The sequence below is a fragment of the Ursus arctos genome, unplaced genomic scaffold (assembly GCF_023065955.2).
Source record: "Ursus arctos isolate Adak ecotype North America unplaced genomic scaffold, UrsArc2.0 scaffold_13, whole genome shotgun sequence".
NCBI lineage: Eukaryota > Metazoa > Chordata > Mammalia > Carnivora > Ursidae > Ursus > Ursus arctos.
Window position 1 is genome coordinate 16,392,543 of NW_026622797.1, and position 144,179 is coordinate 16,536,721.

At 39.0% G+C, this 144,179-nt stretch overlaps 1 protein-coding gene and 1 pseudogene across 6 annotated transcripts; one reads left to right on the forward strand and one right to left on the reverse strand.

The window, feature by feature from the left end:
• Positions 1-20,537: 20,537 nt before the first annotated feature.
• On the reverse strand, positions 20,538-107,699 carry TAB2 (TGF-beta activated kinase 1 (MAP3K7) binding protein 2). 6 transcript variants are annotated; one of them, XR_007191547.2, is made up of 8 exons: positions 82,324-104,901; positions 66,026-66,216; positions 54,950-56,450; positions 34,655-34,815; positions 34,361-34,454; positions 32,964-33,044; positions 21,787-22,587; positions 20,538-21,699 (listed from the first exon to the last, which is right to left on the reverse strand). XR_007191547.2 is itself a non-coding variant. In XM_048225932.2 (8 exons), the coding sequence occupies exons 3-8, from the start codon at positions 66,125-66,127 to the stop codon at positions 22,445-22,447; spliced, it is 2,082 nt and encodes a 693-aa protein (XP_048081889.1). In that variant the 5' UTR covers positions 66,128-66,216; positions 82,324-82,472; positions 107,315-107,699; the 3' UTR covers positions 20,538-22,444. The 6 variants fall into 6 exon arrangements, 5 of the variants coding, with proteins under 5 accessions (XP_048081889.1, XP_048081888.1, XP_048081887.1 ...); XM_048225932.2 differs by adding an exon at positions 107,315-107,699 and having other exon boundaries at positions 20,538-22,587; positions 82,324-82,472; XM_048225931.2 differs by having other exon boundaries at positions 20,538-22,587; positions 82,324-82,472; positions 85,631-104,901.
• Positions 70,027-70,532, forward strand: LOC123001365 (60S ribosomal protein L30-like; annotated as a pseudogene).
• Positions 107,700-144,179: the final 36,480 nt, after the last annotated feature.

Genomic DNA, 144,179 nt, shown 5'->3' on the forward strand with positions numbered 1-144,179 from the left:
CCATAACACGGGGATCACGCCCTGAGCCGAAGGCAGATGCTCAACTGCTGTGCCACCCAGGCGCCCCCAATTACAACTCTTAACCAGTGGTGCGTGCCCTTCTTCTTTGGCCACACTATTAACATATTTCTTTTGTCCTTTTCTTTAGTTCTGTTCTTTTCCTTGCCAATCTGATGTTAACCATATCATTGTTTAGATTTGCATTTTCCTAATTTCTATCTTTTGGTGTTTGTTGGGGTTTTGAGTTTCCTCTTATGTGAATTGCCTATTCCTATCCTTCACTCATCTTCGAATATATTACCTTTTTCCTATTGATTTGTAGCAGTCTCTTATATATACTGGGTAATAATTTTTTTTCAGTTATATGCTTTGGAAATATCTTCTCCCAGTCTGTGGCTTCTTTAAACTCTAGGGACTTCTGTTCAACAGAAGTGGTCTATTTTTATGTAGCCCAATAATCAACAATTTCTTCGTGGATTGTGCTTTTCATGTCTCATAAGAAGTATTTCCCTATCCCGAGGTTACAAAGATATTCTTCTGTATTTTCTTCTAAAACTTTTAAAGTCTTAAATTTCGCATTAGGTGTTTAATCTACCCATAAAGGGTTTTCACGTGTGGTGAGAAATTGTTTTCTCCACGTGGACAGGTATTCCTCTATCAGATCCCACCCCGTGTCAAGCTCTTGTTTCTGGTCTCCCTATTCTGTCCATCTGTGTCCGTGCTGACATCTCCATTATCACAGCTTTAGAGTGAGTCTTGGTATTTGAATGTGACCATGCCCTGTGAGGGCAGGAATTGCTGACTGTTTTGTTAATGACTATGTTTCCAGCTCTTCAAGCTAGAGTATACAGTGGGTGCTCAGTATTTGCCCAATGACTACATGAACGGATGAATGATGGGGCAGGTGTCTCCTCTCTTTTTTTGGTGTTTACAGAATGTCTTGCTATACTTGGTCCTTAGTTGTTCTGGATAATGTCAGGGTCAGTTGGCCAAGTTCCCTGAAACACCTCACTGGAAATTTTATTCTAATTTATTTGAGTTTATAGACTAACCCGTGGAGGATTGACATCTTGGTAACACTGAATCTTCCCATCTAGGAACGTGGCATGTCTCTAGATTTATTTAGGTTGTCTTTATTTTCTGTAGTAGTGATTTGTCATTTTCTCTACAAAGGTATGCGTGCATATGTTATTCAAATTATTCCTGGGTACCTTGTAGCTTTATTGTTATTACGAATTGGTTCTTTTTTCTTTATTATTGGTGTTATTTATGTTTGTAGGAACAAATCTTGAATTCCCTGAATGTTTTGTCTACATCTGTTACATTTTCCCCTTTAATCTGTTCATGTGCACTTCTAATTTTTTAATGTTGAACCATCTTTGCATGTGGGAAAAGCCAGTTACGTTTCTCCATTAGTGCTGACAATAGAAGTTTCTGTGATGACGGAAATGTTCTGCTCTGTCCAAAAGAGTAGTCATTACACATATGTGGCTACTGAGCATTTGAAATGTGGCTGCTGTGACTGAGGAATCCAACTTGAAATTTTACTTAGTTTAATGATAAATCTGAATAACCACACGTGGGTCAGTCCGACTGTGCGTGTGCTGCTGGCCTGGGATGGAGCTTTGGCCGTATGTCCCCTGTTTTCACTGGAATGGGCTCGTCATGGAACGTGATGAACGATGCAAGACTATCGTTTTCCCTAGGGAAATATAAAAAAAGCAACTAAAGCTGAACCCAAATCATGATGCAGGGAAAAAGTCACATGATGGCCAGGACAGCCGCCACCCCAGACTCTCCCGCTCAGTGCTCCTTCTCAGAAGCAGGGCATCGTGCCCTATCTCACCAGACCCGCACATGCACGCCTCCACGGAACACCCTTAACGTTGATTTTTCTTTGGAAAACAACGTGCATGTGCATTGCATTATTAAAGAAATACATACCCATTATAGAAAACATAGGAAATACAGGAAAATGACAAGGAACAAAATCAACTGCTTAACGTTTTGGTGTATTTCCTTCTGATATGCTTTCAATATAGAATTTTTGTTGTGGTTGGTTTGCAGATGTGTAGTTGAGATCATTCTCCAGAGATCATTTAAAATTCTGGGTTTCTTCTCCTTGTAAAATTTTAACATGAGCGTTTCCTCAGCTTATTACAAACTTTGTAAACATCGTCCGTTAGAACCATATAATATCTTTCACAGTGGAGAGACTACAATTTACTTCATTTCCTGAACATTATTTATTTCTTTTTTGCTATTAGACATATGAATATCTTTGGCTTAAAGCGCTTTCACCATTTCAGAATTTACCCACAGTGGAATTACAAGACGCAAGCAAAGTAATTGACATTTTAAGGACTCTGATGCCTATTGCCAAATTGTTTTCCAAAAGGACATGCAAATTCCCACCCTCCCCAGGAATGCACGAGGGCCTGACTTAATGACCGTCCCCCCCCCCCCCGCAAGAATTCATTAGAAGCGAAACCCCCAACCACCACCAGCAGCACCACACCAGCAACCTGACGGGAGAGCAGCTTAAACTCCTCATCTTCGTTTAACACGTTCGTTTCCTCTTTGGTGAACCGTCTGTTCACACAATTCACTCACTTGGTCAGCAAGGTCTTCGTGCTTTTTGATAGAGAGGGCATTAAATCTGTAGATAGCTTTACGTAGTATAGACATTTTCACAATATTTGTTCTCCCAATCCACGAGCGTGGAATGTTTTCCCCTTTCTTGTGTCATCTTGGATGTCTTTCATCAGTGTTTTATAGTTTCAGAGTACAAGTCTTTGACATTTTTGGTTAAGTTTATTCCTAGGTATTTTTTTATATTTGTAATTGTAATTTGCAATTGTAATTGGGGTTGTTTTCTTAATTTCTCTTTCTGCTGCTTCATTATTAGTGTGTAGAAATGCAACAGATTTCTGTGTATGGATTGTGTATCCTGCGACTTCACTGTACTCATTTGTCAGCTCTAGCGGTTTTTTGGTGGAGTCTCTACATATAGTATCATGTCATTTGCAAATAGTGAAAGCTTTACTTCTTCCTTACCAATTTATATGCCTTTTTATTTCTTTTTGTTGTCTGAATGCTATGGCTAGGACTTCCAGTACCGTGTTAAAAAAAAGCAGAGAGAGTGGGCATCCTTATCTTGCTTCTTGGTATTGACCTTAGGGGAAAGCTCTCAGTTTTTCCTCATTGGGTATGAATTAGCTGGGGTTTTTCATATAAGGCCTTTATGATGTTGAGGTATGTTCCCTCTAAACCAACTTTGTTGAGGGTTTTTATTATGAATGGATGTTGTACTTGTTAAATGCTTTTTCTGCATCTATCGAAATGATCATATGGTTCTTATCCTTTCTCTTGTTAATGTCACTGTGGTTCTGATTTGCACTTTCCTGTTTACAGTGAGACTTAGCTCTTCTCTCTTGAGCCTTGGCTGTGTGTTTACCTTGTCTGAGAATTGCCTGTTTGTGACCTTTGCCCAGCAAGAGCCTCTTACCCCTCTAATTCATTCTTTACACTTGGCGCCAGAGCAAGCTTCTAGAAAAGGTGGTTCTGAGCAGACATGCGCTCTGTTTAGCACCCCTTGGGCCTCTCTAAGCCCCAAACTCATGACGTGGCCTCAGACCTGCACATCCAGTCAGTACATCCCACTGTGACCTTCATGCCGGCCACACTCCCTTCCTTTCTCTGGACCCCAGGCTGCCAGGACTTCTGTCAGTTCTTCAGATATGCCAGGTTTTTCCTGCCACAGGCCCTTTGCATCACTTTTCTCTGCTCGTGCTCCACCTCCCCTCCAAACTCCTGAGATTCTCCAAGCCCACACCGGCATGGAGCTTTAGGGACCCTTCACCGGTCACTGCCCTCCTGGCAGCCTCCCCCTCCCGGGTCCTCACACCCCACCCTGCGAATCTGAATCCCAGGAGTCTGCTTGTCTTGTTTAGGGCAGGCAAGGCCCTGGCCCACTGGTGCTAGATCTCTCCCCTCCTCGTTGCCCTCACTAAACAGGTGCCAATCCGCCCCATCTCCTCAAGCCCTTGCTGGATACAAGTGGGTCAGAGTTGGGGAGAAAAGATATCGTTTCTTTCTTTCTTTCTTTTTTTTTAAAATTTTATTTATTTATTCAACAGAGATAGAGACAGCCAGCGAGAGAGGGAACACAAGCAGGGGGAGTGGGAAAGGAAGAAGCAGGCTCATAACGGAAGAGCCTGATGTGGGGCTTGATCCCACAACGCTGGGACCACGCCCTGAGCCGAAGGCAGACGCCCAACCGCTGTGCCACCCAGGCGCCCCAAGATATCGTTTTTAAATGCATCACTGCTGTAGGCTGTCAGGAGATGTAAAAATACACCTAATGATGAATATTCGCCCCAAAGCTGTCTGAGGTGCCGGACTACTTACCATCCTCTTTCGGGCTAATGAGGACAACTTTCTCAGAATGTCGTTGGATCTCTTCTAGGCTGGGCTTCACAGCAGCAAGACCACATCACGGTGCTGCGTGCCTGACACTAGCCCAGGACAGCCTGAGAAGGCGCAGCTTTGCCGACCTGCTCGACTCCCCCCGCCGGCCTTCCTGAGATATTAGAACATTGTGTGAGTTTAAGGTACGCAGTGTGCCTTTCTCCTCTATAGTGTGAAATGATAGCCGTAGTAGGGCTCGGGGTCACCCCTCCTCCTCACATAGTTACCCTATTTTGTTGTGTGTGGTGAAAACACGGAAGATTTACTGTTTGAGCAACTGCCAAGCGTGCCACACAGTCTCGTAAACTGGAGTCACCATGCTGTGCATCGATCCCAGAGCTTATTTCGTCTCATAGCTGGAAGTTCATGCCCTTTGGCCAGCATCTCCCCAGGTCCCCCACTCCCCTCCCTGGCTCAGTTTCCCCACTTGGCTTTTTTCGATTCCACATGTAAGTGAGACCATCGGGTGTTTGCCTCTGTCTGACTTATCTCGCTTAGACGGGCTCCGTGTTGAATCACCTTGCTCGCCACGGAGCCCCTCCTGCGGGAGCTGTCGAAACCTGGTCCTTGAGAGCCAACAGTGGAGGTGGGAGGGGGCTTTGGCTGTGACAGCCAGAGAAATGCACCCTCAGATCTCTCACTGAGGGAAGCACAGATGACTGACAGCCCCAGCTGCTCCCCTCTGGGTCCACCGCTGTGTCTGTGCCAAGGCCCCTTTTCCGACGAGCTGCTCCCAGCCAGGACGACAGGAGCACTCATTCAGCCCCTTTCCTGAGAGACAGATCTCCTCTGCTCCACAACTTTCCTTGCAAGACTCTGAGCAAATAGTGAGCCCGGCTCAGCCCCCCTCCTGCCCCTCTCTCCTTCAGGGGGCGAGGTCTGCATTGCCCTCCGGAGGTTCTCCTGTGCTCCCCTGCTTTTTCCTTCATTGTCCTTCCCAGCTCGGCTCCCTCCCCTATTTCTCACACATCTCACCCATCTCAGCGCCTCCTTCTCAGAGGACCTGAAGCAACCCAAGTGTTGCCAGGAGAGGCCCAGGGAGACGGGAGGCGGTTAAGGACTAGATGGCTCCCTCCCCGGAGGGCGAAGAGGTCACCATGCTGAGTGGCATGAGGGAAGACAGTCCCTGGTACATGGTGGCAGCCCAGTGGCTAAAGATCCCACCAGTGGTGACGTGAGAGAAGGTCCCGGTGGTCAACCCGTCCTGCAGATGCGGAGACGGAGACCGAGGTCGGCAGGGGCGCAGCGTCAGCGGGCAACGGCTGCATCACGTCGAGGCCTTGCAGAGAGACCGTGAGGACTAGGGGCTCTTGACGAGCAGACAGAGGCTGGGTGTGAGAGCCAGAGCACCTCTCTACAAAGAGGCCTTTGTCTCCCGCAGACGAAGAACTGACACGGCCGAACCGTGAACGCAGGACCTGACAGTCACAGAAGTTCAGAGATGTTTGAGTACTTGGTCCGGGCAGGTCTGTCCTGCAGCCAAGATCATTGCTCTGGCTGGAGAACCTGGCCCACAGGCATGGGGTGCTGGCTTTGCAGAGGTGGCCAGCTCTCCCCGAGTGGGAGAAGAGCTTTCCCCGTGCTGAAGACCCTGCAGAGGCCTCTGTCCTAAGAGCCGCCCTCCACCCTTCTCCCCCTGCAGCCTGAGAACTACGGTTCGATCCCAGCGGAATCCGGTGGTCTACAGGCCACACTTCACCAGGGAGGAAGATGATTGTATCCCAGAGGAGCTGCAAGAATCAGGAGATAGGGAGGCTCCCTGGCATTGGATTTTGAGGGGTTTGATGAAGGGAGCAAGAATTTAAGATTGGACCAGCAGAATTTATTGATTGGGGGGCCTTACTGGACACAGGATTTAATACCCTAGCAAGGCCTCCGGAGGAGGGGGCAAAGTCCTGCGGAGTGGCTGTTAGGAGCCTGGAAGTGTGGGGGCCAACACAGAGTGAAGGGAAAATGCCTGAGTTGCCCCACATGGTAAAGGAAGGAAGAAAGAGACAGAGGGGAGTGGTCATGCTGGAAAGTTCCCACCTCCCATCCTATGTGAGACCGGAAGATGCGCCAGAGAAGATGTTCCAGGGAGGGCTCTGGGGAAGGCCATCAGGAATGCACTGGTGACAGGGACCCAGCATGACGAGGAAGGTCGGTGGTGGCTTTCCTCTGTAGACCAGGGTTGGTGGTGAAAGGGATGACCACAGAGCTGGGCTCATTCATATTCATTTTCCACCCCCATAAAGTAAGAAGGCCAACGACAGCACTTACCCACCACAGGCTGGGAGGTTGCAATGACTACAGTGACCAGCAAGAAGGAAGGGGTGGCCATGGGGACTTGGCCAGCGAGGAATCATGGAGATGCCTGGTAGAGCGCAGTGACCCTAGAGCCTACAGGGTTGCTGTTCAACACCTATAAGAGAAAAAGTCTAGAATGGAAGAGCAGAAAGCTTAGAGAAGTTGTCTCAATAAAGCCATGGCCCCTTCTTCAGTTCCTGGAACAGTCTATTTTCAGATTGTCAACCATTAGCTGAAGAAGTGGCCATGTCCCTAGGAAGAAGAAGGTCCCTCTACAACCAGGACAAATACATACAGTCATATTCCCCAGTCCTTCCCCACAGGGACCTGTAGCCATTTACTCAGGTGACTGTCTACTGGGAAAGGACAATATCTAGACATTTTGGGAACTATGGACACAGGGTCTGGGTTGACTTTAATACGCATAATCTGAAGTGTCACTGTGACCCTCTGTTAAAGATGTGACTCGCTGAGGTCAGATAATCAGTGAATCCCTGGCTAAAGTCTGGTCCACGGACCTATCCAGGGACCATTTCCCCAGGCCCTGAGTATATAATTGGAATTGATACAGTTGGTGGTTGAAGTCACCACCATATCGGTCCTTGGCCTGTGGGACTTTCCCCTCTCATCCTCGCCACCTCCAGTCCCTGCCAGGAAAGCAAATAAAACACGATATTGCATCCTGGGGGAAATGGTGGAGATTAGTAAAGCCATTAAAGACGTAGAGTGCGGAGAGGTGGTCCCCACCACAGCTGCATTTACTGAGCAGTCTGGTTCCTGCAGAAACTGGCTGGATCCTGGAGCCTCACTGGAGACGACTGGAGGCTTAACCGAGTACTAGTCCTGATTTCCCCTTGTGCCACATACGATACCTTGCCATATAATACAGGTTAATAAGGTCTCAAGGACACGGTATGCGCTCATAGAGCTGACAAATGCTTTCTTTCCTATTCCAATTAGGAAAGAGGATGCGATACAATTTGTAGCCATGTTGGGTGAAAAATATTTATTTACAGTGTTGCCTCAAGGCTGTGTGAGCTCTCCTGCCTTCTGTCATGATTCAATCTCAAGGCATCTGAGCTGCTTGGAATGTCCCCAGAGCAGCACGCTGATCCGTTACATTGATGACATCATGCTGATCAGAGGGGACAAGCAGGAGGTGACCAGTACGCAGGAGCCTCGGGAAGACACGCTCACCAGAGGTGGTCAATAAGCCCTGTGACGTTACAGGGACTTGCCACTTCAGTGAAGGTTTTTGTACTGGCCAGGGGCACTCTCGGAGGTCTCCTTCAAAACAGAGGACAACCTACTGTATCCTACATCATCCGTCACAAAGCAAACACAGTGCCTGAGGGGCTTCTTTGGGTTTTGAAGGCAACATGTGCCACACAAAGACTCCCCCCGGTCCGTACACCAGGTGACATGAAAGGCTGTCAGCTTGACTCGGGTTAGGAGCGGGAAAGGGCTTTGTAGCAGGCCTAGGAGGCAGTGTAAGCAACCCCACTGCCTGGACCATAGATCTACGAGACCCTGTGGTGTCGAAGGTGTCAGTGGTGGAACGGGATGCAAGGTAGAGCTGACGGCAAGCCCAGGGGGAGACTCACAACACAGACCGCCCAGAGTTTGGAGCAAGGCTATGCTAGCCACAGCAGAGAATCATACCTCTTATGAGAAATAGCTTCTGGTATGTTACTGGGCCTTGGTTTTGGGGTGGCAACTGACCATGCATCTAGAACTGTCATTATAAGCTGGGTCTGTCAGATCCATCAAATCATAAAATCGAATGGGCCCACCCTCAGTCCACTTTTAGGTGGAAGCAATCCATCCAGGATCAAGGCCAAGCAGGACCAGAGGGCATGTGTCAGCTAATGAGCAGGGAGCCAGGCCGCATGACACCACCAGGAGCCCTTCCCCAGCTAACATTTAGGGCCTTAAATGGGGAGGAGGGTCCTATGTGATCAGCAAAGGAGGAAGAAAAAGCCCAAGCTTGTTTATGAATGGGGTTGGTTTGGTATGTGGGCATGAGCTGAAAAGGCAGGGTGGCCGCCTTACGGTCGCACTCAGGGTGACCTTGGAAGACAGTAGAGATGGAAAATCCTCCAGTGTGTGTGACAGTGGGCAGGGCAGCTGGCCATCCACTTTGACTGGAAGGAGACTCATGCTGATCCCCGGGCAGTAGCCAATGGCCTGGCTGTCTGATCAGGTGCTTGGAAAAAAAAGGACTGGACGATGGGAGAGAAGGTCTGGGATAGAGGCATGTGATGGCTCTATGGGAGGGGGCATGACATAAGATTTTTGCATTGCGCATTATGTCCACTGGAAAGCAACACTATGGAAGAGGCATTGAACGACCAAGGAGACAAAATGACTTAGCCAGCTGACATTGGTCAGATTTTGTTATGGACCCCTTGCAACTGGCATGAGGGGCACACGAATGGGGTGGCTATGGGGGCAATGATGGAGGGTATGCACATGGCCAGCAGAGAAACTGTCACTTACCAAGGCTAATCCAGTTACTGACTGCCTCTTTCTAACCTGTCAGTGCTGGAGGCCAATGTGGAGCCCCTGATGTGGTCTGGTCCTTTTCCTTAAGGACAAACCAACCGCTTGGTAGCAAGTCAACTACGTCTGGCACATTCTGTCATGGAGGGGCCAGCGGTCGTTCTTCATAGCTCTTGGTGTGGGTTTGCCCTTCCTTCCTGCCCACAGAGCTTCAGCCAGCATCACTGCTGGGGGCTTCCTCAATGCCTTACCCATGAGCTCAGATTCCCACACGGCAAACATAAGACAAGGGGATCCTCTTCCCAGAGCGAGGGGTGCAGGAGCGGTGCCGGAGCAGGAGCTCCGCAGGTCGGCCCGTGCTGCCCCATGCGGAAGCAGGTGGCTTGGGAGAGGCCTGCGACCGGCCCCCCGCCAGCCCCGCGGACACACTGGCGAAGCAAGGAGCATTCGGAAGGGACAGGGGCCACCCTTGGGAAGCAGCTCGGGCATTAAGTCAGAAACCTCGACCGCCAGTGTCCCCAGCAAGAGCACCTGGGGCTAGGAAACAAGGGGGCGGGGGACACAAGTGGCTCCACTCGCCACCACCACCCGTGACCCACCGGGAGACGGTGTGCTCCTCTTCCCCCAACATTGGGCCCTTCGGGGTTGCAGGTCCTAGCAGGTCCCACTGAACCGCAAGTACTGTCCTGGCAGGGCACTCTGACCCTGGCCTCCGGCCACCAGCAGGTGAGGGGACACCATCCCGATCAGCGGGGGGAAGAGGGGACCAGGGAGCTCGTGGGTGTGGAGCCCGGATGATCCCCGCGGCCGCCTCCAGGCCCCCTCCCGCCGTCCGCGGGCAGGGCCGCTAGGGAGAGGAGCTGCGGGCCGCGCCTCCGGGGCCACCCTGACGACCTGCTGGACGGCGGGGGAGGGAGGGGACAGCAGGGCCGGGCGCCGACCTCGTGCTCGGGAAGGGCGGGCGGGCGCGCGCGCGAGCGAGGGGACGCGGGGGCGCGCGCGAGCGAGGGGACGGGGAGCGCGGCGCGCAGGGCCGGACGGTGACCGCGGCAGGCGCCCCGGCCCCTCTGCGCCCCGCGCCCCCCGCCGCCGCCCCCGGCTCCTCAGAACCAGCCCACCCGGGCGCGGGGCTCCTCGGACGCTCCTCCAGCGGCGGCGGCGGCCTCCCCGCTGCCCCGCCTGGAACGCGGGCAGGGCCCCTCCCGGCGCCCCCGGCCCCGGCCCTCCCGCAGCGCCCCCACCCCTACCCCCGGCCTCCCCGCGCCTGGGAGGCTGCGGGCTAATGGACGCTCCGGGCTGGGAAATCTCTCCTCTCAAGGGGCTGTCGGTGTATAAAGAAGTTGATGAATGTTGGAACAACAAGCAGACTTTGAACCGAAATCATGCAAATTCAGCACATTGTTCTCGTCTTTTCTTCTGTGCGCCGATCCCTGAAAGAGTCGGTGATGGGGGGGGGGGGCTCGGAGCTTGTCATCTGGGAGCCACAGGCATAAAAGTCACCCCGCTGGGCTGTCCAGAGGGCCGTGCGCCGCGGCTGCTCCTGGGCGGGACCGGGCCTCGGCTGGGTCTTTGCCGCAGTGCAGTTCGCGAGGACGGTGGGGAGGGGGCGGCCTCAAGTTTAAGGCCCCAGAACCGCGAACGGAGGTGGTCGGTGGATGCCCCCCCCCGGAAGCCCCCTTAGGATAGTGTTGAGTGGGGCCGCTGTGGGGGGGATGCTGAGGGCTCCCCTGGGGCCCAGGACCCCCGACCGGCCGAACCCGTGGCTTCCTCCGCGTGGCATTCGTGGCCTGTGATCAACATCAGGGGCTTCGGAGCCCACCAGACCGTGTCTGTGCCGTCTTCTGGCAAATTAATCAAAACTTGAATCGTCTGCTCTACTAGATTCTTTTGAACGATGGAACGATCAGCCCTGTAAGAGAATCGTTCTGAAGGGACAACTGAAAACAGCTTAAACTTCTCTCTGTAAAGTTTTTTCCGGATGAGCAATGTTTTCAACTTAAAAATGTTCCCTTGTAATTATGCCTCTGTGTGTATTCGTGCTTTTCTTTTGCTTGACTTCCCTTCTGTTTATTCAGCAGTTAGGAACGGTGCCACATAGGGCTCAGCTGATGAAAGACGCCCTCATGATGTGCTTAGAAAGCAGGAACGCGGAGTCCAAGGAGAGAAACCGCACGTGTGGTTTCCCCAGTGCGGCAGTAGGTGGGGACGAATCCACTTTTTGAGATAAACCCTCCATACTCCCTTCCTTATTAAAGAGAACATTGATTGAAAGACAGCAAGAAAGAAAAAAAACCAAACCTGATGTCAAAGTTAGGAATCCATCCAACTTAAAGAAAAGAAAATCAGATGCGGCTCAGCATACCCCACACGCAAGAGACGAAGAGTGCAGTATTAGAGCCAAACGAACCAGCCTTCAGGGAGCTGTACCGTCAGCGCCGCGGGCTTGCCTCTTTCCTTTTCCCTCCCGCCTCACCAGTATCTCCACTAAAACCAGTTCGGAAGCGATTAAAAGCTGATGTTCTGGGCATTTAGTAACATCCCTTGTCTGATGAGGTCTCTCCTATATCAGCAGAAGCCAGAGAGCATTCAAGTGTGTAGTTTTCAATAAAGGTGATGTTTGCTCACTTACAGAAATTCTTCTGAATCTGAGCATATGCTATTTAAGAGGGACTCTGAAAACAAACTATAACAAGACCACTCTCAAAGCAGTTAGGTACCAAATAGAGAAGGGACATCATGAGGCAGATGGCAGGACAGTCCAGAGCCTTGGGAGGTCCCAAGGGTAACACTGGGTCTTGTTCACTGTTGCATTACCAAAACCCAGTACGTTTGGCACATAAGACTGCATTTTTTGAATGAATAAAAAAGAAATTAAATGTCTAAATCAAGGTTTAACTCGAGAAAGTAGGAACATCTCGTTTGGGATGTGTCAGCATAAAATGCTGCATAGTGAGTGTGAGCAGAGACATTACTTTTACATCTAAGAGAATTACTAGAATTAAACATATATTTTAATGAAGACACACTTAGGACTGGGAAAAGTAAAGGTGGGTCGCTCCCTGGGGATTCTGTTTGTACTGCAGAATTCAAGCTAGCCCAAGTCCAGAGGCCGCGTCTCCAGCGTGTCCATTCCTGATGCAGGTGAGTCTTTACGGCCCATCAGGTGGCGGCTGTAAGAACTAGCGTGGTGCTGATCGTGGAGTGCACACTGCACGGGTCCCTCGGCCTCTTCACCGTGTACAAGTGTGCACCGATGTCACACTGAGCTCCCTAGAAGAACAAGATGACAACACAATGCTCCTAAACACAGATCGACCTCATGCAGGGATCTCAAGTCAATAGTGGTACCGTGTGAGGAGAAAACCCACCAGATAGACTCGTCACCAGATACACAGCGGTGACAGAGACAAACTGGTTTATAGACTAACTAACAGGATGTTGTAAATCAAATACAAGTTAGCAACAGTGTGGATAACGGAAATTCCCCGGTAGCATGATGTCTGGGAGCCTTTAGCTTTAGATATGATAAGGTTTCACCTCATGACTGATAATTACTAAAGGAGCATCTAGTTGGTAATTGGTTCTGTGTTTCTGCTTTTCCACTTCCTTGCCTTTCTCATGGGTGTTTGATCATCAGAATGGGGAAAGGTATGGAAATATTTATCAGACGCTTCCCCTCCTAAAGCTTCTTTTAAAACAAATTTATTATTTTAATTTATATACAATAAAATACACTCAAATTGCATAATTTTTATGTAACAAATGCATCCTTTTATTTTTTTTTAATTTAAATTTTGGTAGTTACAATATAGTGCAATATTAGTTTCCGGAATGGAATTCAGTGATTCATCACTTACATACAACACCCAGTGCTCATCATAACAAGTGCCCTCCTTACTCCCCATCTCCCATCTAGCCCATCCCCCTGCCACCTCCCTCCAGCAACCCTCAGTTTGTTCTCTATCATTGACACTTATGGCTTGTTTCCCTCTCTCCTTTTTTTCTTTTCCCCCTTCCCATATGTTCATCTGTTTCCTTCCTCCCTCCCTCCTTCCTTCCTTCCTCCCTCCCTCGGTCTTCCCTCCCTCCTTCCTCCCTCCCTCTTTCTTTCTTTCTTTCTTTCTTTCTTTCTTTCTTTCTTTCTTTCTCTCTCTCTCTCTCTCTCTTTCTCTTTCTTTCTTTCTTTCTTCCTTCCTTCCTTCCTTCCTTCCTTCCTTCCTTCCTTCCTTCCTTCCTTCTTTCTTTTCTTTTCTTTTCTTTTCTTTTCTTTTCTTTCTTTCTTCTTTCTTTTTAAACATTTATCCATTTCAGAGAGACGGAGTGCGAGTGGGGGGGAGGTAGACTCCCCGCCGAGTGCGGAGCCCCATGCGTCTAGATCCGAGAAACCCAAGATTATGAGCCAAAATCAAGAGTCAGATGCTTAACTGACTGAGACACCCAGGAACCCCATCTGTTTTCTTTCTTAAATTCCACTTATGAGTGAGATCATATGGTATTTGTCTTTCTCTGACTTATTTCACTTAGCATAATACATTCTAGTTCCATCCATGTCGTTGCAAATGGCAAGATTTCATTCTTTCTGATGCCTGAGTAATATTCCATTGTATATATTATACCACATCTTCTTTATCCATTCATCGGTTGATGGACATTTGGGCTCTCTCCATAGTTGGGCTATTGTTGATAATGCTGCTATAAACATTGGGGTGCATGTGCCCCTTCGAATCAGTATTTTTGTATTTTTTGGATAAACACCTAGTAGTGCAATTGCTGGGTCATAGGGTAGCTCTATTTTTAACTTTTTGAGGAGCCTCCATACTGTTCTCCAGAGTGGCAAAATGCATCCACTTCTAAAAATAAATTTATTTATTTATTTATTGGGAGAACAAGAGTGACTGAGAGCAGGGGATGGGGGGGCAGAGGGAGAGGGAGGGAAATCCTAAGCAGGCTCCACGCCCAGCACAGAGCCCGACCCAGGGTTTGATCTCACGACCCTGAGATCATGATCTGAGCCGAAATCAAGAGTGGGACGCTTAACCGACTGAGCCACCCAAGTGCCCCCAAATGCATCCATTTTTCAATGTTTTGACAAATGCGGACACCCATGGAGGCTTGCCATCATCAAGATGTAGAACTTATGCATCACCCCAAGAAAGTACCCATGTGCCCCTTTTCAGGGACTCCTATCCCACTGTTTCTGCTGGCACTACAGTTTTGCCCATCCTATGTTATAACCATGAAGTCATGCAGAGGTACCCCTGTGTCTGGCTTCTCTCACTCAGCATAAGGCGTTGAGATTCACTGATGTCATTGCACAGTATTTGTTGCTTTTTACTGTTGAGTATCCCCAACAGAAAGGCCATGATCTGTTTACCCTTTCACCTATTCCTGGATAGGTGGGTTGTCTCTGCTTTTTGGCTACTTTGAATATAGCCGCTATCAACATTCACGGACTTACATTTCCAATTCTCTTAGGCCGGTTACCCAAATTATTTCCATGGCTCTTTTTACTTATCTAATCAAGGACACTCTTCATCTTGCGTCAAATGATGACGGTTCGAACGAGCTTTCCCTCCTGTACTCCCCTTTCACCTGCGGATCTCCGTGGAGCCCCTGTGGGATCTGGGCTCTGCCAGGGCTCACTCCGTTTTCTGCACTGTGGGGCATGTTCTCTCCTCTGTCAATTCTCACCCACCCTTTGAGACCCCTCTCAAATGCCTCGCTTTCGTAGATTGTCCAGACTCAACCGTCAGAAGTCATCTCTCACTCCACGGAGCTCCTGCCCTCCGGGTTCAGCCCTTGCCTTCTGTTCTTTAAGTCCTATAAAGTCCTACGGAGTCATCACAGTGAAAAATGCCCAGATATGTAGAGAAGGATTAACTGTGGATGGATTGTTAGCACTGAAAGAGAAATTAAAGTTTCATCTAAAACATCAGAAAAAAATGCTTCTATAAAAACAGTGTAAAGGCAACAGTCAGGAGGTAAAAGCACTGATGGGTGGAAAGCAGACAAGAGTGCAGAGCAGAGGGAGTGACTGGAAAGTACCATCCCGAGGCCAGCAAGGGTCCACGGAATCACTGCGAGCCCGCAGGCATCATGCTGTGCAGGCCACCCCTGGAGGAACCAGCCGATGTGCCCCTAACACATACACGAAAGCACACGACACGCAAGTGCCAGGACACAAGCAGACGAGGCTGAGGCCCGTCCCCTACGTGAGTCAGGACGCCGAAGGCCCCATGTCCCACCGTAATTCATAAAACATGGTTAGAGGCTGCTCGCCGCTCCGTGAACATGTATGAGGACCACGAGGAACGACTATTCTATCTAGAGAAGACGAAGCCAGCATGTCACCAAGTTGCATTTTTGAGGACAGGGAATTTCTCAGTATCCTGCCTGTAGGAAACGGAGCGCGTAGAATCCGTGAGACTCATGACGGTAACAAAATCCTTTTACTTGTGGATGGATGAGTCTGTCAAAATGCTATGAAAATGGAAGCCTTGTGCCCCTCCGAGGGGGTCTCAAGATCTCTGTACTGCGGCAAATGTAGATTCCACAGCACAGGTGCTCAGAGGGAGAACATGACAGTTGGTCTCAAGTTTTCAGCGAGTCCTGTTCATTCTTTATTTCAGTTGCCTTAGAATGTGGGGGCCATTTGTTTCATGTAATGTGAACCCATTGCCTTTAACTGTAGGTCATTAATGGTTATGAACGGTAGGAGTGATTGTGCTCGAGAGAGAAATACAAGGGGCAAGTTTCAGAAACTTTGCTGTATTTTTTTGCCATTTGATGTTAAATATAACTACCCTTTGGATACTTGGCAATGGTCTCGAAGAACACCTATTAGCATTCACTGCAATGACGTGGCACGCCTTGCTTCTCATTCAGTCACTTAGTAGAGCTTGGTTCCTTGGGGTAGTGGCCTTCTAAGATGTGTAGACTGTTCTATGATAAGTATCTGGTTCTTCAGCATATGGGCTTGTGAAATAATTCTATGAAAAGCCAAAAAGGTAGTCATCATTAGGCTCCAAGCCAATCTGTATAAAATGTACGCTTGTTTCATGGTGTGCGTCATATAGGCAGTCTCAGTCCTACACACCCAATTCACAAATACACTCTCTGCTATTATTCCTTTAGTCGGAAGGCTCCTTCTCACCTTTCTTGGGAATGGGGAGAGGAGAGGGTTATTACACCATTTGCATTTAATTTTCTTTTTTCCTTCTTCTCTTGACCAGTTTTCTCAGGAAAAAATAATCTCCCATGGCTCTCTGCTTCAATTGTGAGATTGAAAAAACAATTGAGAGGTGCCTGGCTGGCTCAGTCAGTGAAGCGTCTGCCTTCGGCTCAGGTCAGGACCTCAGGGTCCTGGGATGGAGCCCCCTGTTGGGCTCCTTGCTTAGTAGGAGGGAGTCTGCTTCTCCCTCTGGTCCTTTCCCTCACTCATGCTCTCTCTAATAAAGTCTTAATTTTTTTTTTGATCTTCATATCTAAGAACAAGAAGCCACTCAAAGATCCGTATCCAAGAAAGGCAAAATTTAAGCTTTGAAGTAAAATTGGATATAGCAGAATCAGGAGCCTCAATTTCAAATGCCAATTCTGTATTTCCCAGAATATCCACAAAGGTCTCTACTTCTCCATACTCTTACAGAACCACACAGAGATAACTGAAACATCCCATTAATTAGTTACATTTACATACCCCAATAGTCTTGTGCCATATCCCAGGATTTCAAATGCAAAGCATTCCTGTGAATTACTGGGCTGGCCTGAGAATCTTCAACTTTTAATATTGGTCCAATGGGAAAATATATACCAAATTCAAAACGATGGCTCTACCCGTCGACTAACTTGGAATTAAATGTTAGAAATGGCCCTCAAGAATCATCATCACCATCGACAATGACTGACTTCTTACTACGCATGAGGTTATTTATTGTGGAGACACAAAGGGCTATGTCTTAATACCTACCCTGTCAGTATATGAACGGACAGGCTCAAAGCAGCAATAAATGCCACGTGGGCACAAAATCTAGCAAGTGCCACAAGTTCGAGAAGGCCTCATAGCCTCGACCTATGACCTGATCCTTGAAGGTTTAAACTTAAGTAGACAGAAGAAATGGGATGGACACAAGTACATTGGTGGGGCTGTGCGGGGTTAACAGAAGTGAACAGGCCAATGTAGTTGGAAGAGTATCCTGTTGGAAAGCAACAAACCACCCTGAAGAGGTAGGCGATAGCATCTTACAATTAAGCCCGGTCAGCAACGGGAACCAATAAAGATCAGGATCAGCAGGAGAGCTCGGGCATGGTGCTCTCTCTACTCCTAGCTGCACCGTGCCAGGTGAGAGTAAGAAACGGGGTGGGGAGGGTTGGGAGAACCGATTAGAGCAGTGTGAAAAGGGCGCTGAGCTACCACGAAATGACGGGTCGGCTCACAGGTGGGAGTGAAAGTCTGTTTTTCCCTTTAAAAATCTCTGGAAAGCATTTCCACAGTGAAAATACTATAGTATTTGTTCACTGCGTTATGAGGATCAATAAACATTTTTCGAATGTAGTTGGGGTCACAGGAAGGATGTATTCCTGCCCTGCGGGGGCGGGGGGAGGTTAAAAGAAGGGGAGTGGTAAAGAGAGAGGCTAGAATAAAGTGTACCTTGGGCCAATTTTAGGCTTAGAAGAAATATGCAAATGTGGGGCGCCTGGGTGGCACAGCGGTTAAGCGTCTGCCTTTGGCTCAGGGCGTGATCCCGGCGTTATGGGATCGAGCCCATCAGGCTCCTCCGCTGGGAGCCTGCTTCTTCCTCTCCCACTCCCCCTGCTGTGTTCCCTCTCTCGCTGGCTGTCTCTATCTCTGTCAAATAAATAAATAAAATCTTAAAAAAAAAAAAAGAAATATGCAAATGCGCAAACATTGAAGTAAGTCCTTTGAAGAAATTAATTTTCCTGGAGAAATAATTTGTCATATACTTCATCATAAGATGTACATTCTTTAGATAGCTGGACATACAACAGAAATATAAACACACCTGATCTGCAGGTCAGCCTTTGGTAATTTTATGATCTTTGCAAGGCAACTAAACTTTTGACATTAAAAGGCAAGAATTTAATCGCAGTGACTGAAATACCAAATTCTGGTCCACTGAGATGTCCCTAGACCAATTCAGAGAAGTAACAGCAGACTTACCGTTTCATTCACTGACACTGTTGAGAAAAATGCATCAAACTCCATTCATTCAAAAGCGTGACCCAGTTTAAGGACAATGGAATTCCTGGTGAGAAGGGGTTGGCTCAGCTAGTTTCACATTCAGTACCCCAGTGAGGCGGGTTGAACATAATTAATATAATTATCTTCATTTAACAAGGCCAAGAAATAAAAGCAAAGAACTAGCCTAGGGTTACAGGGTAAATCTAGGGAGATGCCCGAATTGGACTTCAACTGTCCTGATTCTTAAGATTTGAGTGGTCTATCTAGGGAACAAGGTGCCAGAGTTAAAAATGCAAACCCACTGAGTATAGAATTGGTGAATCACTATATTATACATCTGAAACTAATCGAACACTGTATGTTAACTCCACTGGAATTTAAAAAACTAATTAAATAATGCAAGTGCTTTCATGAACTTTCTAAATGACTAGGCAAGCTGGTGAACAGTTACAATGCAACATGGCAGTTCTATTTTTGAACCCATAATATAGGAAAAAATTTTTAGTTGCAAAGACAATGCATTACCAAGCATTTTTGTATGATTACACTTCCTTAAAAAAAAAACAACAACAACAAAACCACCACCACCAAAACGTACTGGTGGGGTGGGAATCCCACTTTAACAAATATAAAGCTACAAAATTCTGTTTTCTTTGAAAGTCTTTTCTCTCAAGTTGCCTATTTTCAGATGGAAGTAATAAAAATTAAAATGCAGCCCTAAACTGTTTCATCTTCAAATAATATGGATATAATAATTGCAGCTTCTAAAAACTGGAGCCAAAAATATGTTCATTTGTCACAGAGAAGTAGAAGTATTTTGTGATATTATGAGGGAAACTATGCTAATCCCCAGCATGAAGATATTAAGTCTGGAATGGCCCTTGATGCCACTACAGATCTAACAGTATTTTCTAAGGCAATACACGTCGGTTACTCACGGACTGGACATTATTACACCTTACGCCATTCACTTCTTAAACCCATCAGTGCTCACTGGACTGTCCCATCAACATTCAACTGGGATAGAGGTAATTGGTGAAATGTCAGTGAAGTCTGCTATTTATAATGCTTTGATTGCAATGTGTTTGAAGTTGACCGCTAATACAGTTTTGATTTTCTGCACAATTTCAATTCTCCAATATAACGTCAATTAATATTAGGCTGCAGATTGATCTAGACCAGTCATTTAAAAAAGTAAATGGAAATTTTAAAAGAAAAATTTTCATATTTCCCACAAAAATCTGCAATAAACACGCATCTTTGCATGACGTATTAATTATAACAGCACATACTGGCCACTGTTCTGGTAATACCAAAGTTTTCCTGAGAAGTCCAGGTTACATGAACTGCTAATTGCCCGCCTCGCCTTTAAAGAGAATGTCAGCACCCAAAGATAGTGATGAGAAACAGAAGTCCACCGTTCCATCTGAGGTTCTTCGTACCTGTAATTCTATTTTAGTGCAGTAATTCCTGAAGGCGATCTCCAGACCACCGGCCTCATATTCCTTGGCAAACAGTATTTCTGTCCCACTAAGTTTAGAAGACCAGTGGAGGCAGAGCAGGGCTTTCTACAGTTATGACCAAGAGATCGGCGAATGCTACTTTGCCTTTTTCCAGCTCAGAAAAGCCGAGTGATGTTTTTTGAAAACTCTTAATATAAAGGTTCTCTCCAAGAGAAGAACCACTGGGATCCCCAGCACCTAAACATTATGGAATTACATAGATGTTAACTGAATGACTCCTCAGGCCAAACTGACCCAAGATACCCTGTCTTCAATGAGGTAAACTTTAACCCCCTCTCCCCCGAAAAAACTAAAGGAAAAGCAGTAACAATGAAAAAGCAATATTCCTTTTTTTTTTTTTTTTGGGCTCAGTTGAAACGTGGTTGCTCTCTTCCATTAGTTAAAAATCTTGGGGGAACTGAGAAAAATAATCCAAGAAATGCAGCTGAATGCCATGATGTCACGAGAAGACTCTAGAGAATGAGTTTTCTCTGATTTCAATTAGCTATCAAATGTTCTGCTGGCGTATAAATTGTCTTCCATGCCACAAACTTTAAAAACAAGTCACAAAATCCACATTAGAATATAAGTTTTTTAATTTTTATAAATAACTTATCTGTTACACAAAGATAGTTTACCCAGCTAAATCACAAAACCATCAACTCAAGATATCCAAATTACGTTTTATTAATAAAACAAGTAAAAACTGATTTATCAATCTTCACATAGAACTGCAGATGAAGCTGAAAAACAAGGCCTAGTTTTAAAACAAAATGCATCAAATGTAAGGGCTTTGGGTCTACGGTCTAATTAGCTATGATTGTCGTATTTCTTCCCCTATACGAGATGCAGAGCCTGGAGTCAAGGCTTTGACATCCATATAGACCACCTGTAACAATCCTGCTTGTTTCAGAAATATCCATTTGCAGACATTTACAATGGGTGACAGTGAACATTATCTCCTACCTTTTGCTACATTTCAGCACTTCCCTTAGCCCCATTCTAAGCACTGATATATAATTTCATAATTCTGTTTTTTAAATGCATACTGTTATTTCTTTTTCTTGATTTCATTTAGTTATATACATTCCCGATCATCTGAATATTTATTTTCCTTATAAAAATATATCATCAAAATAAAGAGATGCTTGAGGTTGCTTCAGTGTTCAAGTTTGCTTGTTTTTCTTTTTTCCAGCTTTCCTTCAGTTGTCCTAAATATGACTAGCCTAGTTTTATAAATAGACATGATACTGCCACCAAGTCAGGTTTAGAAACGGACTGCCCCAACAGTAAAGCATTTCAACTTCTCCCCAAACCAGGGCTGTCGGTACTGCTGCTGTTGCTGGTTTTGGACACTGTACTTTGCCCATAGTAATCTCTTGTGGAAGTTCTGTGGGACACCAGGCAGATGAAGCAAGCTGAACCGTGTTGCTCTGTCAGTGGGTTTAAAAATACCTTTCGTTTTAAGCTTCCCTGGGGAAGGTCAGTGTGCCGTGCGACCCCCCGCTGATGCCGGCGGGCACGCGGTGACTCAGAGAGACGTGAGCCTTGTCGTACTTCCTGCGAGTCAGCGGGCAGCATCTGCGTGGCTTCACAGAACTCGGCGCTCGGGAGGGCCAAGTACAGAGGAAGGAGAGGAAAGTTATTTTGTGCACAGTTTCATTTCATTAATGCTTTTTTATTTTAAGGCATTGCTTCTCTCAGGTAAGGCTTAAAAAGGGACATGATCGTGCTTAATCACTAAAAGGAAAAAAGAAAATTAGTTAACAAAAGACTATTACACTATACATATAGAAATATAAGAAAATAATAAAGAAAAGAAATCACTTAAAGCAGACTCGAGCGATCTGTACAGTAGGAAAGGCTGTGGGGTACTTCACGGCATGTCTGTACAGACAGCGCCTGCCGCTTTCCTTTCCATCTTTAGACCCCAGATGCTGGCTTCACAGAGTGGAGATGTTTTCAGGGAAGACAAAGACGAGGCCAAGAGTACCACAGATTCATGAAGTTCTTCCCCTATTCATTGGCACCACGCGGCAGCAAACAGTTTTTAAATAGTTAAACCTTGCTCCTTTTCTTCATGTTTGTAGTGTTTCACCGAAAGCTTTAAAAAAAAAAGCCATCGCTCTATTCCTTCCTCCTGTCAAAATTCAGTAGTGACATGAGGGGGGAAAAGGTACTGGGCACACCTAGGCACTACTAGAGTGAGAATTATCCACAATGGGCTACTGGTAACACTGTACATGGTTAGGCAGCGGGCAACCGAGTCTCTCAGCAGCCTCCCTTTCATGTGATGAATTTCAACTGCCCATGACATTAGACTGAGGTATTATTAGCTCTGGGGGCTGACATTTAACATTAGCACAACACCATCTCATCACACCTTCAATCTGACAATATCCTATGTAGCAGTGAAACTTCTCCCCGATGACAGACTAGTTTCTTGAACTTCCGATGTGGTTTTGGAGCTACAGGGCCTTTTGGCTCAGAAATGCCTGGGCATCTCACACTGTTCACAGCGGATTAAGGCTGGATGGTTCAAAAAAGTACAGGCAGTACAATTCCACTGAGCCCCCTCATCATCTTCTGTGTCTTGAGTCTTTGGTGTTTTGATGGTGGACCTTTGATCTGTAAAGAAGCAAAAGAATTGTCTTAGAAGCAAAACACCGCAAAGTCGTAAATTACTGGCAACTTTAAGCACCATCTGGACTGCACAGCACAGAGCAGCTGCTTAACCAAATGAAGCACCGAGCTGATTCTGACATGCTCGGTTCTCACCCGCCTCTAGCAAGCTGGCGCTTCTCTGCTGGGGAACACCAACGCCGGCAGGATGGGGTCACCTCACTATCTCCTTCAGGGGAAAAAGAGCATCATTTTCTCCAACTGACAGCAGGAGAAAAGGGAAATCAATTTATATGGGAACCAACAGCAAAGATTCCCATCATCGCACCTTGGACTGTGAAAAGGTGTCCTGCTACCATACTGACAGTGACTCTATGTCTCATTAAAGTCAGATTTTCGCTCCCTACTGAAGAAGTACTTCTATTTCTGTTTTCTACCAGGAATGGACTTTTTGTTAAATGTTCTCTATTTGCTAAAAATGTAAGCTGTGAACAACACAAATAAAAACAGAAAGACGAGCTAATTTCTAAAATCTTAACTATATATTAACAGTAATTTGGAGAAGCAAATCAGTGTAAAAATTCTACCATACTTTATTCCTCGGTTTATTTTAAAATCATATTTATTACAGAACAGTAGAAACAATACTAGATTGAGGGCTGTGAGAATGGAGTTCTGCTCCTGGCTCTGCTCCTCACTCATGACTTCTCTATTCTGTGATCGTAGATAAACCACACACCCTTCAGGTCTAACCTTTCTAATAAAGTGAAGCCACTGTAGCTTTATGAGGCCAATGTTCTAGAGTGTTTGAAGGGATTAACATTTAAGGAGTTTTTACTTAAACTCCTTAAATTTAAGGAGTAATTACATTCCTCTAAGGTTGTGTCTAAGATGAAACTGCATTTGTGAAACTCTTTTTTTTGAGGGGGGGGAATCCCATTAGAAATGTAGGATAATATTCCTACAAATTAGTTTGGGGAGGTTTAAAGTAAAAGGAGCACACATTGTTGGAGCTCTCCCATCAAGGTTTACAATGTAAAGATTCAAACTATGTTAAAACACTGTATTTAACAAATTTCTAATTTGCAAATTCCACCTATTCCACTGAGTTGGTATCTAAATGATATCTTCTCTGATAATTTAAAAGATAGACTTACTGTATTTAGTAGGCAAAATAGAGGAAGTCAACCTTTTATAACATACCTAAAATAGTTAAGTGATGTTTGGTATTCTGTCCCCCTTTACTTATTTTTTAAAATATGTATATTTTAAAGATTTTATTTGAGAGAGAGAGAGAACACATGTGCACAGGCGAGGGGCGGGGTAGAGGTAGAGAGAGTTGCAGACTCCCTGCTGAGCAGGAAAGACTTGGGGCTCGATCCCAGGACCCAGAGATCAATGACCCGAGCTGAAGGCAGACACTTAACCGACTGAGCCACCCAGCTGTCCTTTAGCGGCATCTTATTTACTGATTAGTCTTAAGGAACACTTTATTGCAAAACTGTCAACTTCAGGCATTGGTCACAATTTTTAGGCATCATGACTCTTTTTGCAACATTCAAGAGCAACTTGACACTGTTATTTATAGAATAATTTTCTTTAAATCGAGTAATTTAAAAATATCTAATTAAGGCTTATCTAAGTAAAAATATTTGAAAAATTGAGGGTCTGATAATACTAGTTAATATTTCTTAAACCACATTAAAATAAATAAAGTTTTGTTTTAACTTTTTACCATAAAAATTTTTACACTTCATACTTGGGAAACATTTTATCGAATGATTGTTTTAATCTGGGGCTCCATCCTACTTAACAGAATTTTGGTCTTACTTCGGTGTTAGAAAACATTCCCACCTGGCACATTTAAAAAACTGTCCTAAAAACAATGGTTTTTAGGAAGGTGGATTATTTGTATTAACACTTTAATCTATTATTAAATACCAGCACCTTCTTCATTATTTAAGTAATATCTAAGGTATTTAATAGGAGACCTATACATTTTTTTTTAAATGAAAAATCTCCAATGTTTTCTTGTATCTGCACAATCTCATTTGGTACTTAAACTTGCAGAGGGAGGGGGAGAAGCAGGCTCTCTGCTGTGCAGGGAGCCCGATGCAGGGCTTGATCCCATGATCTCTGGGATCATGACCTAAGCCAAAGGCAGAGGCTCAACTGACTGAGCCACCCAGGTGCCCCTAGAAATCTTTTTATTAGAGGTATTTGGAAACCAGAATTTAAAGAGGAAGTTAGACTGCAAAGGATGACTTGTGATTTCCACACTAATTTTAGCTGTTTAAAAAGCAAAACACTGCAGTGTAAAGCAGAACTGCAAAATCAGTTCCAACTAAATAAACCTTTATAAATGAAACTAATAATTTTCTATTTTAGCCTGAAGGTAAAAATGTTTGATTCTATATTTCTCCAAAATAGCAGACAAGCTTCTGTCTTTTGTAAAAAAGCTTTTAATAGATTTTTTCTTTTTTCTCTTTTTTGGGTAATAATTGCCGTATTTCATCATATTTGGCATGTTATAAACTTTTAAAATTGCAGTATAGTTGACATACAATGTTATAGTAGTTTCAGGTGAAGAGCATAGTGATTCAACAACTTTATACATTACACAATGCTCATCATGATGTTACCATCTGTCACCATACAAAGCTACTACCATATTATTGACCATATTCCCTATTCTGTACTTTTCACCCCTGAGACTTATCTATTTTATACCTGGAAGTTTGTACCACTTAATCCCCTTCACCTATTTTGCTCATCTCTCCCCACCCCAGTGATCATTAGTTTGTTCTCTGTATTTATTAGTCTGCCTCTGTTTTGTTGTTGTTGGTTTTTTTCGATTCCACAAATAAGTGAAATGATATGGTATATTATATTTGTCTTATTTCACTAGCTTGAAAAGACACATGCATGCCTATGCTTACTGCAGCATTATTTACAATAACCAAATATGGAAGCAACCTAAGTGTCCACTGATAGATGAATGAATAAAGAAGGTGTGTGTGTGTGTGTGTACACAAGGGAATATTATTCAGCCACAAAGAAGGAAATCTTGCCATTCACAACAGCATGGATGAACCTAAACAGTATTATGCCAAGTGAATTACTGGACTGTGTGGGATTTCTAATTTTTGAGGAATTTCCATACTGTTTTCCATAGAAGCTATTATAAATTTAAATTCCCACCAACAGTACACAAGGGTTCCCCTTTTCTCCACATCCTCATCAATACTTGTTATTTCTTGTCCTTCAAGTTTTAAATTTTTAGTTGTCTTTGATACTAGTCACTCCTGACTGGTGTGAGGGGTTATCTCATTGTAGTTTTGACTGGCATTTCCCTCATGATGAGTGATACTGAGCATCTTTTCATGTGTCTGTTGGCTATCCGCATGTCTTTGTTGGAAAAATGTCTATTCAGGTCCTTTGCCCATTTTAAAATTGGATTATTTGGGGTTTTTTTGGGTGGTGAGTTGTATGAATGCTTTATATATTTTAAATATTAATCTCTTATCAGGTATATTGTTTGTGAGTATCTTCTCCCACTCAGTAGTTGCCTGTTCATTTTGTTGATGATTTCCTTGCTGTGCAAAAGCTTTTTCGTTTGATAATGGCTTTTGTTTCGCTTGCCTGAGGAGACATGTCTGGAAAACTGTAGCTAAGGCCAATGTCAAAGAGATTACTGCCTATGTTTTAAGAATTTTATGGTTTCAGGCCTTACATTTAGGTTAATGTAATTAATGGTTAATCCATTTTGAGCTTAGTTTTGTGTATGAGTGGTCCAGTTTCATTCTCCATTGTAAATTCTTGCCTCCTTTGTTGTAGATTAATTGATGATGTACGTGTGGGTTTATTTCTGGGTACTCTATTCTGTTTCATTGGTCTGTGTGTCTATTTTTGTGCCAGTACATTTTTTTTTAAAGATTTTATTTATTTATTTATTTGACAGAGAGAGAGAGAGAGACAGCCAGTGAGAGAGGGAACACAAGCAGGGGGAGTGGGAGAGGAAGAAGCAGGCTCCGAGCGGAGATGCCTGATGTGGGGCTCGATCCCAGAACGCTGGGATCACGCCCTGAGCCGAAGGCAGACGCTTAGCGACTGCGCCACCCAGGCGCCCCCAGTACCATATATTGAAACTGGGATTGTGAGACTTCCAGCTTTGTTCTTTCTCAAGATAGCTTTGGCTATTTGGGGTCTTTGGGTTCCAAACAAATTTTCGGCTTATTTATTCTAGTTCTGTGAAAAATACCATTGGTATTTTGGTAGGGACTGCATCGAATCTCAATGTAGATTGCTCTGGTAGTAAAGACATTTAGCAGTATCAATTCTTCCAATTCATGAGCATGGTATATCTTTCCATTTGTTTGTGTTGTCTTCAATTTCCTTCATCAATGTCTTAGTTTTTAGAGTACAGGTATTTGTATTTTAGTTTTCTTTGATGCAACTAAGAGTGGGGTTGTTCTCTTAATTTCTCTTCTGCTACATTGTTGTTAGTGTATAGAAATGTAACAAATTTCTGCATATTAATTTTGTGTCCTACAACTTTACTGAATTCATTTATTAATTCTAATAGTTTTTTTGGTGAAGTCTTCAGTGTTATCTATATATAGTATATCATCTGCAAATAGTGACAGTTTTATTTCTTCCTTATCAATTTGGATACTTTTCTTTTTCTTATATGATTGCTGCAGCTAGGAACTTCTAGTTGAATAAATGTTGAATAAAAATGGCAAAAGTGGGCATCCTTGTCTTGTTCCTGATCTTAGAGGAACAACTTCTAGTTTTTCACAAATGATTATAATGTTAGCTATGGGTCTGCCATATAAGGCCTTTATTTTGTTGAGGTATGTTCCCTCCAAACCCACTTTGTTGAGTTTTTATCATGAAGAGATGTTGAGTTTTGTCAGATGCTTTTTCTACATCACTTTATTAATGTGGTGTATCATGCTGATTGATCTGTACATATTAAACCATCCTTGCATCCCTGGAATAAATCCTACCTGACTGTGGCGAATGATCCTTTTAGTGTATTGTTGAATTGCATTTGCTAATATTTTGTTGAGTGTTTTTTGCATCTATGTTCATCTGGGATACTGGCCTGTAATTTTCTTTTTTTGTAGTGTCTTTGTCTGGTTTTGTTTATCAGGGTAATGCTGGCCTTGTAGAATAAATTTGGAAGTTTTCCTTCCTCTTTTACTTTTTGGAATAGTTTGAGAAGGACAGATACTAACTCTTCCTTAAATGCTTGGCAGAATTCACCTATGAAGCCGTCTGATCCTGGACTTTTGTTTGTTGAGAATTTTTTGATTCCAGACTCAGTTTTGTTACTAGTAATCAGTCTGTTCACATTTTCTGTTTCTTCCTGATTCAGTCCCAGAATAGTGTTTATTTATAGGAATTTATCCATTTCTTCTAGGTTGTTGAAATCTTGGCATAAAACTTTTCATAGTAATCCTTTATAATCCTTTGTATTTCTGTAGTGTTGGTTGTTACTTCTCCTCTTTCATTTTTTATTTTATTTATTTGAGCCCTCTCTTTTCCCTGATGTGTCTGGTTAAAGGTTTATCAATTTTGCTTATGTTTTTAAAGAACTAGATCTTGGTTTCATTGATCTTTTCTATTTTTCTTAGACTCTATTTTGTTTATTTCCACTCTGATCTTTAATATTTCCTTCCTTTTACTAACTTTGGGCTTTGTTTGTTCTTTTTCTAGTTCCTCTAAGTATAGAGTTAGATTATCTGAGATTTTTTTTTTGTTTCTTGAGGTAGGTCTCTATCACCATAAACTTCTCTCTTAGAGCTGCTTTTGCTGCATTCCAGAGAATTTGAACCTGTGCTTTCATTTTCATTTGTCTCCAAGTATTTTTTTATTTCCTGTGATTTCTTCATTGATGCATTGGTTGTTTAAAATGTTGTTCAGCCTCCACATATTTGTGGTTTTTTCCCAATTGTTCCCTTGTAATTGACTTCTAGTTTTATAGCATTGTGGTTGGAAAGATGCTTGACATGACTTCAGTCTTAAGTTCATTGAGACTTGTTTTGTGGCCTAACATATGTGATCTATCCTGGAGACTGTTCGATGTGTACTTCATGATATGTATTCTGCTGTTTTTGGATGAAATGTTCTCTATCTATCTCTTAAGTCCATGTGTTCTAATGGGTTGTTCATAAGCCACTGTTTCCTTATTTTCTGTCTGGAAGATCTCTCCACTGATATAAGTGCACTGTTAAAGTTCCCTACTATTATTGTATTACTGTCAATTTCTCTCTTTATATCTGTTAATATTTGCTTCATATGTTTAGGTGCTCCTCTGTTGGGTGTATAGATATGTACAATTGTAATATCCTTTTGTTGATCTCTTTACATTGCACAATCCCTTTTTTTGTCTCTTGTTGCAGTCTTTGTTTTAAAGTCTGCTTTGTCTGATGTAAGTACGGCTACCCCAGTTTGTTTGTTTGCTTCTATATGCAAGGAGCATCTTTTTTCCATCCCTTTCCTTTCAGTCAGTATCTTTAGGTCTGAAGTGAGTCTCTTGTAGGGAGCATACAGATGGGCCTTGTTATTTTACCATCCAGTCACCCTATATCTTTTGACTGGAGGATTCAGACCATTTACATTCAAAGTAATTACTGATAGACATACTTATTACCATTTTGTGGTTTTCTGGTTGTTTCTGTAGTTCCTCTACGTTCCTTTCTTCTTTTGTATTATGTTATGTTTGGATTCCTTTCTCTTTATTTTTTGTGTATCTATTACAGGTTTTTGATCGGTGGTTACCATGAAGTTCATATGTAACAACCTAAGTATATAGCAGTCCATATGAAGTTGATGATCCCTATAGCTCAAACACATTCTAAAAGCACTGTTTTTACTTTCTCCTCTATGTTTTATGTATATGTCATATTTTATGTCTTTTTATTTTGTGAGTCCCTTAACTAATTTTTTTTTAGATATAGTTGATTTTACTACTTTTGTCTTTCAACCTTCAAACTAAGTTTTATAAGCAATTGATCAACTATCTTTACCATATGTTTGCTCTCACCCGGGAAATTTTTTCATTTCATTATTTTCTTATTTCTAGTTATGGCCTTTTCTTGTCCCTTTAACTTTTCTTATGAGGCTGGATTAGTGGTGATGAACTCTAACTTTTGTTTGTCTGGGAAACTCTAGCTCTCCAATTCTAAATGATAATTCTGCCGAGCAGTATCCTGGTTATAAGTTTTTTCCTTTCAGCACTTTGAATATATCATGCCACTCCCTTCTGGCTGCAGTTTCTGTTGCAAAATTAGCTGATAGTCTCATGGGGTTTTTCCTTATATATAAATAGTTCCTGTTCTCTTACTGCTTTTAAGATTCTCTATCTTTAATCTTTGACATTTTCATTATGTGTCTTGGTGTAGATCTCTTTGGGCTCATCTTATTTGGGACTGTCTGTGCTTCCTGAACCTGGATGTATGTTTCCTTCCCCAGGTTAGTAAAGTTTTCAACTATAATCTCTTAAAGTAAGTTTTCTGTCCTTTTCTCCCTTTCTCCTCCTTCTGGGACCTCTATAATGTGAATGTTATTATTCCTGATGTTCCAGAGAGGTCCCTTAACCTAGCCTCATTTTTTTTTTTTTAAAGATTTTATTTATTTATTTGACAGAGATAGAGACAGCCAGTGAGAGAGGGAACACAAGCAGGGGGAGTGGGAGAGGAAGAAGCAGGCTCATAGCAGAGGAGCCTGATGTGGGGCTCGATCCCAGAACGCCGGGATCACGCCCTGAGCCGAAGACAGATGCTTAACCGCTGTGCCACCCAGGCGCCCCAAACCTAGCCTCATTTTTTAACATGCTTTTTTCTTTTTGCTGTTCAGCTTGGGTGCTTTCCATCACCCTGGCTCTAGATGGTTGATCCATTCTTCTGCATCCTCTAATCTGCTGCTGAGTCCCTCTAGTGTATTTTTCATTTCATTAATTGTATTCTTCAGCTCTATTTTTATATTTTATATCTCTTTGTTGAAGGTCTCACTGAACTCATCCACTCTCCTCTCAAGTATGATGAGCATCTTTATGACCATTACTTTGAATTCTTTATCAAGCAGATTGTTTATTTCTGTTTCATTTAGTTCCTTTTCTGAATTTTCGTTTGTTTGTTTGGAGCACATTCCAGTCTCATTTTGACTTCCTGCGTTTGTTTCTATGACTTAGGGAACAGAGCTACCTCTCCCAATCATGAAGGAAAGGCTCCGTGTAGGAATGTCCCTATACAGACTGCATGTGCCTGGCAGCTTTGGCTGGCTGGCAGTAGCTGTAGCAAGTGTGAGCTGAGTCCTGGGGTACTCCATGCAGGGATGCCCTGGTAGGATGGCTGGAGCTGTGGTGGGTACAGGCTGAGGGGCACTGGTGTGCACTGCACCGTGGGCCACCTTGGTGGCATGGCTGGAGCTCAGGTGGGCACAGGTGGAGGGGGCTATTTTGGAAGGATGGCTGGAGCTGATGGGGGAAGAGGTGCAAGTATTGCTGAGAGGGAAGGCTGGCTAGAGTGGCTAGACTCTGCTCCCATTTATGCTATCAAGGAGGTGGAAGAGGGTAAACATAGTGCTTGCTTGCACTTCTGACCCCAGAGAGAGTCCCAGCAGTTCTCCCACCACTTGGCAGATGCTCTAGGGTTGGTATATGGGTTTTCTTCACTTTATTCTAGGTGCCCTTTATTTTTATTTATTTGAGGGAGAGCGAGCACATGAAGGGGAGGGGGGAGAGGGAGAGCAAGAAGACGACTCCTCATTGAGCAGGGAGCCTGAGCAGGGCTCGATCCCAGGACCGCGGGACCATGACTAAACTGAAGGCATATGCTTAACCGACTGAGCCACCCAGGCATCCCTCTAAATCACAGCTTTTTTTGGGGGCCAGGGTGGGCAAATCTGTGCATGGGTCCCTCAGTGCCCTCTCTCCCCTCTGCAGTTCACAGTGTAGGGGGTGGGGTTCCCATGGTTACAGTGTCTCCATCTTTCCTTCCAATCTCTATGTGGTCCTTCTATCCTTTGCTGTGCAGAAGCTGTTCAATCAGCTCAGTTCTTCAGGAGGAACTGCTCTATATGTAGGTGTAGATATGGTACGTCCACAAGAAGAGGTGGGTTTAGGGTCTTCCTATGACAACATCTTGGACCCCTCCCCTTAACATATTATACATTTAAGGAAAGGCTTCCATCTGTGCTTTCTACTATTCTACCTTTCCTTACTTTTTATCTCCATGAAAAATTTCAAACATATATAGAAACAGGATAGTAAAATAAACCCTCATGTTCTTATCCTGCTTCAAATTGTCAAGACCAGTCTTATTAATCTATTTCCCATCTATCCTCCATCTACATACTCCCTCTTGCACTCAATGCATAAGTACTGGTTGATGTTGAAGCAAAACAGGAATCTTTTTATAAAAAAAATTCTAGTTTTTGAGAGAGTGAAAAGATTATATTAAAGCAACTCGTTCAGAGTCTGGGAATACCCACTTTGCTTATTTTAAGGAGCTAGGCTATGCCACTGTTTTATTCCTTTATTCAGTTAACATCTAAACGGCATCTTGTATTTTAACCACTGCTTACTGTGACAAATGCCCTAATCTCACTTTTGCTCTTCTATAATAATAGTTCATTGCATTCCAGCTAACTATGTTTAGAAACATTTAAATTAAAAAACAAAACAAAACAAAACACGAAGATACAGCTAGTTCTAATCAAATTATATTTAAACAAAAATGAGGGAGTGGAGAGAACAGGATACCTAGTGAGACTATGAAAAGTCTTTCTTACAAACCAAAGAGCTAATAACGTACCTATTCTTTCTTGTTCTCATTTCTCTCTATATTTTAAGTCCTAGAGTAAAAAAATCCACACACATATTTTGACATACCCTTGTTTCGTGTGCATACAAATCTGATTATCAATGATGTAAAATGACAGTAGGTAATAGTTTTCAAAAATCATTCGTCTGAAATTCAGAGTATTGTGATTATACAGAATTATGCATAAATTAAACAGAATACTCATGAAAAATAAACTTCCCTAAGCTGTCTTTCTCATCAGTTATCAAAAATTTTAAAGAGAACAAATTTTTGCACCTGATTATCTTTTCCCCCAGACTTGCTATTTTAGGAGTATATATGAATCCTAAGGACATGCATATATTACTTTTAAGGAATGAAGTACATTACACTTTTGCATCCTCCCCCGTCCCCAGCATGTAAGTGAAAAGAAGCAACTATCTTCCTAATGAATTCATCCACGAATGCCACAGTCTGAAGCACTTCTAAAGTGGAAGGTTGCTAAAAACAAATTTTCTAAAATCTTGCTTTTCAGAATGTAATGGTTTTCACATTAATGAATACACTAACCTTTGGGTTTTGGTGGCACAGGACCTACAAATCCAATATTGTCATAAAAGTTATGAATAGCGCTGGGATTAAAATGTGGTCCTGAAATATATAAAAAGTAAATATATCAATGTTTATAGCTCAAAAATATTTAATTTTATTTTTTAAAAAGCAAATATTTTCTTTCTAAAAAAGATCACAGTATAAATAGAAGAAATGCTTTTCATTTATTTTGCACCTCTAATCTCAAATTACATGTAAGGATGTCAAAACAGCTGAGGTAGGTATAATACAGTACTCACAACAGAAGCCTAAGTGGTAAATGGGGGGACAGGTCAAATTAAACTATAGTAAGACAGTAACAGAATTAGAACTACACCACTGTTCTATGTGACAAGTTAAAATAACATAAAATTGAACAATTTAAAATATAATTTCAAATGATCGAACAAACAGCTTGGCCCCAAGTAAGTATTAAAAACCTTGCACTAATTTAATGTAACGGTTCAGAGGACAAAAAGAACAAGCTCAAGAACTATAGCTGCTAGACCAGCACTAACTTCCTTTTTCCCTCTTTATAGTTAAACTATGGCATCTTCAGTGAATGTTTCAAGATACACGACTTATTAAGGTTTTTAAAAGAAAATACATTATCATCTTTCAGTTTGATGGATTTTCAGCACACCCTTAAGAGAGTAATTAAGGATTTCTTTTTTGTTGGCTTCCTTCTCTTATCCTGTCTTTTCCATTTCATTTATTTCTATTATTTCCCTAACTTCAGAATTAGGTTTAAGTTATACAATTTCCTTTTAGTTGTCTATGGAACTGAATTAAATTGTCAAGATTTTTTGCTATAATAACAAAGTATTGCTTATCACTAATAGCTCAAGTTTTCATAATAAGCTTTCACTGTTCTAAAAAATGTATAAGCCATGTTTTTATTCTCTTCTCTGTTTTATCAATTAAGATAGTGCCATTAGGGTGGGGATGCCTTTTTAATTAGGTTCTTAAAGCATGATTCTTGAAAAGTAAAAGGAAAAAAGGAAAACAGGAAAAATACATGAGTACCTATATTTTAACCTTAATATTGTAAAAAATATGATATTATACATTCTACTAATATATAACAGTAATACTTTTGACAATACAGCCAGACATACTAATCACTGTCTTCCCTTAACATGAGACAAAAGCAGCTTTGAATAATACAAATTTTATCAAATTATTCATATACCAAATACATAATTTCTTCTGGAAGGGGGGGCAGAGAGAAAAACCCAATAGTTTTTTAGTACTATCTGGCTCCAAAGTCAAATCTGAGACAATAAGATTATAACTGATAACTTTGTTTTCAGTGACAGGAAAAGAGTTGATAAATTAATACAATGAGTGTCAGTTGAATATGCACTGAACTTTACCTCGGGCTTGAAAAAGATCAATTTCTTTGGTTAAGCAGTCAATGTCAATCTGGAGTTGTCTATTACAACTTCTCAACTGCTGCATTTCTTCGAGCTGAAAAATAATTCCGTGTGAGAAGGATCTATGGTGGATTCTCTCGTCATTAGTTAACAAAGAGTGGAGTTTGGCAGGGGAGGGTAAGGGCAAAGAAACAAGAGCATTTCTAGAAAACTAGATCAACCTTTTACACTTATAACAGATTGCCTATTCTCAAGTTCAAGCACAGAGGTCATAAGAGTTATATAAAGACTTACTGAAGGTATTTGGGATATGGAATTTGATCTTTTCAGGCGCCTTCTAGTTAGATTATTTTCCATTTCATTGACCTCAGATTTTAGTTTATCCAGCTTTTTCTTTTGAATCTCAAGTTCTCTTTGAAGTCGTTCCATTCTGGCCTTCTGGTGTACCAACAGAGCTGCAACACATATTCGTAAACATGAGGACCCACCCACTTTAGTCAATTAACCTTTAAGTAGCCTTGGGAAAACAAAGCAAGTGAATATTTCTGTGACAAACAAGAGTATGCCAAGATACCTTAAAACAAATTATTCTGAGTTTAAATGTTTAAAATTTCAAAATTTTTAACTTGAAAATTATTTTAATTATTTAAGAAGAAAAATGTTGCTACTTTTTAAAAATATTTTTTAGAAAGTGTTTGGATAAACCCACTTTATGGCTAAGGACAGTATTTTTAGTAGCCTATTACCTCTCTAAAGGCTCCAGTCTAGTCAACTAATCTACTAACTACTATTTAATTCACATCTGACCCTCTGAAAGGATAACACCTTCTAAGAAGCCTCCTGTGTTTGGACTTTGCATAAGGTATTCTAATATGAACACTTTATAGACATTTTAAAAGGGAATATGGGTTAAGCTAAATCCATTTTCTTGTATGCAACAAATAAAACAGAATGATTTTAATCCATACGAATGTTAACATTAAATTGTTAATTTTTTTTTTAAAGAGAGAGAGTGCAACCATGTGAGCAGGGGTGGGGAGGGGAGGGGGGCAGAGGGAGAGGGAGAATCTTAAATAGGCTCCACGTTCAGTGCAGAGCCCGATATGGGGCTCAATCTCAAGACCTCAAGATCATGACCCTAGTCAAAACCAACAGTTAGACACTTAACAAACTGAGCTACCCAGGTGCTCTAAAATGTGAAACATTAATATTAAATTGTTCAAATCACAAAGTAAAAATGATACCACTTAAAGAAATCACTTATATTTGTGGAGATATTTTCCCAAGATTTTTTTTGTTTGCATTTGTGTTTTTGTTTTTTTAGAGAAGGAGATAGAGAGAGAGCACATAGGGCAGGGAGGGGCAAAGGGAGAGGGAGAGAGAGAATCTTAAGCAGGCTCCATGCTCAGCACAGTGCATGACATGGGGCTCGATCTCACAACCCTGAGGATCATGATCCGAGCCAAAATCGAGAGTTGGATGCTTAACCCAGGTGCCCTTATTTTCCTAAGATTTTTAAAGAAAGAAACTATGCAGTTAATCCTGTAGCATGAATGATAAACTGCTTGGGAAACCTTATTAAGCCATAACAATCAGCATATGTTCTTGTGATTAATCCTTGGACAATGCAGGCCTCTTTTTTAGGATACTGGACTGGGAGTGAAGATACCTGTATCTACTTCTATAAAACGTCAGCTCAGGATGATTCTACCATGAGAAAACAGGCAGATTTAGAAAAGTACAATTAACCTTTAAAAATGAAAACTAGCTATTAAAATGAAAAACTCAAGTAGATTAAACAGTTAATGCTGAACAGTTATCTTCAACTAATCTGAAATTTCTATGAATCTAAAAAATAAGAAAAAGGCTCTGGCATATTAAGGTATATTTGGGCCATTCACTCTAGCAGTATATTCTAGAACCAGAACTAGGGTATGGAGTGGGGGAGGCCGTTAAGCTCAAGTACTTCAAATAGTTGATAATTTTTCCCAACAAAATCTGACACTGTTATAATCTGTAGATGCTTCCCTCTGTAATTCTTTCTTATTTATTGGAAGAAATAAAAACGAGGGCATAATGTTTCAAGTTTTAAAAACTATGGCTGATTCTTTTTGATAAACACTAAAACCCTGTTAAACTTTCTCCCATTTTAATATATATTCTGTCACTGCAGGGAGGTGTTTTTGGAGATAAACATGTTCCTGGTTGAAAACTTGCTGTGTCTTTGTTACTTTCCTATCAAGTTTTTTTTTTTTTTTTTAAGATTTTATTTATTTACTTTGACAGAGAGAGCACCAGCAAGAGAGGGAACACAAGCAGGGGGAGTGGGAGAGGAAGAAGCAGGCTCCCAGCAGAGCAGGGAGCCCGATGCGGGACTTGATCCCAGGACCCTGGGATCAGGCCCTGAGCCGAAGGCAGACGCTTAACGACTGAACTATCCAGGCGCCCCCCCTATCAAACCTGTTTTGTCAGGCTTCTATCAATTTGACTTATTTATCTGAACTGCAGTTTTATCCCTCTATTTCCAAAATATACGAATTCTACATTAGGGTTTGTTCATTCTCCTAAAAGAAGATGAGGATGTGGGCTGTTATTTTTTGAGTGGGACAAAAAGAGAAGAAAAGCTGGCAGCAGGACTGCAGTAAGAATGAAGGACAAGGCAGAGGAAGATGTGGAATAATATACTTTCCTCCATTTCTAAACTCCAACCATCTTGCCAACAATGTGTCTCAAGTGGCATTACTTAGAAATTTGTTCAAATTTGTGATTATTTTATTTAAAAGTATCATTTCTTAATACTCAAGATGTTCTCCCTAATGACTAAATCCTTCAATATTCTCTAAAAACCAAACAATGGTTTATATTTATGCTGAAATGATAAAACATGATATACATTTGTGGTACTATTTATTGTGAAGCAAGGATGAGAACAGATTTCCTGAGAAACTGAAACCCAACTTATATCACATATGAGTGATCAAAATTTATACTGTAAGAGCAGAGAGAGAACCTCAGGGTGAGAAATTATTATGACAATTATCCCCAGGCTAGTGATTTCCTTGGAGGCCCTGGCAGAAGCAAATGCAACCCACTTCCACTACCAGGGAGCTATTACTATGGGATCCATATGGAAAAACCCTCAATGAAGAGAAGCTCTCAACAGAAAACCATGACCAAACAAGAAAGTGATCTACCATGAGAATCAATGGTCCAGAAAGAGCCCCCAAACTTAAACTAAAAGGCAGCTTACAGAATAGGAAAATATATTTGCAAATGATGTATCTGATAAAGGGTTAGTGTCCAAAATCTACAATTAACTTATAAAACTCAACACCCAAAAAACAAATAATCCATCCAGTAAAGAAATGGGTTGAAGACATGAACAGACATTTTTCCAAAGAAGACATCCAGATGGCTAACGGACACATGAAAAGATGCTCAACATCACTCATCATCAGGGAAATACAAATCAAAACCACAAGGAGATACCACCCCACACCTGTCAAAATGGCTAAAATTAACACAGGAAACAACAGAAGTTGGGGAAGATGCAAAGAAAGGGGAACCCTCTTACACTGTTGGTGAGAATGCAAACTGGTGCAGTCACTCTGGAAAACAGTATGGAATTTCGTCAAAAAGGTTAAAAATAGAACTACCCTACAATCCAGCAAATTGCACTACTAGGTATTTACCCAAAGGATACAAATACAAATTCAAAGGGGGTACATGCAGCCTGATGTTTAAAGCAGCGTTATCAACAATAGCCAAACCACGGAAAAGCCCAAGTGTCCACCGACTAACGAATGGATGAAGAAGCCGTAGGTACAGCATTTAGTGTATGCATATATATGTATGTACACACACAGTGGGATACTATTCAGCCATCAAAAAGAATGAAATCTTGCCTTCTGCAATGATGTGGATGGAGCTAGAGTGGATATGCTAAGCAAAATAAGTCAGTCAGAGAAAGACAAATACCACATTTCACTTATATGCGGGAATTTAGGAAACCAAACAGATGAACATATGAGAGAGAGAGAAGAGGGTAGCAAAAAAAAGAGAGAGAAAGAGGGTAGCAAACCATAACAGACTCTTAACTACACAGAACAAACAGGGTTGATGGAGGGAAGAAGGTGGGGGATGGGCTAAGTGGGCGATGGGCATTAAGAAGGGCACTTGTGATGAGCACTGGGTGTTGTATGTAAGTGATGAATCACTAAATTCTATTCCTGAAACCAATATTACACTATGTGTTAAACTAATAGAATTTAAATAAAAATTTGGAAAGAAAAAAAAAAAAGGAAAAGTACCATAACAACTTCTAGAAATGAAATACAGTCAGTGAAATGAAAAAGTCAAATAGATTAAACAGCAGATTAGATATAGTCAAAGACAGTTAGTGACCTGGAAGATAAATCTAAGATCATTACCCAGAACACACAGAGATAAAGCCACAGCAAACATGAAAGGGGTTAAGATATCTCACATAAATCTAAAAAGGAGTTCCAGAAGGAGACAACAGAAAGAATGGAGGAGAGGCAAAATTCGAAGAGATGCTTGCTGAAAATTTTCCAAAACTTAAAGAAAAGAAATAACAGAATCCAGAAGATAATGGCATAATTTGATCATCTAACTAGATTATCAGAACATGGATGAATAGCTACATTTTTAGATAAAGTTTGGGGGAATTTACCAACCACAGATTGCTGCTGAAAGAACTACTAATGATGTTTTTTGATAAGATGGAAATTAATACAAAAGGAAAGAACAGATGAATAAATCCAAATAAAGTTCTAACTCTAAAACAAAGGAGAAAGACCATGGCAGTGGGTGGGGTGGCATAAATTGCTTAGAAAAAAGAAAAACTAAAACATTAGAAAGTAACAAGAAACTGGAAATATGAAGACCAGAGAAGCATTCTAAGGTCTTAAAGTATTTAGGAAGAATACTCTCCAATGTTGCTAAACCAACTATACATGTTAGGGGCGCCTGGCCGGCTTAGTCAGTAGAGCACGTGACTCTTGCTGTTGGGTGTGGAGTCTACTTAAACACACACACACACACACACACACACACACACGTTAAATATTCTGGGATCACTATTAGAGAAAGCTAAATAGAATGCAGTTTCTAAGTTAAAAGAAAGACCAAACAAAAGGAGATATAATAAAGATCTGATTAAACTTAGATGGCAGGAAAGGAAGAAAAAAGGAAAGAAATAGAAAATAAATTATGACAAGAATAATTCCAAATATATCAGTAATCACAACTGCAATTTAATTAAATGTATTTGTTTAGATATAAGAGATCTGCATGTTAGATTTTTAAAATTTAGCTACATGCTGTTCATAAGAAACACATTTAAAACAATTCACTCACACATTCTTTTAATATATTGACAGTCTACTTATGAAATCAACGAACAGGCAAAAATCCCTGCCCTTGTGGGGCTTACATTATAGAGGTAGGAGAGATGCTGTGTGTGTGTGTGTGTGTGTGTGTGTGTGTGTGTGTGCGCAAGAACAAGGCTCTAAACAAGTGGTCAACAAACTATGGACCACTGGACAAAAACAGCCCACTGCCTGTTCTGTGAAAAAAGTGTTACTGGAGTACAGCCAAGCTCACTTGTTTACTTATTGTCTGTGGCTGTTTTTGTGTTACAACAGCAGAATTGGATAGCTGTGACAGAAACTGCATGGCTTGCAAACTCATACGTAGTTTATTTACTATTTGGCCCTTTATCAGGTCATGTGGAGACTTGATCATATTAGGAAGTTTGAGTAAAAGGGGGCCCCATCACAGAAAGGTCAGGAGTAAAAGGACTAAAGTAAAATAAATATTCTATGCTTTGGGCACCACTCTAAGAGGCACAAAGTAAGAGCAGCCAATTGCTGGGGATATTCAAAGTGTGTGGTACACTAAAGGCAACATCAAAACTTGAACCCAGCTCCGTTCCTAACTAAACTGACCCAGCCCTTTAAAAACCCACAGAAAAGAGAGGTGTTCCCATTTCTGGGTGTAAATACTACTTATCCCAGTCTCTTCTGTTTTGTTTTTTTTTTACACACAATATTTGGCATTCAACAAGAAACTATGAGACATACAGAAAGGCAAGAGAAAAATTCAACTTATCACCAAGAGATAAGGCAATCAACAGAACCATACTAAAAGATGACCCAGATGCTAGAACTACCTGACAGGGAATTTAAAACTAACTGTGATTAATATGTTAAAGGATCTAGTTAAAAAGTGGACAACAGGCAGGAACAAAGAGATAATTTGAGAAATGGAAATCATAAAAAAAAGTCAAATGCTAGAAATTAAATATGGCATCAGGGATAACGAATTCCTTCAACAGACTTACTAGCACACTGGATACAGAAGAATCAGTGAACTTGAAAGACAGATATTACCCAAACACGAAGAAAAAAGTGAAAAAAAGAACAAAGCATCCAAGAGATGCAGGAAATATCAGTCTAATACACATGTAATCAGTGAAAAACAAGTCAGAAGAAATATTTGAAGAGATAATGGGCAAATACCCTCCAAAATTAAGGAAAGACAACAAATCACAGATCAAAAAGGCCGGAGATCTCCAAGTAGTATTAAAACAAACCAGACACATCATAGTCAAACTACTGAAAACCAAAGACAGAGAAAATCTTGAAGGCTGCTAGATAAGTTTGTTTTTTTGTTTTTTTAAAAAGATCTGTTTATTTATTTTAGAAAGAGAGAGAGTGCGTGCCCAACAGTGGGGCGGGGAGGGACAGAGGGAGAGAGAATCCTTAAGCAGACTCCTTGCTGAGTGCAGAGCCTGACAGGGAGCTTGATCCCAGGACCCTGAGCTCATGATCTGTGCCGAAATCAAAAGCCAGCCACCCAAACAACTGAGCAACCAGGTGCCCCCACTAGAGAAGTTTTGAAAGTGACATACCAGGCGACTGTAACACTGAAATAAAGCAAGTGTAGTAATATTCATTTCAGAAAAAAAAAATTGATTTCAGGGCAAAATATGTTATGAGATAAAGAGGCTTCTTTACTTAATGATAAAAGGGTGAGGGGGAAGCTAGCATTCAACTTTAACGGTTTCAAAAAACACAGAAGAACATTCAAATTTATTTTTGAACCAACGCATCTCAGAACATACATTGCAGGACAGGGGCTGAACACTCTCCTAGTCACAGAGAGCTCCACTAGTAATCCCCAATATGATATTTTTAATGTTTCTATCAAAATAGGAAAGTAAACCACAGAGGTGAGAGCTACACAGAAGACCAGTATTAGTAGGAGACATCCTTTAACAACAACAGGCAGAAATGTGATTCAAAAAGATTTAGGAGAAATGAAGGAGCCAGAGCTGCTGAAGGTTGTGGGGATATTTTGAAGTTAAAGAGTAAATTCTTCAGAATGTTTCTGAGATAGGAAAAATATTACATCCCTGGGAATTCACAAGGAGAGGAGTTTTTACAACAGCTAAAGACATGGCTTGCCTCTGGGAAAAATGGCAAGATATATCCTATGATTAGACTGAAGCCCTGAAGTAAAATACTATGAATCCATTGCCTCAGAATTTATGAGAGATTTCTTTCCAGTGAAAACAAAATCTTAGAGCAGAGTTATAATGACTATGTTACTTGGAAATGACAAATATAGTTTAGAGACTATTCAGGATCTTTTAAGTATGATTGTTAATTATAAACAAAATAAAAAGTGTTCTGAAGATAGTAGCAAAGAGATATGACCCTCTATTTCATAGCAATTCTTTCTTCTAAGTGCCTGGATTTCTATGTGTCTAGTTCACTTTCACTTGTGGCTTGGGATTTTTAGATAGAAATCTGAGAAAGATGAACAACAAAGAAAAGAGGGCGGGGCCAAGGTGAATCACTATGAAAATTCAGCTAAAGCCAATGAACTCTTTTTCTCTAGTTGTGGTCTGTCTACCAATTTTAACCTTTACTGTATAAACCATTATACAATACATATCCATTAAGAACCATTATTAGACTCATAATGAAGAAAAGTAATTATAGTCTTTTTATAAAGACAGTTTTGCTCTGAATCAGGCTCCACCTAATGGAGTTAGCTTTCACAGTCCTTCATTCTTACATAAGAACCAAGAGCCATGTATCACCATACATTTCAGGAACATCTGACACGTAAAAGATCTAGAAAAAGAGAAAGACTAAACCCAGATTAAATAGAGATAATTCAGGAGACAGACAAAAACTTAGATCCTAATTAGCATAATTAAGAGATCTGAGATATTCATACACCCATAAAACAATCTGCTGTGAGAAAGGAATTAGAGAATTAGTTCTTAGAAATTAAAAACATCATTGCTGAAATGAAATTTCATACATGGGTTGGGATAAAAATTAAGGAAGTATACTCAGTTACAGAATAGGAAAGATAGGAAGTAGAGTACTTGAGGATATAACAATGAGAAATAGAAGGCTAGTCTAGGATGTCAAATAGCTGAATAAGACAAGTTCTAGAAAAGAGACAATGGAGAAACTGGGAATCAGGAGGGGATTTCCAGAACTGAAGGGAGACACTAGCCTTTAAACTGAAGGAGTTCACTGAATGTGGAACAAGGATAATTTAAAGAAAAACCTAAATCTAGATACATAATTGTGTCTGTATACAGAAGATACATATATACATATATGTGTATATACACATATATAACAGGTATTATAAAATATATATATATATAAATGTATGCATACAAGTGTGTATACCTTGATAAAAATAACATCCAGTCATATGTGAGTAGTTAAACTATAATAAGGCATCGGTAAAGACTGTGCTTTAGTTTTATTTGTGATATTTGCATTGTAACAGTATTTCATTCAGCCAAAAACACATTAATTAAATTTTTACAGTACTGGAATCCAAGATTTTCTGGATTGGATGTGGAGCCCAATGCAGGGCTTAAACTTACAACCCTGAGATGAAGACCTGGGCTGAAGAGTCAGATGCTTAACCAACTGAACAACCCAGGCACCCCCAAGATAATTTTAATCGTAAAGGAGCTTAAGTTAATTTCTATACTACCTGTTCAAAGGGCATTAAATAAATTAATACCGTGAGTAAAGTGTGAAGGAAGGAAACAAAGTTGAACTATTTCAAGAGCTTATATATTATTACTTTGTATTTATAAATCAGTATCCCACTAACAGAGAAACTTTTTTTTGTTAGATGAATTCATTGCATTTCACACTCGAAAAAATTCAGCATTTTAGATTTTTCATTATTAAGTACATCTCTCAACTAAACCTCAAACTCCTTGAGAGTAAACACTGAATTCAGTTTTGTAACACGGGTGTCTAGTATTAAACCTTGACAATGGTAGGCACTTGATAAATATCTATTAAACATAAAATAATGACAACAATTTGACTTCTAATGAATGATAGAGTAAAATACTAATTTTTGGTCCAAGAAATAGAAATATTGATAAAACAGAAATGTGAAATTTATTTTAGAGTCTCTTTGAATGCTTGGTTTTAGTATTTATCACTTAGCACAACTGAATACATTTTGAAATATGGCAAGACTTCTCGGTTGCTCACAATGCAGAAAGATGGCTTTTTTTAATATGCTACTTTTACCAAGGAAATAAAATAGCTGATGTATTTAACATCTCGATCACACACTGACTTTGTTTTCTAAACCTACCTATCTACTTTACCTTTGAAATACACAAGAAGGGAGAGGGAGGATGAATAACGAAGAAAAAAAATTCAGTACCTTTTAAACTCTCTTTCAGTCAAAATTACATTTTAATAGATAAAGGTAATTTAAGCATGCAACTCCCTCTTGTGGTTGTTAAAATAACTATTAGTTAATTCAAATACTAGGGCCCTTAAACCACTCCTCTAGGCATTTTTTTTTAAGCAGCAGTTTTAGAAATCTTAGTCTTTACCCAGCTTTTGTCAACTTCCAGTGAATGACGGAAACAACTTCTTACTCAACTTTATTTGTAATTAGAAAAACACACTTCAAGTTTCAGATGGTGTTAGCTTTACTAATTTTAGGTATTTTACAGTGTAAATAACATCTAATTTCTCCAAAAGTTAAAAAAAAAAAAGGGAGGATGCAGTGTGCACATTAAAAGAATACCTTTGCCACTGGAAAATGTAACAGGTATTCATGGATACAAAGATCTTGGGCTTATTAAAGAGAGAGAGAGAAATTTGCCATCAGAAACATAATAGATACTTATTTCTAATGTCTTTTATACTTTTGTCTGTCATGACAATTTTATAAGCCTAAGTCAGGTACATGCCTAAATCACTGTACCTAAAACGAGGTACAATGTCAGCGTCTAAAATAAATCAAGACTTTTCTGGACTGTAACTGTTGACATCAGGGGTATTTGTTGTATATGCCAATGTGTAATTATTGTCACCTATTTAGTAATGGACTCACAAAGGATTCAGAGATGGTAATTACTCATTAAAATAAACATCCTGATGTTCTCTTCTATTTTGCCATCTTTCAGCAGAGTTTGAAATCAGGTCTTTCAATAGTGCTGCAACTGGGTCTGTAATCTGGGCAACAGAAATAATAGAACTATGAGGAATGATGCTTAACTCCTGTAATTATTTTTAAGAAACTTAAATGACTTATACATTCATATTAATAATAGATGAGTATGAGGCTTCCGCTAGATAAACACTTTGTTGGCCTTTATTTGTATATAAGTAAGATTCTTTTTTTTTTTTTTTAAAGATTTTATTTATTTATTCGACAGAGATAGAGACAGGCAGCGAGAGAGGGAACACAAGCAGGGGGAGTGGGAGAGGAAGAAGCAGGCTCATAGCAGAAGAGCCTGATGTGGGGCTCGATCCCATAACGCCGGGATCACACCCTGAGCCAAAGGCAGATGATTAACCGCTGTGCCACCCAGGCGCCCCTATAAGTAAGATTCTAAATGCAATCTTACAGCATTAAAATACAGGTACTGTCTAAAATTTTTGTTTTAGAGAAAAAGAAAACCAGGCCCTAGAGATACCAAAAGAGCCTCCAAGAAATACAACTAAATGAACCATAAAGGAACTGGGGACGTTTATAGCTTAGGCTTATCCTTTTAAAGGGGACTATGGCAGTTATTTTCAAGTTTTTGAAGGGCTGCCATAGGAAAGAGAAATGAGGCCAGTTCGATATGGTTGCAAAGAATATCACTATAATTTAAGAGAAGATAAGTGCAAGATTTCTGATCTTTTGAAATCCTGGAATGTTGTGAAGGGCCAGTTTCTAAATAAGACATAAAACCTAGAAACCAGAAAGAAAAAAAGGTTGATAAGTTTGGGGGTGCCTGGGTGGCACAGTGGTTAAGCGTCTGCCTTCGGCTCAGGGCGTGATCCTGGCGTTATGGGATCGAGCCCCACATCAGGCTCTTCCGCTATGAGCCTGCTTCTTCCTCTCCCACTCCCCCTGCTTGTGTTCCCTCTCTCGCTGGCTGTCTCTATCCCTGTCGAATAAATAAATAAAAAATCTTAAAAAAAAAAAAAGGTTGATAAGTTTGAATATATGAAAGTAAAAAAAAATTATAAAACCAAAAAATTTATTGATCAAGTTAAAAGTAATAATGTATTAGAAAAAAACAGACTAGGTACCCCATAAAAACAGGCAAGTTCACAAAATACAAACAGCTTAAAAATTAATACATGAAAAGATGCTCAACCTCACTCATATTAAAGATGCAAATTTTTAAAAACCAAAACAATACATTTTTGCCTACCAGACTGACAAAGATGTATTTTTTTCCAATCACTTACATAGTGATGGGTAGGGGAGGGAAGAAGGAAAAGAACATTGTTATAAACATCACCAAAAGTGTTCCTTATTTTACAAATATGAGAGCTTAAACTGGAAGTTAGAGTCTCAAAACTGGCAACATGTTCTGTGGTAGTCATCAGAGTGTCCCTCACCAAATATTTCTGGCTCTTTGCCTTTTAGGTGTGTATGGTAGAATTATGCCTCCCCATTCTCTAGCAATCAGATGTGGTTAGGTGTGGCTCTGTAACTTGCTTTACTACAGAGTAACAACATGTCAGGGTAGAAGCTTAAGGAATCAGTACTGATTTGCTGTATTTCTTTTGTCTTGCCTGAACAAACATGGAGGCATGGAAAGGAGCTTCCCTCAACCTGGGTCCTTAAGTGAGGATGATAGAGAACAGAGCCCACCAGCTAATCTATAGTGGCAAGTGAGCGAGAGATAAACTTAGGTTGTTAAAGACAGTTTGTTACTGAAACATAACCAAGCATAAATGATATATCTATCAAAATTAAAAATACACATATCCTTTGACACAGCAGTTCCACTCCTGGTAATCTCTTCTGCCAACATACTTGGACATGGGCATAAATAAGTATGTACAGGATTTTTATTGCAGCAGTTTGTAAAACCAAGACCTTAAGGTCTATCTATAAAGAAAGGGCTGGTTATGGATTATGGTACAAAATACTATGTAGCCATTTTTTAAGAAAACAGATCTGCACTTGCTGACATGAAATACTCTCAAAGACACAGAGACCAAAAAAATGATAAAGACAACTTTTCACTACACACCCTTTTGTTCTGATTGCATTTTTTAAAATCAAGTATATATAGAAAACTATTTTAGTGCAATTTGTATCAGAATCCCAGCTGACTTCTCTGTAGAAATTGACAAGTTGATTCTAAAATTTATATGGAACACGACAAATAGCCAAAATAATCTTGAAAAAGAACAATGTAGAATTTATATGTCTCAATCTCAAAACTTACTGCAAAGTAACAATAATCAAGAGAGTGTAGTACTGGCATAAAGGTAGACATATACATCAATGAAAAATAATTAAGAGTCCAGAAATAAACTCATGGGTTTATGGTCAACTGGTTTTCTATGAGGATGCCAAGACCATTCAATGAGGAAAGAAAAGTCTTTTCAACAGATGGTGCTGGGATAGCTGGATAAGCTGCATGTAAAAGAATGAAGTTAGGCCCTTACCTCATTCTATTATGCAGAAATTAATTCAAAATACATCAAAGACCAAAATAAGGGCACTAAAACTATAAAACTCTTAGGAGAAAACACAGGAGTAATTCTCATGACTTCTGATTTAGCAACTGATTCTTAGATATGACACCAAAAACATGAGCAATGAAAGGAGAAACAGCAAAATAAATAAGCTGGACTGCAGCTAAATTAAAAACTTTTCTGCCTCATAATGCACTATCAAGAAAACAGAAAGACAGGGGTGCCTGGCTGGCTCAGTCGGTAGAGCATGCAACTCTTGATTATGGGGGTCCTAAGTTCAAGCCCCATGTTGGGCGTAGAGCTTACTTAAAAAAAGAGAAAAAAATTCACAAAATGGGAAAAAATAGTTACAAATCATATTAAGAGGCTTACATTTAGAATATACAGAGATCCATACAACTCAATAATAAAAAGACAAATTACCCAATTTAAAAGGGGCACAGGATACAAATAGACATTTCTCCAAAGAAAATACACAAGTGGACAATAAACACATGTGCTAATCCTCAATGTCATTAGCCACCAGAGAAATGCAAATCAAAACTACAATGAGATACTACTTTATAGTGAGTAGGATGGCAAGATTCAAAGTCAAACAATGGCAAATATTGTTGATGATGTAGAGAAATCAAAATCCTCATATACAGCTGGTGGAATCGGCCAAATGGTGCAGTCACTTTGGAAAACAGTCTGCCAGTTCCTCAATGGTTAAACACAGAATTACCATGTGAATCAGGTATTCCACTCCCAGTATATGTTCAAGAGAAATAAAATGTCCACAAAAAAGTGTACATGAATGTTTACAGTAGTATTCATAACAGCCAAAGATGGAAACAACCACATGTCCATCAACTGATGAATGAACAAAAACGTAGTATGTATCTATATAATAGCACATTATTTGGCTATAAAAAGGAATGAAGTACCAACACATGCTACAACACGGATGAACTTCTGAAACATTACGCCAGCTGAAAAAAGCCAGTCACAGAAGACTATGTATTATGTAATTCCATTTATATGAGGCGTCTAGAAGATGTAAATCTAGAGACAGAAAAGTAGATGAGTGGCTGCTTAGGGCTAAGGCTGGGGGTAATGGGATAGGCAGGTGAGGAGTTTCTTTCTGAGGTGATAAAAATGTTTACTATTGGTGGTATTTATGGTGGCACATAAGTGACTATACCAAAAATCACTGATCTGTACTCTGTAAATAAGTGAATTTCACAGGATTAACTCTATTTTAATAAAGCTATTAAAATAATGACTGAAGTTTTTAACCGACTGAGCCACCGAGGTGCCCCATGACTGAACTTTTTAAAAAAGAATGACACAGATTTGTATATGCTGAAATGCAATGATCTTAAGATGTTAAGCAGAAACGGTGTAGTCTCTCTCCACAATGTTCGTTATATATGCCATAGGGTATGTATAGATTATAAAATCCTGCGTATGTGTATTTACATATACCCATATACGGATAGTGTATCCCCACTACAGAGGGGTGTGTGCATGTGATTATGAAGACAAGGAGGATAAAGTGGCTAATGGAGGTTACCTCTGAGAGTTAAGTGGTGGGAGGGCTGGTGGGAAGATACAGGCAGGGGCTGAAAGGAGACACATTTTTATTTCATCTTCCTTTTTGGGGGGGTTGAAATGTATCATATGTGTATGTTGCGTAATACTTTTCAAAGAGACCAGTTTAAATAGGAAATAACTTGCTAGGAGACAGCGTGTGGAGTATGCTGCCTTAGGAGGCAGCTCGTTTCTCTTCAGGTGCGCAAGCATGTACAGAATGGATTTACACTTACTAGAGACCTTGTAGGACTGAGTGTTGGCTGGGCAAATGGACTGGATAACCTTGGTAGAATTTGAGATGACTTTAAAAGTCTCTTCCAACCCTGAGATTTATTTCAAATTAAAAAAGGTGGTTAGTCTTGAGATTGGGAAGAACCTATGAAAATTCTGCAGGTTTGATGTCAATTACGCTTAATTTTCATTAATGATTTAACATAATCTCAAGGTCAACAAAGTAGGTCAACATTCTAAAACATGGCATTTCTAATCAGATGTATAAAATAAAGGCAAAATGCACATTTAAAAATCTGAACTGAAGTTATATCTCCTCTTGAAAAGAATATTTAGCACTCTCATTTTTTGTCAAGATTAAGCATTTTTATTAAATCTTGTTGAATAGATAGGTGTAGTGATTTGGAGGAAAGCACTGGTTAAAAAAAAATGACGAGGAATGAGAAATTCAGAGGCCAAGATGCTAATTTTCATGTCGTATTTTTCTAATTTGTTTTTCTATTTTAGGCTCAAAGTTAAGGCTACTGCTTAATAATATGATAGAACCAAAAATATAACTGGAAAAAAGTACTGAGGTATCATTAAAAATGTTTATGACCTTTATGGATGTAATTTTTAGTACTGCACAGATGGATTTCTGGAAATAACAAAGAAGAAATCATTTTTGGCTTCAGTGGTAGTTTGGTAAGAGCCTTTGGCATCGAAAGCAGGCCCTTTCCCTTCCCTGCCATGAAAACAGGTTTGAATTGGTGAAGCATTTGCTCTCCATATCCATAGAAGTTGCCAATGTTACTAAAAGCATACTTCTATGAACAGGTGAGGAACACCAGAAAGTCTCAGAATACAGTGAATGATCAGGTATTTACTGGTACTTTCAGAAGTTAGGTAGAGTCAGGTAGTGACTCAAGGGGGGGAATGTAGCTATTTGGCTACATAGTAACCTTACTACTGCTGAGCAATTTTCACTTCAATATTTGTTCTTCTCAGCAGGTAAAATAAGTCTTCTTCTCATCCACAGACAATGAAATGGAATTTCTCTCTAACCTGAATTTGTCTTTTCCATCGGGCATGCATTTGTGTCTCTGCTTCCTATGGTAGTTTAAGGACTCAAGTGTAATTTATTTCCTTTTGCAGTGATGGTGCGAGGCTTGGTGGCGAAATGAACGGGATTGTAGTAGAAGTTTGTTAATTTACCCCTTTTTCTTCTGCTCATTCTAAGAGGGCATATCCAACAATGCATCTTTTATAAACGTAAATTCTCATTTGTGAAATGTTTTATTGTAGATTTTAAATGTCAGATGAAACACAAATGAAAAATACTGCATTTTGTTTACCAAATTTGTTTATGTACGTTCTCTCCTCAATTTGAGAAAACTATTTTCCTATGACTCTAGGACCTGGCTCAGCTTCTTTTCCTACTTGGAAACTGTATGTTCCAGCAGCTTTAGAAAGATCAATTGCACTGCAGGAGGCAGAGAATTTCTTTTCTCTTTATCACCCACCCCACACAAACCAGAGCTGAGAAGAGATGCGTGCTTAAAGGTCGGTATTCTGTGGGTCGCCGCATGAAGTACGGTAGTGAGTGCTGTATAAAGCTCACGGCACCACACATGTAAGGTAACATCATCAAAGATGCATTTTCAGAAAAGAACAATCCTTTGAACTTAATGGAACCAAGTCAAAGAAACACTAGATCAAGACTTTGTCACTGGATATGCATAAATCTGGGTAACAGCAGTCCCGTACTAAACAGAAGAAAACGAGATGAAAGGCTGAAGAGCAGGACCTCCCCCAGTACAGCGCACGCAGACAGCTAATACAAGGACGCACGGCCACACGGATGTTATGAAATTCCACATGTATGTAGATATGTTTAAAGAAAGTGAGTGTGGGTGTTTAAACTGTCTGAAGGCTGTTAGTGAAGAGAAGTAATGTGAGTGGCAGATTCTGAGGAACCTTGCTATTTGCTGTTTCGGTAGGCTTTGAGCTCTCAAACCAGAGCCTTCACTCATCAGCAATTTTTTTTTTTTAACCTTTAGGTGCCTTTAGAAGGTGCTCCCTATACCACTCCAGGGCATTACTTTATTTTTCAAGTTGTTTATCTAATTGTATCTGTATGTTGTGATTTCCTTCCCTATAGCTGCCTGTTTTTAACTTTTTATTGAGTGATCTTTTAGCTTCACACTTCTTAAACTGGGGCACATGTGGCCCCCACAATGATGTACTAGGGGTTATGTGAAGCTACAAGACAAACCTGAAGCATCTTTCCGGAGGTTTATTTTGAAAATGTGGAAAGTGTTATAGTGCTGTGGTTAAGAGTGTGGGCTCTGTTGGCAACTTCCTCAGTTAGAATCTTTGACTCTGCTATTTGTCCTTTGGCAAGGTACTTAACTTACCCAGTCTGTTCCTAAGTTATTGACTGACTGATTGATTGGGGGGGGGAGAGCTTGAGCGCGTGCAGGGGGGGGCGTCAGAGGGAGAAGAGAATCCTAAGTGGGCTCCACACTGAGCGTGGGCCTCGATGTCATGACCCTGAGATCATGACCTGAGCTGAAATCAAGAGTTGGATGCTTAACTGACTGAGCCATCCAGGTGGCCCCTGTTCCTAAGTATTTTAATCTGAAAACAGGAATAATACTAGTGTCTACTTTATAGTTGGTTGTGAGAAATAAATGGCATTCAGAAAATTGCCTAGCACATACTAAGTTTTCAGCAGGTATTATGATGTGTCTTAATATTATTCATTTCCCCCCTCTCTAAGCAAATATAAGTAAGGATGGAGATAGGACATGCTGGGTGGAGATTAAGACAGGAAGACCAGAGATGATCGCATGGAAAAGGTGAAGGTGACATTTGAGTAAAGATCTGAAGGGAGTTAACTGTGGATTCTGGGAGAAGAGTTTCAGACAGAGAAAACAGCAAGTACGAAGAGCCTAAGGCATGCCTTCCATGTTTAAGGAATGCCAACAGGGCTAGAACAGAGTGAGTGAAGCGGTAAGCAGACGGAAAAGAGATGAGGGATGGGCAGTGGGTCATGCAAGGCTTCACAGCTTTTACTCTGAATGAAAGAGCCATCATATGCAGAGGAGTGATACAATCCGACTTATGTTTTTTAACAGTGTCTCTCTGGCTGCTGAGTTGAAAGAAGACCATGAGGAAGCAAGAACGAAAGTGGGTAAGCTACTGCAATAACTCACCTGAGAGATGATAGTAGCTCAGACCAGAGTGGTGACCACAGGGTGGTAAGAAGAGAGAGAACTCTTGATACACCTTGAAGGTTAGAGTTGACAGACTTTATTGTCAAATTAGATGTGAAATATGAAAGAAGGAAGGAATCAAGGGTGTTTCTGTAGTATCTGGCCTAAGCACTAAAAGAATTAAGTTGCCATTAACTGAGACGGGAGGACTGGTCATAATAAGAGTAAGCTGGGGGAATGTCAGAAGGTATTTCAGATACAGAAAATTTGAGAAGCCCAGTAAACATTCAAATGGAGATGTTAAATAACTAGTTAAATAAACTGGCTTGAAATTTGGGGAATAAGTCCAGGTTAAAGTTACAAATTTGGGAATCATTAGCACATAATATTTATTTTTATTATTTTTAAAAGATTTTATTTATTTATTGAGAAAGCAAGCGTACGTGCCTAAGAGTGGGGGGGGGGAGGCAGAGCGAGAGGGAGAGACTCTCTAGGCAGACTGAGCTGAGCATGAAGCCTGATGTGGGGTCTGATCCCACGACCCTGTGATCATGACCTGAGCAGAAATCAAGAGTGGGACGCTTAACTGAGCCATCCAGGCGTTCCAGCATTAGCACATAATATTTAGAGTCATGAGGCTGAATGAGATCAACTAGGGAATGGTACAGACAGAAAAGAGCAAAGGCCTAAGGATTAAACTTTGAGGTTTTGATCTCATTTCTTTGGGAAGTGGAAGGATAAAGAGGTAAGAGATGAGGGAGGGAGAACCAGCTAAGAATAAAAAGAGAGGTGGAGATTCTAGAGTAGTATCATAGAAGTCAAATGAACAAAATGCTTCACAGTGAAGAGGGTGCTTGACTGGTAAATGCTGCTGATACATACATCAGGGAAGATGAGGGCTGAAAGGAGACCAGGGGTTTTATAACAATGCTGTCATTCATGACCTTGACAAGAGCAGTTCTGGGTGACTCTAGTGGGTAAAATCCTGAATGGAATAGATTCAAAAGAGAATGAGAGAAACTGGAAATAGCAACTTTAGGCAACACTTTATATTCACACTCCAGTTAAATGTGAATATGTCTATTGCAATTGAAAATTCCCTTTACAAATTATCTTCACAATATTTACTCTCCATTTAAGAAACAGCAACTTTCTAAATCTGCTATTTTGATGGAAGGAGAGAAGGAGAAGAGGACTGTGGGAGAAGAATAAGAATTAAATGTCAGTGAAATAAATATTGGTATATTAAAATTCACGTACCGCCCGAAACTAAATAAAAATGGTTCCAGTTTTAGCACAATTTCTAGTGCAATTGGAATCACCATGGACTTTCAAAACACACACACACACACACACACCTAGACTTCACCATTCAGAGATTCTAACTGAGTAAGTTTGGGATGAGCCCTTGGGCATCCTTATTTGAAAGCTCCATAGGTGTTTATGAAATCTGAAAGCATCACAGCCCAGCTTGAGTTGAGAATCACAAGAATATAGTAGTTTAAAACATAAAATAAACCCAAACAATCAGGCTCCTCTGAGAAACTCAGCAGTAAAATCACTATTTTTAGAAATTTTTAAAAGACAAGTGGCACGAGTGGTCAGATGGGGCTGCATGTTGCAAGGGGGTGATAACCTAGTATTTCCCATCTACAATACTTGGAACAATTCACTGCGGATACAAAGATGACTACATGATATGTTGTTGCTTTAAAGGACTCCTAGCTGATCTACAAACCTGCGTCAATATTCAAGAAAACAAACACTTAACCTCCACTTTCTTATCTCAAGGAGTTTAATGGTTTCCTACTGAAGATCAAGTAACTTAAGGGACCAAATAAAATATATATGACAGAAATTATCTCTACTTGAATTAACGCAGATATAATTTAGTATTAAACCAGTATCAACTAGTCTATTTCAGAAAAGGATAATCAAGTGAGATAGATCAACTAACGTTTTTATCCACAATTCAAATAAAAAGAAAGGCTGCGTTACTTAACGTTTAAGGGAGGCTGAAAGAAACAAATATTAAAAACAGAATTCAAAATCTCTCTTAGAGGTTAAGGAACTTGTAAGAAGTTAGATTTTGATATAAAATAAGACTAACAATATTATATTAGAAAAATGAAAATACTTGAAGAATAGAGAAATCGCCTGGTCAAAGAAGGCAGATTTACCGATTATATGAGGCCACTAATCTCTTACTAAGATGTGTTTTTATGAATTTTTATTTGCAGAAATTTTAAGGGGCAAGTCAACGTCACCACAGAGAAGAGAATTAACTGAAAAGAAAGTGCTAAAACATTAAGAAAGAAAGCAAACCAGGGTGGATTATGCTGCAGATGTAATAACCTTATCCTTCAAACTCTAAGTTCTATGACAGTAAAAATGAAGTTCACAATTTGTATGAATACTCTCAGAGGTTTTAAAAGTAGTATGATTTGACACTTAAAAAAGATGAAATAATAATGCTGATAGCCATTTCTACAGTGCCGTCAAACGTACACCAATAAGCCCGGCCTGGAAAGTGAGCCCACCTTCAGGATTATTACCTTGAGTGTAGGCAGCATCATCAGATCCCATACTCAACTTCCGTGCTTCACTTATTCTATCCACATGTGCTAAAGCAGGGTCCGTGAGGTGCTGAATATTCTCTGTTTCTACATAATGATCAGGATGGTTCAGAAGATTTGTAAGTTCAAAGGTAGGGGACACCACCCCCGGTGAAACTGCAGGGGGTTTATTAGGAGAAACTGTAATTTTGAAAGTATATTTTGTATTGGGCTGCGTGACCACGACTCGAGGAGAAGTTGCAGAGTTATTGCCTATTGCTCGACTTTTGGGAGGGTGGTGATGGATAAAGGCAGGACCCATGCTCACTTGCCCAGACATATTCCTGGAGGCAGCAGCTGCTCCCGAGTTTGTGGATATGAAGAGGGTGGGCTGATTCCGCATGATCTGTTCATCTCCTGGGGCAGCATTCGCTGAAATATAGACCTTGGGCTGACTACGGGACATCACTTCATCGGTATTTGGGGGACTGGCAGCTATGTAAACAGTGGGCTGATTTCTATTTAAGGTCTGGCTGTTGACTGAAGAGGAACTGCCGGAGGTTCGAGGTCCAGAAGAACGCAATTTTGAAGAGCTGTTTCTTTGTGGGGGTTCAAGTTTGATTTCAATCTGGTTTTTTCGAGGTCCTGTTGAAATATTCTGAATGTTATATTGGCTATGGGCAGAAGACTGTGAGCTACCAGATGAATGAATTGTTGGTGGCTGTGGAGTAGTAGGTGAACTGATGGGCATGTAGACATGAGAGGTCTGGTGGCCTTGCTGGTTTGGCTGCTGGGCTGAGGTATGTGACATAGGATTAGATGCAGGATAAGTAGTCCAGGGACCCGGTTGTGAAGGTTGATAGACTTGCTGAGGGTTCATAGGATTAAACTGAGATACCCAGCCAGAGTGCTGTTGCGTCTGTCGAGCTGTACCACTAGGAGTTGTAATGTAAGGCCTAATATAGATAGAATTTCCCTGTGGACTGTTAAGTACAGGTGGAGGTACACCATGTATGTGCAAAGATGTAGGAGTATTACGACCAGTCTGGATGTTTGGGGCTAAAGTTACCATAATGGGATTAAATCTGGGAGTTTGTTGAGAAAGGTTAGATGTTCCTTTGCTGCCTAACTGAAACCCAAGATGCGGTGCTGAATTTGAAGCACCAGATGTACTAGACATTCCAAACACATTAAAACCTTGAGGAACTTGAGCTGGTGCTGTCTGTGGCTCCTGCTGAAAGAGTTCGTTACTGGACTGACCACCTTGAAGTTGTCCATCACTAATGCTGTGCGTTAGAGTCCTGCTTCCATTCATTCTATTTCCTTCTCTTCCATGGTGGTAAACATTCTGTGACTGCAAGTCCAAGTTGAGAGAAGTCATGTGATTTCGTAGGCCAGAAATTCCAGAGTCATCCGAGAAATTCAAGTCTCCTTCACCATAAAGATACCTTGTACTCTCTTGAGAGAGAACGGCACAGCAGGCATCCAGGTTATTATTATTCTATAAAACAAAATAAAAATAGCTTGATGTTAACAAGCAGAAGGTAATGCTTACAATCTCATCACTACTAAAATATTACGTGATTAACAACTGATTAGTTAATATGAGTCTAACAGACATATTTGAACCTTTTAATTTGAGAAGAACTGTTTTTTGTGCTAGTGCTTGAATTACAAATCCTCACTACTAACATAATGGAAAAGCTCTCTAACTAGCTAATAGGCGACAGCAAACCAAGTCACTGTTCTGTTTTAGGAGCTATTTTACAGTAAAATGGATTTATGCAAATACAGTAAAATTATAACCTAATTAAAAACATCATTTGAATGCTGAACGAAACATAACCATTCAAGTATTATATTCATTAGGCATATAATACTATATAATTGTTTTGTACATTCAAGTGCTATATGAATTGTTTTAAACTAATGACCTATTAAAAAATTATGTATGTAGGGAGTGCCTGGGTGGCTCAGTCAGTTAAGCATCGGACTCTTGATTTTGGCTCAGGTCATAATCCCAGGATCGTGAGATCGGGTCCTCAGCCGGGCTACATGCTCAGCACAGCGTCTGCTTAGGATTTTCTTTCCCTCTCCTTCTGTCCCTTCCCCCTGCACGTGAATGCTCTCTCTAAATAAATAAACTCTTAAAAAAATTATATATGTAGTATTTAAAAAGTCCTAAAATAACACAACAAAGTCATCTCAATTCCTTATATGCTTCCTCTTGTGTAAGAAAATCTCCCACACATATGTATGAAATAAACTCAAAGTAGCACTTAGAACAACTGAGCTTGTATCTCTGCCCTTAGACAGCACCATACAAAACTCTACAGAAATTAAAACTAAAACAAAAAAGCAACCAGATCATTTCTAAAGAATCCTCAAGAGATGGACAATCACTACTCATAAATCATCCATGAAAATATTTACTGAACACCTAAAATATGCACAGAGGAACTGCCGGAGGTTTGAGGTCCAGAAGAACGCAATTTTGAAGAGCTGTTTCTTTGTGGGGGTTCAAGTTTGATTTCAATCTGGTTTTTTCGAGGTCCTGAGACTGTGGAAGACTCAATGACATATAGAACCAAAATTTTCCCTAGAAGAGTTCTGTAACTCAATTAGAGAGACGAACCATGGATTAATGAAAAGCTAACATTACTAAAACATGACTATCTGCCAAATAATAAGTGGTTTTTAAGTTGAACAGAGAGTATTGTAGACTACTGTACAAAGAACTGTGTTAAGGGAGGCATCGTCTGGTGGGCTTTGTATACAGCAGTACATGCAGGACCTGGATAGGGAAAAAGGATTCCTGGTGAAGGGAATGGCATGAGTAAAGACAGACATTAGTGTGATAATAAGTAAAAGCATATTCTAATTAGGTCAACTGGAACAGACTTAGTTGGGAGTTAAAAGGTTTTTATTGGAGATTTTGTGGAAAAAATATTAAGAAAAGCAGATTGGGATTAAATACAGGCATACCTTGTTTTATTGCACTTTGCAGATACTGTGTTTTTTACAAATTTAAAGTTTGTGGCAACCCTGCCTTGAGTGAATTTATTGGCACCATTCTTCCAACAGCAATTGCTCACTTCATGTCTCTGTGCCACATTTTGGTAACTGTTAGAATATTTCAAACCTTTTCATCACTATTATATTTGTTAGGGCAATCCATGATCCAGTGATTTTTTTTTTTTTAAAGGTTTATTTGTTTATATTAGAGAGAGAGAGAGAGAGCATGCAGGAGTGTGCAAGTGGGGGGAGAGGCAGAGGGAGAGAGAGAATCTTAAGCAGTCAGGCTCAATCCCACGACTCTGAGATCATGACCTGAGTTGAAACCCAAGAGTTGGACGCTTAATTGACTGAGCCATCTAGGTGTCCAATCCAGTGATCTTCTGATGTTACTACTCTTAATTGTTTTGTGGTGCTATGAACCGTACCCATGTAAGATGGAGAACTTCACTGCTAAATGTTGTGTGTGTTCTGACCATTCCACTGACTGTTTCCCCATCTCTTCCCCCCCCTTGGACTTCCCTATTCTCTGTGACACAACAATACTGAAATTACCCTAATTAATAATAATAATAACCCTACAATGGCTTCTAAGTGTTCAAGTGAAAGGAAGAGCTGCACATATCTCAACTTTCAATCAAAAGCTAGAACTGATTAAATGTAGTGAGGCATGTCAAAATCCAAGACAGGCCAGAAGCTAGGTCTCTTGTGCCAAAAAGGCAAGTTATAAATGCAAAGGATTTTAAGTTCTTTTTTTTTTTTTTTTAAAGATTTTATTTATTTATTTGACAGAGAGAGAGATAGCCAGCGAGAGAGGGAACACAAGCAGGGGGAGTGGAAGAGGAAGAAGCAGGCTCCCAGCGGAGAAGCCTGATGCGGGCCTCGATTCCAGAATGCTGGGATCACACCCTGAGCTGAGGGGAGACGCTTAACGACTGAGCCACCCAGGCGCCCCAGGATTTTAAGTTCTTGAAGGAAATTAAAAGTGCTACTCCAGTGAACACATGAATGATAAGCAAGCAAAACTGTCTTATCACTCATATGAGAAACTTTTTGTGGTCTGGATAGAAGATCAAACCAGTTTCGCCATTCCCTTGAGCAAAGCCTAATCCAGAGTGAGGCCCTAACCTCTCTTCAATACTGTGAAGGCTGAGGGAGATAAGGAAGCAGCAGAAGAGAAGTCTAAAGCTAGTAGAGGTTGGTTTATGAGGTTTAAGGAGAGAAGCCTTCTCTACAACATCAAGTGCAAGGTGAAGCAGCAAGTGCTGATACAGAAACTGCAGCAAGTTCTCCAGAAGATTCAGCTAAGGTAATTAATGAAGGTGGCTACACTAAACAACAAATTTTCAATGTAGATGAATCAGCCTTATACTGGAAGAAGATTCCATCTAGGACTTTCGTAGCTATAGAAGAGAAGTCAATGCCTGGCTTCAAAGGACAGGCTCACTCTCTTGTTAAAGGCTAATGCAGCTGGTGACTTTAAGTTGAAGCCAATGCTCATTTATTATTCCAAAAATTGTAGGGCCCTTAACAATTATGCTAAATCTACTGTTTTTGCTCTATAAAAGGAACAACAAAGGCTGGATGACAGCACATCTGTTTCCAACATGATTCACCGAATATTTTAAGCCCATTGTTGAGACCTACTGCTCAGCAAAAAAGATTCCTTTCAAAATATTACTGCTTACTGACAATGCACCTGGTCACCCAAGGAGCTCTGATGGAGATGTACAATGAGATTTATCTTGTTTTCATGCCTGCTAACACAATATCCGTTCTACAGGCCATGGATCAAGGGGTCATTTAGACCTTCAAGTCTTATTATTTAAGAAATATATTTTGTAAGGTTATAGCTGCCACAGACAGTGATTCCTCTGATAGATCCAGGTAAAGTAAACTGAAAACCTTGAGAACATTTGATTCATGGGAAGAGGTCAAAAAAGCAACATTAACAGAAGTGAGGAAGAAGCTGATTCCAACACTCATGGATGACTATGAGGGGTTCAAGACTTCAGTGGAGGAAGTAACTGCAGATCGTGGTGGAAAGAGCAAGAGAATTAGAAGTGAAGATATGACTGAGTTGTGTAATCCCATGATAAAACTTTAACAAGGAGGAGTTACTTCTCATGAACAAATAAAAAAAAGTAGTCTTGGGGCGCCTGGGTGGCTCATTCGTTAAGCATCTGCCTTTGTTTGGCTCAGGGTGTGATCCTGGTATTCTGGGACCGAGCCCCACATCGGGCTCTTCTGCTGGGAGCCTGCTTCTTCCTCTCCCACTCCCTCTGCTTGTGTTCCCCCTCTAGCTGGCTGTCTCTCTCTCTGTCAAATAAATAAATAAAATCTTAAAAAAAAAAAAGTAGTCTTTCTGAGATGGAATCTACTGCTGAACATGCTGGGAAGACCGTTGAAATGACAATAAAGGATTTAGAATATTACATAAACTTAGTTGAGAAAGCAGTGGAGGATTTGACTGATTCTCATTTAGAAAGAAGTTCTCCTGTGGGTAAAATGCCATCAAACAGCATTGCATGCTATAGAGAAATCGTTTGTGAAAGAATCAATTGATGTAGCAAACTTCATTGTTGTCTTATTTTAAGAAAATGCCACAGCCGCCCCAGCCTTCGGCAACCATCATTCTGATCAGTCAGCAGCCATCAACAACATGGAGGCAAGACCCTCCACCAGCAAAAAGATTGCTACTCACTGAAAGCTCAGATGATGGTTAGCATCTTTAGCTCTCAAAAATCCCTTCAATCCTTTATAAAATCTGATTATTTAATATGTTCTAGTCCCCATTATGCCAGTAACTCACATGCCCTTAGGTTACTTACCCTCTACAGACATCACTTTCTTATCAGCAAGACACTGATAAGTAGTATACTTACAGGGATTTTATAGAGCCACAACAGGATAAAAGAAAATTGTATTTATTAAATTTATTTTAAAAATTTAAAACATATTTAAAAATAAAGAGTGACTATAATAAACTCACCCATATTCATCATCCAGCTTTAATAATATATGGCAAATCTTTTTTCTTCTAATGGATGTGCCCCAGCTTCTCCCCCCACCAAGCTAGATCAAGTTTCTGACATTATTTCATTTTTATCTGTAAATACTTCAGTATGTATCTTTTAAAAAAAGGGACCTATAAAAACATAACCACAATGACAATATCATACCTTAAAATATTCAATACCTAATATCTAGTGTTGAAATCCCAATTGTGTCATCAATGTCCTTTCAGTCTGAATGAGGATCTAAGGGAGGTCCACATATTTAATTTGGCTGATATGCCTCTTAAATTTCTAATAATAATTAATCCTCCCCTCTTCTAAAAACTTTCTAGTCATTTGTTTGCTGAAAAACTTGATCACTTGTGCAGTAGAATTTCCCATCTCGACTGGATGGGTGCACTCTGTGGTGTCAATATCCACTACATTTCATTGTGAACAAGTAGTTGTAACTCTATGTGTAAGCAGGTTCATGTATGAATTTTTGGCAAGCCTCTTTATAGGGTCTGTTTCTTACTGCATCATACAAGGAGACACAATAATGTCTGTCTGTCTTTTTGTGATCTTAAAGCTGACTGGCAGATTCTGATGTTACCAGCTGGATCCAGCTGATGATTTCTAGCAGTTAACTGATGATCTCTGCTTAGAATCTTTTATTTCATTAGGGGTTCCAAAATGTGATATCCCAATTATAAAGATTCCTTTTTTGTGTATTAGCTGCAGTTCTTCCTTCTTTGCACAGAAGAAACAGGATAAATAAATTCTCTCTCTACTGGTTTTTAGAAGAATGAATTGGTGTCCTTAGCAACCTCTAAAGGTTACTAAGATTTATTTTCAGTATCATCATAAGCTCTAGTATCTTTAACATTTTGATGTGTATCAATTGATTGTGGTCATTATATGCTATCTTTAGGCTAGTGGGAATGATTTCAAGTTAGCTCATGTGTACATATGACATGAACCTAGTAGTCTTACTAGCTTCTTTGTTTTCTGATAAGAAGTCAAAATCATCTTGTACACTTCCTTCCTTAGACCTGGAATCACCTATTTCTCAAAGACACCCCAGTTACTTTCAGTGAGACTCCCGTTAAGCGTAACAAAAGGCGTGGGATGAGTTTCTAAAAGGTTGAAAATCATTGCTTTTTTTGTATATATGCAAATTTGCATTCATTCTCTTCAAAGCTACAAAAGGTCTAACTTATTATTTCCAGTTCCTTTTTCATTTTTCCCCCAAGCTTCTTGCACAGACACGGAGATTACAGATAGTATCAAAATATCTCCTATGATCATCCTTCTCTGATTCACTCACTCCTTCAACCAATTTACTGAGCTTCCATCAGGTGAGTGGAAAGGAATACAACTGCTGCTAAGGATATCATGGTCTTGTAGAGGATGTTAATGTGTTCACAAATAAATATTATACAGAATGACAGGTGTTTTAATAAGAATATGGGTAAGGACTATGGGTGGAGATCATCTGAAAAGGTTTCAACTAAGGACGTGGTACTTAAATACTAAGTCTTACAAATACTGAATGAACACCAACTAATGCATTGCTTTGAAGAGAAATAGCAAATTTTAAACTTATAGATTCAATCGTCATCTTAAGAGAACTGAAAAAATCAGTTAAAAAAAGGAAAATATCAGAGTGTCAATTATGCAATATTTTTACACTAAGATTTAATTATCAAATATAAATACAATTTAAAGGTATGAGTTATACCTGCTGATATTACTGCCATCTTAGAGAATCCACAGCATAAGGAAATGATATGAGTAGTTCCAAACAGAGGAATGTGAGCAGTAAATAAAGTCAAGAAAAGAACAGAGGATAAATACTTCCGTTCTTAAGAAGCAAGATATTTAAGAGCAAATATACAAAGTGGCAGCATAGCATGATCCTTTGATGACTGATTTCTTATATTTTCTTCACCATGTTTTTTTCTTTGCTTCTTTCTTTTTTAAAAATTTTTTATTATTATCATGTTTTTTTCATCTAGAAAAGTTCTGGACCAGTATTTTATAGGGAGGTTCTCCCCAGAGAAAGGACAGAAGCCTACCCAATTGAGAAAGGGATAGCAGCTCCCAAAAGAAAAGGCTGTCACCAAATAAGAGATGTTTAGAAGTACATTTAGAGGTAGTTAAATTTACTTTTACTTTAAAAACATCTCCCCAAAATTGGGAAGATGTACACCCTAGCTGCATTCCCAGAGGAGCCTTCCCCATTCCTTTCTTTAACATTTCTTGTTATATCAGCTAAAACCCACATTACTTGGAGGCCCAGAATGATTATCAACTCAATTTAAAAGAATGTGGTTTTACAGGTAATTTGCAAGCAAAACAGATTTCATTTTAGTTATCACTAGATGCTGGGAAGTATGCCTTTGGGAGGTTTGTCTTTGTAAAACCAGATAAACATGGTGAAAGTGTTATTACCGGGTGCCCAAAAGAAATTCAAAATCATTTATTTTCTTTCTTGGTAAAACTGAACACATGCTTACTTATTACATTAAAAAAAAAGAGGTAATTCATTTATACAGATTAAAACAATAGAGAAAGATATGTTGAGATGTCTCACTTCTACCTCCATCTCCGTCTGGCCTGTTCCCTCTTGCTCACTATGGGTGACTATCTTTAATTAATTGTTTTGAATCCTTCTTGGTATTTCTTTATGCAAACAAGGGCAAATATACATGTTTATATTTATTCCCCTATCCTCATTTACTTTTATTTTTAAAAGATTTTATTTGAAAGAGAGAGAGAGCCCATGTGCGCCTGGGCACACGAGGTAGGGGGGAGAGGGAGAGGGAGAAGCAGACGCCTCACTGAGCAAAGAGCCCCTTGTGGGGCTTGATCGCAGGACCCTGAGATGAGGACCTGAGCCGAAGGCAAACCCTTAATTGACTGAGCCACCCAGGCACACCCCCATCCTCCTTTATACATACTACACTGCGTTTTGTTTTAATTCAATATACCCTGAAAACCATACTGTGGCACCCTTTATTTTTGTGAAAATATTTTAAATGATTCTACAAAATGCTTCCAGTTAAGGTTCTTCAAAATCTCTACATTTTATTGAAGAATGTATATTATTTTTCTATTTTTCAATGCCTCACTGAACTCGTTCAGTATAATGTTATTTTATTGCAAAGTCTATTTGAAAAGTTAGAAAGAGGTACCTAGGTTCTAGGGGGAAACCCCCTATCCCCGCACTCTCTCTGCTCCTCCCCATACTTTAACTTTTGACTCCACTCTTATTACTTTTTTTTTAACTTTTCATTTTTCTTTTACATACTATATCGACTAATGTGGACTACTGATTCATTCACCAAATATTTATTATAGGTCTTCTACTATTATTACTGTTGTTAGTAATGGCTGCTAACATTTATTGAGCACTTATTATGAAGCGGGTATCCTACCAGTTGTTTTATGGGCATCATCACGTTGAATTCACTGTGAAGTTTTTTATTCCCACTATGCAGATGAGGTAAATGAGGGTCAGAGAGGTTAATTAAATTACTGCTAGAAACTGTTAAACCTGAACTTAAGTCTGTTTAACAGGAAAACATAAGCTATTTATTTATTATTTATTTTTAAAATTTGTTTTTACTTATTTCTCCCCAATTTAACTAAGGTATGACTGACAAAGATTGTATATATTTAGGCTGTGCAATGTGATTTTTAAAAGGTAAATATAATGCTATGACTTAATATACGTACACACTGTGAAATGATCACTATGATCAAGTTAATCAACGCATCCACCACTTTACAGTCTTCCTCCACCCCGATGTGTTTTTTCAGTGGTGGTGAGAACACTTAAGATCCACTTTTTGTGAATTTCAAGGACACAATACAGTACTATTAACTCAAAACATATGCTCTTAAACACTATACTATAGAAAAAGCCAGGCGTGTTCAGAGAATTCCAATCAGTTGAGGACGTCTGCAGCACAGGGTGTGAAGAGGAAGGATTAGGCAAGAGACCAGGCTGCAGAAGGAGGCAGGATTCCAGATCACAGACCTAGTGTGCCCTAGTCACGGTATACAAACTTTATTCTGAAGGGTATGGAAACCAATCATGAGGTTTTTAAGCAGGTAAATACATGACAAAATCTGCATTTAGAAAGACACTTTGGCAGAAGTGAGGTGGATAGACTGCAGAAACAAAACTGGATTAGACTAAAGGCAGGTAATTCAACGTACAAATAAAAGGTGATAAGGGTATGAACAAAATGTAGTCACTTGGTATCAAGTACAGATGTTGAGCCTTAAAAAATTTCATTCAATTTCAAACCTTAAAAATAATTTGTTGAGTAAATATATCTGAGCCAAAATTATTTTTATAACTCTATTTTTAACAAGCTGAAAGATAGTTTTTGATGGAAAGATTTCTAGTTAATCAAATGAGAAGGGACAACTATCACTAAATATTTAGAATTATGGATTTCTAAAATTGCACATACAAGAAAAATGTAAGAATTAGCCGGTTAGTGATATAAACTGGAAAACCTACAGATTCAATTAAAAAATACAAAAACAAACTTTTTTCTTTAGAATTGGCACCTGAGGCATTGTTGAAGTCAAATTCCGTTGTTTTACAGACAAGCAAACTAGAGTATGAAGAAGGCATATTACTTGCTAAATTGGCTTGGGGTGCTCATCTGGGATTAAAACCCATGCTTCCTGACTCCTTATTTAATGATTTTCTCACTTTCATATGAAGATGTGGAATTTAAAAACATTCTGGCAAAACAGGCAGGGGCAAAGTGAAGCAAGCTCACAGTAAGTCTGGACCACGTACCAACACTTTCCATTAGGCTCCCGTTTAGTCCTCACACTTACTTTACAAGGTAGGTATTATCTGTATGCCAGAGAGCCGAAATACCTTGTTAAAGACCACCTGACAATCAGACACCAAAGTTCATTTCTTTTCATCATAGCACACTGATGCCAACAAGAAGATAAAAGTTTTTTTCCAATGTGAAAAAAAAACCAGCACCCAGGTTTGTATGAATGAGTTCAGAAACCGATGCACACTGACCTGTAACATGCACCTGGATACAACAACTTCAGGTACTTCAGGGAATTTTTGTCGCAGGTCATGTAAAACCTGAAAATCAATTTGGTGGCTTCCTTGGGCCATTCGTATATTGCCTGATCAGGACTATTTGTACAGTAGGCAATTCTAGGCCTTAGTGGAAATAGTACTCATCTCTTCTGTCCAAGCATTTTCTGTGAAAGAAAGAAAAAAAAATTTAATGACAACTGATTATGAATATTGTTGTGGATTTAAAATTTCAATACATAGGGTACGTGATTTAGTATCTAATATTTAATATAAGTTACCAAAATACTATTTAGTCCTATAATGCTTTTCATGTAGTTATACTGTCTTTTCACTTTATAACTCTTGCTGGCAAACTTTTAGACTAATTCCTATCTATTTGTATGCTTTATGATGGTTATTCCAAAAGGCTTTTAAGAAATTGTCAAGGGTGTCTTCCCTCATTCTTTTAAAAGGTGAAAATGAATAACTTTACTGACATTCTTCTTAACAATCTGAGGACAGCCTGAGGTGTGTAATCTTATTTACTCTACTTAACATTTTTAAAGTTTGGATCCTGATAAAGTCTGGTTCTACAAATGACTTTGCATGCTTTGTCTAAAAATGATCTATAACCCAACAGATTTGATATCTTAATTTTCAGATACACTTAATCCTTAAATGTGCAATGAATTCATCCTCAGGGGATGAGGAGCATTTTACTCCCTGTTTTTAATAAAATTAGTATTTAAAAAATACTAATGCTTGAGCCTCAACCCCAAAGGTCCTGATTTAACTGGCTGGGGAGTAGCCTGGGCATATGGATTTTTAAAACTTCCCCAAATAATTCTCATGTGTGGCCAAAATTGAGACCTACCTACCTTGTTTTTATTCTTAATGCAAACCATGTTTAACCTTGAAAGCCTCTTTGGGATATAAATAGTATATTATAGTAACCTAAATAATATATTAAAATATTTACATATCATGCTATTTTCTTAATCATTTCAGTTTATGATAAATTTAACAATAAGGCAATCTCTTTAAAAACAGATTTCTTATCTCTAGTCTTTCTCTTTAGTACAGCTTTTCAGCTTTTTATTATTATTTAATTAAATTCCTTAATTGTTTTGTCTATGTGATTTCTCATAGGTAAAAGTTACAATGGGTTATAGGAGAAAAGAGAAGTACTGAAAATTAATAAATGCTACTTAAAGAGAACTTAAGGCATGATAACAGTATTGCTCAACTTGAGAAAGCCACCCTTGACTTCACTTCAGATATCAGCTCCTTTCTCTACCCCTTCCCTCTTCTGGGCTAAACTACTTGAAAGGGTTGTTTAATCTCTTTTAAACCTACCCCAATCAGGCTTTCACAGTTTTTCTCCACTGAAACTATACTTATCAAAGCTTTCGGAGAACTTCAGGTTGTCAGACCTAACGAGTTCTCAGTCCTCGTCCAACGATAGTTTAGGACTCAGTCAACCAATCCCTTTTTTAAACAACTGCTTCCCTTGGCTTCTGAGAGCTATACTTTTTTGGTGTTTCTCCCACCCACTGGCAGCTCCTTCTCAGTTTTGTCAGATCTTCATCCTTTCCTGGACATCTAAATGTTGGCAGACAATGGAGTTCAGATCTAGGGTTTCTTTTCAACTACACCTACATTCCTCTGCAGGGTAATGTCATCCAAACACACTGCTTTACACAGAGGCTTTGCAAATTTATTTCTGCACGGCCAAGGGAGCTCTCTCCCTCGAGTTCCACATTCATACAGCCAGTTACCTGCCTGACATCTTCTGGACATCTAAAACTCACTTCAAACTTAGTATGTCCAAAATTAAACTCTTAATCCCCCCCATAGAAACCAATCCTTCCGCAGTCTTTTTCATCCCAGTAAATGGTGCCATCATTTATCCAGTTGACCCTTCTTTCACATCCCATATCTAATCCAGCACCGAGTCTCGTTGGCTGTATCTGTAAACAATATTCTGAATCGGACCACTTTCCCCCACCTGTTACTGCTCTTGTCCGGGCCATCGCTGTAACTCACCTAGACTGCAGCTGCTCTTCACTGGTTTCCTCCCCGCCTTCACTTTCTGCTCCACCCCTGCCACTCCCTCTATGGAGCAAAGTGACCTCTGTGAAAAGTAAATCAGGGCAAAATCCCCTGCTCAAAATCCTACAACACAAGGCCCCTGGCTAACTCCCACCCCTCACTTTTACCACTCTCCTGGTTCCTTCAGTACTGGTTAGTTCTCAGAAAAGCCACTCTTTCCTCCGTTGGGGTTTTTGCACTTGCTGCTCCTTCTGCCTGGAACATTTTACCCTCAGACACTTGCATGGCCCCCTCTCTTACTTAAGATCTCTGATCAAATGTCACTTCTTCAGAAACAGCTTCCTTGACCCATATCTCCCCAAAATAATGCCACAACTGTCTCCCTCCATCACATCCTCATACCCTGCATTTGTCAATACCTGATATGTATTTATTTATTATTGATCTATCTGTTCCCAAAACATTAACTCCACAGGATCAAGAACTTTGAAGTTCACTGCTACATCCCTAAGACCTAGGTCAAAGATGCAACATTTGTTGGATGAAAAGGTTTTACTATATGGTTTCTTCGTATTATTTTGCTTCTAAAACACATTTGAAATGATCTAGATTTGGAAATTTTTAAACAATTTGAGGGAGAGGCAAATAAATAAATTTTCAGTCTGAATTAGACCACATTTATTAGAGAAGGATGAATCATGACTATAAATTTCGACTGACTCCATTATTAAAACATAAATTTCCAAGATTGTTTGAAGAACTCTTATCAAACCTGCCTTCTTATAAAGACCATCAAGAGCACAAACAAGAAAACTGTTCAAATGTATAACTATTTTAGGGATTCCACTTCCTGTAATGGCTGAGTAGCTCCTACTAGATCAACTCTCTCATAAACAACAATAAACACTAGACAAAGTATAAAAACAACTACTTGAGGGCAGAAAGCATAAACAGCAATAGAGGGATGATGGGGAGGAGAAGGGAGTCAGTACTTAGAAGGTAACAGCATCGGGTGATTTTCCCTTTTTTAAATGGCACTTAGCCAGAGAGCAGTCCCCAGCTGGTTTGGGCAGCTGAAACCTAGACAGGAAACCTACAGCCCTACTTGCTTAATGAACCAAAGGATAGACTTTGGCATAACCACAACAGCTGAAAACCTAGTAAGTCACAGAAAGAGAGGAGCACCAAATCCTATGTATAAATTCTGCACACATCTCTGATCCCCAAACTACACATATGTGAGATTCCAAGCAGCTCAGCCAAAGCTAAAATAACTGAGATTTCAGAGTCTGTAGTTGGGAGTTCAGCTAAGTGAACTGCCTACTAACTCAAGCAAGCAAGCAAGCAAGGAAACCAACCAAACATCAATACTCACTACTGGACGAACACAATAGAATCCAGAGTCTCTACATGTCATTTTCATAAGAAACACATTAAGGACAGGAAAAACTGACCCATACTCGAGAGAGAAGGCAACCAAGGGAGACCAAGCCCAAGATGACCCACATGCTAGAATTATTAGCACATTAGGATTCTAAAGTAGTTACTTCAACTATGCTTAAAGATGTGAGGGCAAATATGCTTGGATCTCAGTTAAAAAAAGAAACAAAAAACGGAAAAAACAAACTATATTTTAAAAAAGAGAGAACCAAACACAAGTCAAAAAAATTAAAAATAAAATGTCTGAAACAAGAAATTCACTGGATGGACTTAACTACATATTGGATATGACAGAATAGTCAATGAACTTGAAGACAAAGCAACAGAAATTGTCCCAACTTGAAGGATGGAGAAAAAAAAATGACTGTGGGTGGAGTGGGTAAGGGGAGGAGGTGAGGGGAGGAAGAGAATCTCAGGGACCTGTGGGAAAATATGACAAAGTCTAAGGCACATGCAATTGGAGATCCAGGAGGACAGGGGAGAGACAATGGGGTAGAAAAGAACTATTTGAAGAAATACTGACTAAAAATTTCCCCAAGTTAGTAAAAGATTATGAATTTACAGATCAGGAAGACCTTCATCACCTCCCCAGACACCCTGGTGGCTGCTTTTGGTTGGGGGTCATCCCACACATAAGGCAGAAGATGGTGGCTGCAAAGACAACAAAAAAGTTGCTGGAGTCAGTCAACTCCAGGCTCCAGATCAACTCGAGGCTCTAACTCCTCATGAAAAGTGGAAAGGCCTTGCTGGGGCAGGAGCAGACTCTAAAGATGATCAGACAAGGCAAAGCAAAACCTGTCACCCTCTGCAACAACTGCCCGCCAGCCTTGAGGAAAGCTGAAACAGTATTATGCCACGTGGGCCAAAAATGGTGTCCGTCATTACCGTGGCAATTCTACTGGATTGGGCATAGCCTGTGGAAAATTTTGCAGAGTATGCACTGCCTATCACTGAATCAGTTGATTCTGATATCACCAGAAGCGTGTTAGAACACACTGGTGAAAAGTAAATCATGCAAAATGTTTAATAAAACCGGCCAGAGCTTGTTTGAAACACCACCACCACCACAAAAACAAAAACAAGATCCTACGCAAGAGTATCAAAGCCTAAGCAGGTTAGACTCAAACCTTAAACAGGAAAAGCCCAGGAAAACCACACATAGGCATAACTGTCCAACTGCTGAAAATTAAAGAAAATGTTGAAAGCAGCAAACGAAATGACAGAGGGGAACAACAATGTCAATGATGTCGACTTGTCATCAGAAACTGTGGCGGCCAGGAGACAGTCAAATGACATAACGGAGGTGCTGAAAGAAAAACCATCAACCCACATTCTATATCTGGCAAGAGTAAACTTTAAGGACAAGGCAAGATAATGTTTTTAATGTAGCCTTTGTGGTGAGTAAATAAATTTTACGACTAAATTCATTATTGAAACAAACAGCAGGTGTATTTAATTTCAGAAGGAAAACCATGCAATATAACTTAATCTGGAAAATTATTTCTAATAATAAATGGAAACATATTTTCTATGGTTAAGATGCAACATGGCTATTTTGAGAAAATAAAGAAATCATATTTTCTAGAAATGTTTCTAGCATCATGTGCAAAGTTTTGGCACCTAAACTGTCACCACCTCAAATGATCTATGAAGATTAATTTCTTAATTAATTAAGGATTCTAAATAGTAGCAGAATATACACAATACTACAGAATCTAACAGTAAATATACTGGAAAGCCTTGCAAAATGTGTCTTATTCTTTCCTTTCTTAAAGAATATGTAAACAATTTATTTCTGAGCCCTCAATAATTATCATGACAGTGCAGAGTACCAAGTGTGGGAACATGGCTCACTGACACCTCAAGCTATGATGGTTAGCAAGTCTTCACATTCACCATCATTTGTCATGGTGATTTTTTCCAGGACTAGAACAGTATGTAACACACCTGTTTAACTGTACCCACGAGAAGAGACCATGGTCCCCAATTAAAAAAACAACAAAGAGAAAAGCAAGAGGACTTACAGGTCTGATCAAAATTGGGGCATTTATGAGGCAACTAGATACGAAGAGTATTTAAAACCGGACGATCACCCTCTAATCATCCACAACCCATACATTTAAGGAGTGCCTAGAATGCAGCAGACACTGTGCTGAAGATACAAGTAGTGGTCTGTGCCCTTGCTCTCCAGGTCACAGAAATTCCCAGATTAGAGGCACACTGACACAAGTTTATAATTCAGATAGCTGTTCGAACTTGTGCACTATTTTACCTTCTGTCTGCCTCCTGCTGCCAGTTTAGTCTAGCTTGTTGCTACCGTATTTGTTTCGTCTCTTTCTTATTCAGAAAGAGATCTGAAGGGAGCACGGTACATGAGGAAAAATTGTAGAGCAGAGAGCAAGAAAAATGTGGGGCCCAAGTCATGATGTGCCTTAGAGGCCATTAAAATTTGGAAGTTTTATCATCAGAGTAATGGGAAGCCACTGAAGATTTAAGCTCAGAAGCAGGGAAGGAGACCTGATCAAGAAATCATGTAGATATGAAGAATGGCTACAGTATGGAGAAAAGGGCAAAATATAGGAGAAGCCCTGTTAGAAATCCACTGCTGGAGGCCTGCCAGGAAATGCTACTAGCTTGTCCCTGCAGAAACAGAGGTGGAGGCTGAGAAGGAAAAACTGAAGGGATATTTAGGAAGTCAAAATTAATAGAACTTGTTGATGTATTAAATATTGGGGTGAAGTTGGTGTTAAGATAGCTTTCTGATCTGTGAATGATAGAACAGGACCAAGAAAACAAAGGGGTAGATTACAGGTTTGGTTTTGAACACAGTGAGTCTCGGGCACCTTAAAACATCCAAACAGATATGTCACAGAAGGAGTACAGACTGATGGGTCTAGAGCTCAGAGAGCAGGTCTGGGCTACAGGTAAACATTTGACGGGCATCTCTGGTGACAGGCATCTATGGTAGATAATCCTACCATATAATTTAAGAACACTTGAAGAAAAATGTTCTTGGTTATATTATATATAAAACATTATACAGTCATTATTAATTTTTCCCAAAGACCAACATTCCTTTCAGCCCAAACAACTAAACAGTATATACAAAAAAATGATTTAAAAAAATCTTAATAATTATTTGTCCAGGAAATATTTTAACATGACATATCCTATAATGAAAAATTTAAATAAAATTGTAAAGACAAAAACATGTACAGTTTAAAAGCCAAAGAGTACTACAAAATTTATCAGGGACACCAGCAACTTCCCTACCTCATGCCCTCCTACTCTTATTCTATTCTATTGAGTAACCACGGTCAACACTGGGCTGTTTCTCCACATTCCTACACAAGGTGATTAGAGGGTTATTTCTTTTTTTTTTTTTTTTTTTTTTTTTTTAAAGATTTTATTTATTTATGTGACAGAGAGACAGCCAGTGGGAGAGGGAACACAGCAGGGGGAGTAGGAGAGGAAGAAGCAGGCTCATAGCAGAGGAGCCTGATGTGGGGCTCGATCCCGGAACGCCAGGATCACGCCCTGAGCCGAAGGCAGACGCTTTAACGACTGCGCTACCCAGGCGCCCCTAGAGGGTTATTTCTTTTTTTTTTTTTTTTTTTTTTTTTAAAGATTTTATTTATTTATTCGACAGAGATAGAGACAGCCAGCGAGAGATGGAACACAAGCAGGGGGAGCGGGAGAGAAAGAAGCAGGCTCATAGCAGAAGAGCCTGATGTGGGGCTCGATCCTGTAACGCCAGGACCACGCCCTGAGCCGAAGGCAGACGCTTTAACCGCTGTGCCACCCAGGCGCCCCCCTAGAGGGTTATTTCTTGATCCAGTTTTACACATTATCTATGGATTTCATACTGTGGAAAATGAAGACTTAGCTTTGTAATTCAGTTCCCATATATACACACACACACCGTCCTTCTCCACGCTGACGCTCATCTGCCCAAATACTTATTTCACAATTTTTGCTCAAATCCGTATTTAGTGTTTATATTACTTTTTTTGGGTAAATACTGTTAGCCTAGCCAGTTGGTCTACTATGGGGGATGAGCTCTATCTCCAAGGTGCTTTCCCATACTAGCATTTGGGGAAGAAAAATGTGAGTGGTCTTAATGAAAAAACTGTAGAATATTAACCATATGTGACCAAAAGCTAGTTTCCCATCAAATACAATAAACAAAGCTTTTGCAATTCTCACCCCATGGGAAATGAGGAAAAGGGGGTGAAATGGGGTGAGGTGGGGTGAAGGCGAGACATTACTATTTTACTGAAGTTATAGATTTAGATATGTTACTTTCTAGCAAGCAAACTGCCTTGATAAGGAAACAAAACCACTAAAACAATGACTATGGAGATACGTAAAGTGTATCAAAGATTCAAGTTGACTGCTCCTGACCAGGAGGTACCATACAAAGTAAATGATGGCACAAACCTTTAAAATGAAAGAAACAGATGATGAGATCTAACTTTTAAAATAAAAGGAGATGGGGCGCCTGGGTGGCACAGCGGTTAAGCGTCTGCCTTCGGCTCAGGGCGTGATCCCGGCGATCTGGGATCGAGCCCCACATCAGGCTCTTCTGCTATGAGCCTGCTTCTTCCTCTCCCACTCCCCCTGCTTGTGTTCCCTCTCTCTTGCTGGCTGTCTCTATCTCTGTCGAATAAATAAATAAAATCTTAAAAAAAAAAAAATAAATAAAAAAAAATAAAAAATAAAAGGAGCAACTGGTAATGTAACTTGTATGATTTAAGCTTGACTATCAAAGTACTGGCTTTTACTATTAAAGTCTTATCAAAAAAAGAAATCAGTGAATAAATTAAACGTCACTCTGAGATAGGCTTAAAATTTTCCCAAAGAGTAGAATTTCAAGAAACAGTATTCTACACTTTAGCTATTTGTTTCTAAAATTTTCTGGCAAAAGAGCATGTTAATGGGTAAAAGCAGTGGTAACGCTGCTAAATATTTCAATCTCAATTCTGTATTAGTGGGCACGGTCTCATTTAATGAGATAAATAAAAGAATGTATATAAAGGGCACAGTATTTGACACATAGTGGTGGCTGCTTAAGTATAAATTCCAGGATGCTAATAATTTGTGCTCCCTTATTTATGAAATTGAATCTGCCACTTACTTGCAGTATCTTCTTGGGCAAATCATTTAACTTCTCTGTGCCTCAGTCTCATCTATAAAATGGTGATGATGGGAGTAGCTATTTCATATTATTAAGAGATTAAATAGATAATACATGTAAAATAATTAAAAAGAGCACAGAGTAAGTGCACAAATAAATAAAGTAGCCTGTGTAAGTGCTACTCACTACTACTACCATTTCTTCTTTGTAAAATGGAGAAAACAGCTCAAGGAATTTCAAGGATTAGTGATAACACAGTAAAAGTAAATTGCATTGCACCTGCCTGGCCTGTAGCAAAAAATACACACTGGTAGTAATTATTATTTATTCTACATACCATGAATTCCCATGAAGTAAAAGGAACAAAACCTTAGTAAAAACAGGGCTGCATGCTACCCTGGCTGTAGGATATTGAGAAAGTTGACTGAACCTTTGAAGCCTTCCCCTTCCATGTATATGGACAAGGAACTCGTGTAACTAGGAAACTCAGGTGAAGCTCCCTGAAAAGGCAAACAGTACTAGGCTGTACACGAGTGCCAGAGAAGTGGTTATAAACTGTGCTGTATGTGTTAAAGGGCTCTCTGGGCTGAGGGAGAGAGTGGGAAGCTCTAGAATCATGGGTACTTAACAAGCTTAAGAATAGAAAAAAGAATGAAATCTTGCCATTTCCAACAACATGGACGGATCTAGAAGGTATAATACAAAGTGAGATAAGTCAGAGAAGGACTTATGATTTCACTCCTATGAGTAAAATTAAGAATGAGTAAATTTACTCCTATGAGTAAATTAAGAAACAGAAGAACAAAGAAAAAAGGAGAGAAACCAAAAAACAGACTCTTAACGAGAGAGAACAAACTGGTAATTACCAGAGGGGCAGTGGGTAGGGGCAGGGGTGAGATAGGTGAAGTGGATTAAGAGTACACTTACTGCGAGGAGCACTGAGTAACGTACAGAACTGCTGAATCACTATATTGTACACCTGAAACCAATGCAACTGTACGTTAACTGAAATTAACATTTTTAAAAAAAGGTTAAAGTATGAGGCAAGACAACCAAATAGAAGGCAGATTCTGGAGATAGTGAATCAGTCATCTGTCTGGCTAAAAGAAAGGAGGGACAGAAGGGAAGAAGGGGATTATGAAGCAGGAGTATGGGGTGGGGAGTAGTTACAGTAGAAGATGAGAAAGGCTTTTATTACAGAAGCCCTTCCCTGAGGTACAATAACACTGAAGTTTTAATATTATTATGTAAAACTATATACATATTTTATCTTTGCCCCATTCTTACATGACTGAGTTTTATTGGAACAATGTAATTACTCTAACAAAGAAAAATATAGTTCAAGTTGAATATCAAAAAGAAATAGAATGAAATATATACAACTATAATTCACTTCTCAATTGCATTAGGATTCTCCTTTAGCTTATGGACCAGAAGGTAAGGAGGTCTTCCCATTATATATACCATCCCAAAATTTAATTCTGGTTAATAACCTCAAGAGATGATAATTTTTTCTGTAAACAATGGAATCTTGAGTGGGACAGGATCCCAGGAAATTATCTTGTAAAAGTATATAATTTTAAAAGGTTAGAAAAAAGCCCGTTGCCCAGTAGATTCCTATGTTATTAGACTTCTCTTTCATCTACCTAATTTTATTTCTTAAAACCAACCCTTGATGACAAACAAAATTCTTCACGCAAGTCCTGTTAGTCCCAAAGTGGAAAGACTATCTTGTTCACTGCTGTTTCCTAAATACTTAAAAAGTGTACACCAAATATTAGACACTCAGTAAATATTTGCTGCAATAAATCTCCAAGCATCAGAAAATGCCTAGATTTTGAAGACTACTATAAAAAGTGGCATCTATCTATCAAAACAAGTGTTTCCCTTACCCTCAGCGTAAGTCAGTGCTACTAAAGCACTTGTTTTGAAACTGTGTATTTGTTCTAATGCAATTGATATAACAGGGAACAATTTGAGCATTAAGTGAATTTTGCTGTGATTTTGCCAGCAAGAAACACTAGCTGAACACACAAAACCACACTCAGCTGAAACAAGCGTGTGTGAATACACAAAATGTAAGTATGAACACACCTCAAACATCCGCCACCCAGTTCACCATATCTGCACACGGTCCCACCTATCCACATCTTGTGTTACAACTTTCCTTCTGATTTCAGAAAACCCTTCTTTGACCTCTTCACAATAACAAGCTACCACATCTATGCTCATTTCCATAAGCAAACTTCAGAACTTTTCCAAAGTACAATATTTGTTTGTATATTGTGTATGAGTATGTATTTCTTAATCATTTAACATGTGTAAAACTATACTGTCATTTTTTAAGGTTCCTATATTTTTTTAATGTTCTCTGATAAAGTTTTTGAGTGTTGCATCCCAAATTCCGCTTTTTTCATAACCCCTGTGGCTTTTTTTTTTTTTCATGATTTGCATAGATGGTGATTTTTAGAAACACATGTTAAAATTTTAACACAACTGTCTGTACTGCAAAGCCCCTCTGATCTCAACAACTGTGAATACTAACTTCCCCAGGATGCCTACTGGGAAGGCAGAATGTTTCAACTTATCTCTTTGTTGTCAAAATGATGTTAATAGTTTTCTCATAACTAATTGTAATTTGTGTGTCTTCTGTGGATTGGCTGACATTATCAGACTGTGTAGTGAGGTATTCTTAAAAAGTATCTTCATCAGAGAAAGCAGCACTGTTTTGCAGTAAGAACAGCTCAATGATGCTATAATTTTTAAAATTAAAGTAAAGCAAATTTTGAAACCTTTTAGCCTCAATACGATTTCAAAAATAAACCTTAAAAAAAAAGAAATATATTCCCTGCCTAATTGCATTCACTATTTTAAATACCTTTTACTTTACTGATACCTTATCTAGCATCTCATCAAATGCTAGTTAGGTAACAGTTGATGCACTTCACATCTGATTAACCTCAAAAGAATTTGCAAATGTCACTAATTGAACATGAAAAATTTCAAAAAAATTTTAATAGCAAATTATTAGAATTCCATTTCTTGGAACATGATGTTACAACTTTACTAAGGCAAAGCAAACCCCACCCCCACCAAATCTACAATATCAAGTTATTTTCCTAAGAGTTAAAATGCGGTAACTATAGCTATGTAATTAAAAATCTAAAATTCAAATACTATCACCATTTAAGCCTAAAAACAAGATAATTATAATCCATCTTTAGCATAGATTTAGCATGAAACAGTTGTAATACTGAATCACTTTACATAGCCAGTTATTTACAAAAATAAAGTAACAGAAACATACCAAATCAGTCATCTAAATGCTACTACTTTAAATTAGCTATCATGTTCAGCTTTCGTGTTATTTAAAAGCTTGAAAGGAGAAAAGGATTATGTTAGCAGAAAATCGATTCCTCAACTTTATAACCCTGCAATAATTTACTTTGTAAAGGAAAAAATAAACATCAAAGGCTGAAGTACGTAATGATCCATACTACCTCCTCCTAAAAAGAAAACTTCCAATTTTTTCATTTAATACATTGCCTCAAGTCCATGAATGTTGACCAATTCTTATGGTTAAAAGGCTTACCAGTTATAAGTTCTTCTAAAGGAATGTGCAAGTCAGCCACACTTGGCAATTTATGTATTGTGGTTTTGTGGTGAGCGCTACCATTTTCTAAGGATCAAGAAAAGCGCAATAAATCTAAGACAGAATGGTTATAATTCATCAAAACATATTATATAACTAACTACCTTGGGTGTACTTTCCAATTCATATCTCATTATTTTTTTTCCCCAATACATTAGGGCTTTAAGATGGGAAACACAGTTATTTTTTAGTGCCCCCTTTTTACTATTTTTGGATAATCCATCCTGTGCATAAATATCTTTAAAAGAAAACACGATATAAATAAATGACAGTAAGCTCCTGTTATGGGTAAGAGGGAAAAAGAGAGGATAAAAGAAAATGAAAGCACTAGGAAGGACCAGTTAGCACCTTATATCAACCATAAACATTTGTAATGAACCAATGAACTCAATGGCATGTGAAGATTATAATAATCTGGTTAAAATGTTAATCTAAGATGGCACCTTAGTATGAAGATTCAGAGAAAGTTATGAGAAGTTCCATCAACTGATCCCCATGCAGTTCCAAACACTTACTTGGCCCCATGTTTTTTTGGTACATCTCAACTTTCCCATCTTCCTTCTAATGTCATGGCCCTCAACTGACTTTTCCCCAGAGTGGACTTCTGGCCAGGCACTAAGTGTGTGTGTGTGTGTGTGTGTGTGTGTTATAGCATTGGGTGTGTGTTGCTGATTATGTTCATGAATTACACATAGTATAAATAGATAGATATTAGTGCTCTCTTAATAACAAAATGTTTTAATAATTAACAAAAAGTTAAACTGGCAATTTAAAAATTATACACATACACTTGATTGGTAATACAACTCTGGTGAATGGAGACTGCTAAGCCTGCTAGTAGAGAAAATATATAAAAATGTATTTGTAAAGAACAATGTTTAAATGAAATATTTCATTACTATAACAGTACTCAGAATCTCAAAAAGAAATTAGAGAATTCAAAATGGGCAAAGGTGAAATTGGTGAAAAAGTATCAAATTGAATCAAGTCTCTAAAATACAACACAATGCAATAATTTAGTGTGTGCCCGTCTTTCACGTATTACACTGTGAAACTATTGTATACAGTTTGCTATTAGTCTTTTTATAGTTCCGGTGAATGAATTTTTTTATTAGATGGTCAAGAATAATCTCAGGGGGCGCCTGGGTAGCTCAGTTGGTTAAGTGCCTGCATTTGGCTCAGGTCATGATCCCAGGGTCTCCGGGATCGAGCCCTGCGTCGGGCTCCCTGCTCAGTGAGGCGTCTGCTTCTCCCTCTCCCTCTGCCCCTCCCCCCTGCTCATGCTCGCTCTCTCTCAAATAAATTAATTAAAAAAAAAAAAAAAAAAGAACACATGCTAATTATTTTGGAGAGGGGGCTAGGTAAAGGGACACATGGATGGAAGACCATCCATCATTATTTGTATTCTGATACACGGGTAAGAGAGTAAGAGTAGCATAATTTGAAAGTAACTGTACTTAGCCAACTGTATACACCTCCAAATAACTTAAAGCCTATGTTATCTATGCTGAAACTGTTACTGTTATAGTTAACAGCTGCAACAATTATCACTTTTCCAGATGCTTGACAGATGAGATCTATAGTTACATTTTGATTTAAACCTTATGTATGGGCTTTATGTTTAGGTGCATGACTATCTCTATGCTCAGTCCTGTTAAAACAAAAAAGCCAGGCGCCCCCCCCCTTTTTTTTCAACCAAAGGCTAACTCAATGTGAACTAATGCTCAGCTCTCAAACTGAATAAGAAGTATTCATTCACCAATGGGATAGTTTAATTGTTTAAAAGAAAAAGGTAGGAGGTAGTAGAAAAAGAGGTTTATTGTTACTTTCTTAAAAATCCCTCAATAAACACAATACTCTTATAGAAAGTTATCACACATAAAGGTGACAAGAACACTTTTCTCTGAGTTTACAGTATAATCACTATGGTTCAGCATTACTGGTTCACCATGACTATGGGCCAGGTCCTGTGTTAAATGCCTAGCGCGTATTATTTCAGTTACTTCTCACATTCCTGTAATAAGGATTAAATGAGAAATTGCAGGTAAAACTCTTCACACCTAGTGTCTGGTACATACAACAATAAATGTCGTCCTTAATTAGGTATTACTAATGCCTAATCTCTGACTTCATCAAGTCAACCCTTACCCTACTGCAGTCAGCTTTTCAAAAAACTCACCTACTTAAGTGCGCCAATGCTAAGAAATCTTCAATAGATTTCCATTACCTACTACTGAATCAAGTCCCAACTCTTTCACCTGACATTTGAAAGCATGCATGACATAGATCCATTTTCTATCATATCCTGTACACTGTTTTCTAGGCACACTAGACTGCTCACAATTTCTAGAACATGTTATATATTTTCATTTCCATAACTCAGACATATTCCTGCCATTCTCTCAAAAGAATTCTATCTATTCTTCAAGGCTTGGTAGAAATGTTGTCTTCCCCACAAAGCTGACTCTTTCTGGTACTCTCCTGTACACGGTATGCACCCCTATTACAGTACTTTTTTGGTATTACTTGTGTGTAAGGTCACTGAAAGCAAGGTTTATTCATTTCCACATCCCTATGGTGCCTAGTTTTTTATACAAAAATTGCATTCAGGAATGTAGAAAAACTTCACCATCACTAATAGCCCCAGTGATAACTTATTAGACTTGAAATTCAAATGCAACTCTCTCTTGAATTTCCCCTCCAATTTCCCTGACAGCGGTAATGACCCTATAGTATCTCTGGCAGTAGCTCCCTTTCCAGTCCTAATTCAACACTCCATGAGATACAATCCTTTCAATACCAAACAAATCGTGTGGGACATAATTGGTGACCCAATGCTGAACACACTGGTTGACATTAAATTCATTATACATTAATGATGGAGGAGAGAATTTTCAAAGCACAAGTTAGGATATTAGAATCGTCTTTCAAAATCACAGTTGGGATATAAAATTCCTCTGTTCAGTTCCTCTGAATTGAACTTTAAAAACAAAAGATATGGGGAGATGCCTGGGTGACTCAGTTGGTTATGCGTCCAACTTTTGGTTTCAGCTAGGTCATGATCATGGGTCATGGGATTGAGCCCCATGTCAGGCTCCAGGCTTGGTGGGGAGTCTGCTTGGGGATTCTCTCTCTCTGAAACCCCCCCCCCACATTTTAGAAAAGATAAAAAAAAAAAAAATAAAAACAAAAGATATATATGGCTATCTGCCCATTTAGTAAATAAAGTCACCTTTTATGGATTAATCCTGTTTCTAAATCTATACAAATAGGTAAAAGCAATAAAAGTCCTTAAAAGCTAACTGACAACTGCGCTCTAACCATCCATAAGTAGTTGTTATTCCGTTAAAATGTAAGGCAACAGGAAACCTCAGTTTTTGGTTATGTTGTTATATTCCAGGACAATTCCAACTACGATGTCTTTCTTACTTGATTTATTTCGAACAATCAAGTAAAAATATAGCAAATATTAGTTATATACTTACATTAAAAATTCTTCAAGTAAAAAGTACTATATAATACATTATCTGGTTCTATTCAGAAATCCTATTTCCAATTACTGAAGAATGTATTAACTCTATGTGAAGACATTCATAGTGTAGAATAGTTAAGAAAACTAGGATCATTTATTTAATTCCCTGTACTACTTATACTACATGTGAACATCTTAAAGGAAGACAGTTTTGTTGTCATTAATGTTTACTTTTCAATGAAGACTAGAGTATTTTTTGTACATTTACAGGGCCTAACTCAATAGCATTTCAAACTTATTTTTCTGAAATCATTTTTGCATTAGTTTGCTACTACTAGCAAACAAGTTAAATTAGAAATATTCAGCAAAAGGTATGTTAAAGTCAAGAGTAGCTGCATGTTACCTAGATGTTAGGATTGTTACTATACTTGAAAGCAAGAGGACCACAGATGTTGAAAGTAAAGTTTTGGTTATTACAAATGTCATGGTAAGGCAGTTACGCAGGCTAAGCTTGACTGGTGCCATGGACTTTAGCATACCTGGAAATAGAAAAATTCAAATTGTAGCTGTTCTTGGTTGGCCCATTGCCATTTTTGTAGCTTACAAATTTTTAATTAAGTAACTGCAGTGAGCTCATCTCTACCGGATACTTCTTTTCCAGGGCAGGTCCAGGAACTGGGTCTGGAGCCTTGAAAGCAGAAGAGAAACTAGAGTAAACTAGAGGTAGGCAGAAGAAATGTGACCAGATAACATTATGAGATCTAACAGCAGTGAGGTAGTCCCCAGTGTGTCTCACATAAAATATTCTGAGGTGGAAAAAGGATCTCTTAAGTTACAAGTTATCAGAAGATGCTATTTACATTAGTTAAGTCATTGTCTTACTTTCACCCAGTTCTACTCTAGACTCCCAGTTCCAGCTACTCAAACAGTGGCCTACATGAAATCTGTAATGGCTTTTTGCAACAGACTGTCCAATATGGGACCACAGAGTATAGCAGAAAGAGAAAACAAATCCACTTTCACTGGTAAAATTAAAATTGTAAAGTCCTCATTTTCAGGTCATTTTGCTCTTCTCTCACTATCTTATTTCCAATCATCTTCTAACTGCTCTCCTAATTTCCTACAATCAATTCTCAGAGGTTTCTTAAGAAATGCATCCAAGCAATGAACTGAATTTCAGGTTCCAATTTTTAAAAATACTTGGTAATTCTTAAAGTGGGAGGCAAAGAACAGCTCATAAGATGTGGTTCGTAACCACACTGGAAATTTTTTTTTCCATTACCAAAATAGATTCAATTTTTTTTTTTTTTTATAAATTTGTTCGGTCCATATTAAAAAAAAACAAAACCCTGTAACTACAAAGGTTACAGAAATGGTAGGATATTAAAAATGGTAGACTGTTGTACGAGGGCCTGGAAACGATCTCCTTATGCTTGGTGAATTGGCACTCGTAGGAGTTTCTCTAAGAAACAAATGTCATAGCAGTCAAAATAAATTGAATGCTCTGCTACTGTCAAATGATGGCAGACTGTGAAAACTGTAACAGGACCAAAAAAAAAAAAAAAAAATGAAGAGGAGGATTCAAAGAACTTAACTCCCTGCATTTCTTGTGACTAGCAACACAACAACGAGAAACAGAATCAAAGTAGTTTTTAAGAAAAAATGCTAATTTCCCATCTTTTGTGATGGCGCGTTGTCGGTGAAAAAATTCTGGGAAAGATGGATCCAGGTTCAAATGTGGTTTCAGGATGGCCTTGGACTAAAACTCTGAACAAGTTTTTTTTTCTATTAAGTGGGATACCACACCATACCTTACTGGACTGTCAAGAGAATTAGCTAAAATATAGAGGTACCTAACAACCTGGCACACAGTGAGTATTCAATACATTTTTCTGCATTACAACAGAATGAAACACATTTTTTAATTTTAAACATATGGGTAAACTTAAGTTTTCACTTTTATATATGCTAAAGAAACAGCTATGTAACAAGCTTTATGTTTAAATAACTCAACCACATCAGATCCAAAGAGATATAACTGATTCATCAACATTGATTTCAGAACAGCTACAAAGGAAATGTGTGAGAGAGCTCAAGTCAAGAGCTGATGATGAATAAAAATAAAACAATTTTTTAGGATATAAACAGTATCAGTGGTAAACAAGGAGACATGTAACTCTCCCTACTAAGTAAAGTAGAAAATACCTTTATCCACACACTCTTGTTAAAAAGTTACAGATCTGGAATACGCTGTACTTTAAAAAACAAAACTATTTCCATGCACGATAAAACTTGGTCTTTAAGTCAGGAAATGCTTTAAGGGCGAAGAAAAGCCTTACATTTGGGCAATAATTTTCCTCTTACTGATAGAACTGTGGGTTCCATACAAAATTATTATTTACCAAATATGGCTCAAAGATCAGATTACACCTTCCCTAGCATTACCAAGTAATAAGGCAAGTATCAAAGTAACAAGGATTTAAAAAAAGATTTCCTTAAATCACTCTATTCACTGCTACAGCTTTATTTCAAAACCGTTTTTAAAAGTTAACATGGAGGGGTGGCTGGGTGGCTCAGTCAGTTAAGCATCTGTCTTTGGCTCAGGTCATGATCTCTGGGTCCTGGGATCAAGCCCCACATCGGGCTCCCTGCTCAGTGGGAAGCCTGCTTCTCTCTCTCCCTCTGCCCCTCCACCCTGCTCTTTCTCTCTTTCAAATAAATAAAGTCTTTTTTTAAAAAAAAGTTAACATGGAAAGTGTCTCATTCAAAACACACTGCAATTTACTTAGAGATGATTAGATTAAATTCAGCCTGTGTATTCCCTAGAAGGCAAAAAAAAAAAAAAAAAGTACTTAAGAATGAGGATTTCCATTCATTAATCCATACAGATGGACTTTCAGTTTAAAGACAATCAAGAAAAATACTTTAAACAATTAATTTTTGTTTTTATTTCATAACTATCATAATGAAATCTCATTACTCACAGTAATCTGTAAGTAGATTCTTTTTGTCTTTTCCAGATACACAATGTCATTTATAAATAAATTTGCCTCCTCCCTTTCAATAATTATTTTGTTTTTTAGTCTAATTACATTGGACAGTATTCCAAAGACAATGTTACAGAATAGTTAATGCTGGCCAAACCTTTCTTGATTTATGACTTTTAAAAAGGAATTCAGTATTTCATCATTTCTAATAACAAAATGCAGACTTCTGGTCTGAGATATGTAAAATCTTAGATCTATTCATTTATCCCTGTTTCATGAAGGATTATTAGAGATAAATGTTGATTTCCCTCCTTTTTGTTATCCCTCAAGATAGTCACAACCCCCTCTTACCTAGTACCATATGAATGCATTTATCATTACATTTCTAAATTTCTATATTTAAATACTGAATTCTACTCCATTACAATATTATTCTGTTAATGTAATGGTAGTTTCCATTTAATAGTTTTATTAAGCATTTTTTGCACCAACTTTTGTGAGACTGGTGTGTAATCTTTTACGCTCATATTTTATTATCATGTCATGCTGTCTTTGTAAAAAGAACTGGGAAGCTTACCTTTTCTTCTCTATGCTCTGAAATAGTTATCTAGGGCTTGAGGTTTTAAGAATTCAATGGTAAAACCTCCTGGGTCTGGTGCTTTTTGCAGGAAATAGTCTCTTACTAGTAAGACCAGCACTTCCATCTACGGCTCGAGATGCTATCCTCTTTCGTTCACATCTTGAGGAAACCAGTCACATTTCTTTTCAATCTCTCCCTTCAACCTATGAACATGTTTAAGTCGTAACCATCTCAAACATACATCCATGTATATACTCATACCACAAAGTATTTCCTTACCAGTTAAGTCTTGTCCAGCAGGTATTTATTCATATGAAAATAGCTATTCAAGGCACTGCGGAAAGAGAATGAGCTGTGGTTCCTGCCCTCTGCCTCCTCCTCAAGTGAGAAACACAAACATACAAAAAACTGCAAGAGCAATGTAAGGAATGACTATGCTATGCTAGGCCATCTGTCTCTTACCATTCATGCCTTGCCAAACTTCTCTATCGTGTAGTTATACTATGGCTTCAACTTTGTTTTAATCTGCCTCCAAGCTTCCTCCCTTGAGAACAGCTTTATTCAGATAATCAAATACAATAACCTTTTCAGGATCCTCATCCACCATTTTGCAGTAACATCACTTCATAGAATATTTTAAGTTTTATTGGGTACTTTCTAATTCATCCTATCATTTGATCTTCATGAAAAACTACCCTGAGAAGGCTAGGTAGTTATTACTGTCATTTTGCAAGGTTCAGAAAATTAATATACTAATTATCAAAAACTTCAATCCATGGCAGATTGAGGGCCAGAAATGTATTTGTGGCTTTCTAACTCCTGGTCCAGAGTTCCCTCCTCTATGTTGTATTAACTTGATTGATTACTAACTTGAATGATTACTGATCATTCTTTTCTTGAAAATTTTTCTGGTCAACAGTGTACACATTCTTCTAGTTTCCTAGGATTGTTATTTCTATGCTTAACGTTTGTCAAAAGGATGCAGGTGCAGTGGGACACTCATCCTCGCTCGTCTTCCTCAGACACTTATCTGCACTTACAGCGTAAGTGCAGGAGAATCTCCTTTAAGTTGTAGTTCAATCTTTCTCTTCTACTTGATGAAACCTAAACATTCAGAATCGTAGAGACTGACGCTGAAAGGAGCCTTATGTATATCTAGTCCAATATCCTTACTTAATAAAAACATGAAGTTCGAATTATATAAGTCAGTAGCAGAATCTGAATAAAGGTTTAAGACAAAATTTGCCTTTTAAAACTATGAATCAGAAAGTAAACGCATACATTTGTATACAATAGATATAAAGTAATTAAACTAATTTTAAGAGTAATTATTGAAAAAACTTATTTCATTTTTGTTAGACTTCTATGTCCCTATTTCTAAGAAATTTTACTTATATAACAATATTAATAGGGGCGCCTGGGTGGCGCACTCGTTAGGCGTCTGCCTTCGGCTCAGGGCGTGATCCCAGCGTTCTAGGATCGAGCCCCACATCAGGCTCCTCCGCTAGGAGCCTGCTTCTTCCTCTCCCACTCTCCCTGCTTGTGTTCCCTCTCTCGCTGGTTGTCTCTCTCTCTGTCAAATAAATAAATAAAATCTTAAAAACAATAATGATATGAGTCCATTTATTAGATTTAAAAAAAACCCCACAGAATGGCAATAGTTAAAACCTACTTAATTCTATATATTCATGAATTATCTATATTCCAGATTTTTAAAGTGAACTGGGATCAAAATCGTACCTCTACCTGCGCTAATGCTTCCCACCTAGTTGCTGTCATGACCCAGTCTACAAGGAAGAAAGATACCACCAGGCTACCTATGTAAAGCACTTAGAACACTGCCGGGCATGTGGAAAGCATTCAAATAAAACATGCCCACTACCACTGCAACAGTTACTACTATTACATATATTCACATCATTATAAATATGGCCATATCAATGAGTCAACCACATGGAAAAGAATGCTGTTGGGGTACAAGTATCTCACTCTACTTCTTTCGGTCTATTTTCCAGGTTTTGTTTTGGTGAGCAGGGCCACAACCCTTAACTATCTAGGAGCACCTCTTCAACCACTCTCAACCTTGAAGTACCTTCAGGTCTCAACATCATAGTCATGGGTTCTGAAAATTAAGAGCTCATTTTAAAAGGACATTTTATATTCCACTTGTAAACTTTTAAGCTCATTCTACCACTATGGAATACTTGAAAAATAAAAGGGAAGTTTAAACTTAAACTCCTTATCACAACAGCTTCCCTCCTCAACTTCCCATTTTTATCAGAAACAGTAATTTTTTCAGCCTGAAAATTGAAGTAACCTAAACTCTTCTCTTGCCTTTCTATACCCTTTTTTCTTTCAAATCTTATCAATTTCATAATCAACATTCCTCAAAACACAACGTCCTAAGACTCTCCTCCCTGGATGTCATAGTCAATACAGTCTACAATCACTTCCACAGTTCTGAAATCTAACAAGTTCTTAAAAGATTTTTTTCATGAAACTTCATGTCAAAACTCATCTGGACAGGGTGCCTGGCGTTGGAGGAACATGCAACTTTTGATTTCGGCGTTGTAAATTTAAGCCCCATGTTGGGTGTAGAGATTACTTAAAAATAAAATCTTAAAAAAACCCAAAACCTCATCTGGTAGTGGCAAAAAACCTGCTTTGAACTCACTGGAGGCTACTTATAGGCTTTAGTTAGCCTACTGTGACTATTTCTAGATTTTGCTACAGAAATATCAGTGTTTAATTACAATGCCTCGGACCTTGCTGGGGGTGTTACATAATATACAATATAAACACCATGTTTCCTTTCTAAAATTCAAAAGATTTTGAATTCCAAAACACAGTTGGCCTTGGGTTACAGATAAAGTATTGTGAACCAGTACGGTATTATTCCAGGAATCCTAATCTAGGCACTCTATTCTTAACTTTGTTATTTTCCCTTACACCACTCCATGCATTTCAGCCTCCATGTTTACCACCAAGCCCTTTAAGCTCTTTAATACCTCTTGGAATCACCAATTCTACTCCACCCCTACCGCTACCACACTACCCCAATCATCCCACATCTAAATGACCAGATCTATAGCTTACCTCCCTGCCACCAAAGTCTTCCTACTTGACCTATCAAGTATAGTACAGCAGATTAAAAATGCTCCTATATAACCACTTCGATAAAGATTTACTAAGTTGCATAAGAACTTAATAAACTGGAACAGATACATGAAGAGTATAAGGATAACGAGTGTGGGATTATAGACAAGTTTTTGTTACCTTGTAAACTTTATCTATAGCTGTGAAATAAAGAACTCCCTCTTTTTTTTAAACTTAATGAAATTAAAAAAATTTTCTAAGTTAACTTGTATTTATCCTGTAATTAAAACAAATAAAAAATTTATTAGGCTCCTCCTCTACTTATCATTTCAACTAAAACTCTTTGGCATGGTTTTCAAGGCCTTTTCCCATTTGGTTTCACTAGATCTGGTGTCATTAACCCCTTTGGCAGTCTGAAGAAGGCTACAGATACCCTCTCAGAATATTTTAAATGCATTAAATACAGTATGTAGGATTACAAAGAAAGTCAATTTTACTAAAAACATAATTATTTTTTAAAAATATGAGTGGTTTTAAATGCATAAATGATTACAAAGAAAACCAATTATACTGAAAGTTACCAAGTTTCTTTTAAAACCTGTATTTGTGGTATGTTAATATATACGCTTCTTTATTAATATATACCCAACAAAATAAAATCTAGCAGAAGTCTAAAAACCATAATTTTGAAGTAGTACTTTGAATAAATTCTATTCAGAAATATCAGCAGTTATATAGTAATTTGAAAATATCTGTGCTTTACTATTAGTAATAAAATCACAGGCACTGCTAATACTACTGTGCTTTACTGCCTAAAATCCTAATACAGACCTTCCTTGAGTTATGATGGGGTTCCATCCCAACCCACTGCAGCTTGAAACCATAAGTCAAAAAAGCATCGAATCCACTTAACCTGCAGAACATCACAGGTTAGCTTAGCCTACCTTGAATGTGCTCAGTAAGGGCAAAATCACAAGGCCTATTTTATAATAAAATGTTGAATATCTCATGTAATTTATTGGATAGTGTACTGAATGTGAAAAAGAATGGCTGTTTGGGAGCAGAATGGTTTTGTAAGCTGATATTGGTTGTTCACCCTCATGATTTTGTGGCTGACTGGGCGCCGTGGGTCGCTGCTGCTGACCAGCGTACAAAAGAGTCCGGCACTGCGTACTGCTAGCCAAGGAAAAGATCTAAATTCAAAATTTGAAGTATTATTTCTATTGAATGCATATCTCATTTGCACCATCAGAAAGCTGAAAAATTATCAGTTGAACCATTGTAAATAGGGACTGTCAGTAGAAGGAAATGCTAAATTTCAGTTACAGGTTCCTGTTAGTGAAAACAAAGATGTGGGGTCTTTTTCTCCCGTAAAGGCAGGGATTCCTCTAAATTCTGTCCTCAGACCCCTTCAGTTTCATGGAGCTAGAGTAAAACTCAGTACTAAGTCCACCTACTTTCATTTCCCACTAGTCCTCACACCTATCAGAATCCAGTCAGGCTTGTCTGAACATGTTTAACCCAGCTTTCTTTCCTGATTAGGCTAATGCCCTGGCTTAGAATGTCATTTCTCCGTCTTGATGCTTATCAAAATCTTTAACTACTTTCCAAAACCAATTCAAGCTTCATCTCCTTGAATTATTTTGCTACTGCTACAGCTCACATGGATCTCTCTATTCCTAGAACTCCCACTGTACCTGTGGGTCAATGCTTCACGATCCAACATTTAATTTGTCTCTTACAGTTTCACTTCTGTGTCTCTTCATCTAGGTTATAAGATCCCTGGGGACATAGGCTATATCCCTGTAAATAAGACACTGCTTACACATAATAAAGGCATATGGAATGTATTCAGTAAGGAAACTATTCTCAATAAATTGAGTATTAGAAGGTCATTTGTTTGACAACTTTAAGTACACAAGAAAATACATCAAGAAGGCCAAAAATGCCACTAAGCAGCTAAAGGACAACATAAATTAAGTTTAATAGTTCACTTCAATCAAAACCTAGATACTCCTATTATATTAAAAACTCAGAAGCTAGGTGGTAATGAAGTCCAAGTAATAAATCAGGAAAGGAGTGCTAAAGTAGACATAAAACAATGATTTGTTTCAAAAATATTTGCTAAGCACCTACTACATGCCAGGCACTATTCCAGATTCCACGGATTCAGTGGTAAAAAAACAAAATATTTCACACAGGAATTTACTTTTAGACCTTGGACTAGAACCTAGGGCTTCTGACTCTCATTCTGAAGCTTTGAAACAAAAAGCTATTTCTATCTTTCAGAACAGGTTAAGTGTGGAGCAAGGGGAATGTTTCCTATTTCAGAAGGTAGTAAATCATATAAAACATTATAAAGAAACATAGTTGGAGCTATTAAATGTATACACACACACACATATAAGTAAAACCTATGTAGTGTATATATAATATAAAAATCTCTATACATAAAATCTATAAAAAACCGTTTGGGGGTAAGTTTCAATTATGTTATGTAGCATATTTATTACCTAATGAAACCAGATGAATGAGGTGTTACTCTACTCACTGATTAATGTTTTAATCACAAACACTTCATAAAGTTTTGTTTTTCTTCAAAGATCTCTATCAAGTTGACTCATTTATTTCAAAAAATATAAAAACTTATGTACCAATATCCCAGAGGTTGGGTGGGTGTGGGGTGAGGTGGTAGTAGTGATGGTGGTAAATATCGTTCTAAGTAATCTTTTTCATTGGATGAGATGAGAATAATGGGAATGCCAGTAGCAAACAAGGAACTGCGTTCCACACATTACAATTTCTACTGTTAATTATAACCAAAAAGAAATTACTTTTCCTAAAGGGAAGTTCTTAGACCAATAATAATGGAATGCAGAGTGAGTGAGGGGGAAGGCAAGCAAGGGCCTGGTGCGGAGGGACTGGAACAAGTAAAATTAACAGCCTGACAATGCCATGCTAGGAACCCAAAGTCTAAAACTGTCTAAACTTATCTAAACTGTCTAAAACTTATCTCACTGTCTTCCACCCAATAATGTACCTCTATGTCAATTATTAATTACAGAGCATGATTCTGAAGCTGGCAATTTCAGGGTCTTCAATTGTTTTCCTCTCTATATACAATCAATAGCAAAGTTCCACTGATTACTTCCACAAATATTTCTTGCATTCATGCCCCTTTCTATATCCACAATGTCCTTGTTCATGTATCTGATACCTGGACAATCACAGTAACACAACAGTCTCTTATCTGATGGCTTATTCTACTCTTAAACCTTGCTAAGCTGTACTTCATAGTGGTAACAAACTTTCTAGATCTTAAAACATAGCTGGATCACTGACATTCCTCCCCAAGAGAGGTTAACAGGTTTTGTAGAATTATACAGTACTGAGTTTCAGTAGAAGGTGGTGACACTGACCTAGGGAATTAGGAAAAGGTGCTAAGCAGGAAAAGAGACTTGAAGACCAAGAATTTACAACAAAAGAGTCAGAAGAGTTAGATAAAATTTAGGAAAGGGTGGGGTCAAGAAATTCACATGAAAATAAGCATAACAATAAGGATTATAGAGTTTTAAGTTTATTATTTTGATAGTAATTTTACGGCTAATTTATGAACTAAAGATTTTCTATAAACAGCTAACATTTATTAAGCATTTATTATTGCATCAACAATATCAGAGAAAGCTTCTTCCTATAAACTTAATTTGTTATGGACTAACATGACATATACATGTATTTATAGATACATACACACACACATATATATACACATACATGTAAAACACACTATGGATCTGGAAATAAAATACATGGCTACAAAAATAAATGTTCTCAGGGTACTTGAATCTGCATGGAACAATAAAGCCTCATGGTATTTTTGTCTTGTAAAGGTCAAAGAAATAAAGGTATATGAAAATGCTTTTGAAAGTATAATTATTACTGAAGAGAAAGTTGGCCTATAAATCTACCATCTACCTAGAAATGGGGAGAAGGACTAGGTAAGAGACAGATTTTTAAAATGTGTGCAGGGAATTTCCCATGAGACATGCTACTACGGACTAAACTCTAAGCTTAGCCTACTATTTGCAACGTGTGCCCCACTCAATACAAGAAGTCTGAGCCAAAGTTGAGATGATTTTGCATAAATCCATTACCACGAGGAAAAAAAGAACAGATAACAATAGGCAAAACGTGTGCCTCACTAACTTTGGTTAGTATTGTTGCTATGTGCGTTCTGTAGGAGTATAATGTTCCTTTGAAAGCATCAACTCAATGTACTCAGAAGAGACATATGACCATAAATAACCCAGACTCTGGAATCTCAAAAACTCATTTACTTTCAAAAGCAAGCAAGGTTACTAGCTTTAAACTTTAGCAGTGTGTGTGTCTTCACTCATTCATTCACAAATACTTACAGAGCGCTTAAGTGCCAAGGCATTGTACTAATGCTGTAAACACTTATACTTAGTGGGAGAAACTGAAAAGTAAACAGAATATTATAACACAATATGGTAAGTCCTATGATAGAGGAACTATAAGTGCTAGAAATATATAAACTATTGATAAAAAATATTATGAGTTAATTAGTTACAACAGAAAAGACTGTGGCATTTAAAAAATATTTTCTGAAATAACCTTTCTATGAAATAAACCTATCTGAATGGAACTCAGAAGATCTTTTTACCAATTCTGTAAATTGAGGCTCACCCTCTCCCTTTACCAGTTTATTTTTGGGTCTAACTCAGAAATTGAAGTCTCTTTCTTGCTAGCTATTTTGCATCCTTGTTTTTAATTTTTTTGATCTGTCTCTCTGCCTGTCCTGTTTTTACCACAGAAAGCCTATAAGGCATTTACATAATAGTGTCAAACCTTTTTCACAAAACACAAAGAAATATTTCCTTTTATAAAGGTTCAGGACAACCCTCTGAAAATAAGTAAGACACATGTGTCTATACTACTATTATAGTCCCCTTTCTATCAAATAAGCACGGTTAAATACATTATTACAGGAAATATATATCCCTCAATCACATAATTTCTGGTGCACTTAATGTCAGATACACAACAGCAGGCTGATAAATAGAACCAATCCAAGTTGAAACTTGGTAAAAGTTCTTCACGTGGTAGGAAAATATGGCACTTTGTAAATAAACCTTAGATAATAGTACAGTAAAAAGAAAAAGGTTACAGGTACAGTTTTTAGTAAATATCACCATAAATTTCTCATACATGAACTTGATTGATAGCTCTCAAATTTCTATTTCTAGCCTGGATCTCTTGCTGGAATTCTATTTTGTATACCTAATCACTTACTTGATATTTACAAGTCTAATAGGCCTTTCAAAGTTAACATGTGCAAAAACAAACTCTTGATTGCCCAGCCCAAACCTGCTACATCACTGTCTTCTCCAGTTCAGTAAACAGCGACTCTATAGTTCCAACTGCTTGGGCCAAAAACCTTAGGAGTCATCCCTGACTTCTCTTTTATGCCTCAGATCCAATTCATCAGCAATTCCTGCCCACGCAAGGTTTGAAACATATCCAAAATCTGACCTCTTCTCACCCTTTCCTGTTACTACCCTGGTCCAAGCCACTATCATCTTTCATTCGGACTACTGTAATAATTTCCAATATGGTTTCCCTGCTTAAAACTTTGCCCCACTCCCATAGTTTATTCCACATAGCAGCCTCAGTGAATCTTTAAAAAGAAAAGGTACAATCAGTTTAACAGTTTAATGAAGAAAAATATGATCCTATTGACTGTAGAAAGAGCACTTGATAAAATTCAATACCCAGTCATGATAAAAATTCTTGAAACAGAAAGGGAACGTTCTCAACCTGATAAACAGCATCTACAAAAAACTTACAGCTAACACATACTTAATGGTGAAAGACTGAATGCATTCGGGCACAAGACAAACTTGTCTGATTTCACCACTCCTATTAAACACAGTACTGGAAGTACTAGCCAGAGCAGTAAGACAAGAAAAGCAAATAAAAGGCACACAGGCTGGAAAGAAGAAATAAAACTGTCTCTATTCATAGACACATTAGAAAACCCACGGAATCTACAAAAAAACCTTCTAAAATTGTTTAGTTTACCAAGGTCGACAGAAACCAGGGCAACTAACAGAAACCTATAATACTGTTACAAACTAGCAATGAACAACTAGAAACCAAAATTAAAAACACAGTATCATTTATAAATGCTCCAAAAAACGTACATAGGCATAAGTCTAACAAAACATGTATAAGGTTTGTGTGTTGGAAACTGCACAATGCTGATGAAAGAAATCAAAGACCACCTAGAGGTAAGGAGAGATATACTGTGTTCACAGATTGAAAGACTCAACAAAGTAAAGATGCAAATTTTCTTCAAACTGATCTATAGATTTAATGGAGTTCCTACCAAAATCCCAGGATTTTTGTAAAATTTTATAAATTTTACATGGAAAGGAACTGGAATAGTTTTAACAAATCTGAAAAAAGGCAAATTAAACTGGAGGAATTTTACCACCTGATTTTAAGACTTACTACATATAGTGACAGTAATCAAGATAGTTACTAATGGAGGGATAGACACAAAGATCAATGGAATGGAACAGAGAATACAGAAATAAACCCTTACAAATACAACCATCTGATTTTTGACACAGGTACAAAAGCAATTCAATGGAGGAAAGATACAATTTTTCAACAAATGGTGCTGGAACAACGAGGGCATCCATAGACAAAAATGGACCTGAATCTAAACTTCGATTCTTAGGGGCACCTGGGTAGCTCAGTCGGTTAAGTGTCTGCCTTTGGCTCAGGTCATGATCCTGGGGTCCTGGTATCAAGTCCCGCATCGGGCTCCCGGCTCAGCAAACAGTCTGCTTCTCCCTCTGCCTTTCCCCTGCTTGTGTGCGTACTCTCTCAAATAAATAAAATCTTTTTTTTAAATATATAAAATCTTTTTAAAAAACCACATCTTAAATAAAAATTGAGTCAAAATGGTCATAGATCTATATATCCAAAATGTAACAGTTTCAGAAAACTTACAGAAGAAAATTTGGGATCTAAGGTTAAGCAATGAGTTCTTAGACTTGACAACAAAGGCACAATCCACAAAAGGAAAAATGGATAAGTACGACCTCATCAAGATTCTAGTTCTGTATCTTGACTGTGCTGGTTACACAAATCTTACATATGATAAAAAGATATACAGCCATACATATACAATGTGAACAAATAAACATGTTCTAAAAAATGAGGGGGGGGGGAAGGCAAATAGATCATGTCTTAAAACCCTTCAGGGCTTCCTTTCACATCCTGAATAAAATCTAAATTCTTTACTACAATCTAAAGATACTGCATGAAATACATACATGGATCTCATCTACCCTTTCCCTCTCTCTTAGCACCAACTACAGTGGCCTTCCTGCTCTCGGAACATGGCAAGCATGCCCCCATCTAAAGGCCTCTGCACTTGCTATTGCCTCTATTTGGAAAGCTTTTTCCCTTTATCACTTCATCAGGTACCTACTCAAATGTCATCTAATCAGAAGTCTTCCCAGTCTTTCCCCAACAAAATGATATCTTCCTTCTCTTTTCTCTCTATAGGAACCTTGAAACGAACAAAAAGAACTCATATATTCCTCACCTGTTATTGCCCAGGTATGTTCTTACACTGGTAAATGGCAGGTATTACACTATGCGCTCAGGTACTCAAGCCAGGGCATGTGTGACCATTACCTTGTTTTATTTCACACTCAGTATTCTCAAGTTCATTACCTACTCTTCTCTTTAATCATTGCCTTAATTCATTACTCCGGTTCCTTATCCAAATACATGGTTATAAGGCCTGCCTCTCCTGTCCAAGCCTGGCTCTTTTCCTAATATTCTGTACACTACAGCCAGAAGTAACTTTAGAATGTTAATTTAAGCACTTGCCTTCCACCATTTATAGACGGAAGGCAAATCTACCTTACAGAGCATACAGGTATTTTCATGCTGTCTTCTAATTCTTCACCTCATTTCCTACTAACCCCTCACTACTGCCTATGCATGGTGGAACTACTCAGTTACTGGAGGTGTGTCGACCTTCCTCCCTCTATCCTTCACACATGTTGTTTTCTCTGACAGAAAATGGCCTCTCTTCTCCCAGCTCGTACTCCTTGTTTGACATACACTCAAATTAAACATCACCCTTCCTATGAAGATTTCACTCTCGTAACCCTTCATCCCTCAGAGTCAGACACTCCTCCTACAAATTCCTTAAGGGTTTTATGTTTAACACTATCACTGCATTTGTTACAGAATAGCGTACTAGTTTGTACACATGTCTGTTGAAGGCAAGACCTATATCTTATTCACCTTTCCATCTCTGTCACCTAGCAAAGTACCTAGCACACAGCAGAAACTCAAAACTATTGGATAAGTGAATCAGGTTAACTAATAAAGAATGCAGACATGAGGCACAGTGGAAGAATGAGTCAGGCAAGATTCCCTGGGTTAGCCAATTATTTTGCACAGGTGTGTCATTAAAGGCATCTGACACAAATTCTGCAGAGTTTCTTTTTATTCTTTTGATCACGTGACAGCCTATAAAAGTTGAAGTACTAATCCTATAGCTTGGTTTGGCTAAGATCACCAGTTCAATCTTCCCATGAACAGTTCAAGCTACCTTCCCCAAGGAAGAGTACTTCTTGTTCCACTTGCAGACATACAGGAATGGCTCTGAACAGTAATCCTGTAAATTCATGCCATTGTTCATGAGGGGAAAATCACCTGAAGAGAATGAGGATGTCTCACTCAGGCTGACCAATTACCTTACCTACAAAAACCCTGGGGGGAAAAAACTCACAAAAAAAGAAAGAAGAAAAGAAGGAGAGAAAGAAAGAAGAAATAGGCAAGCTGGCAAGCTCAACGATACATGTCAATACATTTTCCTATGTAAAAAAGCAGAATCGTCCATGTGGAAATGGAAGTTTATTTTTCCATTTCCTAAGAAAATCATCATAAAGTGGCAAACAGTACTTAGTTAAGTACCATTCAGGTAAATGCTAGTTACAAGGTAAACAGCAAGTTGCTCTTAAAGCAAATACACAGTACCTGCATTTCCACCAACTTTTGACAATATCTTAGATATCTCCTAAGTACTTGTTTTCTCTTCAATTCTAGCAACTGTGTAACTGTGATGCCTACACACAACTGCTTCAGTTGCAAAGAGTAAATCTCCGTGTTTATCAGGTCACTAACTGCAATGATACAATCTGTGCGCAGTGGATTAAAATGCAACATACACTTGAGTTCTGAATTCTTTTCAAAAACAAGTGTTTTTGCCTTGTCTTCTCTAGAACTATTTTTTAGGGATGACTTAGCACCAATAAAAGCCTATGATCAGGAAATGCTAGTACGAAAGACAGGACAGCCCACAGAAAGTCAAGAATATGGAAGCAAGGGGCGCCTGGGTAGCGCAGTCGTTAAAGCGTCTGCCTTCGGCTCAGGGCGTGATCCTGGCGTTCTGGGATCGAGTCCCACATCAGGCTCCTCCGCTATGAGCCTGCTTCTTCCTCTTCCACTCCCCCTGCTTCTGTTCCCTCTCTCGCTGGCTGTCTCTCTGTCACATAAATAAATAAAATCTTAAAAAAAAAAAAAAAAGAATATGGAAGCAAGTATCTATCTTTACCTTATCTTTATACCATAGATTTGAATGTAATTAATCCTTAAAGGTAGACCTCAATTTAAATTCTTATGCAAATGATTATTGATTTGCTACATATAAGATGAACTCTGTTGCAAAGGGCAAAAAAGCAAAATTAATTTGCTGACCTAATTATTACTGGTATTAAGTGACCCATCTGAAAGGTTCTGAAAATATGTTGTTTTTAAAATAATGGTATTTGAGGAAAACAAAAATGGTCTTTGAGGAAAACAAAAATTCTATAAATAATCCTACACACTACATACTGACTTTGCTAAAAGAAAAACTATTTAGCATAGAAAGAATACTGAAAAGACCAACATATACTTCATAATCCTCTCTGCACTAATGTTATTTATCTAATGAATAATGGCTAGATATCCATTATTCTTTGAGCTTCTGGGTTTATTTTACAGACTGCACAAAAACTGCACGTGTGTAAAACATATTTATTACCTCTAGGGTTAGAGATTTCATATACACACTACAAAATGTTCTAAACATACTTTTTCTTTATTTATTCATTCATTCCTTCATATTGTTTAACAGTAACCACAGCAGCTGGATTTATATTTTAGTAATAAGTTATTTGTATTACTTACAATTCCAGGAAAAGTTCTGAAGTTTACTGGGTGATCAATAAACAAATGGTATTTATTAATATGTAAAATATTATTTATGCAGATAGCACCTCATACTAATTAGTAGAGCAAAATATTCTACAACAATCACATTAGGACACACAATAGATTAAGATAAAAAAACTTAGGAAATAAAGCAAAAAATCACAGTTAATCCAATAATAAACAAACATCGGGAAACTTAGCACTATATTCCTTTTGATTGTGAAATACAGACATAGAAGAGTATTATCAAAATAACTAAAAAAATATTAACTAGGAACTTAAAACAGAAAAGATACAAAGATCATTTTATATAAAGTAGCAAAAGTTTTATGGTATTTTATTTAACCTCATATTTAAGGTGTTTTCAAATATGATTCATGCCAATTTTCTAATTAGAAAGAACTTAATTATGAGCATGGACTACTTTCGAATCGAAAATGTAGGCTTTTTCACAGGAAAAGGTAAGGAAAATACAAAGAAGTCACACGTTTCTTTTGTGATTAAAAAATAATGATGATGCTTTGTTTGTTTCATCCTTGGTCTAAAGAGTAACAGTAAATTAAGCAGTAGAGAAATTATTTCCTTTTCATTCTATTTGTTGAGCAAAAATAAAGTAAGTATCCCGAAGGAAAAAACAAAGCAAAATTCCAAATGTAAAATTACTTCTAATTACTTAAGCTCTATGTCTAATGTAACTACAACAAGAATTTGCCTTTTTCTATTTGAAAGATTAATACTTTAAAAAATTAAACTTGACTAACTAAATAGAAGGTGCTCAATATGAAGCTAACATGAGAAAGTTACACTAAAGAAAAGCTGCCTTGAAAAGCACAGGGTATCACAGGATATATTTTGCATTCTGTTTACTGATCCCTACTAGGTCCTATGTCAGTACAGTACTACGTAACATCAGAAATACAAATAATATAGTTAAAACTACCATTTAAGATAGGTATTAGTACACATTATTTTTCAAAAGAAAAGTCCTAGGCTCAAAGAGTTTGAGCAATTAATCTAAGGCCATACTTAAGCCAGCAATACAACCCGGGAGTTGAACTGGGGCTCATCTGACTTTAAAGCTCAGGTCTTGGGGCGCCTGGGTGGCACAGCGGTTAAGCGTCTGCCTTCGGCTCAGGGCGTGATCCCGGCGTTATGGGATCAAGCCCCACATCAGGCTCCTCTGCTGCGAGCCTGCTTCTTCCTCTCCCACTCCCCCTGCTTGTGTTCCCTCTCTCGCTGGCTGTCTCTATCTCTGTCAAATAAATAAATAAAATCTTTAAAAAAAAAAAAAATAAAGCTCAGGTCTTTTCTTATTAAACCTCACTGAACCTTACCACGGTAAAATTAAGATATTTAGTTAAAGGGGTAGATATTGACAAGTTAAGAGACCAAATCAAAATCAAAAGTATTATTTTCTTCAGTTGCTGACATAATTAAAACTAAGTAAACTCCCCTCATCTCCTATCTCTCTAGTTCATAGAATTACTATTTTTGTTGATTTGTCTGACTACGCAAAACTTGCCTGGTGTGAGAACCACATTCTGCAAGGTCAAGTTGCTGATTTCAAGTTTTTGTTTGTATTGGCAAGTATTTTCTCTCATTGATAAGGAATGGAAAAATCATTCCACTGAATTGCCATTGGCTCTATACTGATGAACAAGCAGTATCTGTGGCCTGCCCAGCTGGCAAAATGACAAAAAGCAAACCTCTGATGTGCTCAGGTTTGCTAACATCCAAAAGGTTAACATTAAGATAGGCCAAAAGAAATTTTCCTTAACATAAATGTTAAGAGTGCTAAAACTCTAATAGTATTATCTATTAATTCAGACAGAAGTATGGTTAATAAACCAGGGAATAAGTAGAATTTAGTAATCGGAAGGACTCTTTCACACACTTTTTTGGGGGAGGGGCAATAATTTGCTGTCATTCTCCCACAACCTGTCTTCTGCACCAGGCAAACAGGCAAGTGAAAGGGTCAGAATTACCCCCCAGAAATGTTCAAGACTTTGCTGGTAACACTAATCTCTGTACTATATCTAGTAATGCGGCATTGCTTTGACTTACTGTTTTGGTAAGATTGGGTGGGGGTACCGGTTGTAGGGATCACACACTTTGATGGTTAAATCTTTTGAATAATTTATTAGTAACAACCAGCATTCCTATATTTCCACCAAAATCTTTGTTAAATTCTATATTACTCTTGCTTCTCTCCTGTCTCTTTCTCTGCAGAAGACCTTCCCAACCTCTATTATCTGACTTCTGTGACTTATACTAGGACTGTTTTTGTTTTTCTTAAGTGAAACAAGAATGCCATTTTCTTTAACGATACAATTAAAATACTACAAATTCTTACAATGCCCTCATCTATGTTCTACCGGTGTGTGGATAAATCAGACTTTCTTCCTGAAGCCACTCAAACTGACACTCTGTAGGAATATTCCTTTTTAGTGGTAGGTTGTTAGAGTTCAAAACAAGCAAACAAAAAACCACAAGAATATCAAAATATTCAATTGTATGTATTTCTATCTCATTTCTACAACAGTATTATAACACATCAAATTTGAATATAAAGCAATTTGCTCCTATATACCCTGAAGGACATTTTTTAAAAAGCCAAGAAATATTTTGTATAAATGACTAAATGTCTTAGGACTTGAGGAAATCTTAGGTTTTTTAAGAAAGCTAAAATTACTATTCATTAGGCAGAGGATAACTTGCCACAAACAGGAAAAAGCTGGCTGATGCTAAGATTTAAACATATGAAAAATGGTTACTGTTAAAGTAGGGTGGGGTGGGATGGTTTTCTGTGAAAAAAACAAAAAACAAAAACACCAATATGCCCCACATCATAAGAATGTAACAACGTGACTGAGCCATTTAATTCATAAGGCCAGTATAAATCTATAGTTTCATTGAAAGTGCCTTAAAGAGAAAGATAAACTTGCCTTTTAACAGTTAAGGGCATATAATCATGCGTGAATTATTTTTTCTATTTTTCTTATAATGACTGCTATTCACTTTTTCACTTGAATGTCAACAACTTCATAGGAATAGGTTAATAAATCCCAATCTGGCTGCAAATAACTGATTTATTCCTTCCAATTTCTATGGTATTTTTCAAATTTTTGGGTAGATTAAAAAAAAATGGCGTTCAGAAGACCTTGCCTGACACCTCAGTCTGTGCTTAGAGATTCAAAGACTTAAGCCCAGTAGTCACTTTTCAAACTCAGAAGTGGCTTACCACCAAAATGAGCTGTGATACGCAGAAAAACTAAACCATTCAACATTTAACATACAATATTTCTTGAGCTCTTAAGCAGAGACCAACCACTGAAGATAGGGTGAAGTCAATACTGAAATGAAAATAAGCCATGGTCTGTCCTTGAGAAGCTCAGTTAGTGATCTTCCAGAATAAAAAAGAAAAATACTTCAGTTTGATTGGCTATTCCGCTCTACCCTCAAAAAAACTCATTAACAATTTGCACTCTTTTATCTTTGTAAAAGTCTTCCTTAATACTTTGTGAATTCTTTGGATTACCTCCTACACACAATAAAGAAGTAATAAATAATGAAAAGAACAAACATTTATTGAATGCTTACAATATGCCAGGCTGTACTAAATGTTTCCAACTATTTGTATAAATTGGAATCTTAACACACTATTTGTGTGTACCTGTCAAAATGCTCAGATTCAGCTCGTCAACCTTAATAAACTATGTCACAATGTTCTGTCAGCAGAAAAACACTAAGTTTACACCTGGTATCACATTGACTAGGCAACTGTACCAATGTCCCAGACAGTACTAGTGACTATAAGTTACAGGTGCATTTTAATTAACCTTATGTATCAGACAAGAATGCTTTAGTTGTTCAAATGAAATATATACTAAACAATGCCCCATAGTGTTATGAGAGCTTCTTGGAAGGGTCATCAACTTTGTTTGACAGAACTTTCTGATAAGTAGTAAACAAAAATGTTACAACTTACCCTTCTATATATCAGATAATTGACACAAAATGTATAATTTATAATCACATCAACCTTGCTGATATTACACTCCTTCTAGAGAGAAGAAAACAAGTTCAGAGAGGCTACAAAATTGTAATCCTCTCTGATTCACAAAGCTAGTCAGTGGCAAAACCAGGATAGCAAACTCTAGATTTTCTGTTGAGCCACAAAGCAGTTTTCTGAAGTACTAACAATTGGAAATTGCTATCAGTGGAAACTATAACTTTCAAGTACAAACATAATTGTGTTCGCAAGTTATAAAGTACATTCTTAAAGAAAAAACTTATTTAAGTTTTTGTTTTTGAAATCAAGGATAGTATTGACCATACAGTTCTGAAAACAGCAAATAACCAATGTCCATTCTCCAACCCACTTTTCTGTTTTTTCTCCACAGTACTTTTTCATCCTAGACATACTACATTTTACTCATTTGTTTTTCACTACTAAAATGTTAACTACATAAGGACAGAAAATTTGTCTATGTCAGTTCACTGCTGCCATCGCCAACATCACAAAGGTCCTTGGCACATAGTAAGTGCTTAATAAGTATTTGTGAAGTGAATGAAAGCTTGGCACCCAGTAGGCATTTAGTAAATATTAGCGTCTTTCTTTCCTTTACTATAAAAGAAATACTAAAAAGTTATTAAGTTATTAAAGGTCAAAAAAAATTCATCGCTCCGTTGATAACCCCAAATTTTGAACTGGAACAGAAGATTAGAAATGCAATAATTTATTAAAATTTTATGTTAAAAATATTAAGAAGCAAATCAAAAAGACATCCAGCAATTTATCAAGCATTAAGGGGGGGGTGTCTACATAAACTATATTTTGAAAAAATTCACTTTTAAGTGCCTAAACTTTAATCGATTTTCATAGGTATGTTTTGTTGATATTAAGATCTATAATTTTAGTTTGTGGAAATTCTGATTTGGATCTCCTAAAATATCAACTTGTCAGCTGACACTTTTTACTGTGTTTTAACAGTAGCTCATTCCTTTTCCAAGGATTAAGAAATTAGAAAACTAAGCATATTCTGTAAAGTGACTCAATAAAAATCAGAGTGAAAAGTCTAAATGAAATGCTTAACTTTAATGCTAGAAGGTCAGTAGTATTACTTGGTACTAAACATTGTGTTTTGAGGGATGGAATATTTAGAAAACAAAAAGAAAGCCATTCTTAATCTATTGACTCTATCAAGATCACAGTCAGGTTTAGTGGTCAACAAAAGAGAATGCTGACAGTACAATACTAGCTATCCCTAAGAGTACTTCCTCAGGTTTTTTAGCTTTCCGATTAAGCAAGTGTCCTCGATTTTATACGGCCTGAATCATAAGAAATGAAATGTTAAACTACTGTGTTTTTGAAATATGAACCAGAGATAAATAATATGAATGTACATGCATTTAAATTTCACATAATTTCAATGTCTCCAAATCCTTACCACTTTGATACAGTTTTATTTCATATTTCATAAAGATTTTATTTATTTGTCAGAGAAAAAGGAAGAGCACAAGCTGGGGAAGCAGTAGACAGAGGGAGAAGCAAGGCTCCTCGCTGAGCAAGGAGCCCGATACAGGATTCGATCCCAGAACCCTGGGATCACAACCTGAGCCAAAGGCGGATGCTTAGCCAACTGAGCCACTCAAGCATCCCTTGATACAGAAGGTTTTAAATAAGATGACATACATATGGTCAGAGTTTATCAAAAGATTCAGAGCAAATATCCTTAGTACAGTTCAGCATGATCATTTTCCTATGCTTGGCAGCCACCGCTACCCACCTCTATAAATTTCTAGCTACCTAAAACTGTTCATCTAATAATCCCTTATCTTCTCATTACTATTTTGCCCCAATCTTCACGTTTGCTTCTGTAATTACCTCATAATCCTTCTATTACAGACAGTCCCAATCTCAGATGGATCGAATAAAGATGACATAAGTGAAACAAAGGAAAAGTGCTACTATGTTCTCTGGGTCATGGGAGCCTGGCCAGGTAGAGATATAATGGAATTGAAGCGTTTCTGAATTACAGTTTAACTTACAAACTTTACATATTGGAAGGATTATCTGATACCTTTTTCTAAACATCTATAAAAGACAAAAATTCCCTCTTAAAGTATTTTGATGATTGTTAAAAAAATAAACTTTTAGTCTTAATCAGTTTATGTATCTTAAGAAATGTTTAGAAAATTCAGACATCCCTCAAAGAATTTTTGGCATGAAATGTATAGTTTCATGTAAATGGTCTACATTAGACCTATTTTTCAAAATGCAGTGTGTTCACAGATATGTGTACATTTCACCCTGAACAGTATTTTGAGAAAAGAATTTTCCTTACAGAGAAAATGATAAGAAATAGAATAAAATTTTATTTTTATCACGTTAAGACAATTACCCATGTTACTAATACTAACTACTAATACTAACGAAGGAATACTCATTAACATAATTGGGGATCTGGGTAGTGTCTACCTAACTCTGCAGAGTTTAAAAACCTCATTTCATTAGTTGTAATAATTGTATGCAAGTCTTTAAACAATCTTTAGTTGAAGGCAAGTACTTCTTTCCACTAAAAGAGGACCAAATATAGATGTTATTTCAATCAAACAGGATTGATTTAAATCAAAATATATTTTTCAGGAAACTGGTATCAGATGAGACTCCCATTATTTACCCACTTCTTAATGAGGTACAATAGCACAGGCTTTACTACTATTTGACAGTTCACTTAAAAGGGGTGAATAATTGCAGTTCATCAGTGTCCTATGAGAATACTTTTAAACTCAGAAAGTTATTCCACGTACCCAAGAGAAAAAATGAAATAGTGGATGAATTACTCATCTAATTAACACATTCAACTTTCAGTTGATCCTTTAAAGATTTAAATCATAAGATCCTATATTAGAAACTGATTAGATTAAAGGGAGAAAAAAAAAAAACCCAACAGAAGTTCTGAATCACTGGAATTTTTGTTCTATTTCCTGTTAACACACTGATGGTACCATCACTCAATATATTTGTTCCATACACATTTTTAAATGTTTCAGGATCCCTTTTAAACTAACTTGGCCCTAATTTAATTTGTAGCTCATTTATCTGACAATTCCTTCCATTGTTTCTAATTTAAGTGCTCAGCCAAAACATACAATAAGATGAAAAGCATGTCTTCCTTTATTAGAAAATGCAATGGTTTCAAACTAAAGTTTCAAACTGCAGGGTTTATGAAAACCAATCATGATTTCACTGTCACCAAAAAAGGGTGCCAATACTCTGCTACTGTAGGAAGAAAAGTGTGGCAACCAGTTAATAGTGTAAAAACTGAAAGCAAAAATTCTATTCCATGCCCACCAAAATTCCCAGCCAAATCTGATATTGCATAATGAGCAACATTCTCTTCTGAGCTAAAGCACAAATCAGTTCCTTTTATAAAAAGTGAATCAACCTGACCCTAAAATTTGACACTTTACAAACTTACCTAAAACAGACAAAATGGATGCAAAATTATACTGCCTCACTGTTGTCTCAAACACGACCTTAGTGTTCAAGAACTTTCCAGTGAATAAAAACTCTTGAAAACAGCCTCGCACTGGGGACCTGAATTTCATGAACTACTGAGAAATCCCTGGGAAGCTGCAAATTCCCTCCACTCTCCTGGAAACCCCTCTTATCAGAAACATTTGAAGAATTTCTCCACAACAATTAAGCGGACTTGAAGAATGGAAACCTAACATCTCAAATATACTATATATGGAATGAAACGTGGCCAAACACATAAATACAAACTCACACGGTCTCTGAAACTTTGGTATACAACTCTGCCCGAGCAACCCGACAGCATCAGCAACAGAAAGATACACCTGTCACCTGTTCAGCTATATCCAGACCCTTTCAGCCTCCCTGCTACAACCACAATCTTAGGGTTGGAGGTCGATCGGACACAACACTAGAATTATCCGGGGAAATCGAGGGGGCCACATATTCACAGCAGGGCTTGCTCCCCATTTCAAGTAGGTTGCAGAAAACCAACACTGCAAAGGGAACGAAGTTCTCCCCCCGTCGCCACACAACTCTTTCAGTCTCTCCCCCCAACACCCTCGCTAAATCATCTTTATCCGGACCATGGCTCCCCAAAAGGGAGTTTTCCTTTCCCCCACCCCCATCTCACACATGCCTGAGGGGCGGGCCGGGGGCACCGGTGCAGGCAGGGGCCCTCCCCACCCCCGGCACCCTCCCCTACCCGGGGCTCTCCCCGGCTCCCGACTCCAATGAATGTCCCCCTCCCCCTACACACATACTCCCCGGAGCCCAGGCCCGGCCCGAGGCTCCCCACCCCCACCCGGTCGGGAGGACTTGGGGGGCCTCCCACTCTGCCTCGCCACTGGGTGAGGAAGGAGGCAGAGGGAGGAAGAGTGAGAGGAAGAAGCGGACGCCCCGCAAGGGCCCTGCCAGTCAGCAGAGCCCCTTCCAGACGAAGGGGGGGTGCGGGGAGCTGAGGGCAGAGCCGGGACTGGGGATCCCGCCGAGGCCCGGCAGTGCTGTCCGTTTACCCTTCGCCGCCGCCGCCGCCGCTTCCCCCTCCTCCTCCTCGGCCGCCGCCGCCGCCTCTCCCACTAGGGCAGCCGTCTCCACCGCCGCCGCTGCCGCCTCCACCACCACGGCTGCCGCCAGCGCCGCCGCCGCCTCCGATTCCACCCGGCAGGGGGGACACCTCAGCCCTCCCTCCCTCCCCGCTCAGCCCCTCCGATCGGCCGCCGCCGCCAACTCCCTCCGGCCGCTGCTGCCGCGGCTCGTGGCTGAGGGGGAGGGGAGGAGAGGGGGTCGGGCTGGGTCGCCCCGCCGGCGGCTGCTGCAGATCAAAAACGCTGGCTGGGTGGCGTCGCCGCTCCCCGCTCTTCGGCTCCGGCTCGCTCGGCCTCCCTACCTCCCTCTGCCCCCACCCCCCTCGCGCTCGCCTGCCCTCCCCCCACCCCCCCAAGCTCTCGCTCGCTCTCGCCGCGGCTCCGCCAGCCCAGTGCAAATCAAAATACTGTCACACAATATGGCGGCGCAGCCGCCGGCAAACACCGCGAGATCTGCGGCCGCTGCTGAGGCGGCGGCTGTGACGAGGCCTCCCCCAACCGGCCGGCGGCGGCGGCAGCGGCGGCGCGGGGATGCTTTTTCTCCGCCCTGCACCCCTCCCCCGACACTCGCAGACTCCACTCCCGCGTAGCGAAGGCCGGAGGGAGAACCCTGCTCCGCGATGCGAACTGGCGCTGGTCGCTGCCGGGGCAGTGCAAGAGGGGCCGCCGGCGCAAAGAGCTCGGGGAGGGCCCGGGATCCTACGTTTTTAAATCCCGACCTCCCGTAGTTTGGAGGGCTCTGTGTGTGCGTGTGTGTGCGCGGAGAAAGTGCAAGTTCCTCCACCCCAAGGGGGCCGGTAGCAGTTTGCGCTGAAAGGCGAAAGGAGCTGCAGCTCCGTCTGCACTGCCCGTCCGGAAGCGGGCGGCGGGACCTGCCCCGGGTTGGCTGCGCCCGCGGGGTGGGGGCCTCGTGCTCAAGGCTGGGGGTGGCCCCGGCGCAACGACGGCTCCGCGCCTCCCGCGGGCCCGGGCCGCCGGGGGCAGCAGGTGGGCCCGCGGCGGAGGCGGCGTCCGGCTGCTGTCGGGCCGGGACACACCCCCTTGGAGCCCGGCGGCGCAGAGGCCGCTGGCGGACGGGGGTGACTGGGACCGGAGCCCCGAGTCTCAAGAGTGTGCGGGAGAAGCCCTGGAAGCTTCGGCACTCCCACCGTCGAGACTTGAAAAAAGTCGGACTTTGAGTTTTCTAGAGTGCTTGAAAAAAAACAACAACAGCAACTAAATGCTGCAAGGGTTTTGTTGTTTCGATTTTATTTTAATTGCACGTTCCTAGAAGTCCTAGAAGCAGAGCCAAAGACACTTTAACTTTGGGGCGCGAAGGGGAGACTTGTTTCTATCTTCTTAAAGAAATATTTGTTTAATTTCTCCTAGGGGGAAAAAAACGTGTTTAATACTCAGACATTTCTCACAATGTAAAATATTTATTTAAAGATTCTAGTGCTTTCATGGTGTCCAAAACACTACGGCGTTTTTCTGTCCCTGTCCAAAATGTCCATATCCCTGCCAGTTTCTTCCTTGAAACGATTCTTACTTATTCCTCAGAAAAATCCTGAAGGACCATTTTTATTTTTGTTTCCAGAATGAGCGCTATAGCTATAGTGAATTTTTTAAAAAATATCTTTTAAGAAGTACAGGTTTCTCTACAGTTAAGGGACTTTTCCCAGTTCCTTTTTCCTCACTCATCATTTAAAAATACCTGTGATCTTGGAATAAAGAACCAATTCAAAACCTTTACCATTTCAAAAGCCAAACGTACTTGTTAATTACAATATCAGAATTTATTTTCTCTCCTGTTGATATCATTAAGAGACGTAGAAATAAATTAGGATTCAAAAAAATGGAAATGCTATAGTTTTAATTTATTCACTGGTGGGTAATAAAAAATCACCAAACCTTAATACTTTTAGTAGTCCATTCTGATGAATTACTTCCATACTTAATGTTAAAGTAATTGAATAAATGAGTTTAGAGAAATTGGATCTATTACTAAGTAAATTTCACTGGTCTTTGAAACCACTAAAAAGCACAAAGCCAATGATGTTTTGAAATGGTGGAATGGTGTATTTAGTACAAAAATATTTTTAGAAACGTATTTAATGAAATAAATGTGTATAAATGTGTATTTTAATAGAAACAATGCTTTATAAACTTATGAGTATGATAGGTGCACACATACATTGAAGAGCTTTAACCTGGATCTAATTATGAGGAGAATCAGACAAACCCGAAAAGAGGAAAGTTTTATAAAATACTAACAGGCCTGTATTCTTAAAACACTGTCAGTGTCACAAAAGACAAAACAAAGACGCAGATTAAATGAAATTAAAGAATCCTGACAATTCAATGCAAAATGTGACCCTGAACTGGATCCTTTACTGGAGCAGAAAATTGCTATAAAGGACATTATTGGGATAATTGATGCAATTGGAATATATACTGCCAAGTAGATGAAACTACTGTACCAATGTTAAATTTCCTAAATATATGTCTGAGAATATCCTTATTCATAAGAAAATACGCTGAAATATTAAAGTGTAAGTGAACATTATGTATGGGATTTTCTCCCAAATGGTTTAGAAAAAATAAATTATGTACACACACACAAACACACACACGCACACATACACATCTCTCATATCTCCCATACACATATACAGGCAGACAGTGATTGGTGAAATTTAAAAATTGGTGAATCTAGGTTATTATTATTATTATTATTATTTTAAGATTTTATTTATTTATTTGACAGAGATAGAGACAGCCAGCGAGAGAGGGAACACAAGCAGGGAGAGTGGGAGAGGAAGAAGCAGGCTCATTTCGGAGGAGCCTGATGTGGGGCTCGATCCCATAACGCCGGGATCATGCCCTGAGCCGAAGGCAGACGCTTAACCGCTGTGCCACCCAGGCGCCCCTAGGTTATTATTTTTATTAAAGAATCAATTTTATTTCTATTGAGGTTGGAATATGATGAAAAAGGGGTTCCCTTATAAAATAAGGAATTTAAAATGAGCCATTGGGAAGGACTTTTAAAAAGTGAGGATTTGAAAATACAAGAACAGATCGACTTCTGGAAGAATAATTCAGAGGATAAAAGAAAAGATAATTTCCTTTTTTGGAGTCTATAACAGAATTATAACTCATTTTTCAAAGATGGTTTAACTGCTCTCATGCTTGAAGGTGGTGGTGTGTATTTTGTGTTGTGTGGTAAAAAAACCAAACCATATAACATAAAAGTTACCATCTTAACCATTTTTAAGTGTGCAGTATAGACTATGTATATATACGTATATATAGTAAATATATAGTGTTAAGTATATTCACATTATTGTACAACAGAGTTGTAAAACTTCTTCATCTTGCAACATTGAGACTATACTCAACTAAATATTAATTCCCTCTCCCCTCCCCCAGTCCTTGGCAACTACAGGATTATTTTTAAATTCGAAGAAATGTTTAAATATTTTAAAAACCTGGTGAATATGGAAATTTCTGTGCTGTTTTTGCAATTTCTCACTAAGTTTGAAGTTTTTGCAAAATTCAAAGTTTTAAAAAACAAAGAGCTTTAAACTGTAGAGTTCTGCTGGACTAAGAGAGCAAAGTTGTAAGGTAGACAGGTCAATAGAAATAGATCCTTTTAGGATGGGCTAGCCTTGTGTCTCAGTAACAGGTGAGAGTTTTGTCCTTTCTGCTTACCCTTCTCCCCTATTTAATCTACTTGAATTTGGAACAAAATAGTTGGGAACCCTTACTTCTATACTGTATTTGGTAAATGTGATTTCCAAATTTAATGATCAAATAAATATTCAGTGTCTATTGGCCACAAGGCTCTGTGGAGAAAATAAGAATAAATCGTACTGTGTCTTGCCAGTGCTCTTTGTAGTGATTACAGAGATAAAAGAGATATAATCCCTGTGCTACATTCAGGAGCCTTTTAGTCTAGGACTATGTTGTCTGATACTACCTACTTGTAGCTATTTATATTCAAATTAATTGAAACAAAATAAAAAATTCAGGCCATCAGTTGCACTAACCACATTTCAAGTGCTTATTAATCATCATCACAGAAAATTCCATGGAAGAGCACTGGTAGCACTGGAAGAGATTCTGTTATACAAATAATACCAATTCAAAGTAGACAGTAATAAAGACCATAGAAGTTTAGGGGAAGGAGAGATCACTTTGGAGAGTGTGGAAGTAGGGAAGGGATAGCTTCAAGAAGAAAGTTACATATGGACAGGAGTAAGTGGAACAAGAGTATTCCAGGGAAAGAAAACATGAAAAAAGCAGGAAAAGGAGAGGTATATTTGAGGGATAGCACTGAATTCTGTGTATCTGTAACATGAGGTGTGTAAGGCATAAAACCACCAATGCTGAGCAGCTGAGTCTAAACTATTCTCTTGGCAATAGGAAGTTACTAAAGGTCTTTGGACAAAACCAAAGACATGATCAACTAGTTCATTAGGAAGGATAATCTAGCAGTAGGTGTATGAAATAGATTAGGTTTGAAGGCATAAAGATCACATAGCACTGCAATAGCCCAAAAGAGATAATGAAGAATTGATATAAAGTAGTCTATCAGTAAGGATGTTCTCACCCACATGTAACAAATCTCAATTTAAAATGGATTAAGCAATAAGGAAATTTAGATCTCATAAATTTGGATATTGTAAACTAGAGTAGACTTCAGGTTTAAAAGATCCAGAAGCTTAACAATATCATCAAAGACCAAGTTCTTTCCATCTCTGCTCTAATGTCTTGAGTGTAGGCATCATTGTTTGGCTAATGGCAAGATGGTAATGGTGGTCCCAATGATCACATCTTGAAGTCATAATGTCCAGAGGAAGAAGAGAGGTCTTCTTAAGAAAGGGAAAATGTTTCCCAGAACCACTTCCCCACCGTTACCCTATCTCCTAGGCCATAATTGAATCTCATGCCCATTCATGAAACAGTTACTGGTTTATATGATGGAACAAGTATTGAGGAGTCAAAGACAGAGAGAGATGAGAGTCAAAGATGACTCAGGGTTTAAGCCTAAATGACTATGGTACATACGAAGAGGAAAAGTCGTGGAAGGAAAGATGATGATCTTCGTGATAGTCCTTCTAATTTGAGACATCAAAGAGGTATCTTGATGGGGATATTCAGCATCTGAAAACATGAGACTGGAGTTCAGAAAGAAGATCAAAGTTGGGGATATACACAGGATGTCATCTGCAGAGAGAAAATAAATGAAGCCATGAGATTTTAAAGGAGAGGAGGAGTAGAGAAGATCTACAACACAACCCTGGAGGATGAGGTAGAAACAGGGAAAGCAGGAGAAGTAGGCAAAGTTGGGCTATATGTAGTCGGAAATTAAGGAGAATGAATGGCGTTTCAAAAAGGCCAACAGTGTTTAGTGCTATGAAAAGATTCAGGATCATGTAGACTTAGAGGCATTGGGCTGCTGACTAGAAGGTCATTCTAGACCTTTAAGAGAGTTTTTTTATAGTAATGTAGGAGCAGGTAGATTTCGGGAGTTAAGGAATGAGCAGATATGTAGGTAGAAGCATGAAATAGGCTATTCTTCCCAAAGGTTTGGTAGTCATGAAAGGGAAAGTTACATCTATGAGGATGTTTATAGCATATTAACTTACACGACTAAAAATTGGAAGGAACAAAAATTTCTGAATATACTGTTATTTGAAGAATTAGGATTTGTGTAATCAATTGTGTGTGATGTAGTTATTTAAAGTAATTATTAAGATTATGGGGCAGTATGGACAAATTTTTATAATATTAAGTGAAGGAAGAAGATAGAAAACTTTTAAAAAACACATGTAGATTGCAACACCAAAAATTACACATGCATGTGTATATAAAGATACTATGAAATAATCATAACTGTCCTGGAGTGGTTGAACAATGAGTTTTCCAAATTTTGTGTAATGTTATAACAACTTTATAAATAAAAATGTATATGTGTATATTTAAAAATATTAGATGGCAAAGACAGAGTACAGTAACTGGGGGAAATGTTAGGTTGAAAACATTTGTTTTGTTTGTTTGTTTTGCTTTGGCAGGAAATAAGAGACATTTCTCTGTGTTTATCTGCTGAGGGGAACGGTTCAAAGGACAGTGAAAGACTGAAGGTGCAAGAATGAGGTGATGATGTTCGAGTGTGCAAGAGAATGCTAGGGGATTAACACTGAAGGCACAAAAGGAGAGTTTGAACTTTTTAGGAGAAGGGATATTTTTTGAGACAAAAGTAAATAAGAAAGGAAGAAAATTTCACCCGATGTATGAGTGTGCGTGCATGTGCATGCAAATTGAAAGTTGATTCTAATATTTATATGGAAATGTAAGGGCCTAGAAAAACCAAGATAAATTTCAAAGAAGAACAAAGTTGAAAGAATTATACTACCAAATTTAAAGACTTATTAAAAGACTCAGTAATTAAGACAGTGTGGGATTGGCACCAGGATACAGGAATATACCAAAGGAACATAATAGAGAATCCAGAAATAGAACTTGATTTATGACAAAGGCACTGCTGCAATTCAGTGAGGAAAGGATAATATTTTCAACAAATGGTGCTGGAGCAATTGGCTACTCGTACGGAAAAAAAAGATACTTGATTCCTACCTCACACCATATATAAAAATTAATTCAAGATGGATCATAGACCTAAATGGGAAATTAAAAACAAAAAAGCTTCTATTAATCAAAGGACACTATCACGAGAGTGGTAAGGAAGAGAGAATATGTTTCAGTACATATATTGACAATAGATTCACATTCAGAATATGTAAAAAAAAAAGAATTCTGTAATAAGAAAAACCAAACAATGCAATTTTTTAAATGAGGAAAAACTCTTGAAGAAGTATACTACAAAGATGACTTCTAATGGCCTTTTGCCTCAGGACTAGACCTGAAAACAGGAGTTAGAACGGCTAATTTTATCTTTATCTCTCCCTGTCACCATATATCATAGGCTCTTCAATAGAAATATGTTTTATTCAGAAAGGTTTCTGTCAGCATGATTAGCAATTGTTTACAATCTGTGATGACATCACCTATCTTTCACCTGGGCATGGGTGGTCAGTATTTTTAAGGCTCTTTTTTACCTTTAACAAAACCAGTGTTTAAAAAGTCTGTTACTTTCTCAACCAAATAATAATGACAGTTTCCATGTTTGAGACTAGATTGTGATGCCAAATCTTATCACAAATTATTGGTACCATCTTATACAGAATATGACACCTTGATACATTGCTTGATGTGCAAAAGGGTAGGAACTCAAGGCACACTAAACGTATCAATTCTAAGCCAATATTTATTATACAGTGCTTTACAATTCACAGTTTTTTTTCACATACATGACCTTCTTTGTTCTTCACAGCTTCTTTTGTTATACACATTATTACTACCACCACCAATTCACACCTAAAGATCTTAAGGTAAGAGGTTAAATGACTAAAACAATACTAAATACTAAAACAATTAGTAAGTGAACAGTAAGGCTTTCAACAGATTCTCTGACCACATATCCCAGAAATTTTTTTCATCATACCATCATATAAGGCATATTCTCTTTGCTTAAACAGTTTATAGCGGTGATAATAATAGGGTGAGTAGTTTCAGAGAAACAGAGTTACTCTGGGAGTTCAGAAGAGTTGGAGATCACAGGAAAGGTTTCTTGGAGATGGTGTTTCAGATGAACCTTGAGGAAATGATGGGTTTGCAGAAGAAAAAAAATGGAGAGCATTCCGGGTGCATGTGGATGGCAGAAGAAAAAACATAGTCAGAAAATCATAGAGAATATTTTGGGAATATTAGGTAGTTTGGTTTTGCTGAACTGTAGGAGAAAAGTAGGATAGTGGTAGGGGACAAACTTAGGAGGCAGTGGCATAGCATTAAAATTTTATGAACAATGGAATATAATTGGGTCTGCGCTTCATCTAGCCTCTCAGGTGCAGAAGGAAGAGAGGGAGATGGGGAGACAAGAAAGCCAACTATTTCTGGGCCAAGGGATAGAGAGCCTGAACAAACCTGTGGTGATGAAAAGGAAGGATCAGAAGCAAGAGAAATGGCAATAGTAGGTTTTTAAAAATCACTTTAGGCAAATGAGATAAAGTAGGGGGTGAAGGGGATCAAAGTTATCAAAGAAAGTGATGTGATTCTGAGCCTGAATAATGGGGAATTGTTATCCTATTAACAGAAACAGAGAAGTAAGGGGGAGAAATTGCTCTTGCAGGAATGGTGAATTAGATTTTTAATGTGTTGAACAATGATTTTAGTTGTCCTGGGGACCCCCTCAAGCCTTCTCCGCCATTCAAATGCATAAGGACGAGAAGCTCAACTTACAGAGACTATAATGACCAATGAATGTATGGAAATATATTACCTCATACATAAATACATAAATGCAAGATAAAAAAAAAACAAAACAAAGGAGACATTTTTTCCCAGCCTATCAGATAAAGATTGAAAAGACCAACTATTCAGAAATAAATGTAAGAAATATATAGGATTTGTAAGAAAAAAATTAAAAACTACTGAAGGACACAAAAGAAAGTCAGAAAAAACCAAATAAAATATTCTTGAGGGGGAAGACAATGTTTTATAGATGAAAATTGTCCCTAAGCTTATAAATTTAACTCAATCACAATCAAAAGTTGACAAAGTGATTTTATTTTATTTTTTGTTTCTTTGTTATTTTTAGTAATCTCTACACCCAACGTGGGGCTCAAACTCATGAGCCCCGAGATCAGGAGTCACATGTTCTTCGGACGGAGCCAGTCAGGCGCCCTGACACACTAATTTTAAAAGCATTTGGATATTTTATTAAGTGAATGAAATGAGCAGGATGCAGAATAGTGTATATATCATGCTACAATCTGTGTAAAGGAAAAGGAAAATCACACACATGCGCCGGAGAGGAAAATGAGGGCAGCTGAGGTAAAGGGAGAGAGTAAGAAATCTCCTTTTGTCCCTCATCCTCCTTCTGATTTAGAAAATGTGAGGGGCGCTTGGGTGGCACAGGGGGCGCTTGGGTGGCACAGCGGTTAAGCGTCTGCCTTCGGCTCAGGGCGTGATCCCGGCGTTATGGGATCGAGCCCCACATCGGGTTCCTCCGCTGGGAGCCTGCTTCTTCCTCTCTCACTCCCCCTGCTTGTGTTCCCTCTCTCGCTGGCTCTCTCTATCTCTGTCGAATAAATAAATAAAATCTTTAAAAAAAAAAAAAAGAAAATGTGAAAGCATTGCTTATTAAAATTAATGAGATCAACTGAGAAGAATCACTAGAATAGTTTTTAAAAGGATGAGTAATTAGGTGGGGGGGCAGACTGGGACATAAGCTACTGGACGAAAGACTTGTTCCAAGGATTAAATGAACGAGCACATGTAAAGTGCTTGCAACAGTTCTTGACAGATTGTAGTGTGTATATAAATGTTTGTTGTTATTTTTATGATCTTCATATGGGAAATATATAACTTAAATATTCATCTATCATAAGGAATATATGGATAGATTTTTACTACATGAAGCTTGAAGACTTTTGGATAGAAAAAAACATTTTTAAGAAAATATGAAGAGAAACACAAACTGGGAGAATTTACTTACAACATATATGATAGGCAGGGTCTGCCCTGCGTCAGGCATCACTCTAAAAGTCTGGCTGTGTGGTACTGAAAAAGACTGTCCTGGCCCTCACAGAGTTTAGAGTCTCTATAGACTAATGGTACTATCCCTAACATACAAAAGGTTATTAAAAATCATAAGGTTAAAACCCCACAGGCCAGCAGGAAATGGACAAAGGTCATAAACAGATTATTTTTAGAAGTATTGCTAATGGTCAATAAATACAAGAAAATAAATTCATTCTCAATAGTCAATTTCACTCAAAAGCAATGAGGTTTATTTATTTTTCTGTTGATTAATGCTAAAGTTTTAAAAAAGAGAAACCCTAGCCTCGGCACAGTGGAGACAGAGGCATTCTTATATCCTAGGAGTGGGAGTCGAGTTGGTATAAAGCTGTTTAACAACACGTATTGGAATTTTAAATATGCAAACTGTTTGACCTAGCAATTCTGCTCCTAGGAAGAAATAATTGGACATATATTTGAAGGTGTATGTTCAAGGATGTTTACTTCAGCCTTCCTTATGATGGTAAAAAAAATAGAAAACAACCCAAGTACATGTTGATAAGTAATGAGCTAAATTCTGGCGCTTTGATACAACAGAATATAAGGCAATGATTAAAAAGGGTAATGTAGATTTATACACATTGAAATGAAAAGATGCCACAATATTATACACAGTTAAAAAGGTAGATAGATTGCATGCCAGATGATGAAAAATCCTCTGGTCACATTTAAAACTGTGGCTGTGTGTGCCTGAATGGGGGAAAGATAGACTTCAAAATATAACACTGGGTGGTGACATTAGACATAATCTTCATTTTATTCTTTAAGCTTTTTTTGGGGTGGTATTTTTCTGAGTTTTTAACAGTGAATATGTTACTTATATACATACAAATAGAATAAAACTCTTCAATAAAAACAAACAAATTAAACTATATTTCTTAACTATTCTCCTTCAAAAGTCCTTCAGGAATAATCTTTAAAGCCATGACAAGTGAAATTTTTATTACTGGGACTCTCAGGGTTTACACACTCATATTTTTTCCTGTCCTAAGTCAGTAGGGAAATCTTTGGTAAATAATAAAATATTTCAAGAATTTGGAACGAAATGACAATCACAGAGTACTGACCTCATTCCACGATGGTGAAAAAGAAGAAAAAGGAGGCTTGACAGGGCAGCAGACAAAAAGTCTAAGGAGCATTGGCCTTACATTTGCAGTAGGTTCTTTGGCTGTGCTGGGGGTGTAGTGGAATGGGAGAGAGGTGGGGAGTTTGCCTCTTCCTTGGTTTGCCTTCCTGCCTTCATCTTGTCCAACGTGTGTAAATTTCCACGTAAATCAGGCTTTGGGGTGCCACAGAACTCCTCCCCTTGCCCCTGCCACTCTTCTCCTGTCCTTGCTGAATTAGTACCTGGACAGTAAGTCCTCTCCGCTCTGCAGCCACTATTGCACTAATGTGGGGGAAAATCCTTAATTCAACCCCCTCTTTTGTGAGACTCAGGGCCCTAATGCTTATCGTATTTGCAACAGAATCGCTCTGTGACTCACAATGCTTTTCATCAATGAACAGAAAAGAACTGTGTTTCAGCCTCAGAGCTTGGGGCAGGAGGAGGGGACTGCCTCTGGGGACTGTGGGGTTATTGTAAAGAATCAGTGATTTCATATAGATCCCAAGTATGGTCTGTAAAGGAAACAGACAAAAAAGTATAATTGCTGTTGTGTAGAGGGCCACCTTTTAAGACACTTCGACTAAAAAGGAGTTCTTATTCTCAAAAAGTTTACAAATGACAAAATTCAGAGAATAAACTTTGTATGGTCTCTCAAGGCTTCGTATCTCTGTGTATGCGGAGCGTGGGCATTCCCTCTCTGCTTCTTTGCCCTGGGGAGCCCAGCAGAACCGCAATGCCAAGCACGCAGTAAGTTTTCAGTAAGACAATTTTGTCCAGATTTTATAGACCTATAGAAGAGTACCCCTCTTCTTTCCCTTCCTCTTACCTTCTCATGGAGCAAAATTCCTATATAAATTCAAAAAAAAAAAAAAAAGAAAGAAAGAAAACTAACTTTTGACAGTTCGGGGGGGGGGGATGGTGGTAGTGAATTAGGAGAGACACTAGATGGATTCTCGGCGTGTTCCTAGACCTAATGATTGGTTTACTTGCTAGAAAAAATCACGACATTTTCTAAGCATTTTTTCCAAAATAAACGTTGAAATGCTTGCTATTATAAAATGGAAAACCTTATGAATGCCGAAGAACTTTATAATAATAAGTCTATGTATCTGAATTGCAGGAAAAAATGACACGTTAAGGAAATACTTGTAGCCTCCAGTTTCAGCTACTAGAGCAGTTCTTTAAATAAAATCTAAAAGAATGTTACCTCAGATTTATGAATAACCGCTTTGTCTATGTTACACTCAAAGTCAGCATTTCACTGAAGAATTTTGTGTTCTATTGTTTTTTCTTTGCACTACTTTCCTTTCCACGCGATCGTGTCAAAATTCTTAGCTTCTAACAGCTCATCTATTAACAGCAAAGAACAGGCAGGATGTTGGAGATAAGGAAGTGATTGGGAGGTACTTTTAATACATTTATTGGTTTCGGGGTCTCAACAGTTTTGTGAGATTTGGATAGAACCCTTAGAAAAAGGAAATGCATTCAAGGTGACAAGCGATGCAGTGTGTGAATTGCAAACTTGTGGTGAGCGGAAGGGACAGGGCTCAGCTAGTGGAACTTGACATTCGATGGTGTTAGTAACACATGCTCCTGCCCCAGCTCCACCCCGGTGATACTAATCACCAACATTTCAGAACTATATCTGAACAGGAAGAAAGATGCTCTGTTCACGACAAAATAATTGTCAACATTTTCAAGGGGTGTTTCCAAATCTGGAAAGACTGCTGTACTAAGCCACTTTTATTTTTTTATTTTTATTTTTTAAAGATTTTATTTATTTATTTGGCAGAGAGAGAGACAGCCAGCGAGAGAGGGAACACAAGCAGAGGGAGTGGGAGAGGAAGAAGCAGGCTCCCAGCGGAGGAGCCTGATGTGGGGCTCGATCCCAGAACGCCAGGATCACGCCCTGAGCCGAAGGCAGACGCTTAACTGCTGTGCCACCCAGGCGTCCCTAAGCCACTTTTAAACAAATGAGTCTAGTTCTTTGGGTGAAATGATGAGAAATCTGGTGAGCTCCCGATCACGGTAAAGCTGTGCTGTTTTCCATAGAGAAACCAGGTGCGTGTTATTAATTTGTAAAGGCAACTGCTTCCATGAACTGAAGGTAGAACATTGGGACCCAGGCTTTTGCTGTTGTGTCTACCATCCCCCCCATCTTTACTTACAAAATGTGACCTGTTTTATAACATCCGTGCCAGGACACGCCCAACATTTGAAGTTCCAAGAAGAGAGTTGATCCAACTGAAACAGATACTTGAAGATTGGATGCCCAGACTTCTGTTACTGAAGGAATAGGGGAAACCAGCAAGAAACTAGGCTGTCTGGTAAAACCCACTGTGCCCATCGGTACAAATGGAGATGTGATCACTTTTTTATAAAAACCAAAAGGGTCTTTAGAATTAATGAGATCTTGGGGCATCTGGGTAGCTCAGTGGGTGAGGTGTCTGACTCTTGATCTCAGCTCAGGTCTTGATCTGAAGGTCATGAGTTCAAGCCCCATGTTTCGCTCCACCCTGGGCGTGGAGCCTGCTTAAAAAATTAAATTAAATTAAATTAAATTAAATTAAATTAAATTAAATTAAATTAAATTAAATTAAATTAAATTAATGAGATCTTTTAAGCTGAGAGAAGAATTTGAAGAAACCGTACAAGCTGACCAGAACACCAGGAGTACAGTAACCTTAGATAATGACTCCTTGATTTAGGTGCAGGCCTGGGCTGGGAAGGCGACCCCCATAAGGAGAAAGTTGGTGGATGGGAAAACGGGGGTGGAAAGTACCATGAACAATGTTACCCGCACCAGGTCATATGAGAGAGTATAAAAAACTCGAGCTCAAACTTTGAAGCACTCCTGAACCGTGATCTAAATGGTTGAGGCTATTTTAATAAAATTCCAAAGAAAAAGAAAAAAAAAGCTACCTATTCCTTCAGGGTCTAGATGAAATGCCACCTCTACACCAACCGCCCTGGGTCCTCCAGACAGGTGTCCTTTTTTCACCTTCCTCCCGCTTGCTTTGTGCCTTTCTCAGGGCACTCCCCAAGGTCCCGTCATCTCCATTCAGGTTCCTGCTTCCCTCACCTCACTGACTGATCTTGACCCTGGTACCTGCCACGGACCCCCGCACAGCGCTCCCACAGAGCAGGCAGAGCCAATGTTTCTGTGAAGAAATGAACAAATGGATAGATTCTTTAACCAATCTGGTCAAGTGTAAAATTAGGTATAAATGACTCTGTCACACATTCAACTAAATTAGTAACATGTAAAAGTTTACTTTTTTATATTACACAGTAATACCTACTTATTATAGAAATTTAAGAAAATACAGACAAGCCAAAAATTACCTATATATATATACTCTTTCTAGTCCAAGAGAGCCACTCATCCTACTTTTTTCTATTTGTAAATACACCTAGATGTATGTGTATCTATGTAATGTATACACATGTGCACACACATACACACATATGCACACATGTTTTTCTCCAGCCAAAATATAATAATGTGTTATGTTGCTTTGTAGCCTGTGTTATTTCAGGTTCTGCTAAAAGTAGACACCAAGATAGGATTTTTTTTTAAAGATTTTATTTATTTATTTATTTGAGAGAGAGCGAGCAAGCACAAGTTGGTGGAGGGGCAGAGGGAGAAGCAGACTCCCCTCTGAGCGGGAAGCCCAATGTGGGGCTCGATCCCGGGACCCCGATATCTTGACCTGAGCTGAAGGCTGATGCTTAACTGACTGAGTCACCCAGGCACCCCAGACACCAAGAGAGGATTAAATACACATGAATTTCATTGGAAAACACCTGTGAGAGAAAATGGGGAGGGAGCTGGCAGGAGCTGGGCAAGGCAACAGAACATGATCTGAGTCTGACCCCAGTGAAGGAGAGAGGGACAGGAGGTTGGGTGGTGGCCTTCTGCACTGCCATGTAGCCTAAGGAAAGTTCAGCAAGTGTGTGTGTGGGGGGGTCCTTAAATAAAAATTGCCCATCGACGTAGTCCCATGTTGCTCAGGAGGGGGCCTGTCTTAGTCATCCTGTCAGGTTGTCATTGGCTGGGAGCAGACATGGGGAGAGTGGCCTTGGCACAAATGTTGTGATATTTCAGAGCACAGCAGGCAAGACCCTTCATCAATTATACTTCCTGAAGCTGAAAGTTTGCTGTCAGAATTGTCACCCTTTATTATGAACATGTTTCCAAACCACAAAATATTCATCTAGAGTGTTTTAATAAATACTTCTATTTCACAAGTAATACCTGGCCATTTTGGAAAACTGGAAAATAAGCTGATTTTTAATAAAATCAAAAGGATAAAATAAAAAGAACATAAAATTTACTAAATAATTCTAAACCTAGAATTAGCCACTATTAACATTTTGATATATGCCTTTTGGGATTAAAAAATGCGTGTTCATGTTTATGTGTATACATATAATATATGCTTATATATTTGTGTGCATAATGTATACACACACACACATAAAATATGCACATATACATACGCTCATGTTTTCCAGCATTTGTGAGAATGATGGTATCTGCTCCCGAGCCTGTCTTGGGCAGATATTTGTGTGGCTGTGTGAAATAGGACAGGCTGCAGGTTCAGAGAAACTGATTGAGGGGTTAGCAACATCCCCAACTTTAAGACATGATATGTGCCGAAATGATTTCCTTCTTGGGTTTGAAAATAAGTTTCCTTTTATACCTCTTAGTCAAAACTGTTTTACAAATGGCACTTACAGTTTGGTATTAAATTATATATGAATACAATGGGAAAATATGCCTTAATCCTTGAAAGTTTCTTTCCATTTTCCCCAATAGTGGCTCAGTGACTACCTCATGTAATAGCTTTATAAAAGCGATTTATTTTGAAATTGTGAAAATAAGATTTTGAAGAATGTTAACATGTTCAGTATAGTGTTTGCTGACAAGTACCCCTTGAATACGTAACACTGTTTTTAGTCACAACGTACGTGACTGAAGATGGAATATTATATGGAAACATTCAAATAAAGACACTGTTCTTATGACACAGAACAACTTTCAGGTGATAAAGCAAATAAATAAAAGGAGATTTTAAAATGTGGACTGGCATTCATTGAGTTAGGGTTCTTGTAAGAACATGGGTTCTTATTTCTCCTGACCATGTTTTCTTGATGAATATTTAAGGGTAACCTGCAGAAATGACCATTTCATCCTCTTGTTAACTTCCTGCTGGCCTTCATTGTAAGAAATTTCAAAAGTTGAAAACATAATCTATATAGAGCAGCCTTCAACAACCTCAATGTATAAATAAGATTACAATTAGCTTAATACTCTAAATTATAATGGTCCTGAGAACCTGTAACTTCATTAGCAGCCTTCCCCCACTGCCCAACCCCCACCCCCAGATTATTGGAGTTTCCCTGTTACTGTCCACTGGAGGAGAGAGAACTCAAATGCCCTTTGGTGCTAGACTGGAACTGTTGGCTTCTTGCCATGCCTTCTGGTTTTGGTTGTCTCAAGTGCCAGAGATTTTTCCCCTGGTGTCTTTGGTGATTTTCTATGGTTGCTGACCACCCTGTCAAAACCCCCGCTGTCCCACAGAGATGTGACTCTGGCCAACCCCACTGTGGACCTTTGCCAATTAACCCTGCTCTTGATGAGTTCGGGGGTGAGGGGAGGGTGGCCTCTTGTCCTCGCTCAGTCTCTCCCTGGTTATCTCATAACAAATTCCCCAAGCATGGGTTCGTTTTTGCCAAGGTGCATCCAATGTACTTGGGTGACTAAGTCAGGATCTTTCCTTTTCATGCCGCAGTATGCAAAGTCTGGAATATTCCACCCCAATGACTTAGGCTTTGAAGCTAAGGATCCTGGGTCTTGATTCCTCCAAGCCTCTTTCAGCCTTCCACCCATTTCTCCCTGTCATTGTCTCCTTAATTCCCTGCTAGAGCCCCTGGTCTGACATTGGGTCTGACTTTTAACCAAGGTGAATTGTGTGTAGGGGGGTGGAGTGGGATGGGGAGAAGTGGGGTAGATGTAGTAGTGGGGGAGACATGGTTTCAGACCTGAGACTGACAAACAGTTCTGTTGCATAACATGAAACTATTCTCAAGGACTAACATTCAGTCAGGAAGAGGTTGAAGAAAAGAGAATGATCCTAAAAAGAGTCACTTTCAATCCTGTATTGAATTTTAGAATAATCCACAGAACTGCAGGATTTTATAACTGGAAGGGATTTTAAAAACCATTTCATACAACTTCCTCATTTTACCTGTGCGGAAACTAAGCAATTTGTTCAAGGTCAGAGTAATTGGTGGAACCAGTTCTGCAATCAAGATTATCTGACTCCAGGCAATCTCGTGTCCGTGATTCAGCCAACATGACTTACTGATCAAAGCCATTCTGTCTTATTTTTCCTAACATGTGAGGGAAACAGGACATTTAAGTTCTCTCAAATCAAACGTATATATAAGGGCTTAAAAATACAATCAGAGTAATTATTAGCACATAGACATTTTAGAATGGATTCCTCTTCCTTGGTTCACTCACAAATTACCAAGATTACAGGATCAATCCTCAGTTTATTGTCTTCCTAGTTCTATACAAGATACTATTCCTATAATGTGAACAATTAGAGACCAAAATTTTTCAACAGAAAAAAAAATCCCCCTGTCTTCATCCAGAAGCTTCATCTTTATCTAGCAAAGACATTATCTAGTTATCCAGCTTCATTTTTATCTAGCAAAAACCTGGGTATAGAAGAAATAATTTTCCCTTAATTTGCACGGCATCATCAGGCTTATAAACTTCCTTTCTAATGTGAATTATAATGGCAGCTGACAATAGACACTATGGTAACTACTATAGTCTCTTGACCAGAATTAAATATTTCAAACCAATGCTATATTCATAGATGAGAATTTCCACTAAAATCAGACACAGTCTTAACATAGTTTCTTCTTTCCATTGTAATACTTTTTATTTTCTGTTTTGTATGAAATACATAAAAATGTTTAGCTTGCTGTCCAGTCGAGTAAAAAAAAAAATAAATCCCTATATTCATTTAGCATGAAAAAAGATTCTTTAAACAAATCCGTAAGGAAAAGTTATGATTGATAATAATAATGGAGCTAAACATATTTTTTTAAATTCAAAAACAACATAAGTAGAAGGAATGTATTTAGCCAGTTATGGAATTAATCCTTCTAGCTGAGATTATCTTCAAAATTCTCAAACAGATTCTGTCAGGTGGGAGAATATAATATCATTGCATGGGATTTGCTTCTGAAATGAGAAAAATTAGTGCTTTCTTATGTGTTTGTGTGTGTTCTAGACTTTGTAAAATGTCTTCCACATCTGGATTCTTACCTAGAATAACCTTGAAGAGTAAATACCATAATCTCCAGTTGATAAATAAGAAAAATTAAGTTTAAAGAACTTAAATGACTCTTTCAAGGTTGTACATGTAATAAGTAGTAGAATCTTGATTTAAAATGATGTCTTCTGATTTTAAAACTACATGTCTTATCCCTAAAGAAAATCCATTTCCAAGGAATAACATGCATATTCTCAAAGATATCTAGAACAGTAACTCCTTTAGCATAAAATATTAGAGTAGCTCTGGACATAATCCCCTGAAACCCCCTAAAATTGTTTAATTTTGTCTTTTAACTAAATTGTGATTTAGTACCAATGGTTTCTTTCGGTGTCTTAAGTTGGTGGCCCTCAAAAATAGGTAGCCCTATTTTTAGGCAAAACAAAGTAAATTGATAATCATATTGTGAAAGACAAAATAATTATTTTTGGAATTTCCATAGTGCAATGTATTGCCACAAAAAGCCACATATTTTTAACTAAATAGGGAATACATAGTATAGTAAGAAAAAATATTAAGCAGAAATATCATGAATTTCATGAACATCATTAATTATTTAAAAGTGTATTCCTTCATTAAAAAATATCTTGGTTTGAAAATTATGTCAGTTGTACATGCTCATTGAAAAAAATTGAAACAATACAGCAGAATATTTACATTCTTATCTCCACTCCAAATCGTTATTTGGATGTCTGTGTCTGGTCAGATCTTTTCCTAGTCATTCATTTTTAAAATAAAAAGGACCAGACATGACAACCAAATACAATGCATGATCCTTGATTGGATTCTGGCTAAGAGAAAAGGATAGCAAATCTATTAAAAAAGCTATAAAGGATATTATTGGGATGATTAGGAATTTAAAATCGATTCTATATTTATAATGGTATTACATCATTATTAACCTTCTTCAGAGTGATAATTGTATTGCAAAGGGAAGAAAGTCCTTGCTTTTAGGAGACACGTGATGAAGTGTTAGGTGTGAACTGTCAAGATGTCTACAGTCAACCTCCCAGCTGAAAACAACTAAAAGGGCATACAATAATTAGAAAATCTACTTGAAACATTGATGAGATGACAGGACAGTAAGAAACGGCCAGGTCAAACATGGAAGAACAATGAAGAGAAAGCAAGAAAGAAGTCAATTTTGCCTGTGGTCATTTTGTGATCCTGGAAAATTAGAACAGACTCATTTTATCAGACTTGTGGACCTGAAAGACAAATGTCAAAGTCCAGAGCTTGCTCAAGATGGGGAGCCAGAACAGTGATGGTCCCCACAATAAGCTGAGATCTCAAACTTGGAGCAAACCCCAAGTGAGATGACCAGCTCTGTTGACATCTTCTGGTCAGCTTGAATTCCTTTTGATCTTTAGAAATGTTGAACCTTGGGTCCTGGGTTGGTAGCAAGCACAAATCCTGGAGAAAAGTGCCTTCACTTTAAGCCTCAAATTATTTCTATAAATACAAATGCAGTGCATGGTCAAAGATAACCAGGCACAGAGAAAACTGAGAAGAATAATCATGGCAGATTTGAAACTATCAAACACAATTACCAGAAGTAGATGAATTACATAAGTGAAAATTTTAAACTTAGTGGATGGTTTTAACACTAGATCAAAAGCAGCTAAAGATAGAATTGGTAAACTATATAATAGGTCAGAAATTATCCTGAGACCAACATGGAGAAATAGGAAGAAAGAGAACTAGAAACACAGAGGATCCTGAGAGAAGATCTAACTTGTATTTAATTGGAGTTCCAGAAGGAGAGGAGAAAGACAATAGGAAAGAGTAATATTTAAAGAAATAATGGTTGAGAATTTCCTGGAGCTGATGAAAGATACAATCCACAGATTATAGATTCCTTAGCCAGGTAAACCAAACCAAACCAAACCTTCACTTAAATTCATTACGGTGAAATAGCAGAAAACCAGTGACATAAACAAAGTCTTAAAGGCAAGCACAGGGAAAAAAAAAAAAAAAGACAGATTATTTTCAAAGGAGAAATAGTTGGGCTAACTAAAGTCTTAGATGGCTTGACTGGCATTTAGGAAAGACAAAAATCAGATCTTTCATAAGAGTTCTTGAATCTATTCTAAAAGTCCACCATAACGCTCACTCATGATGAAAATTTTATTCAGCATTGCACTGGAGGTTTTGGCAGCACAATAAAGTGAGAAGTAGCAATAAAAGTATAATGACCACAAAGGAAGAAACTAAACTGAAATTTAGATAATATGATTATGTACTTTTCTGTATCTGTGTTACAGTTCAATCTAAAAAGGTTAAAAGTATCATATACAGTATTTGAATAGCACTTTATGATTTTCAATGCTGTCTTACATTAATGGTCATGTTTGATCATACTAATTCTGTGAGGAAGCTAAGGTTCAGAGAGGTCAGGTCACCAAGCTGGTTGGTCATAGAACCTGCATGAGAACTCAGGCCTACCAACTCTTTAAGAGCCTTTCTAGTTTGTAGGCATTTTTACTATAGTATACATTTTATTAACAATTGTCTATAAAGCAATCCACTTATTCCCACGAACCTGAGATCATGACCTGAGCCAAAACCAAGAGTCAGACGCCTAACTGACTGAGCCACCCAGGCGCCCCTACAGTAGAAAACTTTTATGATGACTTTTTGTATTATCAGATGATAAATGAAGTCATATTGTCTGTGAAGTGATCTGATAGCATTTTAAAAATATCATAAATTTTTCTTTAAGAGAACATGTTAAGCTTATATTTAGAGGATGATAATTTGGAAGAGTTGACATGAATATTAATTTATTAACTATCTGAAAAGGTATTGGGGCCGTGCCATATATGCCCTTCTCAAGTGAGGCTGAATGTACCTGGAACATCTGGTCTTTCATTCATTAAATTCAACATTCCAGTGGAAAATGCTATTGGAATGTGCAAAGATTCAGACAACAAGCCAGGACAGCTGCATCTGAGACAGTTTTATTTTGAAACCAGAAAACCCATGCAAATAAACAACAGCAACACACATAAGAAGTGAATTAATGACAGCTTACTGGAGATGACTCAAAAAGAAAAATATCCAATTGCATTTTCCAGACTTCTTCTAGGATTAAAAGAGGTGGGTTAACTCATCATCCCGAATGAGATGGTAGATTTATATAAAACAAATTCACACTACATTACATATGAGGAAATGTTTCAGAACACTTTATAGTCAATGATTTTTTCTAAATAAAACAATTCCATTTACTTTTCACCACAAATTTCTCCTCCCCTTCCCCCATCCTCTCTGTCTCCAATTCTAAATTAAGAGAAAGAAGGACAATTCAGAAGTTTCCTAATGCTGGATTGTCATTAGTAAGCTCCCAAAAGGAGGCCCCGCGGTCAGGAAGCCTAGCCTGAGAAGGCAATTTCTGGAGTTCGTGTGGTTGTTTTCATTGGGAAGCACAACTCGGTTGGAAACTCCCAACCTGCCAACTTTTCAATCAGGGAAACTAATAAAGATATGTGCCTGGAAAAATTAATTTATTCATCTGCTCAAAAAATTATAATTTAATTCTCATATATTGAGTAACAATGAAAACTTTTGTAATTAGCTCGAGTTATATGATATTTTTACTAAAGAAAAACAAAGGAATTTAATTAAGGCTAAGAATGTTAAGGAAATAGGTCATATGATTAGCTCTGAAATAACTTTAACTTTTGAATAAGCTCATTGTTGCTTAATTAAGGTATATTGATTTGTAGAAACTTCAGAGGTGTTCTTGTTCCAAATCAGAAATATGCTGGATTTCTTACTATGTAACTTTTGTGCTTCTTAATTTACCTGTTGGAACACTGTCAATAACAGAGTTTAGTGTTCTTTTAAAAATAAATTTAATAATTTGTTCTTCCTCTATTTAAAAGGAGCCTATTTGGTTTATTTTATGCTTTTTCTTAAAGTAAGCAAAAATTCTAGAAATGCTACCGGGCGTAGTCTCATTGTTTAAACTTGCTACTTCATAGCCAAACCCTTAATAACTTTAATTGCATCAATCACTCGTTCTAAAATTTTGTTCTTTATCTTCACTTGTCCAGTACTCATGGACTCCTGATGAAGAAAGTTTTCTGATGCCAGTGTTGACAGATTTTAATCTGTGGTACAAGGTACTAGAAAATGAGCTTCGTTTGTCCATGCAGTCAAAAATTTACTAAAACCCTCGCTCTTTACAGGACATTGTTGTAATCAGAAGCTCCATACTTCTGTCTAGTGAATCAATCTGTTTGCCACCTCTACTCTTTTTTTTTTAAAGACTTTATTTATTTATTTGAGAGAGAGAGAGTGCACGGTGCCAATGAGCCAGGGGGAGGGGCAAAAGGGGAAGCAGACTCCCCACTGAGCAGGGAGCCCGATGTGGGGCTTGATCCTAGGATTCTGGGATCATGACCAGAGCCCAAGGCAGATGCTTAACTGACTGAGCCACCAGGTGCCCCCCATCTCTACTCTTAAATTCTGAAAAATCCAGTTGCCAGTCACTTCCTCCAGGAAGGCTGCTGAGATTATCCATTTATGTTCTGAATTTACCTTCTGAATTTATGTAATTTTAAGGAACATTCATTGGTATGTTGTCTTATAACTTGTTTTCTGATGATTTAGCTCTTATATCTCTCTTCATAGTTAGACTGTAGACTCTTGATGACAGACATTGCCTTCTACTGCTCATATGATCAGCAATGTTGCTGAGAGTAGCACTCATTCACCTAGAAGACTCGAATAATATTCCTAATGATGACATCAAGTCACACTAAAATTTTGAAGTGGTCTTTGAAATGATCAAAGAAAGTTTAAACTGAGCTTCACAGTGCACTCTGATTTTTTGAAATTTGAGAGTGTCTGAATGATGAATGTATGCAGTCACTTTCAGTGCACAGAGCACACTATCTCCAATCATTCTGAATAAATGCAAGTTTACTATGTGGTGTTCTGCATACAGCAGAAACTTAGGGATTGTGCTTGATTTTAACAAATGGAATGGAACCCCCAAAAGAGGAACATCCTTTAAATTTGGTTCTCATTATTTTAGATTTTGTGATAAATTGTTAAACGAGGCCCAGGCTGAAGCTATGGAAATGGGGTTTACCTACTAAATTATTTGCATAAAGAAGGTTTATTTAGCACCTACTGTGTACTATACTCTTCTAGGATCTTGGAATATATAAGAAAGCAAAACACACAAGTATTCCTGCCCATATGGAGTTCACATTCTAGTGGAGAGGAGGTATGTAAGTATATTAAAATACAGGTTTTAGAACCTTTCCCCCATTTCTTACCTTATGAAAGGAAAGATTCTTTGTTCCTTTCAGACTTCATATGGTTAATAGGAATAATAAGTGGAAATGCAGAAAAAGTTAAGAAAAGTAGGTGGAAGGGTACATGGGTGGCTCAATCATTTAAGCATTTACCTTCAGCTCAGGTCATGATCCCAGAGTCCTAGGATCGAGCCCCATGTCGGGCTCCCTGCTCAACGGGAGCCTGCTTCTCACTCTCCCTCTGCTCCTCCCCTGTTTGTGCTCTCTCTCTCTTGCTCACTCTCTCTCTTAAATAAATAAGTAAGTAAGTAAATAAATAAATAAATAAATAAATAAATAAACAAACACACACAACTACAGATGTGTGGGTGATAACCCACATTTACTGAGAGCCTATCTTGCACCTTCTTGAAGAGCTCAATGAGCATTGTACCATTTAATTTCACAACTATCCCAGGAGAATGTAGACTCTTAAAAACAAGACTTGCGGAGGTAAAATAACCTGTCCAAATCAGAGATAGAAGAGTCAGAGACAAGTCAAACTAGACTTGTCTGATTCCAAAGGTCATGCTCTTTATCTCTGTGTGACAGTGTCTCTGAGCAGTGCCCCAGATTCCAGAACAGTGCCTTCCTCCTCCTGTTAATGACTTCCCACTCAAATTGTGATCTTGGATGCTCCTGGCTCCGTGGGGGCAGTGGGTGTTGGGAAGTGGCTATCTCAATGGGGTAGCAGCTGTAATTCAGCAACTTCTTTCAGGATTGTTTGTGTCTAAAAAGAGAATGCTTGGAGAGGCAGCTTTTTAGATGTTAACAATTTGGGGGAGCCTCTCTAGCAGTATAGCAGCTGTTGGGGAGAAAAAATTATCTTCTGCTCTTTAAGGTTCTTTTGGATGGTCTAGGAATTAAATTGACATGAGACAGATTAACAGAAGAAAATAAAATTTAATTACATACATATGGGGAATCCACATAAATATGATAGATTCCAAAGACAATCAGGCAAAATGAGGCATATATATCATTCTGGACCAAGGAGAATGGGATAGGGGTTTAGGGCTTCAAAGGGAAGGAAGGTAATTCACAGAAAGAGTAGAAAGAGCAAACGTTTGGTAAACAAGTCTTTCCAGGGGGGCGCCTGGGTAGCGCAGTCGTTAAGCGTCTGCCTTCGGCTCAGGGCGTGATCCTGGCGTTCCAGGATGGAGTCCCCATCGGGCTCCTCCGCTAGGAGCCTGCTTCTTCCTCTCCCTCTCCCCTGCTGTGTTCCCTCTCTCGCTGGCTGTCTCTCTGTCACATAAAGAAAATAAAAAAAAAAATCTTAAAAAAAAAACAACAAAACCAAGTCTTTCCAGGGAGAAATTTTAACAGACTTTGCTAAGTTCCTCCTTGTCTACCACTACTAGTTCATATCATAATGTAGTTATCTATGGTGATAACTCTCTTCCAGGAGTAGGTCCTCTATCTAAATTCTTTAGGGAGAATTAGGGAGAAAGTCAAAATTTCTTCTTGAGCCTTCTGTTTCTTAAAAACAGTCAGCTGAGACACATTTTAGAGTGGCAAATTTTGCTTCCCCATATAGCTAATGGATAAGGTATTTTGGAGTAGGTTAAAGGGAATTTTCCAAATCAAGCTCTTCAGCCAACTATCTACCCTGACCATGAGTAAGGACAGATGTATATAGTCTTTGGGGTGTGTGTGTATGTGTGCATGTGTGTGTAAAGGGATCATTCTGTGGCAGATGCGGATTAATCTAGAATGAAAATTGGACCTAATTTTTTTTTTTTTAAAGATTTTATTTATTTATTTGACAGAGACAGCCAGCGAGAGAGGGAACAGAAGCAGGGGGAGTGGAAGAGGAAGAAGCAGGCTCATAGCGGAGGAGCCTGATGTGGGGCTCGATCCCAAAACGCCGGGATCATGCCCTGAGCCGAAGGCAGACGCTTAACCGCTGTGCCACCCAGGCGCCCCTGGACCTAATTTTTTGTTCAATAGTTCCCCTTCTTAGTCCTAGTGAGAACTAGTCCCAGAACTAACTTAAAAAATACTTGTTGAGCATATACTATCTACTATGTACACAGCGATAGGCATTGGGATATAAAAGTTGAATGAAAGAAACAGTCTAGTGGGGGAACTAGAGATAGAACATTATAAAACATTGTTGGTGGAAGAGTGTTGGATTTGTTCCCAAAGAATTGTGGAACAGAATTATGGAAAAGAGGCACCCAACCTAGCTTGGGGGAAGTCAGAAGGGTTCCTGCTGGTGAAAGTAACCTGTTGCTTATCCTTAAAGAGTAGATACAAGTCAGAGTGGGGGATGTGGCTAGAGGCACCCAGGCTGGGTTTGTGGGGAGATAAAGCATTTTGGTATTGTTTCAGGATGAAGCTAGTGGGGATTCAGCAAGGGGTAAAAAGACTTCCCGGGAGAGGTATGAATTTCTTAAACACTGTTTAGGAGCATTGCCCTTCTGCTGTAGACCATAGGAGGCTATTAAAAGCTCTAAGATGAGAAATGACATAGGTCAATTTGCATTTTAGGTGTATGAACTGGCAAATGAGGGTTAAGTTTGAGGAAACCAAATGAGAGGGAGAGAAGTTGCAGTTAATCGTCGGTAGATCCTAGTGGCCACACACCTACAAGGTTGTCATTATTTGTGTTCTGAAATCTGGAACGATTTGCCCCATTAATTTTAAGGATTTTTGTTATACTTTAAACATGTTTTTAAAAATCAAAGATACACACAGTTATTAGCCAGCCCCCTGCTGTCCCTTATTCAACTCTAGTCCTCTTGTGCAAAATCCACCACTTGTCTTCTAGTTATTTCTTCTTGTGGTTACTTCTATACCACGAAATGATGTTCTTCTGCCCCTACATTGTGATTTATCATCTCCAGATATGATCAGTAAACTTCTTGGCATGTTACACAATGATATAACATGCTGTCTCCCCTCCTCCTAGTTCACATTATACTTGTATCACGTTTTTAGTTCCTCTATTGGTTACCGATCTATTTACATAAGTCATGACCTGAAATCCATGGCTTCTACTACCTATACCCACTTAGCATCAACCAAGTGGAGCGCACAGAGCCCAGTGGGAGAGGATAGGGGAGCTGGTAAAACAACCCAGCCAGGGGGCCTCCCACAATACAGCCCCTCAAAACTGTTCATTGGAGAAATGTTTAATTTATCAACATGTTTAATTTATTTAGAGCTGGATCACTCTTCCCATGTGGCCACTTGTCAGACTTGTGTTTATTAAGGTAGAAAATAAAATCTTCACATAACTTTTTTTTTTTCTCTTTTGCCTCTCCACCCCAAGTTCCCCTAAGCTGTCCCAGTCAGTTGTAACTTACTATGAACCAGCAGTCAAGAATGCTTTTTCTGTGATGTATTATGGTCTTATGTGGGTGGGAAGAAATTTTTTTAATGCAGGCAATAATTTTTTTTTTGTCTGTGCATGGCAAATTTGCTTCCTCTAAGAGCAGTGGCAACCAGAGCTCCTTCAGTGTGTGACTAATTCACGTGACTCAGACATAGTCTTGGGCTTTGTTGTGGAAAGAGAGTCAATTCCTGCTGAATTTGTATCTGTTTTGATTGTTGTCCTAAAATTCGATCTGAAAATGCAGTGAGTAACATTTTAAATCACACATTTAGTAAGGACAATTTTTTGTGCCCCATTTCTCTAATTTCTAACTTAATTCATTGCAGTCAGAGAATAGATCTGTATGACTTGAGCCCTTTAAATTTTTTTGAGATTTGCTTCATGGCTCAGATTATAATCTAATTTAGTAGATGTACCATATGCACCTCAAAAGAATGTCTTTTTGTTGTCGTTAGAGGGACTGTGCTATAAATGTCAATTAGGCCAGGTTAGTGGATAGTTTTGTTTGAGTGGTCTGTATTCTTATTGATTTTCTATTTGTTGTATCACTTATTGAGGGGGTTATTGGATTCTTCAAATATAACTATGAGTTTGTCTATTTCTCCTCATTTTTTGTTTCATCTATTTTGAAGCTTTGTTATAAGCTATGTAAACATCTAGGATGTTCTCTTGATGAAGTGACACATTTATCATTATGAAATGACTTTTTAAAAAGTCTCTGGTAAAATTCTTTAGCAGTGGAATCCCTTAATTAAGTCACTTATTCCATAAGACCTTTGGATGACTGAAGGCAAGACTACTCACCCATAGCAATTCAAGTGCACTGCTCTTTATGCCAGATAGAAGATGGTTGGTTTGGGGTCCTGGGTGCAAGATTCTACCACACTTTTATGGGTTTAGACTGAAGTCCTTCTTATATTTTGAACAATAGTAATGGCCAATGGAAACACTACACCTTTAAGACATGAAACTAGTTTGTTAAAGGAGATATAACTTCGTGAGGTTCAAGCATAAAATTTTATTTTCTCCAATCACTACTTTTGATTCCCTTCTGGCCATTCTTCTTGTTCTACTAGGCAGCAGATTTTTCAGAGCTCTGGTACTGGTCTACTTACTTTCTAGTCACTTCCAATTTATTGAACTTTGTCCACTGTCAATTCTAATCACAGGTCTCATTCAAAATCTTCCCTCTCCCCCATCACAGGTTCAGACTTCCGGCTTATACGACCTTCAGCAAGGAACCTATGTGGTTTGCCTTTCTGTTCCCTTTCCTCACTTCATTTTGGGGGATTAGGGACAAAGGGGGAGGGTGGGGGCACAACCACCATTTCCTCATGCTGATTGTTGTTGCCTCTTTTGCTAAGACGGGTGGACCGTGGGTGCTGTCTTTGTGCGAGGTGCTCATAGGCTGATTCTCTCATGGAATATATAAATCAGTTTTTGGGAGACCACATGAAGCTTCCCCACCACACAGTTCCCTTTTTGAAGGTCTGGCCCTGACCTCCCTCAATACCTGCCCCTGGCAGTCTGCCCTTGCTGGTGGAGCTTACCCAAGGGGCAGACAGATCTTCAGAGTGTGGCTCTGCAGGGCAGATTCCTCTCAGCGCCTTCTGCTAGAGCCACTCACCCACAGGAAACTCAAGGGTCCATTCCATGCCAAGAGAAGACACTCATGCTGTTCACCGCCTCCTCTTCTCTTATACCTACCATTCCCCTCCATTTTCCTTCACCTGCTCAGCAAGGCCGAGAGAAAATCATCAATTTCACCCCCTTAAGAAGCCATTCTTGACTTTTTAATGTACCTCTAATCCAGACTTTTTGGACCTTGGCACTATTGACATTTTGGGTTGGATAATTCTTTGTTGTGGGGGCCTGTCCTGTGTATTATAGGATATTTAAGAGCATTGCTGGCCTGTATTCACTAGATGACAGTTGTGACAATCAAAAATGTCTCCAGATATTGTCATATGACTCCTGGTGACAGGGGGACCAACTTGCCTGGAGCTAGGGCTGAAAGTCCCATGTCCTGGTATAATACACAGAATACTGTCCCCCTAAAGCAGTCCACATGCAAATCCCCCAAACCTGCGAATGGATTACCTTCCATGGCAAAAGGGTCTTTGCAGATGTGACTAGTTAAGTATCTTGAAATGGGAAGATTACCCTGGGTGATTTGGATGAGGCCATGGTAATTGCAAGCGTCCTTATGAGAGGGTGACAGGAATTCCAGAGTCAGAGATGTGACAACAAGAGCTGAGATCAGAGTGATGCAGTTGCTGGCTTTGAAGATGGAAGGGGCCGGGAGCCAAGTAACGCAGTCAGCAGCTAGTAGCCGGGAAAGGCAAGAGATAGATTCTCCCAGAGAGCCTCCTGGGAGAGGGAACACAGTCCTGTCAACCCCTTGACTTTATTCCAGGGAGACTTCCGACCTCCAGAACTGTAAGATGATAAGTTTGCGTCATTGAAGCCACCACGTTTATGCTTACTTGTTATAGTAGCGATAGGAAACTAAAACGCCTGGAAACTCCTCTGTCCCAACCCCAGCCAGGATTGTTGGTCATCCTATATGGGGGACAAAATTACCCCCCGATGAGACACACTGCTCTAAGTTTTAGGAGTGCTTTTTCTTGAGCTTTCCTCACTTAGCTTTGAGAAGAGATGTCTCCTTTTCCTTTCTCATAGGATGAGGAAGGAATCGTCTCTTACCGCAGAATATTACATTCCCCATAGGGGAGTTGCTCAACAACTTCCTCTTACCTCTCTACTAACTCAGTCTTTGGGAGCTAGGGGTGGGGCTGGAGGTGTGTGGTGTTGGTATTGTGGGAGTATCTGACAAAATTGATGCTTGGCTTTCTGTCCCCAGCTTTTGTCAATTCTTTTGCTAATTCCAAGGCAAAAGAAAAATCCCATTCAACTTTCTATTAGCCTCAAAAGTTGCTTTGGGCAAAGCCTTTTATAGCTTATAAAAAGCAATTTCTGCTTTCTTGTTGTCTATGAGTATGAGTAAGGAGATCTGATTTCAGGTACGGCATCTCCATTTCCTACCCCTGGTCGGCTACTTCCTTGTCTCCCAATGTACACAGTTCCATAGTAACATAGTTTTAAAGAAAGCACTTGACTGCTTGGCTAGTAAGTATACTTTCAAGCCTTCCTAGCAGCTATCTGGGGATAAGGACTAAGATTGGCCAAAAGGTTGTTAGTAACTTCTGGGTCATGTCCTAAAAAGGAAGTAGCTTGCCCTCTACTTCCTCTTTTCCCTAGGGTAGGAATGCAGATAAAATGATGGTGAATTAGCTTCAACCAAACAGATGAGGACAATATGCCAGAAGACACTGGAGCCACAAGACAGAAAGAACCTGGGTCCCTGGATGACCCCATGGAGTAGAGCTACCCACCTATCCTTAATTAAGGAAATTATGTATGTACAAGCTTTTCAACAAAATTATTCACATTCTTGCCCATTTCTGTGTTCTACACAGTAGGGATTCCCAAACACTGTCATACCGATGATGCTCCTGACAATATTTTCAACTGTCCAAGTCTAAATGAAAAAATAAGAATAATGTAGTGGTTAAGAGAATGAAAAGAAAAGCACATACTGGGAGTTGTTATTTGCAGATATCTGATAAAGGACTGTTTCCATAATATAGAAAGAACTCTTAAGAATCAATAATAGGAAAACCAAATAGGCCAATTAAAAAATGGGCAAAAGAATTAAACTGACATTTCATTAAACAAGATATACGGATGGCAAATAAGCACATAAAAAGAGGTTTAACATCATTAATCATTAGGAAAATGCAAATCAAAAGCTGCAAATACCATCAAACACTAGAATAGTTAAGCAAAAATCAACATTGTCAAGCATAGGCTAAGATAAGAGCATTGAAGCTCTTGCCTATTGCTGGTGTGAATCAAAATGGGATGGCCACTTTGGGAAACAGTTTGGCAGTTTCTTGTAAAGTTAAATACACACTTACTATATGACCTAGCAGTTCCTCTCTTAGGTATTTACCCAAGTGAAATGAAAACCTATTTTCACACAAAAATCTGTATTTGAATATTTATAGTGGCTTTATTCATTATCACCCCAAACTGGAATCAAACCAGTGTGTTAGGGCTGGAGAAGCTTCAGTTTATATTTGAAGTTCTTAATTCTTTTGGGGGGGGGAGGGGCAGAGGGAGAGGGACTGAGAATCTTTTTTTTTTTTTAAGATTTTATTTATTTATTCGACAGAAATAGAGACAGCCAGCGAGAAAGGGAACATAAGCAGGGCGAGTGGGAGAGGAAGAAGCAGGCTCCTAGCGGAAGAGCCTGATGTGGGGCTCGATCCCAGATCGCCGGGATCATGCCTTGGGCCGAAGGCAGACGCTTAACCTCTGTGCCACCCAGGCGCCCCAGGGACTGAGAATCTTAAGCAGGCTCCTGATGCGCAGGGCTTGATCCAAACTAGAAACAAATCAAATGTCTCTCAACTGGGTAACAGGTAAACAGAATGTGATATATTCATGTACTGGAATACTACTCCGCAGTAGAAGGAGTGAACTACTGATACATGGAACAACGTGGCTAAATCTCAAATACGTTATACTAAATGAAAGAAGTCAGACTCAATAGTCTACTTACTGCATGATTTTACGCGTATGATAATCTTGCAAAGGCCAAAGTGCAATGACAGAAAACTGATCAGTGGTTGCCAGGGGCTGGCGGTGGTGATGGGGTGAATTGCAAAGGAGCACAAAGGAATTTTTTAGGGTAATGCAACTATTCTATTTAACTGTTTTATCATGGTGGGGTTATAGAACTCTATCCATTTACCAAAACTTGAGGAACTGTACACTAAAAAGGGTGAAATTTACTATATGTAAACTATAATTTAATGAAAAATGGAAAAAAGAATAATGCAGTGAATTTTTAGTCAACCTAGTTAAAGCTGCTATTATATTATGCATGCATTAAAATTTGTAGCACTGTGTTGATGATAGTACAGTATGACATTTCTTTTTTTTTTTATTCGGAGAAAAAAAAGTTGGCAACTTTATCCTGGAATCCCAGAGTTTTGGTGGACATCTTCCTGGTGGATGTCATCTCAGCCTAGGATTCACTGCCTTAGGAGTCCAAACTCTATAGATGGAATCAGGGATCATTGGTGCAATAAAATAAAACCACTCAAATCATATCAAGAAAGGCGTTTGCTAGGGAGATATAGAGGACTCTTGTGGAACCGAAATGCAGGAGCTCTTCCTGGTGTGTGGAAACAAGAAAGCCTTGGGCAGCTTTCCCCCTTCCCCACCGTTCATTTTCTCTCTTATTGGTTACAAGTTCTCTCCTCTGCTGCTCTCTCCATCATACCCCTCTGTCCTGGATGCACTCTGGGTTCTTCTGCTTGTTCACGGCCCAATATGGCAGCTACCCCAAGTTCTAAGTGGTCCCTGACTCAGTCCATGTTCACTAGAGACAGAACCTGACCAGCTCAGCTAATCATGGGTTAACTCTTCAGTTCAGGCAGCTGTGGCCAGAGAGAGTTGGGTTATGAAGAGCTGAGATGCTGGGGCTGTGGACATGCATCAGATTATTAAAGAAGGGGTGTGGGAGGCAATGACTGGTGCCTTTACTACAAATGGTTGTGTTCATAGCCTGCTCTTAGTAAATGCTTGGCAAATGAGTAAAGTAAACCAAGGAATGTTTCCAATCTTCCTTCTATGTGTCAATGAAAACAGATCCTGATTTGTGAGACTTCGGCCCACTGAAACTCTAGTGTTTACAATATACTCAAAGGATATACCATTTTTCATAGCACAGAGACTAATGAAAGCGGCTTTTATTTAGGTGTTATGCCTCTGGCTCAATTCTTGACCTATCTTAAACGAAAGTAATGTGTTATGTCTTCATAGATCTAGTGAACGCTAACGAATCAAACTTTTCAATGTCCCCAAGTATCCTTCCTTATTTATTGCAGTAGGAACTTAAGGTTCAGAGAGGTTAAAGGAACTGCAAAGGCTACACAGCAAGGGACTCTCTGCGCTTTGATAAGGACTTGGAAGTTTCTAGCTCCCAGTCTCATGCTCCGTCTACTAGGTCACTCTCTGAAAAAAATTTTGACATTAAAAAGATTGACTCATTCTGTAACCATGAGAATTGGAAACAACTACTGTACTGTGCTTTTTTTTTTTTTAAGTTTTTATTACACAAGCAATACATGTTCATTATAAAGAAATTAGAAATTGTGGAAAGCCAGGCAGAAGAAATTGCAGACAGATATATTTTATTTTAAATGCAAAATGGAAGATTCTTTTTTTTTTAAATCACTGTGGCAGGTCAGCCTCTCAACATTCAGAAAGGCACCAGCAACTTCTTTTGTCAGAGTTGAGGAAGTGAACATTTTCCTCCTCTTCCCACGTTACAGCCTCCCTGTTGGCCCTGCAGAGAGGGAGAATCACTCCTTTGCTAGTGGCTGCCAGCATGCTTCCGGTTTAAGAGTTTTCCAAAGTCTTCACAGAGATAAAGCAAAACCACGGCTGAAGTCCAGAGAGGCCTGGAGCAAGCGCCATGAAAAATGTACTCTATGTTTGGAAAAAAAGAAAAAAAAAAGCCAGCTCAATTGAACACATATATTCAGGATTCAGTGGGCCATATGCTAGGGAATAATAATTACCCTGTGCCAGATACTTGCTATAACAATACGACGTGGAAGGACAAATTTGTTTTATTTATGAGGACTCTGAGGATTTTGAGAGGTTATGTAACTTGCCTAAGGAACCACGGCTAGTGAATTATATGAACAGAATTTGAACCCAGACAGGCAGACTCCAGAGCCTGCTACCTTAACCAGTACTATCTGAAAAGACAAAATTCTTGGATTCATTAAACAAGAATTTGGGGTGTGGGAGCAGGAACTTAAAAACCACAAAAAGTACAAGGAGAGATTAAGAATCATTCATATTTCTACTACTCAGAATTAATCATGTACCCTGTTTGTTTTTTTAGGATTTTTTTTTTTAAATCACATGCTTACAATAAAATAACTCAAATAATGCAGAGGTGTACTAAGTAGAAAGTAAAAAAGTATTGCCCAAAGCTCCTGCCACGTTAGATAAACATCTCTGCAGATATCTTTTTATCTACCTATTCAGATCGGGGCAGGCACATTATTTTGTGCCTCTAAACTCATTTTTTTATAATAATATTTTTTTATTATATTATGTTAGTCACCATACAGTACATCCCTGGTTTTTGATGTAAAGTTCGATGATTCATTAGTTGCATATAACACCCAGTGCACCATGCAATACGTGCCCTCCTCACTACGCATCACCAGCCTGTCCCATTCCCCCACCCCCTCCCCTCTGAAGGCCTCAGTTTGTTTCTCAGAGTCCATAGTCTCTCATGCTTCATTCCTCCTTCTGATTACCCCCCTTTCTTTATCCCTTTCTTCTCCTACTGATCTTCCTAGTTCTTATGTTCCATAGATGAGAGAAACCATATGATAATTGGTCTTTCTCATTCCTTTTCTTAAATTCATGTTGGGTCCATTTAGGGTAGAGTCATCTTCCATCCATCCATCCATCCATCCATCCATCCATCCATCCATCCATTTTTCTATCCATCACCCATGCATCTATTCAGTGCTTATTGTGTACCAGCCATTGTACTAGGTGCTTGGGATAAAAAGTTTCTAGGAAATGGTAAAAGAAAGCCTGGTGCAAAAAATAGACACTTAAAAACAACTATAGAAATTTAATAGCAAAAAATGAGGTACTCTGTAAACATGGAGATAAAATGGCAGTAACAACAATTTACACCAATTGAGAAGTTACCATGTCAGGTGCTATTCCAAGCTCATTAAGTATATTAATTCATTTGTGCCTGGGGAGGTCAAAGAAGGTTTCCTGGAGGAAGTGATATTTGAGTTGAATCATGAAAAGGCGAGGAGTCACTTAACGGAGATTAAGGTGAAGAAAATGTATCCCAGGCAGATGGAACAACCAGAAAGAGTGTGCTCTGAGAACTGTGAGTGCTTTGTGGGGAGTGTAGGGAACTTTGACAGTGGGGAAGTAACAAAAGCTGAGGCCGGAAAGGTCAGGTCATGAAGGGGCATCATGAAGAATTTTAGGGAACTGCATGGCGTAATTTGATAAGTATATTGTAAAGATCTCTCTGGCTGTATGTGGAGGGTAGATTGTAGGAGAATAAACACGAAGGGAGAAGGACCAGTAAGGAAGACCTGTGAGAATTGGTCCAGTTGAAAATTGATAAGGGCCTGAATGTAAGGTGTGCATCTGGGTGGAGGAGGGAGAGATGTCCAGAGGTTAGAAGTGTCAGGGAATAATTATAATAGTGACAGGAAACATTTATTGAGCTCTTAGCGGTGCTCAGCAATCTCCACGACAGCCTTATAGGAGAGACGCTGTCATTAGTCCCATTTTACAAATGAGGAAACCGTCTTTCTCTTTTTCCCTTTGCTCATTTGTTTTGTTTCTTAAGTTCCACATGTAAGTGAAATCATACAGTATTTGTCTTTGTCTGACTGACTTATTTCACTTAGCATGATACTCTCTAGCTCCATCCATATCCCTGCAAATGGGAAGATTTCATTCTTTGTTATGGCTGAGTAGTATTCCACCATATACATACACTGTATCTTCTTTATTCATTCATTAGCCGATGGACACTTGGGCTGTTTCCATAATTTGGCTATTGTACATGATGCTGCTGTAAACATCGGGGTACACATATCCCTTTGAAGTGTTCTTGTACCCTTTGGGTAAATACCTAGTAGTGCAATTGCTGGATCATGCAGTAGTTCTATTTTTACCTTTTTGAGGAATCTCATACTGTTTTCCACAGAGGCTGCACCAGTTTGCATTCCCACCAACAGTGTCAAAGGATTCCCCTTTCTCCACATTCTCACCAAGAAACAGACTCTTAAACTATAGAGAACAAATTGGTGGTTTGTTGGGGAGGTTGGTGGGGGGATGGGTGAAACAGTTGATGGGGGTTAAGAGTACACTTATCATGATGAACACTGAGTAATGTATAGAATTGTTGAATCACTATATTATAGTACACCTGAAACTAATATTATACTGTATGTTAAATAACTGGAATTTAAATAAAAACTTAAAAACCCAAATGAGGATACAGAGCTGTTGAGTAACTTGCTCAAGGTTATAGAGTTAGCAAGTGCTGGGGACTTGTAGCGAACCCAGGTTTTCTTTTCTTTCTTTCTTTTTTTTTTTTTAAGATTTTATTTATTTATTTGAGAAAGAGACAGAGAGGGAGACAGAGACAGAGATAGAGAGAGCACAAACAGGGAAGAGAGGGAGAAGCAGGCTCCCCACTGAGCAGGGAGCCCAACGTGGGCCTGGATCCCAGAACCCTGGGATCATGACCTGAGCTGAAGGCAGACGCTTAACCGGCTGAGCCCCCCTGGTGGCCCGAACCCAGGTTCTCTGACTTCTGACCCTGTCTTATGCAAACTCCTAACATTTTCAACAACTATATTTATAGGGGGAAGTTAAGACAGAGACTCAAAGAACAACCGGTTGGGGAAGTAAAAGGGTGATGTTATGATGATTCCCAGACTCCTGTACTGGACAAATCCTGGGAGCAACTGGAATCGCGGTAGCAACCTAAAATAGGAACGTGAAGGTATCACAGCGTGCGTGGGGAACCGCTGCTTAGCAAATCAGATTTACTTCTCCTCTTTTATGTACGTGACAGAGAGAATTTCTCAGTGTCACTGTGGCAGAGAATGCCAGTTATCTTCCATATCCATTCTCAACTTCTTTAGTAAATAGAAGGCCTGATTTTAGAGCGGGCTCATGATCACCATATTATTTTCCCCAGTTATATGTGGCCACATGATTGAATATAAGAGGAGGCTGAGTCAGCAACTTCTGAGAAGTGCCCTTAAAGGAGAAAGGCCAGCACTTCTTGCCTTTCATCCTTCTGGCTGGAATACTGACATGATGGCTGGAGTTGGAGCAGCCATCTTGA

What these genes read in the sequence shown, in the direction of transcription:
- TAB2 (XM_057310979.1), bottom strand. Translation starts at nt 66,127, where the DNA reads ATGGCCCAAGGAAGCCACCAAATTGATTTTCAGGTTTTACATGACCTG. An exon ending in TGATGCTGCCTACACTCAAG is followed by an intron (nt 34,816 to 54,949) that starts GTAATAATCCTG and finishes TATGTGTTGCAG; the next exon opens with CTCTGTTGGTACACCAGAAG. An exon ending in TGATCTTTTTCAAGCCCGAG is followed by an intron (nt 33,045 to 34,360) that starts GTAAAGTTCAGT and finishes TATATATTTCAG; the next exon opens with GACCACATTTTAATCCCAGC.